The following is a 144179-nucleotide window of genomic DNA, read 5'->3' on the forward strand; positions in this document are numbered from 1 at the left end:
TTGTTCATATAGTCATGTTCTGAATTTGCAATGCATCCAGCATCTTAACACTTTTTTTCTGAATCTGCATTTATGCATTTCAATTCTTTCAGTCAAACAATTTAATTCTGTAACTCCAACATTTGGTGCATTTGAGAAACTAGAAATGGTTCTCCTTCCTGTAACTGCAGTAATATAGTAACATGATATAAAATGAAACCTACTCTGTATCAAACACCCTTATTGTGCCAAGTGTTCCCAATGGTATCCTTTAATTCTGCCCCATCCTAATCCATTGAAGGACTGAGGCTAAGGCTGTTGTCAGATGAGCAGAGATGAGTAGAGATGATGATTTGACAATGATGAATTACTCAAAAAATGCATTTTAAGTCACTTCAAAATGATGTGAGTGAAAGCCAAATGTGGTCATTACCAGAATTTTGAAAATTTCATTATACACAAATGTAGAACTATCATTACGACTGCTTAATCTAGTGCTCCTGACATTCATACAAAATTCAGAGTACAAAGCAGAAATGGGAGATCATATTTATCTTTCGCTGAACTGTTTTGTATTAGTGCTTTTAAATTCAGTGGCTCTTGAAAGGTTTTCTCAACCCAATACTATCAAGCTATTGCTCTGTCTGTCTCAGTGATGATGTCTTATACAAAAGCGAGTATTTCCAACATACAGATATCTTATTCATAGGATGCTCCACATCCCACCTGTTATGGTGCTTGTCTGACCTTAGGTCTGTTCTCTTTCTGATTCTGAGGGTAGGAATCTGAAACAGGTTATTTCATTCTTCCAAGGCTACAGATATTTTGAGGGTAATATAGAAAAGAGAGAAGATAAGACTTCTGTTATTTCTGCTAGAATTGTTCTTCTGTTTACAAAACCATTTGCAGCTTGGCAGTTAGGATTAGAGGAGTTTAAGATTTAATTCCCCTAAAGTGAACTGAAAACTAAACCTAAGGTGCACAATGCAGGTGGATGTTCTAACATTCCAGCAGAAAGAAATATGTGTCTTTCTCCAGCAGCTTTGTCTGGATCTGGTCCATCTTCTCCTTTGTTTTTTCTTATCTGTGTTCCAAGAAAATTGTTTGTACAAGGCCACACAATATTTCGATCTCAAACTAATTGATTTTTTCTTCATCAGTCTGGGACCTAAAGTAAAAAAAAAAAAAAAAAAGAAACACAAAACACTGGCTTATCAAAATAAAAATTATTTCTATTGCTTAATTCAGAAGCTAAATTGAAAAATCAATTCTTTGCACAGCCTTAAAACATAATCAGTCTCATTGACGTAAGTGAACTGAGGTACACAAGTGAATTGAAAACTATATTCCTCTATTATGGCTGAGATCTGTCACAAGTAATTTTAGAATCGCTTATTGATTTTTCATTATTAAGATTTAAAAAAGCACTCATTTGTTAATCTGGCACTTCTGACTTCATTCACAATAAAAAGATTACTGTAACACCACCAATATGAAAAACTCAAACACCAATAAATTACCCCAAATATTACCACAATATAGAAAGCACTTTCCCCCATCGGAACTTCTGGTGGTTCTTTGAGGGGGGAGGGGAGCTTTTATATTTTTTTTTCACTTTTTTAAGTCACCCTATCTTCACCCCTTTAATTAAGGATATTGACAGAAATGTATGACAAAGAACTAAACAAACACAGTTCTCTAAGATGGAAAATTAATTGTATAGTCATATATGCATAACAAAACAGGCTTGGTTTATAAACAAAAATCAGTGTCATTGTGCTTGCTCAAAACAAATGTCTACAATTTTTCCATCTTTCCTTTAAAAATTCTCACAGAGAAATAAATGGAAATTGAATTAATTATATATACATCTAATTTAGTCCCCTTTGAAAATCACGCCTTATTTTATTTGATAATTCTAAATGATCAGTATCACTATAAGAAGACTGGTAGCTAGGGTTTTTTCCTGAATATCACTTCTTTCACTGTATTGCAGTAACTATGGTTAGCTAAGTATTTGATGAAGGCTGTAAGAAACAGAGAATATCGTTTTCATATGTGGGAGAAAAAACTCACCAAACACCAATATTTCCTATCAAAGCAGAAAATAGATAAGAATCAAATATTTCTATTTGTGCCAAGTCTGAATTTACTTGGCAAAGAGATGTTGTATGCAGGGGAAAAATATCTTTTCCATGAATATCACAGATCATGTCAGCTATGGGCAGGTCTGTGGTAGCTGCACTGCTGGCCAGGGTTCATTAGCAGTAGCTTTGGACTTGTCAATGCATAAAACACTTCTACTCCTGCAGAGCTTTATAAGGGTTCAAGCCATTGTTAAGTTGATTCTTTATATCTTACACAAAATGCAAGTGCAGTAAACTTGTGCCATTTTTTTCACTTCTATTGGATATTACATCCTCACTACAGGATCTATTCAAAGCACATGTCTCAAGTAATAGTCTGTATAGAGTACATAAAAGTAGTAATCTGCAGTTAAAGTACAGTGTACGGACCAACAAAGTTTTAAGCCTTTATGTTTAGGGGCACACATTGATGGGTAGGCAGAATCAGGATGAAATTTCTCTTACTACATCTAAAGTAAAATTGGGAAAGACAACACAGTCTGTCTTCTCCATCCTTGTTATTGTTCAGCGTTGGAGACTATAGGAGAAAGTCTATTACTCTGGAAATTCATACATTCTCATGCATAATTTAATGGATTTTTGGTTTTATTTTCTTCAGCTTAGCTAATAATGTTCTTACCTAGTGCAGAACTATCAGCCAAAATTGTAAGCGTGTGATAGGTCATTGTACTGTAGGACACAGAGTGGATATAATGAACTATTGAGCAGTCAAAAATCAGGTAAAGGCAGTATGACAAATCTGTTTTGAGTCCACTGATCAATTTTACCCTGAAAAATTATGGCAATATGCAGGATGGAAGTAATTTCACTTTGCCTTACATTTTTAAACTGCAGATGTTGACACCTGTACTACCACCCTGGGTAGTCTTTGTAGCCAATAGAGACAAATGGGCAGTTCCAGAACACATTTCCACTGACCCATTTTAGACCTTTTCGGTGAAATTAACTGTGTCCTTCAGATGCCTACTTCTAACCACTGAGAATAAGGGTACCCTAGATGCTTAGCTCTGATGTAGCTGCTCCGTTGCAAAAGTTCCATTTGGTCATATGAATCTCATATAAAGTAAATGAAATTCAAAATGTGCCTGGCAGAGGATCCCCCCCAGCAACTGAACTTTTTCATGTGCAGTGTTTGGGACCTTATTGACCTTTCCTATGACTGTCCTGCACACACAGAACACTACAAGCCCTTTGGAAGGGACTGCTGTATTTCACTGTATCTGTCATTACAACTGATAGCTGTTTGAAAGATAAAGATAGGAACAGTGGCTTGCAACGATAGATGACAGGTCATCTTACCCATTCTCTTGCTTCCAGCCAAGATCAGGTATAGTTTCCATCAGATATATTAAAATATATTTTTACATGAAAGTTGTTAAATGTTTTTATGAATTATTACTGAGCAAAAATAACCGTACTAGGAAATCTAACTCTGTGATGTTCAACCAGCTCAGATTTGTGAATAGGTAGGCTCTTGAGGATAAAACTCCTGACAAAGCTGTATTCAAAGGCTTTGGCTATTCTAACTGCAGTAATTGTAGAATGTTCCTACATTCCATTTTATGGTCATGCTGATTTTATACAAAACCTATATCCATTGTTCCAGTGATTTGTATGGGACAGAAATATCTGTAGATCTCCCCTGGTTAATGTGCAGTCTAATGGGAGCTACAGGACAATATTCGGCCCTTAATTCACTCACTTCTTTCAAAGATCCAGTTCTCCTTGCAGCCTATTAACCCACTAATGAGTCAAACCATTTCTGAAGTATACAGGCACCACTTCCAGACTTGCTAGAATTTGTTTGTATCTCCCTGGCTTTCTTCAATGTCACAGTGCTATCCACAGCATCAAGCTATTCTATTTTAAGTACTTTGAGAAAGGATGCCCTTATCAGGAAAGATTCTTGGATTTAATAGGAAAAAACCCCCACCCCATAGTATACAGCACAGATAACTTAAAACTTAATTCTACTGACATTAAAAAAACCATGTATGGGATTGTTTCATATCTGATACCACAGCTCTGTAACATATTTTCATAATGGAAAATTGAAAAGATTTAGAGGAATGGATCTGACATCATCTGTATCCATGGCTAATCCAAACTACCTGAGTATATCCTACACAGAATAATGGGGAGGGTTACAGACAGCTACGGGTTCTCTTCAGAGACGTTTTTGTATTGCATTTCTTCTCCTTTTTGAACTGTTCCAATTGTCTGGTTTTCAATTGCCAGGCCTTTAAGTCAGGGTCTGCAACTATTTTGTAAAGCATTATTATGCTTTATAAATAGGATAGAAAAAGTAACCTTTTCAGCCAGTGGAGATGTGCACAGTTTATAGATTACATCTGAAAAATATACTTTCAGAGAGAAATAGGGCTTTCATAAATAGTTTTTGTTTGTCCAAAGAACAATTAAAGTACACAAGACACAGTATACCATCATGATCAGTGGGCTAGTTGGGATACTAAAAACAATATAACTGGGCTCACAGATATTAATTCCCAGCCAAAGAAGGATTATCTTTGCATAAGCTGAAATGTGCCTGTGAAGTCATGGCCTTACTTTATATGATGTATTTGAGGGGAAAGATTGTTTATGAGGTACCAAGTGTATACAATTTTTAGAACTAAATATGTCTCAAAAGCTAATATTTTTTAAATACTTTGGTTATGAGAATTTCTATTTGAAAAGTTGCACAAGAAGCTTCAAGAACTTTGTTTCCAACTAGCTACTGCAATTCTTGTTTCAGTATGTAAGGTTCTTATATAGCTTGTTCTATATTTGAGCAGCTAGTATCTGAGATTTAAGTCATCCTTCTTTTTGCCTCATCTGCTCAGGAACACTGGCTGGCTGCCACTGCCCTACAGCTGTCTAAGCTCTGTCTCTGTAGCTGTCCTGGATCAGTAGCCACCCTGTGTAACCTTAGTCCAACCATAACTTGGATTGTGTTCTTTGCTATTGTTTTTCATTTCTATCTGATGTTTGGATTCAAACCTGCTTTCTGGTATATTAGCTGCTGATCTTCAGACTAACCCAGTGCTCTAAAACAAAACAGGTTGTTGGCATTATGAGAAGTAAAAATCTTTAGACTAAGGGACAAATGACTTCCCCTGATATAACAATTGCTACAAAGGAAACGAAAAACTATGTTTACAGGAAAGTATTTTATTCATGTGGAACAGGTAAGACACTCAGACACTGAATTCAGAGTAACCTTCCACATCAACAAATGCAGTCTCCCATTGTTACAGGCTACCAACTCAAATAAACATGTTACTTAAATGTATTGAATAAGCCTGAGAAGTTCAAGAACTGACGTCATTACATTGATACACATTTTCAGGATAAAGGCACACAAAGATTACTCAAAATTGCTTTTACTTGGCCAAATATGTGTTACTATTTTAGAGTACAGAGGTGTGTGATGTGCACAAGTCACAGCAAATGACAAGAGAAGATTTGACAATTTCATGGAATCCTAATTTATCTTTGGGATAAACTCAAGAAAGTTCTTTTTACTATTTTTGGAAGAAAGATAATGATTAAAGTAGAATATGTTTCCAGTTGCTAGGAGTTGTGTCCTTTAGAGAACTGCAAGACACAGAAACTGACAGTACATTTTACAAGGTGCTGTATTTTTCCTGTGTTCAGATGGAGCCTAGAGAACAACCCAGCTCACCCTGAAACATGCAAAGCAGTTCAGCAGCTGACAAGGCACCGATTAGGCTCCACAGACTGCACTGACTGTCGTCTAGAACAGGAGTTTACACATATAGCTTACACTTGAACGCTTCCATATAAATGCCTAAGGCATTTTAATCTCTGCTGAAGTCTCACCCTAGACCGCAATAAACTGCTGGATATTTCAATACAAGATATCATACAGAGACATCACTGGCAATGAGACAATGACTAACAATAAAATGGAAACATGAAGAATGAAATTTTTATTACTGATTTTGTGGAATAACCAAAACAGAATAGTGTGATCCCAGGGTACCAGCGGAAACTTCGGCAGGCCTAATTGTTACAGAATAAGAGAGTCACCAAAAAGAAGTAAGAGCACATATGCGAACACCTGCAAACACATAGTTGCCATGCCACATACCTGTTGGGGAAAATAGGGCTTGGATTAGCAGTCTGAGGCCTTCCCTAAAAATAGAGTTGCCTTCTGCTTCCTCGTACTTCCTTGTAGAACCACACACACAAGTATCGTGTGGCTTCTTCTTCAAAAGTCTCCCGGTGTCTATTTGTGTGTTGGGAGAATGACCTCTTGGGCTATGTAGCTTCCAAAACTTGAACATATCGCTACATCTGAAATCTTTTATAATACCTTTACCTTGCAAAACTACATTTTTGACCTAATCAGTAAAGAAAGCAAATACATGATATACTGAGGTTTTTTACAGTTTTGAAGTATGCAAAGCACTAGTAATCCAAACACATTTCTATTTCTTAGGTTTTACCCACTTTGGGAAAATGTGACTATCCCAGAGGGGAGCTGCAAAGTAAACCATGATTTTAATAAGAAGACATAAACGCAAGAAGTAAAAGCTCTTTATGTATGACTTTGATCATCTAGTCCAGTGCTTTCAACACAATGAATAACAAATGAAAGTACTGAAGATTAATTGCACATTCAATATACTCATGGTATTCAAAGTGTTCATGATATTCTGTAAACCATCTCAGGACTTGGGTTTTCACATCACCTTGAGTGCAGAATGTGATCCCATCAGGGCATGCTCATTGATGTTTAATGTTTCTGCAAACCAATCTACTCTTAAGGGCCTTATTCAGGCTGTTATAGCTCCAGGATGATTCAAATGTAGTTCCTTATGCATCCCAGCTCTCATACAATCAGTGGGTTAAGTGCCTCCATGAGGAAATTCAGAAACCTTAAGGAGAAAGCCTTTTCCTTTCCACTGACAGTACAGCAAATACCTTTAGGAACACTCAACTACGGCGTTTGTCTGAAGAGTTATCTAATGCATGTCCTACGTAGAACAGACACCTTCATTCCCTGAGATTCAGAGCACTGAATTAATTTTTGAGCACAACCAAATAATGAAGGAAATCTCTTTTTATGAACAATTACGGAACTTGACTAGAAAGAGATGCTAAGACATCCCTCTGCTTAGATTTCCTATAGCAGTCCCTGAATCTCAGCGAGTTACATAGCCTGAGACAGAGCTGAACTATTTATTCTCCACTTTTTCTTTGAATCTGGATCACAGCATAGAAAAAGACCAAAATATTCAAAGGATTCATGAGAGAGAGAAAAAAGTAAAAAAGATTTGTTTCCATCCTAATTATAAAGATGCTTCCTTGAGAGTGATGCTTTCTTATTTCTGGCTCCATATATTACCCTAAGTGTTATTTGCACTGTTTAGGACATGTTGTCAACATCTTGATAGCTGATAATTGCTGATATACTGGACTCTTATATAATAAATATTTAGGCACATTCTAGAATTTTATCTAATAAGCAATTTTTTTGCTATTTCTCTTTCATCGTCTTTTAAAAACAAATAAAAGTATCTAAGTCAGAAAGAAAATTCTCCTGCTACCTAAAAAGTTTTGTAATCTAATGAAGTTAGGCATATTTTATAACACAGTGGTAGTAATTTATAGTTGTATAACATCTAAACAGAGAAATTGATACAAAAAATGGATCTAGACTGGTCCAGAGTCTAACACTATGATTGTACTGGCACAATGGAAAGACAAATCAGGCCTTAAAATAGCAAATGGTCATTTTAAACTTTTGATGTACGCAAGCTTTAAAACTTTGACCTTTTCTTGTTTTAGCAGTCATAGAATGAGGTATGAAAGGAAAAACACCCTCAGCAGTCACTACTTAGAGGCAGAGTTTACAGAGGCACACAAGTTATTCATGTCCAGTGGCACAATAAAACAAGTATTAGAACAATACATAAAAAATAAAAACATGTACCTCAGTTACTTTTTAAGAATTACAGACACTGTTCAAAGGACACACTTTATTTATACAACCCGCAACACAGACACATTTAAATTTTGTTAATGGCTTTTGTGAATATTATATGTTGCTTTCCTGGTTAGGACTTCCTTTAACAGTGGTAACTACTACTCAAAATATTTGATGCATGTGTCTTGGTTTATGCTCTTTCAGTGTAATTGCACAGAATGATATATAACTCCTGTGGTACAGACAGATTTCTTTAAAGCATCTTTCAAAGCAAATTGAGCAGTAGAAGTTTTTTTTGGGTTTTTTTTGGTTTTGTTTTTGTTTTTGTTCAGCTTCACAAGAATTCACATTACACTGACATCAGCTACTTCCTGTGGTCCACCTGAGTGGTTTAACAAAATAAAGACAGATGTCAGTGGAGAAATCTGAACACTTCTTTGGTGGAAAGCTGCCACCAACAGACTTCTTTTCTGTGCTCACTCTCACAAAAGTATCTCCTGATGTTACCTCCCTACCACCTATATAGTCCTACAAGATCTCAGAACACAGCCAGAAGAGGTATCAAATGGTATCAGTTTCCTTGCATGCTCATGCAACATTTCACACTTTCTGTAGACAGGAATTTGAGAATTAGAAGAGTGACTTGAAGAGAAAGATGTTTTGCAGAACTGGTTTAATATACAGTTAAGAACAACACATTCTTTTACTCATAGACATGGCCCTTTCCCTCTCTTCTCTATGCTCATGGTAGGGAAAAAAGAATGGTTCCGTTATTTTAAGACAAGTAGAAATGACACAAAAAGGAAATCATGTGCCCCACAGAGGACCACAGTCAGTATAGCAGGAGTACTATGTAATGGTTGTGCTGGCAGTATACAAACAGCAGCATGCAGGATAAGAGGGTGTAATACTAACACAGCAGCATGCAGCATAGAAGAGCACGTAATAGACACAGTAGCATGCAGGGTAAGAAGGGGGTGTAACTAGTTTTCTATTCTGGCAACTGTAATTTAATAGAGGGTCACCGTGTTCCTGGAATTTTGGTCACCTGTCTTTCAGCACTATGACCCTTCTTCACTCTGCTGCAATAGTGTTTTCAGTTATTTCCAACAACATCTTGAATACAACTTCAGAGCTGAGAGTCATGAACTGCTCCTGTATTTTCAGCAGTATTAGACACAGCACTGATCTGGTAGTGGAGTTCATCAGTGACCTACCTGAGTTGTTACCTCCCCTCTAGAAGAGAGGTTTATTATCTCTCCCAGGTTTCCAGATTGCTTTTCTATTATCTATTTATCTTCTACACTTCTACTGACTACCTGCTTCAGCTGATAACAGCCAGCTGCCTCAAATTCTCTGTGATGCCTGATAGAGATCTTCTGCAGTCGAGTCTACTGCTGTAGTTACAATGTGCTGTGTTCTGTGTCCCCAGGAGTGTAAAAGAAAAGAATTTTATTGAGCCTGGCATAGACATGGTTGATGCATATAGAGAAAACTGACCTCAATAAAAAGACATGCTTTGACTATATTTTATCATTAGAATCCTATAGTCTAATCATATTTATATGAATTTTATCACAAATATTGAAGTATATGTACCTCACTAATAAAACTAGCATTAAAGTTTTATGCTAGCAACATAGCTATCTGTGTGTATGAATGAAGGTGGAGTGAGACATAGCCTGACAATGATTAGTTGTTGATATAAATCTTACAGATGGTGGCCTAGGTGATTTACCAATATAATTTTAATGATAATATCCTGTGTATTTGCTGGAGATAAGGAGCGTGCACACCACACCAGCCTGCATATAGACATGAGAGAAGTTTGAGTTGCATATTTATGGAACAGAAATCAGTCCGGAAAAAAATCCCACATAATCAGAATGTAATTTTATGTAGGCCGGAATGACACACAATCATAAACATGCTGCATTTAAATCCAGACTCTGCTACTAGAAGACAACCTGTGATGTAGCAGAGGAATCTAAGCTTGGAAGAGGACCTGTAAAATTCTGGGTTCAAATGAAACTACCTGACAAGGGTCACGTGGGGAAAATTGACTATTCCAGTAGGAGACTTACCCAAATAGTTAGCGGACAGACTCACAGAAAATCAGGTATTCAACATTTACTGCATTTTCTTTTTCTCTCATGAAAAATAACAAAACCTTTTTCCGTTAATATCACTGAAAAGACCTTAAGTTGTTATCAACCGAAACAGGAGAGCGTATAACATGCAACATTCCAGAAGTCTATCTCACTATCGAATGGACATGGAATGAATAACCAGATATGTGACTTATTTTCACACACATGCTAGATAGAGAGATTGTTCAATTTCTTCTTTACAATTGGATCAATGAAAAATACAGAACGCCACCATCCCATACACAGATACGTACTCACGTGCACACACAGCTCTGAACCTTTGCTAGCTTCTTGAAATTCACATGGAAATTATTAATTGCTATTATTCATACAGTTTTAATTCTTACCCTTAGAGGCAAGCTATTAACATTTTTACTTTGAATAATGGGCTTCGTACATTGAAGGCCTCCAAGACAGGAAGGATGTAGAATGACAAGGGTTTTTTTAATCTGCAACAGAGAACCGAATCACTTCAGAGCCTTTGTTCTGTAGCACTCTCAGAGGAGTGCATTCACTTTAAAAACCTGATGTCACTGCAGCCGAGGTCAGCATAAAAAATAAAATCATACATCAACTTTTAGTCTGAGGACTCATGGTAATTTCGGTGACTTTAAGCACTATGTAGACACTAAGCTTTATCTGAACTTGTGCATACTGTAGGTCAGAATCATACACACTGTTACAACTACATAATTTAACTGCATAATTTAATGTTAGAACTGCAGCTAGCTTGTGTTCAGACTCTGCCTCGGATGAGAAGATGCAACATGTGATGAAGCACATAGCAGCAGTAAGACAATAAAGACGCATACACCTTTACTAGAGAGCGTGTTCTGAAAAGAGGTATAGAAAGAAACTGCATGAAGCACATACGTATATACAGAAAATGTGTATGTCTATGTAATGGTTAACATATGTTAATATAACCTACTATTTCTGTATAGATATGTTAATGTATGCAGTGGTAATATAAATACAAATTTATTCTATATAAACACAGAATACATCAATCTGTACTGTATGTAGAACTGTTATACATAGCCTGCAGTATGTACAATGTAGTACAGCAAATACTGTGTATGTGATATGCCTTATCACATATATCACTGTGTAAAATTTATTGTCTATAATATATAGTATACATTTATATATAAAAGAAATATATATTTATATCTATATAACTATATATTTATTCTAGTCAAGGCACATCAGTAGAGAAAATAGAACTATGCAATGAGAAACAGTTACCATTTCTATCTTCATGTGTTTATTTTGCAGCTCCCTTTGAAAATCACTTTCCTAATGTTCTATAAAACAGTATGTAAACTGTAATATTTCACTGTAAAAGACAATGTAGCCATGCTCTGCATTTTACAGGAACTGTCTGAGGTCCTATATGCCCTACGATTTTCTTCAGGCCATACGAAGTGTTTGAATATAGAAGAGCGCTTAACACTGCTGTAATACCAAGTATACAACTTTGATTTCAGCACTATTCTCTATGAAAGATCTTACATCAGATTTCATCCTAATTTACACATTTTTAATTCTGCAGTTGTAGGTCTGCCTGGAAGTGACAATGAATTTGACCATGGGCATCTGTACCCAAGCCTCCTTTGCTTGTACATCCAAGATGTTTGCGTAGTGTTTGCTCTCCTCTCCACTTGACTTAGTGGGCCTCTCTTGAGTGCAAGTTAGTGTTCCAATGCCTGTAGTGCAACCTGCTGCCAGGACAGACACTGTGATTGTGGGGATGCTGGCACAAGCTCCTTTCACACACTTTCACAGGAGGTGACTGACACCACTACCTGAGTTAATGCAACTGTGTCTTTCCACGAGGTGCCCTGGCAGTCACCGTGGCTGTTTGCTCCTAAAAATTTCCCTGGATTCAGGTACATAACTCAAGTATTAGTTAGCTTATGAGATGTCAAAAAAATTACTCCAAACTGTTGTTTCAGGAATGAAAGTGTTTGCTGTCTCTACCAGTGAGGTACTTACTGCTCCGTATGACTACAGTGCAGAATTTGTCCAGAGAATGTAGCAACCTGGCTGCTTTACAAACACATGACAAAGTATTCTCTCATGAATCTGAAGAACTTGCAGTGGAAGCAGGTGACACAAATTATAACAATAATATCCTAAAGAAAGAAGAAATGAGAAAATGTTACATTACTGAGATTTCTGGGTCTCTATCTTCTGGTTTAATGATTGTAATGACTATTTAAATGCAGAATAATTCCTAACACTTCTCACATAAGCAAACAGATTCCTAAGCAACGGAGCCAAAGAAACCTGATTTCTATGAATTTGTGCTTCAAGATGGCAGTCCTCTGTGGATGGATTCTTTGATACATAATAGGTATCATCACACATGCTGCAGCTTTTTTGAGGGGTGCCATGCTCCTTTCCAGATTATTTTTCAAAATCTTTTGATCATTGTGGCTGATGCTTACTAAGGGATTCAAATGTTATTAATGGAAAATAAACAGATAACCCTATCAAGTCCTTCCCTCCTTCACCAGCAGCTCATCAAACTAGAATATCCCCAACTACAATCCAAGCACTCTCTCCTCCTCTCCATACACAGTTGTGTGTAGCCTCAGTTCCTAACATGTCTGTCAAGATCCTGTTCATAAAGCTCTCACTAAACAAAGTATATGCAATAAAGTGTAAAAAAAAAAAAAAATCACTATAACCACATTTACTTCTGTACATAATGTCAGCAACTGTAATTACTCCTGCCTCCTCACACTACTTTAAATGTTGCACATAACGTGCAACCTTTACCCATGAGAATAGGCATTATGGTAAAGGCTTTAATTATGCAATTATATGATTATGTTCTATCCCTTTCCCTTAGCCTTAAGGACAGAATTTCTAGCGAATTTAATGGCCATTTTCATAAATATGTTCATGATATATAGAAAACAGTTCTTGTATTCTTTTTTAAGGGAGAGGAAAAGGAAGAGGTGCCCAAGATTTTATTCAACAACTCATTGCTGACTGGCCAAATTTCAGTTCTGCTTCAGAAGACAAAGTTCCCACGTTTAGCACAAAAAGATCTCTGTTGTTTTGGTTTTTTTCCTAACAGGCAAACTGATGAGCCTTTTTGTGACCTTTCCGTGCAATAGCGAGTCCAAACAGTCTTATAATGTGAAATACTTGGCATCCTCAGTCCTGAAGAGGAGGAGGACGGGGTGGGGCCGGGGCTGGAGAGGGTGGACACGTCTGGTGCTGCCAGAAATGAGGTGACGAGCGCGACGGGCGGCCGGTGGGGCTCTCCGTGCCCGTCTGCTCCCCGGGGCGCGCACGCTGCTCCGGCCGCGCCTGCGGGCGAGGGGGGCTCCGCGCTCGGCGGCTCCGGGAACCGCGGCGGTGGCCCCGGGCGGGCAGGTAGGCGGGGAGGGCCGCAGGCGGGGAGGGCTCACGCCTCGCCCCGGCGGGCACGGGGGCCCGGTGCTGCCCTGTGCTGCCGGCCCGGCCCGGCCCGGCGCTTCCCCCCTCCCGCGCTGTCTCCGTCTTCCCGGGCCGGGCGCCGCGCCCCCGCCGGCCCCGCGGAGCCGGGTTGGGCAGCCCGGGAGGCGTCTCCTCCGCAGCCCCCGCCCCCCCGCGCCGGTGCTGAAGCGGCTCGGCCGCTCCCCGGCAGCACCCCCGGGACAGCGGCGCCCCGTCGGCCCCGCAGCAGCACCCGGGCCTCCCTCCCTGTCGCCCGGCCCGGGCTCTCCCGCCGCTGCTCCGCTGCCGAGGACACCTCATGGGAAATAAATAAATTAATTACCCCACTCACCCCCGCGGCAGGGAGAGGAGCCGGCGGCGGCTGCGGGATTAGATCCAGCCCGAGCTAGAGACCAGGTAACGTAACCTACCCGTCAGGAGGGAGGAGGAGGAGGAGGAGCAGCGAGGCCGCTGAGGTCGCCCCCGCCGGGGAGGGCTCCGGGGGACGGAGAGGGGCTGCCGCAGTCGGGGCGCGGCGGCGTGGCCCCCGGCGGCTGCGTGAGGGCGGCTGCCCCCGCGCTGTGCGCGCCGCACTGTCAGTCACACACACACACACACACACGCACGCACGAGCCGCCGCCCACACAGGGATGGACGGACGGACAAACGGACGGACGGACGCCGCGCGGGGCGCAGCCGCCGCCGCCCGCGGACGCTGCCCCCCGGTACCAAAGCAGCCGCTGCGGGGAGGCGCCGCACGCCCCGCCGGCCCCGCCGCGATCGGTGTCCCGCTGCCCTGCGGGCGCCTGGCTCTGACAGCAGGGCAGGGCGGCGGGGCCGGGCCGAGGCCGCAGCTGCAGGGGGGGGGGCGGGGGGGCGCGGCGCCGTCCCGCCCCCGTCCCGCTGCGCGCATCCCCGCGGGGCGGCGAGCCGGGGCGCCGAGGCCGCCTCCCGCCCCGTCCCCGGGCGCTGCGGCACGGCACAGCCCGTCCCGAGCGGAGCCGCGGTCCAGGGCCCCCCCGCCCCGGGGGCTGCTCCGCTGGGAAATGTGGGCGGAGAGCGGCAGCGGCGGCAGCAAAGCGAGAACCGTGTTGCCGCGCCTGCCGTCATCAGGAAGGGGCCTGCAAGACGCGCTGATGTCACAGCTCTGTGGTCGAGATGACCTTGGGGAGGGTGGGTCTGAATGGACCCTCTGCTGCACCATGCCAGCTGCAGCATCAGTTGCGCTGCTCGGGGCTGCTCTGAGCCCGACAATGCTGGCATTATCATCTCCAAACATTGCTGGCTTAGTTAGTGGTTGTTAGCGGAGCTCCCGGTGTGACTGGTACCAGAGCTGGGAAAATGCTTCTTCTCCATCGTTCTCTTTACTCGACCTCTGCTAGCACACAGCGGACTCAAGGTCCTTGAAAGGAATGATCTGAAGAGTCTCCCTGCTGAGGGGCAATTGTCCCAAAAGAAGAGGAGTTCTCTGCGCCCACAGAGACCTACCTCTGTGTCCTGGGTTCGTGGTTGTTGAAGTGGCCCCTACAAGACACCAGAGCAATTTTAGAAGGGACCAGCAAGTTGCCCTGTTCACATTTCAGAGACCAGAGTGTCCTCTGGTACCACTGGGAGGGCACATTACCTCTCAGGCCTGTAAGGATGCAGGACTGACATGGGTTCTCCACTGCTTTTCCAGTCAGGTGGATAGGAAAACAAACCAAAAAAGGGTAACACTTAGAGATAGCTGTTTTTTCAGATGCCAGCCTGAGATTTCAGTAAAGGAGTCTTTCTGAAATTATTATTGAAAGCTGTTTTGGGAAAAAGAAAGAAACTGAAGGAAGCTGATGCCTCATGGAGGTGTCCATTCTTGTTTCATTGGTCTCTATAATAATCACTCGTGTTTCCATAGTGACATCCATCTGTGGCTCTCAAGTTACTTATCAAATAGTAATGAAGTAGGTGCTTGCAGCTTCCATTGCAGGAATAGGGCCATAAACTTAACAGTACACCAGTCGAGCCAACAAAATATTGCCTCAGCTCCATCTGGATGAATCATGATATGAAAGTTAGTCTTCAAGACAGAGGGATGTAGACTGATATTTAAAGGAAGCAGAGAACTGACAAATAGTTCAATAAAAGTGGTAAATGCTTTTATGTACAAGTATTAAATCTGGGAATAATGTATAAGTGATTCCCTTCTTATTTTTAAAGACAGCTCTCTCCTTCCATTATTGTCTGCTAACTTTGAGTATCATCCTGGAGAATACATGCTGAATATCTACTCCTTCCATCCACATGGTGGAATAAATTCAGAGAAGAAATTATACTCCAGATGTTTGTATTATTTGTGCAATTTATTATAGAACTGTAACTCCATGTATCTATAAGGGCCCAACTAGCTTAGTTTGTAACATAGTGCTTACAATGTAAGTGGCTTCAGAGCAAAGCCGCTCATCATTTTGAATAGGCAAACAGTGGCCTGAGGTTATGATTTTCTTTTATGGCAGCAGTAAGTCATTCTGGTGAATGAAATCAGCCTTATTTTATTTATATGATGGAGATGTGGAATAGCCTAAATATCAACTGTGGTCTTAATGGAAGGTCTTCATGGATGGTGGAAAACTAAATTCACGTGTTTTATGGATAGGAAAACTCTTTGGATTATGTAGTGATACAACTGATTTGAACAGGTAAAGGGGGAGACTTTGAAATATTACAAAGGGAAATATCAAAGAAACAGTGTAGTTAAACATCGTGGCTCTGCAGCTGCAGTGGAGAGAGGTGGAATTCTGTTTCAGCGATTTTCAGTGTAAATCATTAATAGTATATAAATAGTATAGTATATAAAAAAGTCTCCTTCCAGCTCTGTAACCTAATTCCATCTTTTACTTCTCTGGAGTATGTATTGGATTTAAGCTCACTCAGCTCTTGCTATGGCAAAATCCTCATTCTAGAATCCAGGTTTTATGGAGGCAGGAGATCCTTTGGGCAGCCTTAAAGAAGATGCTGTGATTTACAGACAGACAAGTTAAGGGAGAGGAAAGATCACTTCTCCTTGAGTCAGAAACTGATGTTTTTTAAAATGTTTTACTTTCATTACTCATCTTTCTTGGATTTGGTTTGCTATGCCATACTTCTTGTCTCTCTCTCTCTATATATATATATTTCTGGCACCCATTGTTTTTTTTTCATTTTAGAAAAAAGTCCTCTTTGATATCCTGGTTTCTTAAGTAAGTTATTTTGTCCTATTTTTACAATGACCAGGTGGTTTTGCTTCCAGTATCTGGTTATTATTGGAACCCTTCCAGTTCAAGAAAAACTACTGCTCACCTGTTTGGTTTTTTTTCCTATTGCAACATCACAGGGTGCTTGTGAAGGGTTGACTTTTTCTTGAGTAGATGTTTGCTTTAGCAAAGATGGTGTCTGAATATAATTCCTAATTAATTGTATCCCTTACACCATTTACCAGAGTTACAGCTGTCCATTTTCTTATACAAGGATCAAGAAAAGAAGAATGTTCTTGGGCTATGCTAATCGTCTGTGCTGTTAAATGAATTTTATGTTTCAAGGTTGGTATGATTATGAAAATGTTATTCAGTTTTGAATTTTATTAAAAAAGGGTTATCTCATAGCCGTTAATCATTGATAGAGAACGTTAGCAGTTTCTGTGTCTGTTCATGTAATATATACGGCCTAATGTTTGCAAAGCAACAAGGAGGAGCTTAGACAGGAAAATAGGATCTCATTGACCAACTGGTTTATGTGTCAAATGAAAGTGAGAAACAGTCTGTGTCCCTCATAAGCATCTCAGTCCAAACCTGCATTCCTTGACTTGCATGTATTTGTGAGCTGTTGTGCCAACTTTCATAATTTTATTGTGAATCTTGGAACATTTGAAGAAAAGTTTGCAGTATTCAAAGAAAACTAATTAGGATATAGGAGTAAGGAGATAATACTCCATTATGTGAGGAATAGAGGATGTTGGATAAACTGACTGGGGAGCTCTATTTGGCTTACAATTATCCTTTCCAGTATTTCTTATAGCTCTTGGTCTTATAGTAGAGCAATCAAAATAATATTAAGCTTTTATTGAAGAGCAGATGTCTAGCTAACCTGGTCATGGTGGGTGACAAACTATAAGGACTCTCAGTTTGTTTTTTTTCTGTGCAATCTCAAGATTTTTAATTCATAATATTTGTGTCGGGGGGGGGGGGAGATTCATCATCATCATCTTGTTGTTTTGTTTATTATATTTCTAATTTTATTTTATGCATTGTCTTTGAGTAATTCCTTTATTTGTTATCTTCAAGGTCAAGCCCCCAGTTACATGCTAATATTTTTTTTATGTTTGGAACATGGTGCTTTCCTGTCTCATGACACTTGCTGCAATATGTAATTGGAGCTGTGCATTAAGAGCATTTGCTGATAATATTGAATAAGCATTTCCAAAAGGATATTAACATAACTAAGGCAATTAAAAAAGCTGCCAAAAATGAAGGAAAAAAAATAATGGAAAAGAATGGGGCCTTAGCATGATATACTCTTTTCCTTTGTGGTTGTAAGACTTAAGATATTAAGGAATGCAATTAATGTTACTTCACAAAATCGGGAAGCACTAGAGAACAAACTTAAGCCTGATTTTTTTTTTTTTTTAAATTTAGCTGTTGATTCATTTTCTTTTAACTTGGTGTCATGATTATTGAGTGTAAAGTATTGAATGTATTTCAGTTCTACCCAAGAAGAAAGCAGTGCTCTGAATAATAGTGTAAATCGTATAGAAATGGCTAATAACTCTAGACTGTAGGAACTTTTAAGTCAGCTATTGACAAAACTGCAGAAAGCCCAAACATTGTAGAAGTTGTAATATTTCAGAATAGGTGGATTTGACTTTCATATGGTTACTATGAAAGGTAATGACAGCATCTGATTTTAATGGTCAAAGCATAAAACTCCATAAACTGCATTTGCCCAAAGGTGCAGGATTGTTTAAACAGTGTTTGCTTTCTCCCAGACTGAATACTTGTACCCCCCAAAAGAAGATTTTTTAGTTGTTTTGACAGCAAGCTTGGTAGTTATTTCGCTTTTATCTCTCAAGTTTTTCCAATAGAGGACTCGGCTGTAGGGGATGATCAAGGTGCTGTGGGAACATTCAGAAAGCATGTTGCACAGAAGAAAACTCAGAACACCTCCTGTATTTCATGGCTTTTCTTATCTTTATGTATTTTTAAAAGTTCTGGTCTTTTAGAATAGCTCATCTTCCCACACCTGCTAGCAGACGCCTGCTGCAGCTTCAGGCATGACCACTGTGTAGTGCCCTCCCATCATAGGGCCTCAGTGACAACAAACTGTTGGCAGCACTCCCAAGTTTGGCACTTAGGGACAGCACATATGACAAAGAGTTGTAATGGTGTTTGAAATGTGTTTGGCATCAAAGAACTTCAACCATTTGTTGTCACTATGGTGGTGGTAATGACAGTGGAATGATGTATGTTGCTTTTTGCATGTGTTCCGTGCAACAGAAATTAGTAAAATGAGTCACAAAACAACACTACATCATCCCAAAAGATAGAAATTATTTTTTTCTCATAGAAATAGATTAACTAAGATTTTAACATTCATGCTTGTCAGTCATCACTTAGACACTGTTGCAGTCTATGGTACAAGCAAAAAGGAGACAAAAAAAGATGAAAACTCAATTTGTCTCTTGTATTAGTTTCAAACTCATAGTGTCAACTTCAGACTTGTACTTCTCAGTGCTTGTTTTCTGAATTCATGAAATACTGAGAAAAAGTACATGGTTTACAGTACTAAAAACATGTGAAGAAACAAATAAAAAAGAAGTTACCATTTCTGTGCTGACAAAAATGTCAAAAGCATACACGCAAAGTGCATATTTGAATTTTTGTATACAATATCAGTTCCTACCATAATATATTTGACTAGTATTGCAGATAGAGAAACATGCTCACTTTCAGCATATGCTTTTGAAATCAATTGTATTAGAGTGGGGTTTTTAGCATTATAAATGAAGTGCTTTGTGACTATTTTTTTCAAATCTCTGGGATAATAATATAAATATTTGATGGTAAATGTTTGAATTTTTAAAGTGACATAGGACTGTGTTCAAACTACTAACTATAACAGCTTGGCTTCTGAGAGACATAGCTTCTTTTCTCTGCTGACCTTATTGAGAGATGGAAATTGGAAACCTTAAAATGTAGGACATCTCAACCGTTTGCCATGCCATTGAATTAAAATGCCATAGGAGTTGCGATTACTAAATTGAGCTCCTATAGTTTGCATTCTTAATATGGCCCTCAGGGCAGGTTCAAAAAAGAAAGAAAAAAAGAACAACTTAATGATGCAAATAAGCTACCCATGGGAATTTAAGTGCCTGATTTCTTAACAATTGGACTTTTACGTGTTAAATTCCATGACAATTCTGCCTTTGCTGAGTACACTTTCCACTGAACACATCTTTTCTAGAAGTTAACTGCTTTTTTGCCAGGGATGGGTTTGGGTCTGAAACTGGATACTGGACCCTGTGTTCTCAGCAATGTCTCCTGCTGATGTTAGAAATGGAAATTGGTGAGTTGTAAACTGCAAACTGGAACTGAAGACTGGTTTCAGAGGCAGAAAAAATGTGCCTAGGACAGAGACTCAAGCTGGCTGAAGAAGGCATGCATCTGGGAGCAGGTGGAGAGAACAGAATACACTGTGGAGGGAAATTGGCGCTGGAAGCTGAAGAAGGCAATGGGCCTATCATCCCATTACCGAACCCTTTTAAGACATACATCTTATTAATAATTTGTACATAGTGTTAAGCTAAAGGCTTCCTTTCTGCCCTGAGGAATTTATAAGATCTCTGCTCACACAGGGGTCCTAACTCGCTGTCTCCCCTTAGGCAGCCTCTTTCCCTTCTTCTCAACAACACTACAAAAGGTGAATCAGGGGACTCTCAATAGCCCATGTTTAGAAGCCACAACACAGAATTTTATCAAGAAGTGAAAAAAGCTTGTGTATTTTGAGGCCTCTGGCTTGTATGTTTAAGGTAAATGGGTAGAAAATAATATGCCATAATAGCCTATATTTACAAGCATGAAGTATGTATTTGTGAAGAATAAGAAAAAAGAAGATCCTGTTTTCTTGTTCTTGTGCAGATATGATTATGTTGGCTAGAGGCATAAGGTAGTTTTTCTTCTCATGTTTTCCTGATGTAGTTATCCAAAAAGAGATGTTTTGATGTAGTTATGCTAGATATGAGTGCTTTATTTCGATTTAGCTTATTTCCTCATTCATACATAACACTAGAGCATTATGAGAGCTGTGCATGGCCTGTCTCTGTTTTAACTATATTATAATAATGAAAGAGGTTTATAAGCAAAGCAAATGAATATAAGGGCCAAACTCACATGAGCTAGAGAAATCCAGGAAGGGCATTTAAAAGTGAGAGCTAAAAACACTGTGGTGTTTTCTCTCAGTCAAAGAATATGGGAGTGTTGCTTGACTGGCATTTCCTCTGTTGCTGTGACTCCAGGTCCAAACCTGATCTCCCTTCCTCTTGTGCAGTTTCATTGGGTTAAAAGGGTTTACTCATGGGTTACACCCAGTAATGGCTGAAGAGACTCTTTTGACTGCTTCTCAAGATTCAGTTAGTTAGTCTTTTGGATCACATGCTTTGACTTGCCTGATTGGTTTAAATGGAAATAATTTCTCACAATGATTACCAAAATGATTTCTCTGTTTCCAGACAAATGCTTTCATGTGTCCATCTTCTCTATCCTTCTCTTCCCCTCCTTCTTTCTATGAAATCATTTTCCTTCTCCCCATTTATTAGAATAAAAAAACACAAGGTAAAAGATCAAGTTACTCTTCTGCTCTGCTCATCTTACCAGCATACTGGGTTTTCCACACTAAAACTGGAAACTGTCAGAGACATGCTCACTTGCAGGACAGCTTTTATATGGAATAGATGATGCTCCTCCATAGTAACCAGTATTTATGTCTTTTTAATGATATTTTTTATCTTTAGAGTTACAAATGTTAACATTCTTTACCTTTCTGTTTTTTAATTCTGGCTTTCAGGTGTTATGATTAGGGCAAAGAAAAAATGTAGCCTTAGAAAAATGACAAATGGTGAAGATGAGAAGAGTAGAAGGGAAAGGGACATTGACCTGAGGAGATACTATTTTGAGGAATTTCACAGAGGCAAATACCTTCAAGCTAGCAGAAGTGGAATAATGTGTCAATGTGTCATTCCTCAGGGGTCAGTGTTGGGACCAGTGCTGTTTAACATCTTTGTTGGAGACACAGACAGTGGGATTGAGTGGACCCTCAGCAAGTTTGCCAACGACACCAAGCTGTGTGGTGTGGTCAACATGCTGGAGGGAAGGGATGCCATCCAGAGGGACCTTGACAGGCTTCAGAGGTGGGCCTGTGCAAACTTCATGAAGTTCCACAAGGCCAAGTGCAAGGTCCTGTACATGGATCAAGGTAATCCCAAGCACAAATACAGCCCTGCGGAGAAGGACCTGGGAGTGTTGGTGGATAGAAAACTGACTATGGGCCAGCAATGTGCTCTCACAGCCCAGAAAACCAACCGTCTCTCAGGCTGCATCAAGAGAAGTGTGGCCAGCAGGTTGAGGGAGGTGATTCTCCTCCCCTACTCCACTCTTGTGAGACCCCACCTGCAGTGCAGTGTCCAGCTCTGGGGCCCCCAACACAAGAAGGACATGGAACTGCTTCAGTGGGTCCAGAGGAGGCCACGAAGGTGATCAGGGGGCTGGAGCACCTCCCTTATGAGGATAGGCTGAGAGAGTTGGGGTTGTTTAGCTTTGAGAAGAGAAGACTCTGGAGAGACCTTATAGTGGCCTTTTGGTACTTAAAGGGGGCCTACAGGAAAGTTGGGGAGGGACTCTTTATCAGGGTGTGCAGTGATAGGATGAGGGGCAATGGTTTTAAACTGAGGGAGGGTAGCTTTAGATTAGATATAAGGAAGAAATTCTTTGCTGTGAGGGTGGTGAGGCACTGGAAAAGGTTGCCCAGAGAGGTGATAGATGTCCCATCCCTGGAAACATTCAAGGACAGGTTGGATGGGGCTTTGAGCAACCCGGTCTAGTGGAAGGTGTCCCTGCCTATGGCAGGGGGGTTGGCACTAGGTGATCTTTAAGGTCCTTTCCAATCCAAACCATTCTATGATTCTGTGATTCTGTGATTTTCAGTCAGAGTGGTTTTTAGTTGTCTTCAGAGTTTTTAATTTTTCTTTTTTATTTTTGAGAAAGGAGTAGTGAGAATGTTGACCTTTACTTTTATTATTTCTGTGTGCTAATTGTAGGCCATAGGAAGGTTTTTGTTGTTGATGAATAGTTGTGTTGTCTGATCACCAAACGGGTGTGCTGTTGTGTATACCAGTACATCCAAACAAGATGTTAATAAAGAAATGAATGTGAAATATGATATAAAAAAATTAACAATCAATTGAGCAATACAATTCTCAAACATTAATATTGCAACCTTGAAAATAAAAGGTGAGTGTTGAGTTTTATAGTCATTGTTTAGCCTGGTGTTTGAGAATATCTTGACGTCCAGAATTACCTTGCAAATAATGTAAAACACATTCAAAACCATTACACTTAACAAAGTAAAATGAAATAAAGGTTAGAAATATCATTTAGATTTACTTGAGTAATGATGGCCTGTGACCTCAGTAGGAGCCAAAATGGACTCTGCAGTATGGATTTGTTCAAGTGCTTTAGCAGTGGGTGTGCAAAAGAGAGACTGTTCCTCACTTACAGCTTCTACAGCACCAGAAAGCCCCATACCAGCCTGCAGTCCGCTAACACATTCCTGTGCATATTTGTTAAGTTGATGTGCACATGCACAGGCGACTCCCTCTCACATGTGCCATGAAACAGGAGCTCTGATATGTGAAATGGAATATGTCATGTGTACGTGGCTGTGTCCAGTAGCACCCAAATGCATACAGGAGTGTTGATCTAGCTGATGGTTTCCACCTCAGAATTATTTTTGTGATTAAAAAAATAATACTGGCTTCCACCCTTGTGCTTAATACTAAAGCTGATTGTTTTATGCAACCTGGAAAATACAGTCATACTGTGACCACAATGTAATAGGATACAAAAGCCTGTCTTTTCCACAACTGAAATAGGTTCTTCTTCTGAACGTGATAACATAGAAAGGTATTAATGAAACAAGATGTTCTTGCCTTACTAGGTAATCAACTTGCACTTCTGGATATACTTTAGAATTGCTGAAATATCATATACCTAAAATGATGACTTAAATCTTATTGTTCTCAATGCAAATGTATTTTAACTATGAGGCCATGAGATTTTTTTGCTGTAGCTATTTCCTGAAAAATTAGCAAAGCTATTGTAGTTGCCATGTTCAAACTTGCTTTTAATTTGCTATGCCTAAATTGCTAGTCTAATAGAATAGGATTCTTACAGAATACTGAATGATATGTTTTACAGAGGATCCAGAATCCGCTTTTAACCTTAATAAGGTAGTTACAGATTTTAATTCTTTTAAAATTTTTTTCCCCCCATTTACCAGTTCTATCCCAGTTGTATAAATACAACAGTTTTCATATGCAGCACAACAGTCTTGTGAAACCTAAATTATCCACTTAAATTAGTATCTTTAATTTCAGTGTTACTGGATCCTGGGTAAGTAGCTTGTTATCTCTTAATAACAGAAGCTTAAATCTTACTTTTAAATCAATCCTCTCTTCTAAGTAACACTCTTACAGGATGAAATCAGAAGTTATAACTATGCTGAACAGCCTATTTCATAAGTACTTTAAACAGCAGTTATAGTTGTTTTATAAGCAGAGAATCTTGCATTCTGGTGTAGTCTCAAGGAAGCATCTACTTGCTTCTCATTATGACAACTGAATATACCTAAGTGAGTAGATAGTCTTCTAGTAGAAATAATTGTATGTATATATACAAATACACAAGGTGATACAAAAATGGAAAGAAATATGCAACATGCAGCATACTAGGAGATGAAGTGGGGAAATGAAGAAAGCACTGGAAGAAGGAGCGCAGGTATGTAGGTTTGATGTTTCAGGAGGTTTTAGTTTGCAGTATGGTATTTACAGACTATACTGATCTGCCGTGAGTACCATATATACATGTGGATGTATTTTCCATATGATCCTTTTGTCTCTTTTGGAATACTTCTATGGCCAGGTTCATAGAAGGTGTAGGGGATACTGATGAATAAAAAGAGTGTTTCATACAAGGAGAAGAGTGTGAAAGAAAGCATGGGACTGAAGGAGGGGAACCTGCATGTTGGCAGTACAGGAGTGTGAGGAGATGTAGAATCTGGACCCAGTAAGGAATCAAAGGGATCGAATTCTTGAAGAAGACATTTCACTGCCATTGCTTTGACTTAGCACATGAACTGTCAGAACCAAATGGCTGATTCTTTAGTGAGCGTTTAATAGCAAGTTTAGCCCCCTAAAGAATGAAGGACTCCTGTAATCAAGGAATTTTTAACTTATCCAACCAAAGCAGAACAGGTTCTGTTTTCCAGTGCCAAGTGGCTAAGGTTGTTGGCTTCATAGCTATTCTCGCTGTTCTAAAGGGGAGTTTGAACTGTTTGGTCAATCCCTGCTGGGTTCATTAACTTTGTGTGTTTGTTTCTGTTACCCCATTGAGAAGGGATTGGTTTGTATTTGTGTTCCTAAAAGATTGGACGTGAATTATTTAACCAAACCCCACTGAGCATGGAACCTTTTGTAATTGGTTGAAGTCATGCTCCCAGGGTCATTTTCATCTGCTCCTCTGACCTTGCCAGAGGGAATCCCTGTTTATTTCTTCATTGGGTAGAACTGTTTATCTGGGCCCTACTGAGGATAGATATGGGCTGCCTACTTTCTGCTGCAAACGGGAACCACAAGAGACTATTGCTTGTAAAGAGAGAAGAGCTTATGTAAGACAGTTTTTGATTTTATTTTTTTTTCCCTTCAGAGAATTGGTAATTTCTTGTCTTGGAGGGTGTTGCAGTGATTCTTCAAGCAGTAGTAGGTAGGCTGGTGATAGCAGTGAGAAGATGCAAGGTCTTGAAGGTAGAGAAAGAAGGAAAAGTGCATCATATAAGCTGTCAGGCTGCTGGGCTTTAATTCTCAGGCAGTCCAGCAATGCACTGACTCATTTTCTGCCCTGCTTTTGAGGAAAGCCGTAGTAGCATGAACTACCTAAAAAACCTCTGTGCCTCAAAGTGGAGGAAATGCAGAGTATTGTTGGAACATTGTCTTTAATTTCAATCCTAAATTGCAGCAGCATAAGTATTAGAGCAAATTGAACAGTTCTGTTGGGGGCCATGGGCTGACTTTTGAGAGGTGGTTTGTGCTAGTGCTAGGGTTACCATCTGTAAAAACATCACACGTGCACAAAATAGCTGCTGTAGAGTTACAGTGAACCTGTACATTGATCTGAATCTTTTACCTGTGGTACCTAAAAGTGTTGTATTTATCTCAGATAGACACACTCAGGGTGGCTTAAAGAAGCTGATTAGTCCAGAGAGCAGAAAAGTGAGCTGTAAGGGAAAGGTGCTGGCTATTCAGACCAGCTGGGAGTTGCACAAAATTTATCTGTCTCCTGAGGAGCCTCAGTTGGCAGGACTTGTGTGGATTTCTGCCCATGAAAATAAACCTGCTTTACTCTGGTAGAAGCTACAGCCAAGAGTTGATCCCTCAGGGGTGAAAGCTTCTGCCAGCACAGCTGCCCCTCTAGGCGAAGTAGAAAGATATTATGCTACACCCTTTAATCACTATGGATTATATCTCCTTCTTGTCTTTAAATAAAATTACTTCATCAATTGCTGAATATTTATCATTGTGCTTATATGTTAAAGTAATATATATCCAGGTACAACTGTCATGTTCCTACTATAATGTACACCTGCATTTATTGCTTACTTGTTTTAAATACCTCCTTTAATCATTGTCCAAATCTGGCTGAAAAGCTGAGTGTACCTCCAACAAATAGAACATGTTTAGCAATTTATGTATCTATACATAAATCATAAACTTTTGAGCTGGAGACCATCTTGCATTTTCTTGCAGGCTGGAAACAAATGTTTTTTGCTTAACATAATAGTTATGCAACTACAGAGATTTGCTAAGTTAAAGCTAAGAATTACAGGCTTTCACAAGATGTATACCATTGAAAATTAAGATGCCAATAAAGGCAGTAGTACCACTCCATTCAAGCTCATTTTCCTTTTCACTTATATTTTTCAATGTCCTCATAGCATCCTCTCCCCTCTGAAGAACACCCTTTATTTTCTAATACTCAGTAAATCTCATGTACGCATTCAGTTCCACTTAATCAGGCGCACACGTATTATCTGATCTGACTAGAAAAAGATGTTTTTCTACTCAAAAAAATACTGTTGCCCACAAATCATTTATGAAAGACAAAGAAAGTGATTTGTTATAAGAATCTAAAGTGATCTGAGTAAAACAGAAAATTTGCAAGCATATATTAGTGACTTGAACATATTTTTATTTTCATAAGCTACTGCAGTGTTTTAAAAAAGTAAGAATAGTAGTAGCCAAGTTTATACTTCTTTATTTAAGGCATTAGGTGATATTCAAATAATCACAGTTTAACTCTGCCCTGATAGAGTAGCCTTAAAAAATAATTTTGAAGGTATTGCATTCTTCTATTTTGTGTATGATTATCTATATATTCATATAGATACATTTAAATAAAAGATAGTGAGGATGACTGAAAGGAAATCAAGGCACCAGGGGAAACATTAAATATCAGTCTTGTGGTGAGCAAGCCTTAAGTCAGTTATGCAATAGTTTTTCCTTACCTTGGACTTTGTACATTGGTATGTTTTTGAGTTACTAGAGCTGTTAGGACAAGGGGGATGAGACTGCCAGCCTTTGAGGTTGGGGGATTAGAGAGGAAGAGTGGAGGGAGGGCAGTGGAGCAGGCTGAAACAGCAGTCGTCATTGGGGAGGGCTGGCAGACTAAGGGACTGCTGGCGAAGCATGTGTCTTCTTTGGAGTGCACTGAGCGCTAAAGTACAGGTGGTGGAAGGATACTACTATTTCTAATTACCCCTGTGTGTTTGCTATTTGTGCGCAGTCAGTTTTTAACCAACCAACGTGTCTGGCTCATTCTGAAGGGTGGCGTAGGAGAGGAGAGAGTTACTGCCATTTTGGAGACAGGTGGAAAATCTCTGTGTTTCACATTGCCCAGGTACAGCAGGTCTGGTCCTGCTGTTGTCCATCATGGTTCCTTATGGTCTTCTCCATTCACTCCTTACTTCCTTGATGCTAACCACTGCAAAAGAGTGCTTACAGGAGAATCAGGCAAGAACCAGCCCAAAAGGCTGCGTGTCGGGCAATGTGATGTGCAACATACCTTCCAGATTTGCATTTTCTTCATACCTAACACACTCAGACTTGTGCACTGTCACACCCTATGGCATATCTTATTACTCAAGCTCTTGTGTTTCTGCAGTTATCTAAGCCAACAAAACTTCAGGCCTGAAAGTCTCAGAGAAGAGTTTTAAATTAATATTGCCTTTTTTTCTGCAAATGGATCTACTGTGGAATTCTTGAGCTTATTCAAAAAGTGTTGGCAGTATCTCTGGCAAAAACTGTTTTTCTGGTCAGTTGTGAGCAGTCCTCGATGCATATTCTATATATGCATCATCAGAGACAGCCCTAGCTATTTTGTTGCCTTGAGTAAAATATATTCTGCTGCCTCTACTCCAGCATTTGCAAGAAATAGTATTTAATACCACGCATTTTTATAGAATTTTAGAATGCCACATATTCAGCTATTATGAAATACAGTCTCACACAATTTCAGAAAAATATGAGACAAAGTATTTATGCATTATAAAAATTAATGTCTTATTAGCAATTTAATCAGTGCAGTCACAAATCGGCTCTAAAAATGCTGCCTCTCCAATTCTGCAGCTCTGGGCAACTGTCCAGTCTTTACATAAGGAAAGCTGCCCTCTCTGTTGTTTTGCAAGACACTGAACATTGTTTCAAGTTTTAATTGGATGGTTTATGCAGTGACTTAGTTGAGTAAATTGTGAATTAAAATTGCATATATGAAATTAATCACTGGTTTTTGTCTCACAAGACAGAGATTTGCTTTTGCTGTGTGAGACTTGACGTGAAGATTTACTTTCAAAAAGGATAGTACTAGTTGTCTATGGTTATGTACATAAAGCATGAGATAGATTATCTGCACCTTCCATAAATTTTCTTCTATGCATCCACAATAGCCACAAAAATGTTCTTAATGCAACATTCCCAAGTTGCACATTTTACAAACACAGCAACAAAATTTGGGCATTGTAGCACATGCTTTTCAGAGACTCATTACTCAGCCAAACAACGTATTTTTCTCAGCAGAAAAGATTGCAAAATCTCAGATTTCAACACTATACTGTTAAGCTGTGGATCTATTTCAAAGAAGATGGAAGCAACATTTTTAGAATCCAGAACACGTATTTTTCACTTTCTTAGTTGGTAAGAGTTAAATAAACAAACAGGAAAACCCTCCTCCTACCTACCCCAAAATACTTAAGATTTAAAAACATTGGACTGAAAGAAGGAACTGGGTTATTATTTTCAGTCCCCTGCGATACAAGAAACTGTATTATGAACAAATAGTGCTGGGTTCATCCAAATGCAGAGTTCAGTAGCATAGATATCTATAACTGAGCAACTTATCTAGATTCACTTTATATAATGGAGAGATATAGGCCCTTGCAGGCCACATATCATTTCATTATAGCTTAGATGTCTAAAACAGGTCAGTGAGAGATGTCCCAGAAGTTCATTTCCGCCCATTGACTATAAGTGGAACCTAGGTATACAGGGCACATGCAGATGTCAGCACTGTTGATGTCTAAACATGGTTGTGATGAATCCCTCCCTTAAATCAGAAAAGGTCACAAATTGTGTGTAAGCCAAAGAATATCTTGCAGAGCTTTATTACAAACTTAAATCTTCCCTAAAATGTGAAAAGCTGAAAGTATATACTAGTAGCAGAAACAGGAGCAGTGGAGATTGTCACTCAGTATCTGAGGTTTTACAGGGGATTAGACCAAAATGAAAAAATTCACACCAACAGAAAACAGTTTGTGATCAAACCTCCATTGTTAGAACAAACTGCTATATGGCTTTAAGTACTATTGCCACTGCTAACATAAAGCATTCTTTCAAGAAAACCAACACCCTTGGACTGTAACTGAAGGAAGAATTGTGCTGTAATATTAACAATCTCACTTGGCTCTGTACGAAAGAGATTAATTTTTTAAGTGTCTATTAATAAACAGATGTTGTACTGAAACAGATGTTAATGAATAGCAAACCTGAGCTGAAGTTCAGATCAGCATCCAGACTAAATGGCTATGGTAAACTTCAGTTTTAGCGGTCTAAGCTCATGATCCTGAAAGAAAACCTCGGCCTCTTTCTGGTGTCTGGCTCTTTTCCAAGAAGGAATGGTTAAATTTAGTAAGCATGTGCCTACGTGTGAGTGGGCACCAAGGTGCAGTAAAGCAACTACATCTAGGCACCTATCTCAGAGGAGCTTTCCAGTATTATCTTTAAAAAAACACTGCCATTATTATTCACAAAACACACTGCCAGATTAGTCTCATATGGTGAATTGAGTAATAGCCTTCTTGGTATCTATACGTTTTTATAGACAACGGCCCAAGACAGTATTAGCTTTTATTTTTGTCAAGTTCAAGCTGACAGTGAACTGCAGGCCAACTGCCTGCCACTGGTGTGCCAATTAGCTCTGTCACTCACAAGCACACTTTAGCATTAGCTCTGACCTACCTCATGCTCAATTCCCTGAATGTAGAAGATCAGTCTTGATGTAGGCACAGATTTAAACCCTTCTGTTTGATCTCTGAAGTGGATGGACAAAAGGCAGCTATGGTCCGTCACTGTGATGCCCAGCTGGTGTTGTGCCATGCTCGCTCGTGTTGACGATGCAGTCAGCGTCCCTAGAGGACAGCTGTGGCCTCACCTTCTAGGGACATTGCAGTGGTACCTGCTGTTAATCCCTCTTTCTGTGGCTGCTTTTTGTGGATGCAGAATTCTTGAGGCCAGAGGTGATTTTCTCTTCCCCTGCCCGGGGTGGGATGGGGATCCTGTGGAAGGAAGGGCCTGCCACCAAAGGGCACGGCAGGGGGGAGCGGCTTTGCTGACACAAGTGAGAAGCTGTACCTGGGACTAAACACCAGTTGTCAAAATCTAACAGAGGGTGTCCAGCATGAACAATACCTCACTTCCTATTTCTCTCCAATAATAGGAAACGCAGTATTGTTGTCACTGCAGGGTCTCCGTCAGAGTTCAGCAACCCATGTTTACTTCCTTTTTTATCTCCTTCTTATGTACTTGTGTCAGCAAACATGCTCCCTTCCTGCCGTTGTCCTCAGTGCTGAGGCAAATTCCCCTTGCAAATAGTCCTCCCCACAGTTTGGCATTAGAGGCTTACCTATCACTGCCGCATATTATCTTCAATATATTTCATCCTTCCCAAAGGAACCATTTCAGAGTCAAATTAAAGTTTTAGACAGTACAGAGATCAATTAAATGATAATATTTTTCATGATTAGGCTGGTCTTTTTCTGTAAGCAACTGTCACATTGGGTGTGCTTCCAGTAGTTCTAGAACTCATCTCACTTTTCATGGGAGATTTTCACAGGTCTTAGAAATACAGATCATCATTAGCATCATTCTTTTCAGATAAATTAAGAAATTCATTGGGAGAATTGCTTCTTTCCCTGTGAATATTCAAAGTGGTGGGCAGTGAAAGTAACAGCAGTTTGCTCATAAAATCTCTCCCATAGGCTGCCTGAAATTCCCGAAAAAAGCACTTCTAAGAGCTTTGAGGCTTTAATATCAGTTGCACAGTGAATATATAGGACAAGAAAAGATTTCATTTTTTTTTCACTTGAGTCGTCAGAACGTTTTTCTGTTTTATTTAGCCATGCAGTTTCGTCCCTTCCAGCATTTATTACATCAAGGCAAGTATGGTGTGTGAGACTGATGAAAAATAACAATTGTAAGAACACATACACCTTTTTGTTTGCTTCTTCACAGAATAGTTAAGGTCATTTTTGCAATTAAAAATTAAAGGGTTTTGATGTGAACTTGTAAAAGCATTTTGCTCAGAATTCTTGAGTGAAGTTATGATCTGGTCTAAGGTACAACTTGCCTTTTAGATATGCATTTATTTTATCATTAGTATTGCAGATAATTCAATTTTTTTCCTATAAAAAAATGGTGAGTTTTTGTAAAATTTAAGAAGTAATGGAAAATATTTTTTGGAGCTTTGAAGCAAATTCTGCATTATCTCCAGCAAAATACAGCTTTTTAAATAATGTAGTGGCTAGCATTGCTTATTAATACAAAGAAATTTTTAATTACTCCATAAAGCCTAATGTGGTATTTTACTATGCCTGTTAATGAAGCAGTCTAAAAAAGTCTAAGTTAATTGCATATTTACTGTTAATTGCTGGACAATTTTGTTCAAATGAGAAAAAAATTAGACTTTTGCAACACGGTAGCTGCATTGAGTGCCTCCAAGTTTGCTTTTAAGCTTCTGCTGATGATCTTTAGAGCATTTTTATTACATTTTTAATTTGCTGAACAAAATCATATTAATGCTGATCTTAGCTCACAATATGTTTTAAAGAGCAGGTTCACACCCAGCTTCTCAGTATGTGCTGAACTCCTGTAGCATTAGGCACAAACTATGTTCAGGTGTCCCCAGATATTATCACCTATTTTAAAGGCTATAGCTGTGCACTTTTGAATGTGCACAGAGGATGATAAGGAAAAATCCTGCATATCAGACAAAGAAACTGTGGAAGAAACCCTAAACAGACAATGTTCATAAATCAAGGGTGCCCTTCTGTGGGATTGTGTTCTGAATGTTGAATTTCACCTTAACCTCTTGCGCCTCAGTAATTTGAGATGCTTGTTGGTTTGGCAATTGGTCACACAAAACAAACCATCCAAACATCATGTGTGATAATCAGCCAATCAGGTCCCCAAAGAGTCTTTAAATGTTCAAACTGAACAAAGGCTCTGTATCTATCAAGTTCAGATTATTGTCTTGGACAGCAGCTCTCTGCCAGGTAATGTGCTGTTTTTCTATTTCCTTTTAGCTTTACTTAGTAGTAATAGGTAGTTTCAGATTCCTGTGGTAACCCATGCTAAACTAATTGACTAATTAAATGCAAGACAAATCAATGCGCCAGTGCACGTTGCACAGTATTCGCTATTGGCTTTTTAATGATTATCTAGCATATATTGACGAAAGAGTGTGAAGCACTTTAAAGAAGAAATATTTTTACGCTCTGTCTACTCCTAAAAAGTTGTAACAAGGATTAATGACTGAATGGTGACACTCCCCAGTCTTGTCAGGCTTTACAGATTTGATTGATATTTTTTGTTCATATATTTTGCCAACATTTCTTAAAAAATAAAGAATTCAAAGATTAGTCTTCTAAGGAGAAACTTTAAAGAAAGGGAAACAGTGTTGCTCAGGTCAGATATCAGGACTGATGGATGTGAAACATAAACCAGAGTTAGAGTGAAGGATGTGATGGAAGTGATTCTGTGGCTATGTGACTTGGATTGAATTAGAGGAATGATAGGATAGTGATAAAGAGTGCAAGCAAAGTGGCAGAAACACAGCTTTGAAGAAGCTCAAGAAGCTCTCAGCTAATATGGAAAAAGATGAACGAGACAGGAGATTTGTAGACAAGTTGGACATAGCTGAGGCAACAGGCAAGGTAGATGATTGCTGTGGCAGCACGTGTGGGAATGAAGACTAGAGCCTGGGCTGACAGGGAGAATTAATCCCATGTGTTCTGAAGTAACACGTAATTATAAATGCAATATCAATTTTACTTACAAGTCTTCATGATGAACATCTTATTTTCATAAGGATTTGGGAAGGCAGCAAATAACATACTGCCGCTGCATGAAACCAAGTGATGGAATGAAGGCTATTCAGCCTTGCTGAGTACCAACCAGAGCTGGTTCTTCTGCAGTGCCAGAGACTTTTATAATAAAGAATGAGGGGTTGCTTTAAAGTGAGAAAGGTGGGTGTATATTTCACTGACACAAGTAACTCTCAGTCTTTTGCAACCTCAGAATTCGGTATTCTATGCCTAGTCTTAGCTGTAGGCACTTAAAAATTATTAGATTCCTTTGACTGAAGCAAGTGCAAAACTAATTTCCAATTCTGTTTTTCATGTATAACAATCCCTCTAAAATCTGCAACCAACCTAAACAGTTTTGCCAGTAGTTAATGCACTAGCAGTTTTACAATGGCTGATTATACATAATTTTGGAGAAAAGTTTACTGAGTTTATTCCATGGAGATAACCTGGTGATGTTTGGTGCTGTTTTTGTCATCCCTGTTATCAAAGTTTAAAGCCTCAAGGTCTAATTCTTTGCTTACTGAGCTCAAAACTGAGTGCAAAGCTGTCTTTGTTTTCATCAGAGCACGCTTGGAGGCCGAAATTTTGGCTGTCATCTTCACAGCTCTTCTGACGTCAGAAGCACTTACCACATAGTAAGGCTGTGGACTTAAATGGGTCAATTGCAAAACGAAAAATTACAAAGCTGGTCAATGGTAACAGTTTTCGTGCTTATTTCTGATGGGTATTTTTATAACTTTCTTTATATTTTTTTCATTTGTATTTGCTCATTATATGATTCACAATAAAGCTATATAAAATTTTATTCATAAATTATTTATGAAGAAAGAAAATATTTGGGACATCAAAAAATAAGTAATATTTTGTTTTTCACCAGTGTCTGGGACCTCAGTGTATGTTTGCATAGTCCCATCCTCGTGTAGAACTGATGTATTGTAATTCTCCAACAATAAAAATAGTCACTTGCCTGTTAGTAAAAATGGAAGGAGGTAACAAAGGTATTCGTACAGGTAGAGAGGTCCCCAAATTCTTACATAAAGGAATCATGTTTGTACAAGTGATTTTTCATGATGCAGCATGCAACCTTAGTGAAGTTTCAACATGAGGAAAATTCCTTTTGCTTTAACTTACCTCCTACAAAACTGTTTTTTCCAATTGTCATACAAAATTGATTTACCCGTACAACTGCCTATCCCCTTAAACAGTTAGAAGATGGAAAGAAATTGAGGGGAAAAAAATCAGCCTGTCTCTTCTCCCCAAAGTCACAGAGAAAGGAAGCACTGTGCCACATAACAGAGGAAAGCAGGAGAGTGAAAGATGTGTGTACAATGTAGTTACAGGCATTGTAAAACAATCACTGCATGATGTTTAAACATTGCTTTGTGGTGTTTCCACTGAGATGTTCCATTAGTATGTGATGATAATGAATCATGATTGGACTTCACTGAGATCTCTTGCCACAACTGCATACTTTTCTGATTTTTTTTTTTCCCTTCCTGTGGATTGCACATGGAAAGAAGGGAGAGGAATTACTTGAAGAATATAACCAGAATAGAAGCAACAAAATTATAATGGTACTTAGAAGTGGACAAACTTTTCAACAAAGTTTTATTTCATTTTGTCGATATTATTTTATTCAAGTTAGAAGTGCAGGTTTAAATATAGTCTTATAAGGAATGTGAAAGAATGGCTTTTAAAAATGTCCCTGGGCAGTGCATATGTGTTGACAAAAGTGTGTGGGGATTAATTATTTTTTTTCCACTTCTGTAGACATAGCTTGTCTACAACAGCTAATTTGAGAAAGAATATTTTCAGCTAAAGAGAGAGATTGAAGCAAGACAAGTGCTTCTTTACTGTTGAAGCACTCAACATCTATACAGCATCTCAGTTCAGCTGGCAATGTTTCCCCCAGATCTAACACCTACACACTCAGATGGTAAGTCTTTAGAACAGGGAAAAGTGTTATCTGGTGATTAAAAACAATACAAAACTGATGGAATCAACTTCTTGTAGATGACAAATGGAACTGGTCATCAACCTCAAATAAAATTGCCATTTGTGATGTTTGGTCCTGTAATCCTGAAAACTGACAAAACACTCAACTATCTCCATCATCAGATTTCCATTTAAAATTCTATTCTTTGATTATACTGCAGCAAATTAATATTGTATGTTTATCAGCAGTAAATCATAATTTGTGCATTTCTGTAATCAGAAAAATATCAGTGTATATGATGTGTGCTGATACAAAAGTTATATACCATATATATGCCAATTATATAAATTATGAAAATTATAAGCATATACTTTGTCCTTTTACATTAGATTTTGAACTCTGATAAAGGGATTGTGATTTACATGGATAGTATATAGCACATGTGCGCAAAACAGTAACAATAAAGTCTGACGTATGAAGAAACTAGAGAATAATAGGCTAGAATATTAATTCTATTTTAATAATAAGTTAAAAAAATGATAGTTGATAAGCTGCTGATGTGCCTTTATGTGTAGGACTCAAATTTAAGAACAGAAAGACCACGAAAAAGGAAAAGGGTAGGCTGTGAATGTGCAAAGAAAGAGAAGACATTAAAATGGCAATATTTTATTCAGCAAGTTCAGCTCCTTTTTCTGGGTTGAACTGTATCTGATTTATGTTCTGGTTTGTGATGAGGGTGAATTAGTAGCTAAGACAGTACGGTAAACTCAGTTCTAGCTCACTGCATTTGTTTAAAGGCTCACATCTGTAAACATTTAGTCTGAATATTCAGAGTACTCTGAGTATCTTGTTGTTTTTTATAGAGCACATTATGCAAAGTTGTAGGGTTTTTTTCATCAAGACTCCCTTTAAGAGGCTCATCAGAGTGAAACAATGCTGTAGCATCTAGTAAGAATATGCACAAGTACTAAAATTCTGTGTAAGCATTCACAAGAATTGCTCCTTTAGTTCAAATACTGAAATATTTTTTGATAATGAGGAAGAAGCTGTAAAACATGCATTCTTGTTCTTAGATTTTCTTTGAAGTCAGTAGGCATTTCAAAAGGGCCAGACTACGTAAGTATTTCTGTAAACTGATCCTTCAGTTCAGAAAAAAAAAGGGAATACAAAATATAAAAATAGCGTTTAATGAATATTGGACCATATGCATTTTTCTAATTCAGAATTTGTTTGTTTAAAAAGGATTTACTACACAGATGTGTTTATACATCACTGTTGATATATATCTTTTTCACTTGAAAGCCATTTTAAAAGAGAAAAAAGGTCCTACTGAACACTGATGGCTCGGTATGGGATTGTACAGGTGTCTTTTGCATAAAATTTCTAATAATCCACCAAGAATGAGCTCAAGGTCTCTTGTCATACCCTGTGAACTTAAAACACTTTTTGTACACAGTGCCACAGATGATAATGCAAAGAAGCAGTATTTCTGAGCCAAATCCTGTTTTGTAGGATTTTGTATATTCAGGTATTGGTTCAGCTTTTCTATTATTTTATATTAGTGCCATATAATTTAAACCTTGGTGTGAATCTAACACTATAAATGAATACTGTCCTCTGATATTCTGTGTATGACATGGTATAGATAACTTTATCCATATTAGACAGTATCTCTATGTTAAGGAGGTAAAATGATATGATAATTCTTTATATTGACATACAGTGATGAGTTGGGTCAGGGTGAGTTTGCATAGTGGAATGAGCTCCCTACAATTGCATCCAGTCACCTTGATAATGAGAAATGGCATAGATATTTAATTTATTCATTTCTTTCCGCTCGGAAGGTCAAAATGAACTGGTATCTTCATTTCTGTTTCTATAAGTTTTCAAATGAGTTTTACTTTTTTGTTTTCAAGTAATATTTAATTTGAAATATCAAAAGAACAAAATTAAACTCTAGGTGTCTATACAAAGTTAAGAGAATGAATAAAAGATAAATTCAGTTCATTGTAAATTTCAATAACAACAGCCTAATTTTAATGCAGCTTAACTGTTTTAGAAGTCAATTGATGGTCAAAGCCAATGTTACTGCAAAGCAGAATGAGTAAGAGCAATCAGCCTTGTGGTGACTGGGACTGATGATGACCTTTTTGCATTTATCATGTGATTAGAAAAGTAAAGAATTTTCTCCTTCAAGGACAAGAAATCTTAAGCTGTTGGCAGGTATATCAAGTTCTGTTCACAAAATCGGAGAAGGTTACAGCATACTTTCACCTTATCTTAAACAAAAAATAATTTAAAGAACTGACTAATTAATTTCCAGCATAAACAACTGATCTGAACTATAAATGACTGGACTGTTTAAGGAGTGGATAGACAATTTAAGAAGTGACTGTGGATTAAAGCCAGGCCTCCTTTGGGAGACCAGTGCTGCATTAGTTAGAATTCTTTCTGGACAGCATGTGCTGCAATAGGAGCTCTACCAACCTGCGGGGTGGAACAGCATGTCCCCATCTGTTGCTGGCCAGCTGTCCTGTACGTCCCCCTGCTTTTCATGAGATCAGCCTGACAGCAGTAGTTATGCTCTCAAGCCATCATGCAGCTGAGCTGCATACATGCATCAAAAGGGGAAGGTGCACTTCTTTGCAGTCATTTGCCTGTCTAGAATTCAGTCTCTGGGTGTGTTGGGCTTTCTAGATCTGATCCAGAAAAAATACTTAGCATGTGTTTGTGCCACTGAATCGCTGAGGATTCTTTTCCTAGAGAGAAGCGTATAGTCCTTGTTAGGAGAGATAATGAGATTGTTTATTGAGATTTGTTGTAGGGAGTATTGTTGGAAGAAATGAGTGCTTTCCTGGTAACTAACGGTTTACGATGCTTAGTAGTTAACAAACTATTTTATATTTCATTAAATTAAGCATTGCCTGGTGTCAGGAGAGCTCTCATCACTGTCCCTAAGGACTAACTCCCACATTTGGGAATAATAATTACTCTCCCTTTTTCAAAACGGTTAATTTTGCAATATGTTCAGGAAATACTCTGACAGTGACTGCAAAATGTGGCAGTCCACACAGTGTCTTCTGAAATCTAGACCAGTGGGAGAAGGATGAAATACCAGGAAACCTTTTAAATGTTAGTTTATATAGGTAAGTAGAATGGAATACAATTCACTCACTGTGGATTTGCCTTAAAAACATGCATCATTAAATAATCTATCTACCTGATCATTTCCTTGAGTAGCTCCTCATCCTTGTATTGTGAGAAATAGCAAGTAGTTGTTACCTACTATCCTTCTCTACATCACTGAGTTTTTACAGTGTCACAGACATAGAGCAGCAAGAATCTGTGATTGATGTCATTACATCATCTTTACATTGACCGGGTAGAACCTTCTCATGTATTCCAGTTTATTCAGGGTGTCTATCTGTGGTGGCTGTATGAAGTGTTACTTCATTTTTCCATTCTCCCTCATTGCTATCAGATTCATTAAAGCTGCAGCGCTTGCCCTGGTTGACAGTAAACCTCAGGTATTTGTGAAAGAAGAATATGATAGAAAAGAATATTGCAAAAAAGGGATACTCATTAGATAACATAGTGTGAAAGTTTTTGGCTTGGTCCTTGTGTTTGTTTTGCAGCCTGCACTTCTCTGGGAATGCAGACATGGAGACATGCTGGTTCAGCCTGGGTACCCAGGTTGCTGGTGGAAGGGAGGCCCCTGGCAGGCTGTACGCAGCAGCCAGTGATCCCAGAAGAAGTTAGGAGGTAACTCGAACACGTGCCTACGCTGCTGGATAGCCTTTGCCTGAAGACATCTGAATTAGGGTGCCAGGAGAAGAAAAACTTAATCTACATTGTAAATGGCAGGTTGATGTAACTTCAGCCTGAGGTCATTATAACTTCAGCTGACAGCCTGATGGTGGTGTGCAACTCAAGCAATCTGTGGTGGTAGTGCACTAGGTGGAGAGAAGGAGGTAGAAAAGAAAACCTAGAACAGCTGATCTGTGGGAAAGTCTTTTTGAGCCCTTTAGATTTTGTCTCTTTGCACAAAGAGAATGATGTCAGGCATGAAGTGAGGTTAAACCTTGAAACATGCAGCAGAAAGGCAAAAGGACTGAGGGGACGTATCTGGGATGAAGAGAATATGGCGTACATGGCCATACAACATGAAGAAGGCTCCATGAGAGGCAGCCAAAGAACCCTTCTTTTTGGTGTTTTCTGGGTTAGAATGTTTGAGATGGGGCTACAAGAAGAAGAATCAGCTCTTTTTGGGCATGGTTATCTGAGCTTAGCTACTCAAATGCAGAAATCTTTAAGCTGTGAGAGGGAAAGCCATCTCCCTTCTCCCCAGATAGTTTTATCACAACCACTCGTCTTAAGAGTACCAGTTAACATTTGAAAAGCTCTGTTTGAATGAGGGCAAAATACACCTGCAAATCAGAGGACTAAGCATAGTGTGAGGAGAAAGCAGTTTTTCATTTTATGCACCTCATCCCCACAAAACAGGCACTTAAAATAAAGATATTGAATACTGAAATAAAGAAGAATGGAAAAGGGAGAACAAATCCCGCCTAATGACAAATCAGGAATCTTTAAAAATATTTTAACTAAATTTGGCATTACAGACACTTTAAATCACTAGTCATAAGTAGAACATCACAGTTCTAAAATACTGGTATAATGAAACAACCATTTAAGTGCTTTTGGGTGTCTGTTCCTGTATCTTAATTGGCTTGAATTCATTATTTTTTTATTATTTTTTGTAAGACTTTTCAGAGAGTATGAATTGAGTTTTAGTGTTACTGTGGTACATAAGATTACTGATGTGTCCTCAATTTTAAATTCCAATTGCGTCATTTTTAACTTGGAAATAAGAAAAGAGGTGAACAGGAATGTAACTCCATAGAGTAGGAATTTTTGCTTTACTAATGAACTCTCTTCACATATCATTAGGAAAGTAATTTGTATCAATCAGTATGAAACACACCATTGGAACAAACATTAATAATTTTTGCTTAGTAATTCATCTCTGACTTATGAGACAGACTTTCTATAATGCATGAAAGTATTAAAGAGTTAATTACAGTCCATAAAAAAAGCCTCGTGGGATGCATTGCATCCTTCATATAAGACACATTGTTTTCTGTCCCTCAGTAAGTACTTTATTTGCTCAAAATGATCCCATGATATTAATTTCGGACTTGGCAAGAATGATACGGATCAACAGTGTGTACTAACATCTGGCTGCATAGTGCAGCTGAATTACTCGTGTGATAGCAGTAAGAGAAGAAAATGGCATGCAAATATACATAATTTTAGGCTCAAGGGCCCAGTATTCTTGTGCAATGCTGGTTAAACAGACTGACAAAGTAGAGACAGTTTGAGATGTGTTAATATGAGAAAGTGTAATTAGTTCCAAAATAAAAGTTACTGTAATTCAAGCAGTAGATATAAACTGAGGAAAATAGTGCTAGCCCTGTGTGTAATCAAACCACACTGTAAGGGTGATGATTTGCTGGGTATTGTAGAGTTGAAATAGAAGATTTGAAGACAAATTACAGAAGCAAATCCTTCACAAATAGAAGTATTATACATATCACAATGACAGAAATGCAGCTTCAGTAGTTATTGCAACTGTCCTATCAGCTGAGTCACCAAATTGCTTCTAAAGACTGGGGTAACAGTTGATATCTATTCTTGAGCAGCATTTAATTTCTAGCAGATGTCTGAAGGTCAATTTAACCTTAAGTTCATAGAAAAGTAGGTATGCATTAATTTCCTTATGTCACTAGGGAAATGCAGTTCTTCAGCTAAATGTAAATTCCTCATCTCTCCTTCCCTGCTAACAATAACAGTGAAGAAGTTGAAACTGTTTTTCCTTGTCTGCCAATACTCAATGAAGAACAATTAATTTTCTTCTCTCTCAGGTATCATTTTTCTTTTTCTTCTCGCTTTCTTGCATGTTTTGTTTTGTCTCTCCCCTTTCTTTCTCTTCTTTCACCTACACTCATTCACGTTGTCTTCATCCAGTCAAGATACTACTAAAGCTGTTTTACCAGATGCCACACAGCCCAGTGTGTGTGTACCTGGTAATAGAAGCCAGTGTCATGAAGAGATGGATGTATTGGCTTTTTATATGAGACATGAAATGTCCACATAAAGTACAGACTATCCTGATGTCTGTATCCTGATGGCCACATATACGGGCATCAGACAAAAAAGCGTTCCTGATGAGTCTGGGGGTAATTTTAAACTGGTGAGCTAGATCTTGGCCTCTGAGATATCTCAATGTGGTATCTCAAAATGGCAAGTAAGAGAGGGGCATGCTTTCACACAAAGGCTTGCTTCTACTATTTCCTCATTTCTTATGAGGACAGTGTCTGAACTTGCTTTCAGAGCATCGCTTGTTTATTTATTCATGGTGAGCACTACAATTTCTGAAATATGTTGGCTCTGTAATGAACTGAAAAGAGGATTTTTCTGAACCTGTAGCATGAGTCAGAAGTGCCTGGCTACTGACATTTAGCCACTTCTTGATCTTTTCTTTTGTTGCACAGTATGAACAGTACAAACGTGATTCTGCCTACTCAGAACTGAAAAGGTTTATCCAAGTGCTAGATTTCCAGAAGATCCTCATATCTTCATAGACAGTTTTTCTGGGAGATGTCAGGAAAAAATATGACAGCATTATAAGTTATAAAAATTACTCTGCATTACTTTAATATTTCCCCAAAGTAACCTGTTGTTATAACAGCATATTTCCTGTACATTTTTTATGCTGAATTTAATCTTTTAAACTCCTTTTTTTTCTTTCTTTTTTTTTTCCTTCACCTTGATTTCTCTTTGTTCCATCAAATTCACATGCCTATATATTCATACCTGGAAGTGCCTTACCTATTTAAACAGGTACTGGGATAAAATGCAATTTTATTTAATGGAAATCTCAAACACACATCCACCTTTTCCTGGTTTTGATCATCCTAATGTCTTTATGAATAGAGAACCAACTTTATTTCTTTCCTATGCCCTGTAAGTGAGGATGAAGTCTGTTAAAGACAATGAATTGATGCTATCATGGTATAATAATCAAATATCAATACATTCTTCTAGCCTAAAGCCTGCTTTGCAAAATTCTCATTTCAGCACCTAATATCATGTGCATACCTCTAATACTATTAACAATTATTTTATTGTGGAATTAGTGTAATGTACAGACTAACAAACGGTAATGGAAATACTTGAAAGAGTAGCAGTAAGCCCAGCTTCAGGGAAGCAATTATTTACCATGACTTTCCTTTCAACTTTTGTCACGTGTGATTTTCACAAGGTTTCTTTCATTGCTCTGTGTGGTTGCCATAATAACAGCATGTCTGTTGTTGGAAACCTCAGGCTGTATTTGTCACAGGCATACCATGCAAGCAGGAAAATCTTACTTAGGCCTTGATATAGTATGGCACGACTTGGTTCACTTATGTGGATTCAGCCAGCTGAGGGTGGTTCAGCATGTTACTGCGTTAGTATAAAATTTACTTCCTTGTCATTTTTGATGGATCATTAATTACCCTTGTCAGGTAGTAGCAAAAGCTTTTGTAGTTTAAGTCCTGCAACAAGTTTGTAAAATGTAGGGTTATTTCTGAGGTGCGGTATGTGGAATAAAACTAAAATAAGGCTGGTTTTGCTTTGGTTTGATTTGGTTTTATTCCTCTGATATAACTTCCAATGTTTGTCACTGCGCTTTAGTTGCCTTGTTGCTCACATTTCATAAAATGCTACATATCATATGTGACATGCTTAAATTGGCTTTACTACATATAAATCAATGTCTTGGATGTGAAATACTCTTATCCTATTCTTAATTTGCATTATGAAGGTGAAGTTTCGTATATTTACTTAGAAAGAAAATTTGGTTTTGAAATTGGAAACTGAAGTGGACAGCATTGCTGCTTGATGAATTCTGAATTGATAGATAATTTCTAAATAAGATTCTTTTGCCTCTTCATAAAAAGAAACCATAAAGAATTTAAACAGGTATAAGTGCAAAAATAATTCTTTCTAAATGCAGGGGGTTTTGTATGACAGAGTGATGAAGAAAGGATGAATGATGGGCAATGGGATATCCAAAAACAAAACACAGATGATAATGTGAAACATATTATCAAATATTATCCAAACTATTAAAATAGATAGAGGAAGTGTTCATCTATGTATTTCATTGCAATTGGGTTATGGCTTAGTTCAGTACCTTTAGAGGATACTTGTACCCTGATGTGCAGATCCTTGTTTCTCATCAGGAAATCTTTTCAAGTCAGAATTTTAGGACTTTTGGCAATTATCCAGAAATCTCAGATATGTCTATTGTGGATGTACAGTGGTCTCCTGCAGCTCAGTAGCTAAGACTCACTGCTTCTTTGTCATATAAAACAGATGCTCATATTTCTGCCCAGAAAATCTCAGTCAGAAATATGCCAGGCCTAGGCAGCATTAATCTGAAATCTGGATATTCAACCCATAAGTCTTCTTTAAACCTAAAGCTCCTATAATGTTTGGGATCAGGTGATGGTGGGAGCTATACAGATTCAGATGTGTTTGCTTTCAAAATACATTGAATTTTTTTAGTTTCTGTATGAGAAACTTGGTCAGTGCCTTGCATACACAGAACCAGGTTCCTATTGCCTTACACCCTAACTGTACTGTGTTACTTTGCACGGTTTCTGAGAATGAGTCTTTTTTCTTTTTTTTGTCATGATGACTTGATTACTCAGAAATTGAGATTCATTAAATAACTGGTCAATTTTAAAAATCATCCTTTCTGAGTCCCCGTTTAAAGCTTAGCTGTTGAGAGCAATTCTTTTTTCTAGAGCAGCTTTTTTTTATTTGCACGCACAGGTGAGACAGACATGCTTCAAATAGAGCATGATTCTGGAGATGTAATTGCTAGGGTTTTAGAATCATATTGATTTTGTTTGTTTAATGATTTCAATTAATGTCTTTCTTCTTCCAACTACTTTGGCATCAGAATCAACATTTCATATGACTTTTGTCTCAGAGACATGTTGGGCGAAAACAAACCCCAAGTCCCAGTTTCATATAGATGTAATTGTTGGAAACTGCTATTAAAGGAATCTGTAACAAGTTTTACATAATTTTGGTCCAACAATAAAGACTGTTTGGGTTTTTTCCCTCTTCTTTTTTCCCCCCTCGTGTGTGTAAGACCCTGGAAATTGAGGGAAGAAAAAAGGTTTATGGTAGATATTCCTGTCTTCCGATCCTAGTTATAAATTCCTCTGTTGTTCCTCTCTAATTTCATTCAAGGTCTGATTGTTCTAAGATAAAAAACAATTTTGCTGCCGTGTTTTCTTCATTATAGCTGATCTTTGCTGTACTCACACTACTCTGTTGGCCAGCAGTATTTCGGAAGGGGGGATCAAGCCCATGCAGTAGTATTTCTTGGAGGAAATAATGAATCTGATCATTGCAAAGAAACAACTGGGTGTATGCTGGATGCCAGGGAACAAGCTTAAGAGTAAGGAAATGGTTACAGAGAATAGAAATTATTTTATATTTGCTCCTAAAACTAGTGTTTAATCAGACCACTTGATGAAGAAGGGGTAGACTGTTAAATTTCCATGAAATTCTGTGTTGATAAATTCTATCAAATAAAACCCAGCAGTTTGGCCCAGATCTATGTTGTTTCCTAAATCTGTTGAATGATTTCACAGTTGAAAGCTGTTTAGTGTGGCAGTTCTCCAGAAATGCTGTGGCATTCTGTGCTGGTCAGCTGAGGCGAGAACGGCTATTGGAAAAAGTGCTGCAGGGTGACAGCAAGCCACAAATAGTTTTTAAAAATACCTGTGACTGTGCTATACTGTAGAAAAGAAAGATACTGTAATTATTTGTGTGAAAGCACAGAACGTTTCTCTAGCTTGACTAGAAAAGAACAAAAAGGAAGAGGGAACTGAAAGACCACAGAGAGAAGCAGACCCTACTGTGAGAGGGAAGAGACAAGTGCTTCTTTTCTAGGAGGTGCATATGGTTATACACGTTACTGAGCCTGCCCACATTTTCTTGTGTAATCCTTCCCACCTCCTTGCATGACTTAACTCAGAATATAGTCCAGGCAGGGTCAATGAGGGTGAACCAAAACCTCTAGTCATGAGGCTAAAAGGTGACCTTGTTCTGTTGTGATGCAAATATTTCATCTGAAAACTCAGCTGAGTCCTCCTGCAATATCCTTAAGTGTGAGCATAGATATTAAAATACTGGAGAAATAAAAAGCAGTTTAAATAAGATAAATGTGATGATACAGAAGGCAGTATGGATGACAAATACAATCGAGGCTCCAAACAATATTATGCATGCCATTCTAATCCCCCAGAATGCTTTCCTGTTTTGTTTATGGCAACTTTTTCTTTTTTATGAGTAAATTCTACTCTGGCACAGAAAATATGCTAATCTGCTCTTCTTTCTGTGTTTTTTAACAAGCATTTGCTCATGCTGCAAAATACAAACAGACAATAGCTTGGCTAGTGCTGAATGTGTGGACTTTGCATATATGATTTCAGCTAACTTACGTATAACACCAAAGCCAGCATTGATTTTAATTTTTCCAGTAAATCCTTACATTTTGGGATGAATACTGGGTCTTTTATGGACTGCTTCTTTCACTTGCAATAAGTAAAAGGAAGAGGTTATTGCTACATCATGATTTCCAATTTTAAAAATCAAGATGTCATATTTTTCCAGTAGAAGAACTTGGACACTGGATTTCCACTTGGCCCACTGAAGATGGAATCTGTTGAATTCAGAATAATCAAAAAGATACATTTCTTTGCCTAGGAGAGAGAAATAATGTGGGATGAACTGTAGAGAGACTGTTGCTATCATATAATCAACAAATTAACTGCTACTAGGCTTTGTTCACTCTCAATTAAAAATGTGATTGACATTGAAGTTGCCAAGTTTATACTGAAGACAAAGGGGAATATTTTTGCAAAGTCTGAAACATAGGCTTTAATCTTTTATGGTTTCTCATATCACTAAAAATTTTCCTCATCTGAAATGTTGACTTTAATGTTTTTTGTCTCTTTTTCAGCTGAAAAAAGACTTGTTATTGTTCGCCCTGCAAAACAGATGCATCTATAAATCTTGAATGAGTGCGCTAGACCGAACCAGAAAGTTGCATTTAAAAATCTGGGGGTTTCTGGCTTTTTTTTTCTTTTTGAAAGGGAGAGTGAGAAAGAATGTTTCTGAAATAACCCTTTTCCCATTGATTTCAGGTTATTTGAATAAATAAACCTTTGGTGCTTTTCCATGAATATGGGAAAATAAATAATTTTTTTTTTTTTTTTTTTTAAATTACTCTGAACTTGGGATTCCCCACTACCACTCTCTTTTTGGAAAGTTTTTTGCAGACCCCAATTTTTTTCTGTCTCCCTTGATTGTTCCAGAGAAAGTTCATGGTATCACAGCACTCAGAACACACAGATTCCACTGCCTACATGCAGATAGCTTGCCTGTTTTTTTTAATGTTTGTATACCACTCTGGAGGCAGAGCTACAGTGATAAACACTTTAAAAATGCAGATAAGTTTAAAAGGTTTTGACATTGACTTGTGCTAAAGGCAATTTTAAAGGGCAAAAATAATAGTGTTAAAGACCTTGCCATTGAGAAGCATACATATTCTCTCATGCTGAAGACTGAAAGTGGAAAGAACCAGCCAATAGACAATATATTCTGTAACAGTCACTCATCACTCAATTCCCTTAATGGACAAAATAAAGATAACAAAACTGATCATATATAGGCACTGAAATGGAGAGCTTTTCATGGCTGGAGAAAATGGTCTCGATTACTGTTTTCATCGGGGACATGTATTTGGCTAGTTCTCATCATCCCTCAATTCACTACAATAAAGTTTGATACAGAAAAGGGTATAAGCTTCATATGTAAGCTTGATAAATAAGCTTCATACATACATGATAATAAATATAAGCCAATATATGAACTTCAGTAATCAAAACCTCAAATTGCTGCTGCATGATAGTGAAAGTCCTTAAATTTATTTTCCTAGTTGATTCAGAGTGCTAATGTTCTGTTTCTTAGCATGGTCAGAAATGCCCCAGCCTTGATTGTGCTGGATGTCTTGTCCCCCTTGGGATCTGTTAAGTAAACAACTTGAGATCATTTGATAGTCTGGACTGTTCTACATTTGTAGAGGTTACCTTGTCAATAGGGTGTTGCACTGTTGGTTGTATTAGGTGACACTGGCACTTCCTTTTTTAGGCACTTGCTCAATGATCAGAACATTAAGTAATGTTCAAGTTTGTTTTGTATCCAAGAAAATTCTAACCAACATATTTTGCATTTCAGGAGAGTACTTCGGTTGTGAGACTATTCAGGAGGACATTGTCAGTCCATCTTGATAAAATAGTTTTTGAGGCAATAATATCATATTCCTTGGCTGCTGAAAATGCAAGTAGTAACAAAATTTAGCCTAAGCAGGAGAAATTGCTACTTTGGAGGTAGATATGTAGACTAGGTTTTCCTGAAGTGACTGTCTTTCCATGACAGATATGGTAGACACCTGGAACCAGCAGCCAGCCTGCAAAGGTCTTGAGCCTTAATGTTTTGTTTGAAATAAAAATGGATATATGTGTGTTATTAAGCTCTTTGTTGAACTGGACATGAAAAGTTTGCCTAAAATTATGAGAAAAGTTAGATGCAGAATGAGAGGATGGGTCCAGGTCACCTGCAACCTAAGTCATTGCCTTGACTGGAAGACTATGCTTCCATGTGAGGCAGAGTTAAAAATAGTCAGGTGTATACTTAACATTATTGGTACACTCACATAGTGACTATAGATCATGAAAAATTAATCATTAAAATGAAAGAATAAATACACTGGCATCTACTGAAAACAAGAAATTGCAAAAAAGGAGGAATTAAATGTGTCAGTCAATGACAGATATCAATCAACTCATACTGGAGTGAAAGTATGCTCCAGGGTGAAAGAGCTAATGTACATCTTGAAAGACTTAATACATCTCTCTGCTTCATGTTTCCTGTCCTGGGTATGTCAACCTATTTGTAAAATAAACATCATACTTCAGAAGGGCTGCGTGTTTTTCACATTCAGCTACTCAGCATTGATATCCAGAAGAAAGAAAAATCTACAACCAGATATTATTTTTAAATTTATCTGTGTGTTGCATTCTTCTCTGAAGTGTAATATTCTGTCATGCACATAATAATACTATTTTGGATAGTGGTTTGTTGATAAAATATATCTTTCCTTGTAAGGATAAAGACTCCATCTCAGATTGTATAGTGGCTATTTTATGTCAGTCCCATGGTGAAAATATGCCCTAGAGCCATCTTTTCTTTGCTTAAATAAGCACTTTATTTGAAGTGTTTTATTGGCAATTAACAATGATTTTGTAGTTACTTGGCAGCAAACAGTAGAGTAATATTACATTATTTCACAGGTACGTATTATATACTGGAGCAAATAAACCAGTGCTTTTCTCTGTTAACAGACAAAATAAATAATTTTCTTAAAGTAAGGTGTAGCTATGCATGTCTTCATCATAAAGACTTATAGATATATAGTGTATGTGAAATCTGTAACTCTGAATTACTTTTTCCTGATGTGATTATGGAGGAGGCCCAAGTACAACCTTATAGTTCAGCTCATGTCAACATCATTACTATTTCTAAGTCATTTTCACAATTTTGAATGATTTCTAGGCATTATATAAGCATTAGTCACAAAGAATATTGTCCTATTTCACTTTTTTAGGTTTTTATGGAAAGATACCGTTTGTAAAATTTTTCCTTCAAATTGTGTTAACCTGTAAATAATTATGCTATTATTAGATTTTTTTTTAAAATTGGAAATAATTCTAGAGTAGTTGTATTAAAGTATTTGTCTAATGAACCTTGGAAATGTTCCTCATGCAGAAGCCAAAATACAGTGAATTTCAGTGAATGATATGAAAACTTTGAAGAAGGTGAATGTGGGTGATTCACAGCTCAGGCAATGGTCAGAATAGCCTTTTACAACACTTAGGACCAACCCATAACAATGAAATATGCAGATAGGTATAATATATTCTTCAAGAGGGTTTTTTCTTGGTCTTTTAAGAAATCAAGATAAACAGGAGCATTTATAAAAGCACAGTTTATGTTAGGTGATCCAGCCACTGGTCTGAAATGCATGAGATATACATTAAGTAGTGAGTAACCATTCAGTCTTATCCTTGAGTCTACCAAAGTATTGCTTTAGTATCTATTTTACATGTAATTTTATCCTACGTGCCTCAAAGGAGTTTGCTTTATATGTTTGTTTTTTTTTTTTCTGGATCATAGAAGGTAAACAACTTTATATGACAGAAGTGCTGGTTTGTTTGTACATTCATTTATGTTTTCTTTTCTTTCAGTGCTTCTAGTCACAATTTTGGTCAAATTCTCTTATTAAGAAATATATTGTATCTTTATGTTTGGCTGCTCTGATAGTACAAGTTCAGTATAACCAAACAAGTATTCTGAGTGCAGAACTTTGTTCTATTTATTTTATACCTAAGAACAATTAAAGAATTTTAGTACCTGTTCTATTTAAAATAGCTTTAATCTTTTATTTTTATGGGACTGATTTTTTGAGCCAGCTTTCCAGCTCAGAATTAATTGACAAATCCAAATGAAATTTGAGGGAGCTTTTTTTCTGGGTGAGCGTTTATGCTTAAATTTGCAGGAGATAGATACAGAAAAATCCACTTGTTAGAAACCACCACCTGCATGTTCAAATGTGGGATGTGAAAAGTGTCAAAAGTACATAAAAGTTTGCTATCATGCAAAATCAGACTTTTTCATTCTATTGTTTTTCTGCTGTTTTACTGAATTGGCAGATTATAATGTATAGAACCCCCACTCTGTCTCTTCCAGAAATATGACTGAAGGAGTGTACATATAGAAGATATTTTGTTCATTTATGTACAGCATTTGTACATCATCTTTGCATTAATATGTTGTTTTCATTTAAATAATTCTAAAAAATCTATGAACTAGCATATGAAAAAATCCTACAATAGTCTTATTTAGGGATGGTGCTGGAAAAGATTAAGATTTTCCTTTGATTGATGGAAAATTAAACAGTACTTTGTGTTAATTTACCATTTAAAATATGCACAGCTATCATAGGTAATAATGGATATTTTGTAATGTGTATGTATGGCAAATGTATGCATGACTCTACAGAAAGCAGCTAACCCTACAAGGCAGGTTTAGGTCTGATGCATAACAGATAGAACCTAGAGCCAGTTGAAAAATTCATAAATAGCCAGAGCTAGACAACATCTCATGCGCTCCTCCTCAAAGTCCTATTTTGTTTTGCAAAGAAGATGAGTCATAGCTTTACTCACATTTTGGAGATGAAAACAACACTATTTGCTTCATCCTTTTGCACTCTGATATTTGCTGAAGAAACCTGAACAGATACATTCTGTTACTGCCCCTTTTCACTTCCTAAAAATTCAGGGTTTATCAGTGGTGCATCTTTTAACAGTCAGCTTTATTCTGCAGGGGCCAATCACACATTTCCCTGCAAAGGGCAGCTGAAAAAATCTGTGCATTCAAATTTCATTTCATAGGTGCTACCACCTACAACACACTGTACCATTTTCTGAGATCCACAGGCACAAAACCACAACTTAGGTATGTTTTTCCATCATATGCTTCTTTTATCGTGTAAATGGTGCAATAAATGTATGCAGCATTTTACGGACATAGTTTTTGAATCAGTAAATTATACTAGGAATGAGAGAAAGAAACCACCCATGCTCTTTCTATGCATGAAAGCCACACAGATTTATTTGGAATTAATTAAGAATTCATTTTACCCAACCTTTGTCTCCTAGTATAAACATTTTGTTGACTGAAAAGATGAATCTCACCCTACATAACTGACAGGGGAAAAAAAAAAAACAAACCACAAATTCTATGTTTAATATACAAAGTGCAAAATATCATGAAAAGGGAAAAATAATACTAATAGTATTATTAATAATAATACTAATCAAACAGATTAAAACAAGTACAATATCCCCTCAGGAACACCTGGCAGTACATCCAGTAATATTTTGAGAAAAAAGTGAAATATTGAAAAGTGTGTTTGGAGAAGAATCTGTAAAGAAAAAAAAAAAATTCTTATTTAAATCCAGTCATCCCAGAAGGTGGTGGTTGTTTCATCTGCAGCTATTGACTGAGAAAGAATCTAGATAAATGACATTTAGAAATATAGATTTGTAGTTCAAATCCTTCTAAGCCCCTTTGAAGTCAGTTGGGCTGTATGTGAAAGTCTGTGTATAAGAAGTCTATGCATAGTCTATGCATACCTATGGGTATACCTACCTATAGGTAGGATAATAGTTTAAGACTTCAGTAGAAATGAGTAAAAGACATGTATTTAAAGGTTTTAGAAAAATATTTAAACTCCAGAGCTGAGTGTTTTGTACACAAAGTATTATTGTCTTGAAGACTGAAAGAGTAATCTTCAGTGGACTATAATGCTCTTGGGCTGTGAATCCTAGCATTGCATTGCTTCCTCAAGGAAAAACCTTGAGATTTACAAAACTCCACTGCTGCTTCCCTGTCTTGTTATCAAGACAAAATGATATGTGGAGTGTGCTGTACATGTTTTTACACATTATGAACAATTTTACATGTAGAAGGTTTGGCTAAACTCTTGATTTTATGTGTAAGTTGGCCTTCAGTAGAAACTATATAATAACAACCAAATGTATGTATCTACTTTTCATGAGAAAAAACACAACTCAGTTCTTTGCCTCTGAACTGGTTAAACTTCTGTCCGGAAATGGACAACAGCATCATTGCTTAGATTGATGCACACATTGCCCTACCTTCGATATGGCTTGCTCTTGATTTATTAAGCTTCCAGGTACATACGTTTTAAGTAGTTGCTTCTGTGAATATTTTTAGTGCCCTTTTGCTAATTGGAAGGATGCAAATACCACAGAGATCTTTATATTTCTTGTCTCATTTGCTGTATATTTATGTAAACTGTACTGCTGTTTCTATTGCAACTATTATAGTGAAATTTTGAGGATTTGAATTATTTTGATCTAGATTCTCAATAATGAGAATAATGAGTGTTATCTCAGTTCACAGAAGAACAATCTGAAGAGTAAAGCTTTTCTTGTGATGATACAGAAATGTAAAAGCTAATGCTTGTGAGTGTTTACTTTGGTGTGGTTTTGGCAAAGAAGGGTTATGTAGAGCAAAGCACTTTGGTACATGGGAGAAGTTTTACAGTTAAAACTTCTTACTTAAGTTTTCAGGTGTTCTGTTTGGGCCTGCAACCCAGACAGTGGCCTACTTGGATCATCTGTTTGTAGTAAGAAAAGCAGTTCCTATTGTCTTAATGTCTGAAAGGAGCACTTTCATACCAGGGTAAGATAGCTGGTAAGTTCTGGTCAAATGGCTTATGTTCCAGAAGGCTTATGTGCCCCACTGTAAGCTGGGGAAATGGATGTTATACAAGATAAATGCATAGTGCTGGGATTAAATGGAAAGTCTATAATGGGAGATTCAAATATGGAAAATATGAAAAAATATGGAAAAAAAAATGATTTCTAGATTCTTCTGAAATTCCTGATGTCAGCATGAGAGGGGAGGGGTTTCAGAATTATGTAGTACTTCTCTTGCATCCTTCAGTGGTTGGTCATCTGTTCATCTCTTTGCGTGTATTGACAAGCACTAAACAATTTTTCAGTGCCACTGTGCCAGAGCAGAACCATAGGCCTCACATGTATATTCTGGACATTCTGTGGGGATTTAGTAAATGGCAGAATGAAAATGTTGTAAATGATAAATGTATAAACAATATGATTTACATTAAACTCATGATGAATTCTAAAGCTTGTTGCAAATTAGTCAAAGATTGGTTTCACTGTAGCATTGTAGAACTACTCTCTGAGAGGTACAGCAGTATGTTGTACTCCTTGGGTGTTGTGAACTGTGTTAGGAAAAAGTGTTCTCCATAACAGACAAGAGAACTTTTTTGATCTCCCCATGTCCAATTTCTCACAATGGGTGGAGGAGTACACATCAGAATTTGATTAAACCGTCTTGGTCTTTAAAGTTGTTTTGTATATATATATCAGCAGGTCACCTCATTAACACTTGGACAAAGTACATAGTAAGTTTGTAATTAAACATCCTCTTCCTTCCCATGGAAATCAAATACAATCATAACTTCTTCCTTCCCTGTATTTGTTTATGCTAAAACATTGCCATTGCCTAAATTATATCAGTTTTGGTACATACTTCAAATGAACTTTTTATCTTCATGTTCCAGACTGGACAAATAATCATCATACATGTACTTATTTTATGTAGCACAAGGCCTGACACCCGAGTAGAGCTAAGCTGCCTTGATGGAATACTGAGCTAAGATAGCTATTCTGCTCCTACTAGCCATGTTTAGCCATCAAGAGATATGAGTATCTGCGTAGCACTACACTGTCCCATGTAAATATATACCTCCCTATTTTCTAGCTGTCTGCTCAAAGTTATGTGCTATCAAATAAGAATAGACCTTCTTTTACAATCTTTTACCAGCATAAATATCAGCATAAGGCTGAAATTTGAGTGCACTGGACAAAGCTGTCTACTTTAATGCTAGGTGGTTAGTGGTGTTACCTTCCCCTCCGCAGTCCTCAAGGTGCTATTAAAATCTGATTTCTGTACTTAAGAAATGGCAAATGCATGTGCAAGGATGGCCTCTGCATGGCCACAAATATGAGCACTGTATTAGCATATCTGCATGACTTATCTATCTGCCTGGAACTGGAGACAGTTGGAGTGAGAAGCATACCTTGCTGTCATGTTTTGCTTTTTCAGAGCCATGGGTTTCACCAGTTACGAGATTAATAAAATGAAAATCAGTGTCTCTGGCTCAAGAAAACTCTCAGGTAGACTATGTGAGAAAAATGTTGACATTTTTAGAATTCTTCTACTTCATTTTATGAAGCCACACTGATTCAGTTCTAAAAATGTTTTTTATGAATGTATAAAAAGTTTTCATCTCTGTTAAATTCTGTTAAGGCAGATGAAGTTCATTTGTTTGCCCTTCCTTCCTTCCTTCCTTCCTTCCTTCCTTCCTTCCTTCCTTCCTTCCTTCCTTCCTTCCTTCCTTCCTTCCTTCCTTCCTTCCTTCCTTCCTTCCTTCCTTCCTTCCTTCCTTCCTTCCTTCCTTCCTTCCTTCCTTCCTTCCTTCCTCCCTCCCTCCCTCCCTCCCTTCCTCCCTTCCTTCCCTTCCTTCCCTTCCTTCCTTTCCTTCCTTCCTTCCTTTCTACTAACCTAATATGTTTTAGTGATTCTGGAAGGACCTCTGGATTAATTTATCTTTTGGATATATAGTGCTTGGAATCAGTGGCTTACATTTTAACTTTCACTGGCAGAAAGGACTCACACATCAAGCCTTTATGGGCTGTATCAATTGGATATTCCAGTCTGAATTATCTGTATGTTTTTAACTCTATTTCATACAAAGAGATGGCTTGCTTTCTCTACTCTCACACAGCTTTTAAAATCTACATTAACCAAATAGCTTCTTACTTATGACCTAAATCCTGGGGATTTTTTTAGACTGGATACCTACAGCTGCAGAAACTATTCTGGCTTTTCCAAGATACAATGGTTCCCAAGTAATTTCTTTTAAAAGCTATTTTCCTCATTGCAAGTTTTGGTGGCTCTGCCCATTGCCTTTCTGTCTTGTAATTTTCTATATACTACGTAAGTTAATTGTAGCTTTGCTAACAGATAATTAATAATTCATTAGATTTCCCAGTTCACACTTCTTAAAGTATGTCATCAGAAGTGTTCCTAGCTTTTTCCATTTTATTAATAATATAGAAAATATTTCTTAAACCAGTAACAATTTCCGAACTGGCAGGAATAAATGAAATGTGAACCCTCTATAAGCTTTTGCAGCCTGGATTTATTTTCCAGCCTTGGCCTGTTATGTGTTTCCAGTCATATGCTCTTAGGAACAGAATCCAGATCAGTTTACTTCCTATTACATAATCTAAGTAGTTGTCACTGAGACTTAAGCATTAGTAACTATTTCCACCCATGGGAGTCATGTGCTGCACGAGAATAGAAGAAAAATATTTTCCCAGTATGTGTGAGATGATGCTTCCAGGCCAGGATTTAGGTGAGTGGTAGGACGTATACAGAAAGTACACTGGGCCATAATACTGAAGTAGAGAAGACAGCCAGGGGTTAGATTCTAATCTCAAGAGCACAGAGTAACTTTGATAAAGTTTACAGAAATTAATGTCAGCAGATTTTGCATTGGATTCTATTGCATCTTCATAACATCAAACATTAAGCTGATGGATGTGAATATTATCTTCAGCAATAAATGAATTAAATATTGCTGTTTCCAAATTATATGTTTATGTAAAAAGATAGGAATTTTGATTTTGAAAACCTTAACTAATAGCACAGCCTAAGAATAGACTATCTTTTCCCATTGATATTGTTTTCTGCACCTTAGTATTGAGAGAATGATATTGAAATGAATATCTGTTATTACTGATAATGGAAAATCTGCTGCATTGAAAAGATTGTGCTATCTATTTTTCAAGCAACGTGCAGCAGCTGTGCAGACAATTCCATTAACACTGACTTGAAACCTTAGTTCTTCCATTTATAAAATATAACAAATAAGTGAAAATATAACTCCCCTTCTGCCAAACATCAGAACTCTTAAAAATATGTATCATACAGCTCCAGATTTACATGACTTCCATTATTCTGGGTATTCTTTTTTATAACATTCAATCAATGTGAATTTTAAAGAAGATGAGTGTGCTGATGTACTGAAAAAGCTTATATTACCAAACACTGTTCAAAATTGGTCTATACAGAGTTAAAATAGTAAGCTTATAAAACATGTTGTAAAGCTGGTAACTATCATAGTTAAATATGAGGGAGTAGTACTAGAATTTAAAGGATGGTATGAGTGGTTAGAAATTAATTAATAAGTGGATCAATATTCTTGCAGTGTGGGCAGCCAACAATTTGAGTTATAAAGGATGGGTTTAGATAGACTTATTAAAACTAATTCTTCAATGGCACAACAAAGTTTTGGTTGGGGTGTTTTTGAAAGGTTGATTAGTTTGACAGTTTATTTTTTTCCAGGTATGCAGAATTTTTCATCAACCTCAATCAGCTCATTGTTAAAACTGATTAGTTCTTCAGACTGGTTCACTGGCATTTTCAATTTAGTCATCAACATTTCATTTCAGTGCACTTCAATTTGGGTGGAGTGACAACGTCTTTAGGCTAAATATTCTATTGACTGCTTTTTTGGAGTAATTAAAACAGAATTGAAATCACTTTGGTTGGAATTCATTTCATTTAACTTTAGTCATGTAGACATTTAGTCATCCAGAGTAAGTCAGTCATTTAGGTTTCCCTTAAAGTCAATGAAAAAAGGTAATAACAGAAGACATGATGAATGGAAGTCCAACCCATGACTGTGATTGTGAATACAGATTACAGTTTCCCAGGAGAATGTGGCAGCACAACATATGAGGTTAAAAAAAAAAACAACAAAATATCCAACTACCCAAACAAAACTCCAATGAATTATAAATGCTGCGGTAATATTAATATTAGTTTTGACAAATCATGTTAGTCATCTCACTACTGACTCAGCAGTGCTCAAAATCTGATCTCACTGATGTAACAATTCCAATATAGTTTTGATATAATGTTTTCAGATGGCGGTTCCAGTTCTGTGAAAAACTGACTTTAGTTACTGACTTAGTAATAGCTTTTAGCCTCAACCTCTGTTTAAACCATAATGAAATAGGGCCTTAGTGGAAATGGCATTTTAATTACACTCTCACAGCATAATTTATACATTTTTGGGTTTTATATAGCAATATCTTACAGGGCTCACTTCTGTCTCAGTAACCCTATTTTGAGTCCTCAAGCAGGAAGAAGGAATTACATGACACATGCCTTTATTCCTGTCTTGGTAAAAGAGAATTAGACCTTTAATTATTCCCACAGCCATCAGGAACTCACATCTGTAACCATCCTTGTTTAACTCAGGAAACAGTTTTTGCTTTTACATCCTATTACCTGCTCAGCTTATGATGTTACTAAGAATCAGCCCATTACAACGCCAGACTCTTAAGAAGAAAGAAAGTTATTGGGATTGTTCATTTATTTTTATTTTACAACATGTGCCTTACCCTCCCATCTGCTTCCCTCCATGGAGCCTGCCTCTGCAAACCTCTGAGGCATTTGGAAGAATGGTATTAATATGCCTGCTTTGGATGTGTGAGGGACTATTACCTTCCCACACTGTCTTCAAGCACATACTTGTCTTGTTACTGCTTCAGTGGGATGACAAGTATCCTACAATATTGATTCTTAACTGTAAATTATGGATAGGTTGAATAACTCCATGTTTGTTTCATAGATGCGAATATTTATAACTAGTTCCTTCATCTCCTCTTCAATAAAAAAAACCAACCACATTTGTTTTTTCTCAATAAGATACAGCTTTATTCTTAAAATACCTGTAGTAATATATTTTAATATTGTTGGATATTGTGCTATTAAAGACCGAAGTGAAATAGGCTTTAAAATTAAGTAAGGCTGGTGATTTTTTTTCCAAAGATTTGCTTAGACTTTTAGCAAAAATAATAAATCCTAACATAAACCCCATAAATACAATGTAATATATATAATTTATTTTATTGTCACATAAAAGCCTAGAAAGCATTAACAGACATGGCCCTGTGATTCAAGCCTGTTGGAGAAACTTTACAAAAATCGTAAGCTTTCTAAAATGCTAGATAGCCTGGGCACATTTTAGCAGTTTTGATCTCACACAGGTTGTATTTGTCCTGCAGGTTAGACCCTAGTGGAAAAAAAGTAGCAAAGTCAGATTCTGTGTGTATCTTTCATCTACCTGGGTTTCATTTATGACATTATCACCTCAGTCTCTGAATACAGACATTGGGACAAAATGGAGACTATTTTCCTCTTTCAGGATGATTAGCCAGGCTGGGTACCACAGCTCATTAGGAGCTACTTTGCCTCCAGAACTAAGCAGTTAGAGCTAAAAGCAGAGGACAAGCTCTCTTGATCCCTTCAGTCAGAGTCTTCCCGCATCCTCCCTTTCTCCACAAAAAAATCCCAAGTTAGAGCAAAACCTTGTCACAAAACTAGCAAGATATTTTTTTCTTCAAATACTGGATTTCATTCGCAAGATAATGACCATGGCTTGTAGAAGTTGGTGAGGCAATACCATTTGATGAGGTGATAACCGCTTCCTGCCATCTGGCTTGAAACTCATTAAAGAGCTGTTAATAAAAATAAGAAAACTGAAATTTTTGCAGCTTTTAAGCAAGGATCTTTTATAAGAGTATAATTCCTATACAGTTCAATATTTTACTAGTGCTACCACCAAGTCATTTATCTTAAATACAGCAATGTAATGAACATTCATTAGGGGTAAGTTAGAGCAGCAGACTATTCAAACCTATAAAGCAAACATTGTACCCCACCTGTGCTCCTAACTCGAGTATTAAACAGTACAATTAATCTGCATTTACTACTTAATGAGCTTCTAAAACACATGTGCTTAAAAACCTCAGTCATCATTCACAGCTTACTTGGACATTAGTCCACATCCCAGCTCTGCCACTGATTTGGGACAAGACTTAAGTTATTTAGCCTGTTATTATATATGTTTCTCTTGTCTGAACGTGGATGATACTTCTCAATCACCCCACAGGGATGTCAGGGATTAAGACTGAATTTGCTCAAGTTTGCAAAGCTTTTTGCAGTCCTTGGCTTACTGTGTGGAACTGGCATGCAGTACACACGTGCCAAAAATTCCTACTATCCTACAGCAACTGGGGACGGATTTTTCACATACCACCTCTTTTACTGTGGAACGAATGGCTGCTGAGTCAAGTGATGATGGGGCCCATTGAGGACAAGGGAGACAAAATGCAAGCAGAAAAGCAAACAGTTACTCTAATGTTGCAGAAAAATACAACTAAAACTCTCAGTAAAATCAGAGTCTCTGTAAACAAGAGAACAACATAACCCCTTCTCAGAAGAGTCTTTGACAAGCTGTTGTATTGATAGCTGATTCTGGCAGCTGACAACTACAGAATAGTAATGAAGCATTGGTACAAGAAGTCTGAACAGGTTGATCATGACTGACTGAAGTCTACGGTGCATGATATCAAGATACATTATTTGTCTGTAGCATTTGCTCTTAGTTTGACCTTGTTGCTTGCTTGCTGCTTTCTATCTTTTTCCCCTTTTTTTTCTTGCTTTCCCTTCCTCCCTCCCTCCCTTCCTCCTTCCCTCCCTTTCTCTCTTTCATTCACTAGTTCTCATTTGCCTGATTAAGTTCAAATGTGCTGAGACCTATATAATAGAAAATGTTGCATATCAGATGTTTTAAAAGTGTCTTCTTGCCTTGTTTCTCTCCTATTATTTGTTAGTAGATACATGCAGCTCTTACTACAGTAAGCCCCATTCTTTGATCTCTGCTTATATAAATGCGATTTACACAGGGGAACTAGAAGGAGTTTCGGAAAAAATCCTTGTGCACAGTCTGACTCAGGGTATGGAAAGGACTATCTCTGTATCTGACAGAGAGAAGGGAGATTGATGGCTTCACTCAGGACACGCTTCAGTCACTGTTCCCCTGCGGCTTCCCTGGGTGGAGGGGCAGGCAGCGTTCCTCACCCACTGCTTGCCTATAAAAGCATAGGTATGAGCAGTGCTTGTTCGCTAGCTTTAAGCACATGATAGAATTCATATGACTGGCTGAAAGCACTGGTGGTGACCTTTATTTACTCAAGTGCCTTTTTTTTTTTTTTTTGTCTGATACCATGTCCTTCACATGAACATCATCACATATGCCTGTTTTTATGCTTTCTACCATCTCTTTTTATTCTTCACAGCCCATAATAAGCTCTCAGAGCTCTGAAAAGGCATTTTGCTTGTCATTGCTTCATTCCTCCCTCTTCTGCCTCTTCCCTTGTCAACATTTATATCCACTCATCTAAAATGTTTTGTTTTAGTGGCTAATGGATTTTGCCCTTGACTGTATACTACCTATACTACCCAAATATTACTAGTTAGGCTTAGATTAGAGCTAGGTATATTAATTTGCTAGACTGCTTTAGGAGGAGATCAGTTTCAGGGATACTAAGTGCAGATTTTACAGAAGAAAGTTTCTTTAACTCCTGAGCAGTTATGGGATGTTGGAGAAGTTGGATTTAATGTTTCTGACAAAACGAATACTTTTTTCCTCTTGGAGCAAACATGTATTTATTATCTTTTTCCTCTTCACCTTTTATTAACCAGAGCTAAAATTGGCTATCATGATCATAAAGGAACAACAGGGAAGCTATTATTAACTCTGTGGGATAAAAAGGAGGTGTGAGATACAATGATCCAGTCTCTTCTTTGTGACAGTGTAATGTCTGCTGTAGGTTAGGAGACAGCCTTTTACTGCAGCAGCGCTACAAGCTGGCCATGCAGCGGGTTTTGCAGCAGTTTGCGTCTAGGGTGAGACACAGGAGCAGCCAATGTCCCTTTGCTCGTCTCCTTAATGCCGCCTTAGTTTACGGTGAAGCTTTTAAAGGGAGGAAAGCACTGAATTGTCAGCAGAACACAGCCTGTTCTGCTGCCCTAAACAGGTGGATATAACATTCCAAAGCGCTGCTGCCTCAGTGACATTCAGGAACCTTCAACATTCTTCTGACCAATGTGGTGGCAGTGATTTTTCAAAGTAGTTGTGTATTATTTTTAGGAAAAGGAGTGCTTCCTCAATAAATTGATAATCCCTTTCCACTTCTATGGAGAGCAATGCCTTGATCTTGTGTGGCATTACTAAAATTTATAACAGAGATAGAAGTGTTGTCGTATGAGTATGAAATATGAAAACAAATATGCTCAAACCTTTGAAGTGTAAGAAAACAATAGTTAACCTTTTTTTAGGAAATAATCAAAAGTTTTCTTAGTTGAGCAGAACAACAGGTTTCTGGGACAGCTAGCAAACTGTTGTTTACAGTCACTCAGTTCACAGAAATAGAGTTCTCTCTTCATGCCAATTTGAGGTTTTGTGCTTTTGAAGGCAATCAATCATGATGCGTGTTAAGTTACAGTGGGCTTTCTGAGATACTCTCCTTCTGATGGGTCCAGACTCAGCAAAACCAAACTGGTATTTAACTGCTTTGCCAAAGTTAAGTCTCAGTGACCAGAATTATCTCTACTTGTCCAACTTCTAGTGGCAGGCCCAGGTTTTCCTCACTGATGTATGTCAGTGGACTAATATTAAACTGAGACTAGGATAAGCAGAAACAAAGTGTATGCCAGAGGTTCTTTCTGGACATGCGTATAAAAAGATTTATATGCTCTATGTACAGAGCAATAGATATCTATTGCTGCCAGCAGCAAATCTGTATGATATGATGTAGAAGGCAAACTACCTGGGCTTTTGCAACCTTGCATAGAAGCCAGATGTTTTGGTGGCCAGTATCAGGGTGATGTCTACAATCAGCTTTGATAAAGTGGAGAATCAGAAGTACAGTGGGTTTCTATCACAGGGCTAGCCTAGTGATAGATAATCTTAAAAGCAACACTTTGCTAGTTTTGTAGCATATATTGCGTGCAGTGCTACATGGCATTTACCCTGCAAATACTCCAGGCACTATCCTGAGAGATTAATATAAGCTGACACAGTTTTTTAGTTTTTGTTAAGCTAATTATATCACTCCCACTACTAATGCAGTTTGCTGCAAGAGGTTGAAATAAGCCTTAAGTGGCACGGAAGAAATCACATAGAGACTTGCTGGTAATGATAAGCATAACAGCAACTTATACACTGTTATCATCCACAGCTTTCGATACTGGTATGGCAGGAAACCAATCAAGAGTAATAAGTTGCCTAAATGCCCAAGGAAGAAATGGTGAGGAAGGAGGAATTTTTAGTTCATGCTGTCTGTGTAGGCTGGATTACACAGAAGAAAACGCAGTGGACTCCAGCTATATGTTTAATAATAAAGGGATTTGACAGTGGAAAAAATCTCAGTATTACAAAATAGATTCTTGCTACTACATGTTTTCTAAAAAGGTTATGCAGGATGTAGAAAGTTTAAGATTTTAGATATCAGGATGATAGTAACAGTATGAAATTTATTTCAGGCCTTAGGAGTTTTATGCGCATTATGTATGATTCCTTGAACTGCCTGAATGTGTTGGTTGCACCTCTCAGAACCCCTGTAAGATATCACTCTGGTAGCATCTATTATGGTAAATTCTAAATTAGAGAATAGTTGTGGAAAGTTTGTAAGGTTATTAGTGAAAGACTTCCGGATGTCTTCTGACATGTGGAAGCAGAACAAAAATAGTACCATCAAGCTCCACCTTATTCCTGCAAGTAATATCAACATCAACTAATATGAAGATGAAAATTTTTAAAAATAAGAGTGCAAAACAGAACAGTAATATTTTGTATTTATTTTATAGGTACACAGGGAATTTTAAATCTCTGCTTAGAACCAGCTTTTTTAGATGTTCTCATGTGATAAGTAAGAGATATCAACAATGGTCAGAAGTTGGATAATGACAGCATATGATAAAAACCTATGTAATGAATTAATTACCTGCTGTTGTTGCTGATGCTTTTGCTGAGGTACCAGTAAATCTTGCTAACACAATAATATTTAGTGATAATTTACTGTAAATTTTTTCCATTTCTTCCTGTAAGTCCAATTTCCATTTTTTTTCCTAATTCCTGTGCTAAATCCACACTAGACAGTAGAGATACATAAATTAACCCATACAAACATGTCATTTTCCAATAAATCACTAATTGCACATACAACTTCAGCAACTGAGATCAGTGATTTATAACAGTTGCCACATACTGAGTAGGATATTGCAGACATTCTTGCCACAAGTTTTTTTGCAAAACAGATTTTGCTTCTAAAACCAGGCACTTGTGTTCTGTGGTCCCCTGAAAGCTGGAAATTGGTATCTCCTCTGAGGATTCTTTATAATCTCTGCAGATTATGATTGAATACTGCAGTTTGATAAAGAAAAAAGGAAAACTGAAACCTTGTTTCTTCTCTTCTTTTTCAGCCTAGTTGGAGAAGAGACAGAGACCAAAAATGTCACCACCACCAGCAGCACCACAGTACCCACCTCCAGATGGAGGTTGGGGATGGGTTGTGGTCTTTGGGGCTTTTATCTCCATTGGATTTTCCTATGCATTCCCCAAAGCCATCACAGTATTCTTCAAAGAAATACAAGAAATCTTCCATACATCGTATAGTGAGATAGCTTGGATATCATCAATAATGTTGGCTGTCATGTATGCAGGAGGTAAGACATTTGTGAAATTTGCAAATATTATAGTTGGGGTTTTTTTTCCTATGGTCTTAAAGCATTTAAAGTTAATTACTACCTGATTTTATCATTATTACCTAAAGAATTTACCAAAATGCATACTTTTTTTGGTATCCTATTGTATCAGACAGTACTAGTAGCCACATCATCATTAAAGCACTGTTTACTTTCTCCTTTAAAGCATTTTATATTCTCTTCCTTTTTGTTTTCCCTTTAGGGCCTTTTGTGTGTTCCTCGACCTAATTCTATTTTGCAGTTTTGCCCTAAATGCACAGGTTCTGAGAGTCACATTTTCCAACAAACAATGCCCAAGTAACTTCTCCTGGGACTGGGGGTACATTTACTCAGCCTCTGCTGCCTCGGTGAGATCTCTCAGTGGATCGGATGATGGAGCTTAAACACAGAAAATTATTATGACAATGAGGGTTCATTAGTCAGGCACAGGTATTCCTCTGTAGACAGGGGTTTTATATCTTGTTCCTATTTGTCCTGAAATAAAATCCTAATTTCCATTTAGGCCAAGAGTTATGTTTCATACATGTCATCTGTATGACAGCTAAGATACAATCTTATTCTTGGGACTGAAATGAACAGTGAACATAAATTCTCTGATATCTTCTTTCTTCTAAGCAAGCAAGTAAAGAACAAAAGAGATGGAAAAGGATTTTAAAGTATAAAGCCATGTTTAAGTACTAAGTGTCAAACCTGCATTGGCAGCTTTTGTGTCTATCAACCTCAAAGACTGTTAAATTCTGCTTGATTACTTCATTCTTTCAGAATATTTTTTTTAAGTATTGGTGGGAGCTAGCTGCTACTTAGGCAAAACACTTCTTCAGACAGCCCAGAGGTCTAAATAAAAGGTTATTTCAGGCAATAGATCTGGCATTGCCTGTTCTTTGGATGTTATGAGGTAACCACTTAGGAACATCTCAGACTGTTTGCAGTGTTGGAGCAATTAAATGCATACATTTTTATATATGTGTGTGTGTATATATATGTATAAATATATATACATAGAAACCGAAAACATTGTGCCAATAGCACATTGAGATTCAATATCTTTAATCACTGAAGACCATCACTCCAATATTTTTGAGAAGTGGTGTCTGTGTAATAGTGAAGTATGGTATTATCAAGTCCAGTGAACAACCTATTGAAGGAAGCATGAAGTCTCATTTTTAGTGTAGTAATCTTTTATCTCTGATTTCAACCTCCCTAATTTTTGACACCTGAATGACCCTAGCTCCTTTAGCAGTCAGGGAAGAGAGGTAGGTGCCTACAGAGAGAAATTCAGGCTACCTGAGTTGCTCTCTCTAAGTACCTGTTTTTCCCCTCTGACTATAAATATGAATCTGCAGCCAGCATAGCATTAGCTTAACCACCTCAGGTAAATATTTGTCAGTTAATGGGATGGAAAAATGGATCCTGTTTTTCAAATGCTGACAGAGACAGAGACCTTATAAAGACATCTTGACAATTGGTGTCAGTATCAACAAAAGTATGCTGTTCAAATATTTTGATCCCATTTTTATTCATATACTAATAGAGAATCATAAAAGATTTTATAGGACCAGCGACAATAACCAAGTGATTCACCAAAATTCACCAGGTGAAGAAGTAACTTGAACTAATGCAATCAAGAGTGGAGTAAAAGAGCAGGTATGTCCCATCTCATTCAGGTCCCCTCTAATGTAGTTGCTTCTTAAGGATGCATTAGCACTTGCACTGTGGTATGTACATGTGTAACTGTGGAGGCCCCTGAACAAGTGCTGGACCCATCTGGAACAAGGGAAGAGCACAGGTGTTGAAAATCTGGAGTTTGTTTCTGCTTTCCCTATGCTATGACTTTTGACCTGGACTTTTTTTCACCACATTTTCTAATTGGAGCTAAATTTTCTAAGGGCAGATTTGCTTATAGTGCAGGTGCTGTTCTTTTGTTTTAATCTCTGAATAACATTTAATTTATGCCATTTCTGTCATCTCAAAATTCACCCAAGTTTTATTAACAGTACAGATGCAAATCCCAGGATGTTTAGCTGTGGTCATTTTTATCTGCGAGGTTCAACGTGCACAACTTTTCATGTAAAATATAAAACATTCAGTACTTCTTCCTTTTCTTTAATACTTTTACTGTTCTGAGTACCAGCATACTAACTTCACCTGTACATTGACATTAAAAATTGGTTTACTCTTCGTTCTGCTAACACCTACCCCAGTCACTATGAAGATTATCAGCACAGGAAGAGTAGGCAAAGTTGTTTGGATACCTTGTTACAGACTCGTGGTTTTAAAATGCTGAGAATGACGACCCTGCCTGATATAAACACTCTTTGAAGCCATAGCTTCTCTGGAACCACTTCCTAAAAAATAGGCCATTTAGACAATCACTGGCAGAATATGAAATAGCAATCAGGAAAAACATATCTGAAGGAAATCACTCCATTGTTTTTACTGTCTGAAAGTGGTTTGATTCCCTAGCATTTGATGTGCTGTAATGTGAAGTACATGTTCAGACCATGAGTACAAGGTGTATTGTTTACTATAAAGTGTGATACGTACATCTGCAATGAACACTCTGTTCATCATACTACTAATTAAGGTAACCTGAAAACATCTAAGATCTCTCATCCTCATTAGAGCTTAACATTCAACCTATTAATCATCACAGCAGGGTCAGTGAATAAGTTAGAGTCTGTGCAGACACTCTTTGCTTTGAAGGCTGCAGCCTCTTGCAGTAATTAGCTGGCATCTGTGTTTCAGTAACAAGGTATTAACTTACCTTTCAATGCCTGAGAAAAAAAAAAAAAACAAACTAGTAAAAGGCATCCAGTAAGGAGCTAAAAGAATGTTAATTATGTTTATCACTTACTTCATAGTTAGAATAAATGGCATTAAATTATAGCAGACCATCTGGTGATCCATATGGTCTCCTGCAGTCTTGGTTAATTCCAGCAAATAGGTCAAGCACAGCATTCACCCCGTTAGGAAAGCACTAAGCAGAGGTGACAAATCTGATAAATCAATATGAAACTCTTTTCCCCTTTCAATCTGGCATAATATGCACTTTCATACTGTTTTTTGCTGGTTTTTTAGGTTTTTGTTTATTTTCTTAAGCTCTCTCTTCCCCCCCCCCCCCCCCCCCCCCCTTCCTCTCCTGGATGTTTGTTAAAGCTTACTAAAAAGCCATCCCAAAAAGCAAGATCCTGTGATGTGATCAAGGTTACAGGTATTGCACAGCCTCTACTGTTCAGCCCGTGGTTGAAAAAAGCATCCTCTGGAGAAGAGCAATAGTTCAGTCTCCATGGCAACTCCTTCTTCTGCCTCTCTTGAGCAGAGACTGTCAATTGTATTAAATTAAGGATGATGGTTTTGTGATGGACTCCTACACCCAAGGGACTGTGACTGAGACCACCAAACTTCTGTTACCGGAGGACGGAAGCTGAGATAAAATGGCATTAGTTGAGTTATCCTGACAGGGCAACCTGTGTTTCTGTATGTGTATGAACACACACATACATAAAATGTGTGTGCATGTATGTATTCTTATATACATAAATTAAACATGTATTCATGTACTTACAGAGCCATATTTATGCTCTAAAACAAACAAGCATTAAGAAATTCAACAAAAAGATCGAATACATTTGGCCTCAAGTTCTCTAAGTTCGTTCTCTTTTTCAAAACTTCACCTCTCACTTTGCACAGCATTAACAACCAGAGGTGATTAGAGAGCTTCTTATCAGAGCTCAATCTGTTTCCAGTAAAAATGTTTTCAATGCTTTCAGTGTAGGTTTGATAGGAGCCTTAGTGGAAGCTATGAAAGCCATGTGACAGGTCTGGTGATTTCAGACAGCTGACCTTGGGTTTTAGATTTCCTTAGGGAAAAAGAAGTTGGTTTGCTCTCTTGTCTTTAACTGTTTTCTGTCATTTTTCCAAAGACAATTTCAGTTTGGGTTTTTTGTTTCTTTGTTTTGTTTGGTTTTTTTTTTCCAAAGTAACTTTTTGGTTGTGACATTGGGTTATAGAGATTATCTTGAGAGCTGGTAAATCCTTCAAGCTATACCCAGCTGTGAAATGTGGTGTAGTCTTGCTGGTCTGAAGTTCAAAAAAGAAAGGTCCATTTAAATTCTAGATGATATTTCTAAGTAAGTAAATTTTAAAAGTACCTTTGGACCCCTTTTGAAGAAAGATGCTATGTAAGTGTAAGTAGTGCCCATAACTGTTTTTCAAAACACACTTATGATTAAAAGATGCAGCATTTAATATCTTCCTCTCTCTTCTGTATTTCTGATGTTATTCGAGTTTGAGGTTAAGTATTTCCAAACAGTAGCAAACCCTGAAAGGTTTTTTCAGGTGACAACACAAAAGTAACCTATAGACAAGTTCTCATTTTGACTTTGTCAAATATTAATTTGGAAAATAACATATCATATGGTATGTTCAAAATATTTGTGATTTTTATCTCAGTGGGTGTTTTGGTGATATTGCTGTGAAGATGAAATGGCATTCACAGTGGAGATGACAGTTGCAAAATCCATGTAACACAAACAACAGATGGTTATGGATTTTTACTTTTGGACAGGACCTGGGCTCCTACACTTTTCTTCCTCCCTGGTAACATTTTCTTATTTTGGTTATAGAAATACTGGCACAAGGAATTCAGTAGCCATGGATAAGGAGATTGAGAAGCTTTCTTAAATTGACCTATGTCCTTTGTTGTCAGGGACAAGCGTTTTTCTCCATCAGAATATGCAAAGTGTTGAATTTTAATAACCTCATTTAGAGTGTCCTTGAGAGCAGAACTTATCAACTTTCCGAGTGCCTCATGGGCATGAGGGAATACTTCACATTTAGCCTAAAATATATGTAAAACATCTATGTCAAGTTAATTTGAGACTCGCAGATAAAGGAAAAGAAGTCATAATGAAGTGACACAAGAACAGAGCATTTGGAATCTTACTAGAAAATGGAGATAAGTACAAAAAAGAGGTATCAAGCGTAACAAAAATATTATAAATTTGCAGTAATTTAGTTTTTGAAAAAGAAGATCTGCATGCTAAGGAAGCCTGATAAAGCCTCTGAAAGGTAATGCAGCCTCCTCTTCTGTTTCTTGGAAGGCTTTGAGTTTTAGTAAAACTGTAACTTGTAGGGCAGTGGTCTGTGGTAGCGATGGCTGTTTTAAACAGAGGCCTTCCCTAATGTTTAGAAAACACTCTTTAAAATGGTCGTGGGAAAAAAGATGAAAAAAAGCAGATCTGTTGTAGATGGTTTTATGCATATTTTTTAAACAGGTTTGTCATCCTATCTAGAGGAGCAAGCTCTTTTTTTATGCTGCAACTTGTTCTGTTTGGCTGAACAGATAAAATCTAATTGTTAAATATTCAGTGGCTTTTGGGGGTCTAATTTTATCAAGAGTTCATGAAACAATTTTTACTGGGATCTACTGAGCCACACTCAGGAAGCCAGTCTCAAATTTAAGGACATGCTGCCACTGAGAGAAATAAAGTTTTTTTTGTCTTTTATTGTATACTATGTTAATTTTGAATAATTGTCAGAAAGACATAACATGACAAGGAATTCCCACTGTGCTTCTACAAAGCTCTTTCAGTATTCAAACCATAGGTTATTAGTAATATTTTGATGCATATCATAGAAATATTTGTGGTAACTTTTATTTAATTAACTCAAGCCCTTTACTAAAACAGTTCTCATTTACATACAAGTAGGCAACATGGATTGCATAATGAACATTAGTTAAGCACTCTTTTCTTATTTAAGGTTTTGTATTTGTCTTGATCTTCATTCGGTGTTACGGCCAGGGATTTCCATAAGTAATCAGTATTGACAGCTTTTTCTTTTCTGCAAAGATTCTTTTTTTCTCTCCCACTTAGTTTCAAGTAATGGGTCAAAGTCAAAGAATAATAAATAACATGCATCATAAAATAAATTTTCTAAGGGGCTAAAACTTTGGGTTTGTTTAAGAAAGATATCAAGGGACAAAATTAGGCCTTTGATTTGTTCACTGAGCTTGTAAAACTTTGACAAGAGAATGCTTATTTTGTGTGTACTAATAACGTTGGATTAGTTCCCATATAGTTTTTCATATTATTGGATCATACAATGGTTGTATTTGTGATGTGTGTCGGGTAATTCAAAGGTAATGAAACAATGCTCTAGCACAACTGGAAATCATGAGATATTTAGGCAGATACCAGAGAAGTACTGTGGGGAAGGAAAAGTCTGTGTATACCATTGTAGTCATACCAGCACTTCAAATGAATTAATAAACCCAGCACTTTACAAAGAACTTATTATAGAATTTCACTGGTCCATTGTTTTGGAATGTCTAAGAACTATTCCCTTGTTTATTTTGAAGGGTATATTCAAGGGAAACAGAATTGTACTGATATGTTTAGAAGATATTCTAAGCCAGTATCAAATAGCAACAGCTGAGACTTTTACTGTGATTTGTAAAGATATGTAGATCTGTAGTCATTAACAGAGGTTAGTGGACCAGGGACTTAGTGACAGGTTTATGCTGATGCCAGGGGAACTACAGAAATCAAAGAATGAGGTGGTTTTAAATTCTTTTATGGTTACTTTAAACACTCTTTTAATTGATTAACATTTTGAAGATTTTTGCGGAGATCATATATAACACATGTAGACAAACATATACCATACAAAGAGTTTTTGATCAGTCAGAATGTTTTCATCTAACAGTGATATTCTGTTAAGTATGTCAAAGAGCACAAACAACTGCAGCTTTAGTAGGTAATATATGTTTCATTGGTGCATACAAGCAAAAGAAAATCTTACCCTTCTTTTCCACAAATTTTGGCAGGTTTTTTTTTTAATTCTCAGAAACAGGCATTTTCACTGCAGTTTTACCTGACTTTTGTTTGGGTGAATATGTAATATGACTAGACAACCAAATGAAAGAATGTGGTTAAAATAGGAGAATGTATTGTGAAATAAGATGTTGATTTCCTCATCTAGTTCAAACATTTCTTGCAACACTTTCCTTCTGATTATGGGAACATGTGCCCTGTTTGGTTTTCTATGTGTACTGCTTTGAAACACTTATCATTAAGTGCTTTGACTTTTAGAAAACTTTGAAGGAAGTAGTTATACCCTTACAGCTTTTTAACAATAGTAACTAGAGATTATATGGCAGGATTCATGTGTTTAGTCTTCCTCAGCATAGGCACCTACATCTGATCCAGTTGTCTAGACATCTTCTGTTGTCAGTTGATAAAAATGGGAATTCCTGATTCATCCCTTCCTGAGTTAAATGTCTGAAACACATCAAATAAATCATGGTTTAGAAAGACTTCTCTGTATTTTGAGTGCTAAAGGAATCTAGAGGAAGAGTTCAGATGTCCGTTTTGCACAGATCTGAGGTGATGCCACCCTACATGACTGTTGCCCTATACTAATACATTATATTTTGCTCCCTAGAGACCTTGAAATCTAAGAACATTCCTGTAGAGATATGCACCCATGGTTAGAGATTTTGAGCTTGTTCTGTTAAGGTTTGATTTTCTTATTTAATCTTTCTCTTGTATGTTGCATGGGTTGTAATTGTCCCATGTTTCAGTGACACTGACTCAGTTGTACTAGTTTTGACACTATTAAAAATACCTGGTTATTTTAAGATTGCATATTTGCTTATAAATCTAACCTTGCAGTGACCTTCCTCAGACCCATAATTCCCTTTCTTCCATCACCAGCTAAGAAAAAAACACCAATGGGAGAACAGCTGTTTTGTCTAATAATTGTCTAATAATTACATTCTTTTGTAGCTGATTATAAGCTGAGATAAATCTATGGATCTGTTACATTTTCTTCTGTTTTGTGAATGATTTGAAAGTTGAGTACACTTCAGCCTCTTTATAACAAGATCCCCAAACACTTCCCTGTCAGTATCAGCTGCCAGTACCAATTCTGTCATGGTACAAACCTTACTCATACTGCTCTCCTATGGAGGACTCCTTTGCTTTTCCAGGAACAGAATTTACTTGGCTGAAATTTTTTCTTCCTTTACAAGAATGAGCTTCTCTGTCCCACATGTGCTGCTTCCAGGTTTGCAGATGTGTCCTAGCTTTTATCTTCTAGTTATTTTCGACATCATAGACTATAAATTAATGTCAGGACTTCCCAAGGACTCTGCAATGGCTTTCGGGGTAGGACTGGCACAAGAGAAAGAGGGTGTCCTTATTGTGACATTGCTAAGCTTTGAGTATGTGCAATTAAGTAGCTGAATCTGTTATTTGCCTAATCAGAATAGTAATTTCCAGAGCTGCAAGTAAGTAAACAAAGTGCAGGAGATTTTACTTCTGGATATTCTACTTAAATACTGTTTTTGCAGGACCTATTCAATCTATAAGAAACCAAGACTGTATAACTGTTACCATGAAACATTTAATTAAGGAACATAAGGTCTTAAAGCTGGTGAGAAGCAGCATGAGATTACTTATGGTGAAATAAGATTAGTCAGTGAGTTAGTTAGTTAGTGAGTTAGTTAATTTACCTGCACATCTGCTCAGTGAAATGCAGTAAAATAAAAGAATTAAAGTAAAATAGCTACATTATTGATGAACTTTAGCTCATGTGCTACATATGGTGAATCTGCAGGTTGTCCTTGAATTTATAGACAAATATTGTAGACTCATAGTTTGGCTAGTGACACTGGAAAACATAAAAGATGACAGTAGGAAAACTTACATCAGATCCATTGATATCATAGTGATGTATGACAGTTTTCACTGACCATGTTATGCTCTTATCAGAGACATGTGAAATAACTGCCTGGGACTCCATTCCAAGTATAGGCACCATGGTGCTAATCCTGCAGTATGTGCTTAATGTTAAATACCTTAGTGATTTCATAAAGTTCAAAGTTAAAATAAATTTTTCACCTCCTTAAAGTCAACACATAAACATTTTTATATATTTATGAAAATGTGTTTATCCGTAGGTGTTTGTAATATCAAGATCTCTTGACCGTGTACCTTCAATGACTTAAATGCTCCCAGAGGCATTCATTAAAAATCTCATTTTTATTTATATCAACCTTAAAAAGACATTATCCATAAATGATTTGTGTCTTTTCCCCAAAATATAAAAGATTAGCTTTGAGGATTTACAGTATTTGAGCAAAACTGGTAGTATTTACTTTATTAAAATAATCTTGTGATTAAACTTTTGACTTATTTGTCAGTAAGCTTATCTCTGCTTCATAAATAAAAAATAAAAGTCTAAGGACACAGTATAATTTAACCTGAACTATGAGTCTTCTAACTTCAATTTTAATTTATTGGATTCCATAGAGTTCCAGTGATGCGCAGTGCACTTAGTGGAGAATCAGGCACTGTGACTGTAAGGGTTATTCTGATTATTCAGTGAAGGAACAAACTATGTAACAAGTAGTTTACAGGCAAGTAGGTAACTATGTAACAACAGCCAGTGACCTGAAATTATGTGATTCTCACTGAGAAGAGAATGTAGTCAGCTTTAGAGATGGTTGTAAGGGGCTGATGGCGTGAATAATCATTTTTGATTAACAAAGTTTGACAAAAAACCACCACAAACCCCTGACTCCTATGGCCTGGACTTGCAGGAGGACTACACCTCCCAGAATGTGATGGGGCAATTCATCTCAGAGCAAGGTCCAATGTGTGTTATGTGTCTGCACATACAATAATGAGTAACACAGTCCAGCAATTGGGTTTATCCTAAATTAACAAACTGTAGAGCTGCAATTTTTTTAAGACTGTTTGATAATGAAATGGAATATAGTACCAAATGACCTGAAATAAAATGTTTGCAATTATTTTGAAAAGCTGAGAGGCAGAATTAGATCATGGGAATGCCAGATAGTTATAATTCTAATTTGTCTATTTGTACAACAAAAGACATTTGAGATATTTCAGAGTGATTTATTTGAAGAGTTTTAATTCAGCTGAAAATTCTGAGAGTTGAAATTTTAATTTCAGTTTGGTAATAAAATGGATGTTAAAGCATAGGAGTGTTTCATGCAATGCTAGTTCTAATTTTATGTATCGTTCCTTAAAAATCAAATAGCATGTCACAAATATAACGCATGTAGGAGTGATTCTCTTGTCTTTCACACAGTGCCACAGTTTATACCTGTACAAAGAGTGTGCAAGGTTATACAAGCCATTGACATGGTGATTTAGAAGCTTTTCATATTTACTTACTCAAATGTAAACAGTAACTTGAGTGCAAAGCACTTGACCCTATGCTCAGAGAAACAGTGCTGAAGTGGCATATGGGATTAAGACAAGAACAAATTTGTATCATAGAATTTCATCTGAATCAGTTATCCTGATGTTATAAAAAAATTACCTGACAAGGTGTTCAGATATACATATTGCCTAGATCAGTCAACTTTCTAACCAATTGCTTTTCAGTAAGATGTATTAAAACTCACTAAAGAAGCATAGTTTCTCCTCTGGGAAGAAAATAATTCTTTCATTAATAGACCTGAGTAATATTCTCCTCATAGGCACACCTGTTAAATCCTTGCAGTAGTGGGTATATTTCATTGGATTATTTTAATATGTTCTGGCTGAAGAATATCAACATAACTCCTTAGATGAAAGGTGGCTTCAGGAATGCATAATGTTAGGCAGCATCTGTAATACAAATAACGAGAACCTATATTTTAATGGGCACTAATTTATTTTTAATTTATGATGCATCACAATCATTAGAAGTAAGCTCCTTGACATTACCTGGTAGAGAGTAGGGTTTCTGCCAGTGGTGGTTTGTTTCATTTCTTCACACTAGGTAAGAAAATAGGCCTGGTTCAAAAGCCACACAAATATTATCTTCAATTGTAATAAGATGGCAATAGGTCACCAAGCCAGTTCATGTTGCTTTTTACAGCAGAGCTCAAATATTCCCTGTTCATGTAAGCAGACCCTATCTAGATTTCCCCCACCCTGCCATTTTCAGAAGACCTTGTCTATGGAGATGTCTCCTCTGCCTCTACATGGGAAAGGTCTATGTAGAGGACATTATACATGTTGTTTCCTCTCTAGTCCAGACAAAACACAAATGCCATAAAGACCTTTGCCCAACTCCCTTATAATATATTCCTTTTCCACTGCTTAAGTCCCAGGCTTCCTCTACTAATTTTTTATAACTCTTTCACTCCTTACTTGGTCACATTTTATGAAATATTGTCTTCACAGGGGAAGGCATACTTTCACCCTCATTAAAGAAAGTAATCATGTTTTGGTTGATTACAGTCCACGTAAGGTGTATTTGTTGATCCAGTCCACAAAGAAATGGCATGTAAATATACATAGGAAACATCTAAAAATTTGAAAGACCCATCAGGTAGAGCTCTTTCCATTGTAGATGGAAATCTGAAAGTATCAACTTGATGACAAATTCAACTCTGAGGACAAAAAGTATGTGAGGTGGGTATGGGAATATGCAAAGATAAATTGACATCTGCTCAGATAATGTACAGATTAAAAAAAATGTATCTGATTTCTCTTCCAATTCTGTTGGATAGAGTGTTATTCTCAGGCATGTGTATTTTGCTGTAAAAGGCTAGGGAGAAGAAAGGAAAAAAGAACGAGGAGAGAAGACATTAGAGCTCATTCTTAAATTACTGATTAATCAGAAAATATTTTCCTGAAGATTATTGTTTTTAAAAAGCAGTTAAATGAGGGTTGTCTAAAGTTTAAGCACATTGGAAAATGTTCTGATCTGAACCTGTGGGACACTTTCAGAATTCTCGACCTGTTTGCTAAATTGTCTCCAAAGGCTCTGCTTCCTCTAGGGTGTAATAAAGGCTACTGATTCAGGTGCAGCTGAAATAAAGAAATGCATTGAAAGATTAGAAACATCACATAAATCTTGTTTCAATTGTTGATTGAGAGGATAATCTTTTGATAACTTCTGGCTTTTCTTTATTCTAATTTTGATTTTTTTCTTCATGTTTCTAACCATTTGTTTATTGCTTTTAGTCTTTTTGACCTGGAAGACAAAATATTCACTGTTACCTTTACATATTATTCTATAATTAAACAGATTTTCTCAATATACATACACGTTATTTTTTCACTTGACAGAAAAAAGGAAAAAAAAAAAAACACAGATGAACCCCCCCAAAGATTCTCAGTTTTAATTGACAATTGAATGTAGTTATGTCTCCCCCCACCCCAATTTCTCAGTCTCCGCTTTTACAAAATACTGGGAAAAATGCATATCTGGTACCTTGTATGATCCCATTAATATGCTACCATTGTCTGCACTTAACACTCTAAATACCTTAGGTGCCAAAACCTGATGAGAATGCTCAGTTCCCATTTTGTATGATATCATTGAAACACAAATAAATTCCCTTCCTCCTTCTCTTTCCTTTTGCCCTTGCTTTCCCCTCCCTCTTCCCCTTTCCCTCCCTCTTCCTGTTTCCCAGTATGTTGTGAACTAAATATTATTCACATATATTTACCGTATGCAGTTCTTCAGACATTATCTAATTTATAGGCTGTAGATGAATTTGGGAAATTCCCACTCTTAAGCTTCTAATTGTTACCACTGAAATTCACCATATGCATTTTACTGGATATTAATAAAAATACAATAATAATGAAAATAATGATAAAATAATGTTTTAGAAATGTTTTTCCATAATGTACATTTTAAGCTTAATGATTCCTATGTGTTAAATAGCAAATGCATTTGGAAATAATCTTACAATGTAATTGATTGATAACTTCTTAGGACACTTCCAAGTTATAAATACATCCAGATTTATACTTCTTGTTACATATATCCTGAATATGTAGATGAGATTTAATGATCCACTCATGATCCATAATTCACAGTAAGTGGTCCACGAAAACTTCATAGATAGTAGATTGAATATTTTCCATCTGAAGTTTAATTATACAGTGCAAAATTGAGACCAGAAGGGAATACAATAAAGAAGCAACTGGGAAGAATCATGTATCTTGTGCTTTCTCTGAAATTACATATTATTGCCTGTAACAATATATAACGAATCATTTCCAAGTTGAGTTAGTTACATTATTCTGGAAAAAAAACCCAAATAAACTATAGGATAATGTGCAGGGTAAAAATGTGATTTTATGTGAACATTAATATGATGGGCAATTTTTAGAAGACAGAGAAATGCAAATGACAATATTAATCTTAACTGAAGTTGGCTGAATTTTTCACAGTGAATGCGTTATCTGAAAAATTTCATTATTTGAGTTATAGAGAATATATCCTACATTCATAAGAACTACTAAATGCCTGTGCAAGGTCTTCTAAAAGTGTTTGCTATGACTTTTTGCTCTCTGTGATGTCTGCTAGGCTTCCAAATTACAAAGTATTTTTCTGCTTCCAGGAAAAGTAGTTACAGATTTTTAAGAAGGTGTATAAAAATCATGAATGATAATAGGGAATAATAGCAAGTGGTGAGTAATGAACATTTATGAATATTGTGTTCACATGTGCATACACAGATTTGTAGAAAAGACAGTAATTCATTAGAGGAAGAAAGAAAAAAGGGAGATATTTGCAACTAGCTAATAACATGGTTTAGGAAAAAGTCTATGAAGAATTAACATAAATATTTGCAAGCACTGTTTGTTTTGGCTATTTTCTTCTTCCCAACATTTAGCTCTGAGATTAACAGCATATCTCTTATTTTCAAGTTGCTATAATTGTAGTTGTGACAATGGTGTACTATAGCCTCTGTCTTTCTTTTCAGTTTTATGATCTGCAACAATACAGAAAATTGTTCTCCCTTTGTAACAGCAGAATATACAGAACTTGTTTGACAATCTGGTTCACACAGTTAGCAAACTGTAAAGACAAGTTTTATACCTAAAAATTGTAATCTGCTTTGGCAAGGTACAAAGTACTAAAACCAGTCTTCTTCAGTTACAAATTTTAAAGTTTTTTGAACTTGAAAGAGTGCGTTCACAGTTTCCAGGTGAAAAATACTTATAGATGGGATGAGTACTTTCTGTTATCCCAGGAAAAAGCAACTCATATATATCATTAAGAGTCCACCAGTCAGATGAGGAAAAGTGATGGGGTTTTTCTGGGGGGGTTTTGTGTGTGTGTTTGTGTGAATATGTAGTCTCTATGTCTGGTCATAGCATTTTTTTAGTACGATTACTTTTGAGATAGAAAAACTGGTAGAAATACTGGATAACTAAAAATGAACCTTTAGTTTTGGATTAGTATTTTCCTTTGTTTCCTGAAAGCAGACATATTAGATAGGATTTATTTTAATCTTTTCAGAGATGTGATGCTTCTTTTAGTACAAGTGCTCAAACACAGATATTACCAAATTAAACCAAGTCTTTCACTTGCAGCCATCCACAGAGAAAGAAAGAGCAACCATGGGGATGAACGGATAGTAGTTCAAGGATGAGACCTCTGGAATAAAACCAATAAATATTTTCATTGGAGAATTTCTATACTTAGAGTTATGCTTCCTGAAATTCCTGGTGAAACCCTGAAAAGGATATAAATTTAACAAAGTATATTTTAATACCTTCATATTAACTACTGCTATAGAGAATTATATTTACTAATATTTATATATTAGTATTATTATCTTTACTGTATTTCTGCAGAGGAAGAATGAGTAAGTCCTTGTCTGGTTTTTCATTTGAAGGAGAAGTAACCTCTAATGGCACAGGTTCATTGTGTATGTCAACAGTAATATTATTAAAGTGAAATCCCCAACACATTTTTTGGGCCTGAAAAACTGGTTTAAGTTTAGATTCATGGAAGCCTGAAGTCCTGAGGAGTTAATTGCGGTTAAATACTAAGCTTTAAAAATTAATTGTCTTTTCTTCTGCAGGAATCTTTCATTAATTCTTCCAAGTACCTCATATTTGCCAATGAATTTTCTAATGTTCATGTTGATACACTACATGACATTTACTGTTTAAGTTATAAGCTGGTTGCATCAGTTTTCTGAGAAGAAAAGAACATTTTTCGGAGAAGACCATTTGCAATGCATATATCATGTGCTGATGGTATTTCCAGCTATCCCCATTACAATGGCATGCAGGCCACTTTGTGAAAAATATGTGCCTGGTGTTACAATGTTTCTATTTATATGCATCTCTCTTACAGGTGCTTTGGTTCCATTTCATCATTAGCTTCTTTCCTCCTTTCTTCTTTCTTGTTTCTTGCCTTTTTCCAAGTTGAAAGACTAGTTTTTACAAATATCTATGCATGGCCTTCACTTTACTCAGTGATACTGAAGGTAACAGGAATACAAATATAAAGAAAGTTTAAAAAAATGCTGAAGTATTTTGCTGCATCTGACTTCATTTCACAATAAATGTGTCTGTAAAATTTGGGCAATTAATTTTGGGACAGAACTTGTTTTTGTAGTTGGTGACCGTAAATGTTTCTGAAAACTGCTGAGTGTTCAGCAGTTCACAGTATTACACTCATTTTCTATTAAATATTATGAAGTTTCATATTGTTAACTTAAAAATAAATGTCATAAATCATCTTAAACTCTTCTGCTTTGTGATCAAGTGTTTTAGGCTTTCATTAAAAAAATTCTGTAGCAGAGCATGTAAAAGATAATTAATATAAAGCATTGATATGTATCCATGTAAATAGTAATCAGCATGGCTACTCCTTGATTAAAAACTGGGCAATTTTCCAACTTTTTAAAATTCATAGATACAGAGTAATTTGCTAACTTGAAGATGTTTTCTAAATTACATGGTCCATAACTCCATACACATTGTACCCTAGCAAACAAGAAAAAAACCTGTAAGCCAAACAACAGTTTTAATCAAAATATGTAATGCCCTTGGTTCATGTCTCTGATGCATCACTGGAAAAAAAAAAAAAAAAAAAAAAAAAAACACCAAACAAAAAAACAGATAGCAAAACAGATCAAGGATCTGTAATTTCTACATAAAAGTGATCCATTTAGAGAAAGCACCAGCACCACTGATCACTTATTTTGTTTCTTATGAACATGTCAGGAAAAAGAGACCTCATATTTGCAGCGAGACTTATGTGTTCCTGACTTAAGCTCATCAGTTCAAAATTATCAGGTGCAGCCTTTTGGGAAGAGGATCTATGAAGAAGCAGCCAGTGTGTTGAGGTGCTCTATCATCAGCCAGGCTCCTATGGGTTACCACACACGATTACTATATTTCTTGTAGAAGTCCTAAGGAATATCTGAAGGTCAAATTAATCATCATTAGTAATCAAAAGATAGAAACAATAGAATTCAAGGATCCTTCAGGACACAAGAATGTGTGCATTCAGGATAATGACACTGAGGAAATGTAGTTAGAGGAGGGAAAGTGGTGAGCAAAGTGTGATGGATGGTTGAACGACTGACTGCTTACTCCCCAGCATGCTGTGCTTTCAGCTGCTGAGCTATCTTAACTCATAGATTAGCGACCCTAACTCAATGGTAGTCATTTATTTTTGGTGATATTTATTGCAAGAGCATTTTTTTCTCTTTGATTCTGTCAAGGTTACTATATTATTTAGGTTTATGGAATCAGTGCAGCCAGTTGTAAATGTTGTAAGAAATGGAAAAAGCATACTGCCAAATGCATGGAGGAACTACAGAGAAACCTTTCCAACAATTGTTGAACTATGTTACCTTCATTGCTGTTACACAAACACATAAGATATGTCAGAAAGGCAGGTTACCATTCCCAGAAATGTGATAAAGAATCTAACACAAAAATAATTGCATGACATCTTAATATTTTCAAATTCATCAATACTTTTTTTGGATTTTTTTATGTCTCCTTTAAATGCTTATCCAAGAGTACAAAAAGTATTTAGCCATAGGTTTTTGAGCTAGAGATAAGACTAGTCACATAATGCTCAGTATTTTGATGTAGTCCTGCTTGGGAAAAGCAGCATATTTTTAAAGTGCTTTCCAACTTAATGAACAGGTTTTAAACATGATCAGAATCAATTTTGAGTTGCTTTTCCTCTGGATGCCAGAAATTACATTCCAATAGCAGTACTAAGTACTTGCTTAAAGCATTTGCAGTTGAAGGAGTTGTTTTAAAGTGAAAGATAAGGCTCTACTTCAGCAAAATATTGGGGATTCTTTGCCAAACAAAGCAAATCAGCTCCTGCAAGTGGATTTTATATTTTATTAAGAAAAAAAAAGAGAAAAAGAAAAAGAAAAAGAAAAAGAAAAAGAAAAAGAAAAAGAAAAAGAAAAAGAAAAAGAAAAAGAAAAAGAAAAAGAAAAAGAAAAAGGAAAAGGAAAAGAAAAAGAAAAAAGAGAAAAAAATAGAAAAAGAGAGAAACAGAGAAGAAAAAGAAAAAAAAAAAAAGTCTGACTGATATTAGCAAGTAGTTTATCCTGATGTTAATTCTAGGAGCTCATCAGGCTTTTCCGGCCTTGTAGGAAACACAAATGAAAAATAAAGCTGGACTGGAAAGATAGCTGCATTGACTGCAGAGCAGATGGTTGAAAATGTACTTGTGTTTAAATCACTTGACTTGACAGGATGCAATCTACAATATTGCATTAGTGCAATTTGAAATATTATTATTGCACTTATTTTCAACTTCTTTCAGCAATTCACATTACTTAAATAAATGTCATATTGTTCAGCCTGATTTGTTTCCGGTTGCTTTGGATCAGTGGCACTATGACACTATGACATTGTCAATATATTTTTAAAAAATTACCTTTATATCAAGAAGGTTCATCTCTAGTGCCATACTAAAAATAATGCAGGTGGCAAAATAAAAAGGATAAATGCATTGGCTGTATGTGAAACAAATTAGAAATGAGAATGATCTTTAATTACATCACTGTATTATAGCAGTGAGAAATCAAACCAAGACAAATACATACATATATGTACATATAGATACTTTTTAAAGAAACTTTCATTCCTACAGGGAATATAAATATAGAATAGACCCAAAGATGACCTCATTATAGACATAAAAGACAATTATGCCATCTTGATACTGCTACAAACCAATCCCTACTATTGTAAACATTCTGTTATTATGCATTTAAGTTGCAGAACAGTTTTTCATCCCTCACAGAAAGTGATGTCTATTTATGAGAGAACTGTCTAAAGTAAACATTTTTTTTCATTTTATTAAGAAAAAAAATGATGGAAAAGAAAAGGCAGCAAGAATTCCAGTGTCCTAGATTCTCTTCCTCTTATAAATTAATGGAGTGTACCTAATGCATTTGGACTTATAAATGGTATTCTACCTGAGAGCTGAGCAAGTTATAGATTTTATGCCAAATAAATCTTCCTTTATTCTATTTTGTGGCCTTAACACTGATGTGCCTGTACTGTTACCTCAAGGTATTACAAAATGGAAATATTGTTATCTGGTTTGCATCCTTTAAGCTTTTAGAAATACTAGATATAAAGTTGTTGCATTGTCTCCAGAGTCAGATCATTTTTTGAAGCGTATATTTTCTTATTGCTGAAAAAAGTGAATAAATGGATAGATGTGTGTATATGAGTGTGTGTATCTCTAAGAATGTAACTATATAAGAAATAATATTACATTTATAATGCATAGTTTGAGCCCTCTCTTAATTTCCACAAAAATAGCAAGCAGTACTTTTCTTTAAAAAGAAATGTTAATGCTCGAGTTATGTTTAAACCATATTAGCACAATAAGCATCTTTTAAGGGGAAAAAAGTGATTATTTCTTCAAACATTGGCTTTTAAAATTTGCTTATTATTCAGTTATGTAGTCTATTTATTGCTTTTCATTTACAACAGTATTCATTTACAACTTCCAAGTAAACTTGGAAATGAGAGGAAAATATGGATTATTGTTACCTTTGTTATTATAAGAAATAATTAATCTCATTTGTGAGCAATATATTTTTTCCGAGAGGTCTTGGTATTTACTGAAGACCAGCGAAAGCAGCTTTGTCCTCACATTTAGCACAATACAGATGTGCAAGAGAATGTTCTGCTGAGCCATCAAAACAGAACATAGGTGTCACATTATTATAGGCTTTGTATAAAACATCATAAACAGCTCCCAAATGTATGAGTCAGTCTCTGCTCACATAGCTGAAATGACTTTTGCCATCTTTCCCTTGACATATGACAAAGAATGTGAAAAGCTGCTATTTTTTCTTGTCTTCTAAAGCATTTGTGTCCTGCTGCACAGCCCTTCCTGAAACTGTTCTTTCAGTGTCACCAGTTACAGTTGCTGTCATTCCTTCTCACAGTCTGGTCATTTGCCTCAAACAGAAAGATATAAAACAAAAATACAGCCAGGAGACTGTTAGCATATTATGATAATGGTTTCAAATTTGGTTTAGGGAGCATATAGTCTTTTGTGGATGATGGTTTGTAGGTGCTAAGGGAGAGATCAGAGTAAATATTCTTGTGGGCTTCCTGACTTAACATCTGTTATGTAGTTACTTCAGGCTTTGGGAAAGTAGGCTCAGAAATCTAGCAGTCCTTCAGTGCATTAATGTGCATTAATGTATAGTATGGTTTTGGCAGTATTATAGTACTTAAACAACTTAATCTTCCTTCTGCTAAAAAGAAAAAATATACAAAGAATTTAGATACATGCTGGCATGTGAGCATTGCTTAAATAATTATAGAATCTGTTAGATGTGAAATGAAATTTGTGCATGGCTATAAAATATGTGATGGCAGGCAAACAGCTGGAATTCATGTAGTTTCATATATGTTAAAGTATGAATATGCATTATTTTATGAGACTCCAAATCCAAGTATATACACAGATATCACAGGAAAATGTTTAAACTAATCATCAGATTGGAAGGGTTCCTAGATGACTTAGGGAGTAAGCATAAACTAGCTTTATGGCTTATAGAACAATTAATATCTCCCACATGCACATATTCTAAATCAAAATACTGGAATATACTAAAAGAATACCCAAAATTAAGTGGAGCTGTGGTGGTAAATATACATAATTTACTTAAGGAATACATCTCAAAAAGAATATTATGTTTAAAGGAATTTTAAATTCATAGTACATTCTGGTTTTAGGTCATTTGAAAGTACAGAGCTGAGACCCATCAGACAGCTTTGTCTTTCCTCTAGTGTCTTCATCCATGGCCTACCTAAATTAATACTTCCATATTTGACCTCAGCTAAGAGGTCTTGTAGGTGAGCCTAACATTACATGCTTTGATCTGAAAAGCTGTAAGTTGCAGTCCTGGACTAACTGCCATGGTTAAGATCTGCAGAGATGCAGTTTTCTTGTTCTTGATAAGGAACTGTCTGCAAAATTATTTTCCTCAAAGTAGAGGGAAACTTGCCATTTCTGGACAACTCCCAAAAAACACAACCAACCAAACACTAAAAACAAACCTCTTCCCCAAACCCCTAAACAAACAAGAATCTGCCTCATTTTCCTGTCCTACAGGAGAAGGAACAGTATTAAAGCATATTACTGTTATAGTCAGTACGATTTTGGGATATTACAGCAGAGCTCGTCTTTGTCCTTGATTATGGTTGGAAAACTTTGTCAGTGCTGTGCAATGCTGTCTTTTTGATCCATAATTTTGTTTAAAATGCTAACAGTATTGCAACATTGCACAACAATCTTTTTTAATGCCATTCATCTCTTTCCAACATTTGATAGTCTGCTATGTGTGGATTTACTTCATCTTTTTCATTTGGTCTCACACCTATCCTTCTGGCTTTTCACACTGTCTTTGTTTAATGAGAAAAGAAACAGATTGCTAACATCATACATATCTACATCATAAGTAAAGTATTTATGTAAGGGTACAATTCAAGGTGCTGCCTATAGTGAATAAATCTGGATAGTATGGTCAAATGTTTCCCCTCTATGATGCCTTTTTCCTACATTTTTTTCTAAGAACCAGCAATGGAACATTTTAAGTAAGACTATAGCAAGGCAGTATTTATTACAGCAGCAATTTGAGGGGAGCTCAGAATGTTAACAAATACTAAACAGATTTTTCATCTACAATTTTGTAAACACTTCCATCTCATCATAGGAAAAAAACCTTGAAAATAATTTTAAAGTCATTATTTTGGTATCTTTGAAGTGAAATACTGTTATTGTGTTCAGCAATACTAATTAAAACTTAAATTGCCTTAAATTTAATTTATTTTCAAAAATATAAATATTACTTGATATTGGAATGAAACTTTTTGCTTTGCATTAAAGAAAGAGTTCCAATTAAAAGGGGCTTTTTTGACCCAGAGAAGATACTTATATTGTTCATGTATTTCAAAAGGGCTTTCTTTCTAATTGAAAAATGAGCCAAACTACTGATTGTCCAGACAAAATTTAAAAAATGTGATTGAAGTTATGCTTCAGCATAGTTATGAGAGCACAAGTTTATTAAGACAGGAGAAGTAAGCATGATATATTTGGAAAGTTCTTGGAGTGAAATTTGTCCATCCTTCATGTTTTGCTGCTTTCTCTGTATGATCTCAAAGGAGAAAGCCCACCTTGTCACTGTACTGCTCAGTGGTTCCCTCCAGATGCAAATAAAGAAGAGTTGGGTATCTCATAATATAAGCTATTGGTGAAATGTTTTAGTGCTTAATATCTGATTTAAAGTCTTTTAATAAATCTCTGGGCTACTGTATGTTTGGTGGGCCATTCCATGCTGTGGATGTTTAAATCTGTTTCAATATATGGTTATGCCTAACTTGCAGTTCAGTGAGCATCAGAGCCTGATCTCCTATGTGTCTGTAAGATAAGGCCTAATGCCTTCAGTCTGAGCATCCTTTACCTTCTCAGTAAAATAACCACCCTGTTTATCCTCTATGCCCTCACCTACCTTGAACGATACAGCGGCCTGGGCAAGAAGATACATTGCTTTTACTGGTGAAAAGCTGAGTGTATTGGCCAGTGTCTCTGCTGCCTGGACAGGGAGCCTGTAGGAGTTTCACTAGACTCCTTAGGACCCCAAACTATTTAATGAATGCACAAACTGTAAGATCTAAACTTGACTCAAATCTTTGCTTTTCAGTCAAGTTAATTTCAAACTGACCTCTGGATTCACAAGCTATTAGAAAAGATAGGCAGGCACAGGGCAACAGTATTGTAGAAGCTTATTTCTGTAATGAAGTAAGCTAAAAATTGTTCATTTAGTGTATGCTTAAGTTGATATGCAAGCAGTAATTAACATTTACAGTACATCCATAATAATACTCTAATACATTTAAGGTAATTGAAACAGTGGAGTCTAACACTGAGCCTATGTGTGTTTAAAACATACTTTTAAATTTGGTTGGATTTGGCTTTTTCACATCATGGAGTTTCTGGCATTTATTTCTTTAGATGTTTATAAAAAGAGAGACTTAAAACTGATACCAGTACAGTGAATGATTTGCAGTGAAATCAGATTAAGAGCTTGGCATTCCAGTTTATGGTAAGTGCCTGCTTTATCTTGAGTTTGAAATTTATTGCTTTTTGTTATGTTTCATTTTTTTATTTTTGAATTGGATAAGTTTAGTTATTGCAAAAGGAAGACTATTCACAATGGTTTGGGCCAAATATAGTGCAGTCAGATGGTATGCAGGTTTACCTAAAGAGCTTTGACAACTTCTTAATCTTGATACGTAGCACACCATCTATTCTAGTCACGGGCGTTTAAAATACATATAATGCATGTCATGCTAAATTGCACACTAGCTGTTTGTTTAGTATGGATGTAATTACACCATAAACTGAATTGCAGTTGAAACTGAAAAATGAATCTGCATCAATATTTTCAAAGTTTATAGGTCTTTATGCTAAACCACATCTTAGATTTTCCCAGACAACCTATAGTCATCTTACTACCCATTAACACTCTTATCTGGATGAGGTAAGGGAACCTGAGCTTCAGGAGTCAGAGATTTACATTCTGATTTGATAATATTTTAAAGTCTATGTGTAGTTTTAAGTAGGGATCCAGGACATGCTGCAGTATTAAGGTCAGTTATTAGTTTGCTTGCCTGGCAATTTCTCCTGCTCTGTGGAGTTTTAATATCTGTCTCATACTTTAAATTCTTCAGTCCTTGCACTTTCAAAACTTCCAGTGACCAATCTAAGTATTGATTGCTTGTGAACTGTAACAATCCCTCTTGCTTGTCTGATGTCTTTAATCTTTTTATTAATCTCCATGACTAATCAATATTTATATTGTCAAGGAGGCAATATATCCACATCCAGGCTCATGTGTCTGCAAACTCACAGAGAGTGTGTGTAAGACAAATTGGTATAGAAACAGCTGAACATTTTCTGGGATAGAAGAGGAAAGCATTCCAACATATCCTAAATTCAAAGACCTGTATGATGTAGTTACCTGTTACCTGTTAATGTATTTTCTTTCTACCAACAGGTCCCATAAGCAGCATTTTGGTGAATAAGTATGGTAGCCGGCCTGTGATGATAGCAGGAGGTATCCTGTGTTCATTCGGAATGATTGCTTCCTCTTTTTGCAATAGTGTCCTGGAACTTTATCTATGTATTGGTGTCGTTGGAGGTAAGAATCCTGTTTAAAAAAGTATATTTATTCTATTCTATTCTATTCTATTCTATTCTATTCTATTCTATTCTATTCTATTCTATTCTATTCTATTACGTTACGTTACGTTACGTTACGTTACGTTACATTACGTTACGTTACATTACGTTACATTACGTTACGTTAATTATGTTTATTATATTATTTCTAATACTGGTCTACCAATGAAACCTTGCTGATCAAGAACCCACCGTGCAAGGCATTGTACAAATGCAAACAAAGAAGGTAGCAAGATCAGTTCATTTCAGCTACCTGAACTATCTAATTCTTTAAATTAGCTGGTATGATGTTAAATAGTTTCTCAGGATATTTCAGGAACAACTGAAATTATTTTATTCAATAAATGCTGTATGTATGTACTGTTCCATGCTGCACTGTAATTATGGTATAAAAATTGATTGGCTCATGACAGCACTTATTACAGTCATTTGTGTAGAATTTCATATTCATTCTTTTAGCTTTCAGTCATATTGCACTTCAAATGGGGTGGCAGAGGCTATCAGCATTCTACTAAAAATGAGAAAACTAGTACCAGCTTTCTGTAGGTTTGTACGTACATATACTCTCACAGAAAAGTATACCAACTTTCAGTTCAATAGCTTTCTGTTTAAAATTCCCCAGTGTCAATCCCCAAATAAAATTATTCATATATCATCAAAGGCCTGGATATTGCCTAAGGCAATGAACTGAAGTGATCATAAAGCCAGTAAATTAAATAACCTCCTTATCAAAAGTTGAGGAGGTTATTTTTAAACTACCTCCTCAGAATAAGGAAGGCAAGTGAGGTGAAATATTGGTAGGTAATAAATGAATGAGATAATACTTGTTCCTATACTCAAGCTCATCTTTCTTTATGTTTGGAGTAAAGGAGTCCTTTGTTCAATTATTATTTCTTAAAGCTCTTATTTTTTACATCCTAAACTTGGGGCCCACTGAAAGAACAAAGTCAGGATGCAGGAAGGGGCCTATCAGAGAAGAAAACTTCTCTCCTGTACCATCCAGAATATGCATAGCTACTTAGACCTTACTGCCTAGATGTCTTAATACAGAGAGAAGGCCTAGAGGTTCAGCTTATAGACTCAGAATCACAGAATCACAGAATCATTCAGGTTGGAAAAGACCCTTGGGATCATTGAGTCCAACTATCAGCCCTACTCTACAAAGTTCTCCCCTACACCATATCCCCCAACACCACATCCAAACGACCCTTAAACACGTGCAGGGATGGTGACTCCACCACCTCCCTGGGCAGCCTATTCCACTGTCTAACCACTCTCTCTGTGAAAAAGTTTTTCCTAATGTCCAGTCTAAGCTCCCCTGTTGCAGTTTAAAGCCATTCCCTCTATTCTATTCCCTCTATTCCCTTCTATTGCTAATTACCTGTAAGAAGAGACCAGCACCAACCTCTCTTCAATGTCCTTTCAGGTAGTTGTAGAGAGTGATGAGGTCTCCCCTCAGCCTTCTCTTCCCTAAACTAAACAGTCCCAGCTCCTTCAATTGCTCTTCATAGGATTTGTTCCCCAGGCACTTCACCAGCTTCATTGTCCTCCTCTGCACTCGCTCCAGCACCTCGATATCTCTCTCGTATTGAGGTGCCCAAAACTGGACACAATACTCCAGGTGTGGCCTCACCAGTGCAGAGTACAGGGGGACTATCACCTCCCTACTTCTGCTGGTCACACTATTTCTAATGATGTGGATGGGTGGTCTGGTCCCATGTATGTCTTCTATATCTCTTCCACCTTTAGTAGTGACTTCCATACCTGGGGAAGTGGAGCTAAATGTGCTCCTAAATAATTAGCCATTTTAAGCTCCACTTTTGTACACAAGTTTGGTCTTAAATAGGGCTGGAAATAAGAAGTGAGGAGACATGCATTTAAATGCACCCTACATTCATTGTAGCTGAGGTGACATTTAATAACTTTTGTGAAATGAGGCAAGAGAGAATTGCATTATAGCTTAGTAAATACAAAAATGGTGAGTCAAGGTGCTGATACCATCATTCCTCTGTGATTCCCCTGTCTCTGTCATTCCTGAAACACAACAAGGAGTTTTGGCTTTTATTGCAGTGCTACAGGAGGAAATGGCAGAATGCCACCATGACACAGTCTTGGCATTAACACATATAGACAACAATGAAGCTGTATTTCATTCTCTGATGCTAGTTGGTTTCTGTCTTCATTGGGAATCACTGGATTAGACACTGGTCATTTTAAAAATAACTTGAAAGAGGGGTAATATGTTTTTCAGTGCGTGACCTACAATAATACTGTCTTTTATGTGTTGTTTAGGTATGGGTTTAGCATTCAACTTACAGCCTGCCTTGACCATGATTGGCAAGTATTTCTATAAGAAGCGTCCCATTGCTAATGGATTGGCCATGGCTGGAAGTCCAGTGTTTCTGAGCACGTTGGCACCTCTCAATCAATTCCTCTTTAATGCGTTTGGCTGGAAAGGAAGCTTTCTCATTCTGGGAGGACTTCTTTTGAACTGCTGTGTGGCTGGGTCACTTATGAGACCTGTTGGACCGAAAACAGTCCCTCCTGTGAAAAAAGATGTTGAAAAAGGCACAGTAGATTCTACCTTGAACAAAAACAACAAGAAGTCTTTTTGGCAAACTATGAATAAATATCTAGATCTGTCCCTCTTCAAACACAGAGGGTTTCTGATCTATTTGTCAGGAAATGTCATTATGTTTATCGGTTTCTTCGCTCCGATAGTATTCTTGGCTCCTTATGCTAAACACAAGGGAATTGATGAATATTCTGCTGCTTTTTTGCTATCTATCTTAGCCTTTGTAGACATGTTTGCTAGGCCTTCAATGGGACTTGTAGCAAACTCCAAGTTTATCCGGCCAAAGATTCAGTACTTTTTTAGTTTTGCTGTCTTGTATAATGGCGTCTGTCATATCTTGTGCCCTCTGGCAACAAATTACACTGGCTTGGTGATATATGCTGTATTTTTTGGGTTTGCATTTGGAATGGTTAGCAGTGTTCTTTTTGAGACATTGATGGACCTTGTTGGGGCTGCCAGATTTTCTAGTGCGGTTGGACTTGTCACCATCGTGGAATGTTGCCCTGTGCTCATAGGCCCTCCTCTAGGAGGTAAGAATCTCTTTTATTCCATTTTTTCAGGCATTATAGCATTATCTTGCAATTTATCTTTGAATTAATATAAACATTGTTCTTAATGTTATTTAATGTTTTGCTGTGACTAGGAATGTACTGTAACAGCAGTGCACTGCATCAATTATCTTTGGGCTTTACAGCTACAGATCCACGTGAGAATCTAAAGGCATACATTGCGTGCATATGCAAGAGAGAGATTAAGAACATATCTTTACTGGCCCATAAATCCAGGTGATAAACGTATGCTTTCCTGATAGCATGTAGTGCTAACTTTGCAACATTCATTTATGTGTATTCAGCTCCAATTTCCCACAGTTCTTACTCTCTTGAATTGGTTGAATCCACTCGTCAGTTTTTGTGAAGATCTCACAGAGTGGCTTATAGTTCTTCTAACATAGTGGCAGCTAGAGGAGCACTTGATTAAATTTAAAATAACAACTTTAGTTTGTCTAAATGGAGAGGATTGGCATTTCCAGAGAGAAGAATCAATCCAGCAGGGAAGTGTCAGAAAGGGCAGAGGCATCCTCAGCAGCCCAGACAGGTTGTGCGTATGGTGGGATTCCAGAGCGGTGCTGTGGACCGTTGCGTCCTGGCATGATTTCACACCACAGCCCTTCTCACAGCCAGTCCTTTAGCCTGTTTCTATAGCCAACAGATATGTGTAAGTCAATTCAGAGTGTGAACTGACTGAAAGATGATAATGTTGCCAACTTTACTCATTTGAGTGTAAGAGGAACTTAAAGGGAACATAGGTGTATAGCTTGGACTATACTCATAACTTTTGGGCTTCTAGCACCAAAAATGGTGAACAGTCTTATCCAAAGTATTTTGTTTGCTAACTTTTTAGTCAGTATTTAGCAGTAATGTTAGTAAGTTTTGTAATCTTATGCTTTCTGACAAGAGACTAAAGAAACAGATGCTCAAATTTTATTGAAAAGTATTGGTTAAATGTATGTGTCTATGTTGCAGTGTAAGCCCAACAATATGAAAATATAAACATAATGAATTACCAGCCTTGTGAACATACACTATACCCACATAAACAGTGCCACAAAAGTCAGCAAGATTATGTATACCTAAAACCATTTATACATATCAAAGTATTTTAAGGATTGCTGTCAGCACTTCTATGAAAATAGCATTGTTGAGTGAAATTTTAAATATGCCAAAACAATTCCACTCACTTCGGTACAATAATATTTGTACAAGTAAATGTTTAATAGTCCTTAAGATGGTCCATATTTACCTCATCTTTTAACGTACCAATTCATTTTGGTAATGGTAGAACAAAATATGTTATTCTCACACAGACTCTTCCTGTGCCACCTAGTGGGGGGACTGAGCCTGTGACCGCTGGAGTCCAGACTTTCCAGTCCGGTTCTGAAATCAACATTAATATTAACTCTAAAGATATTAAATTTAATATTTATGGAGCAATAGCATGCACAACTATTTATTTTTCAGTATATTAGCTTTTCAGGAGTTTTGAAAAGCGTGTTTGTGCTATAACTGTATGAATAATTGATTTATCTTGTTAAATAGAGACAACAAAGGGGATGAACACATGGAAAAGCTAAATTCCAGTTTTGACTAGTTAATATCCTTTAAAATATTACGCTGAAGTAATGCTAACACAGAATTTCATTTTTAATCATCAGTTTTATGAGACTGCTCATTGATAAACAGGAAGTTGTACTATTTACACTAATAGGTGAATTATACACTTGTAGTGCTATTTGAGTTTTCTAATGCTAGGTTTGTGAAATAAAGAAAAGACTAAAATAATTTGATGACTTGTAAATGTGTATCAGGTGAATAGGCTAGCATTATGGCTTCAACCCAGTAAAACCATCTAAATACATACTAAATTGAAGTGCACAGGTTATCCTGTGAATTTCAGTGATAGCATAGCAGAGCTCAGAGCTAAATACTTGGATATGTACAAATGTTGATTTGTGAGTTGGGAAAATTTAGAAAGAATGGCTTATATAAGTGGAAGAACAGTTATATGTTACTTTCCTTGTCATGACCAAATTAATCTCAGAGGTGTGGATGTAATTTTTAGGTACAGGCTTCATAGTTTAAAACTCAGCAGTTGAGCATGGTAGTTGAAGGGACAAGCCTTTCTATCTCTTTCGCCAGTCACAGGAAAGAAAAAATGAAAAGCAGGCAGTTGATGCACAGTGACAGCAGCCTAAAAAGGCACATACCTCTTCATCCTATTGTCTGTATGCCGCCTCTGTGGGTGTCAGACAGTCACTCCAAAACAATAGGAAACAAAATTAGGAGGTGAGTAAAATAAGGCAATGAAAGAATGAAAATGAAAGAACTAAAAACTGTCTGTCATTATTCGTTAAGCTTTACTTTGTTCTTCAATATTTTATCATTGTCAGTGATTCCGATGACAATTGCTACCTTGACTAATACAGGTTTCGTTAGAGTTCCACTGTATATGTTAGACAATTTGAACATGTTGAAAATGCTTTTCTGCTCCAACTTCCAAACCAAGCAATATATAGGTACTTCTCCTAGGGAGAGATCTGGATCATATCGGGGATGCTGTTCTAAAGAATCTTTTTCTCTCTTCTTGTCTTTGTATTTCAGGTTGGTTAGTGGATGTTACTGGTGAATATCAGTACATGTATTTTGTCTGTGGAGTCATTGTGATTGTGGCCAGCATCTGGTTGTTCATTGGCAATGCCATTAACTACAGGCTTTTGGCAAAAGAAAAGAAGTTAGAAGATGAGAAGCAGAAAGCACAAAAGAACGCTGACTCAAAGGAAGCAGAACCATTAACAAACAATGAGAATGAAGATGCTGCCAGCAGAGCTGATAAAGCTCTTGAAGATCCTTCAGAAAGAGAAACCAATATTTAATCTGCAATATAGCTCAGAAGGCAACATTTATGACTGCCATTAGAAACATGTCTTCAAGACACAGGCCAGGTTTTGTGGTAATAATGATCAGTCACAATATTGGATGGGAACAGAATTTTGCCTCGTGGCAAGACTCTAAGTTAAATTACTATCTAGAGTTATTTATTTCAGTGATACAAAATTGAGATTACAGAGGTAGTGACGCCATGCAAATGAGTCCATCAAACTATGACTCTGGACAATCAAGAGTAAGGCAAACCAGACTATAAAGCCTTCTAGTGACAAACAGTTTTGTTTCAAAAGTATATCTAATCCAAAAGTATTTCCTACTCTTATTTGGGAAGATACTTTGTGTTCATCTTTAGAGTATTGTTAAAGTCTGTTGAAATAATCTGCCCAAACTGTACTTGCCACTAATATTAAGAAGAATATAAACTCAAAGATTTGTTTAAACTGAGTGAAGCAAAGCACACTGAAACTTTTTTCTCTTTTGTATGCCCACTAGATCAAAAAGATACTTTATGTCTGTATAAACAATTATAATATGGATGTAAAAGTTAAGGCTAATAGATGAAAAATTGGTGGGTAACATCTCTAAAATACAATAAACAGCTGAATTACAATGTTTCCTCCTGTGATAGCTGACTATATTGTACTTCAACATATACGTTTGAACACAAAGTACATTCAGACCTCGCTAATTCAAACTAAGCTAAAATCTGCCTGTACGTAAAAGGATTTAAAACCCAGATTTACATTGCTAATATGAGTGGCAATTAGTTTGTTTGAATTATGTATTCCTGTATGGCTGAAGGATCTGGATTGGACTGTGAAGCCTTCTCCCTAAAGGGACTAGATTCAGAAACTGCTGATGGTAAATGGATAATTGCCCTTGGCTTTTGTGGTCTCAGTCAGTTTCATGGCAATGACTTCAGAGTAGATGCTTGGGTTTATTGGCAAGTCATTAGTTGTTTGATGGTCTACTGAAAGGATAGTTAAGGTCTTTGCAGACAGGTAACTTCATACCAGTTCTCACCTCCCTTTCTTACATATTTAGTGAAAAGCGACTTCTTTTTTGTATTGACATATCATTTTTGTGCTGGATATTTGGTCTTGTGTCTACAATTTCACACAGACACTCATTTCAATTAAAATGTACACAATTGTTCCTCTTCCTTTAGGCAAAAGAAAGCATAAGTCTCTGAATTTACTTTACAAAAATCAGTAAACATTGCACTTGAAATCTCAAAGTGCAAGCTCTGAAGGTATTAAGTGAAAATATTTCTGTTCTATTTGTAGGTGAGGAAAGGTACTATTCGTTTTGGAGAGATGCATATAAATGCCTCAGAAATTGTGAAAATTAAGGGTCTAATTCATAAAAAAATTATGCACTGTTTATGTAGGATACACATACACTCAATTCCGGGAAAAGAATATCATTCATTTTAGCCCTCTTTTAGATCTCAAAAAATTGGAGATATATTGGACAGAGAGCTAGCTGTGTTAAACACACTTTGAAGTGCCAACAACAAAACAAAAAATTAATAGTAAAATCTAGCATATATGGGAGTGCTTTTAAGAAAACCATTTCTTAATAGTAGTGTTTATTTCTTAATAGTAGTATTATTATTTTCAATATTATAAGGATTTTGGTAGTTCTTGCTTCTGTTTTGCTGGTTTATCGTCAATGAAGTTCCACAGTAAAGCTGAATTTTTTCATTATCTCAGCACTGTTTTGGGGGAGAAGCATCATGAATCTACTCACAGCATGGCATAGAAATGAATACCTACTTTTTACCTAATTATATGCTGGAAAGCCAAACATCTTCTACAAGTCCTGTAATTTTATAGGTGCATCAGCAACAAAATATGTGCATTTCAGAGTTTGGGGAGAAAATATGGGTTATATGCTCAGATTTGAGCAGTGAAAATGTGTAAAGGAGAATGATATAGTCCAAGTAAAATGAATGATATAGTCCCAGTTCCTCTCCCAGCCCCCAGCTTCGGAGAAGAAATAAACACATTGCAACTCCTTCCAAACTGTAGCCCTGCCAGCACCCCATGAGGTAAAAGCATTGCTCTTGTTTTGGCTATACAAACATACAGGGTGAATTCCAGGATCTGTGAAGGTCCTATGTGCCTAGACCCAGAAAGTCATGAGGAGTTTCATAGACACTAAGCTTTCATACAGTGAGGAATATCAGTTATAAATACTGGATTATGAAAGATGAACTGAAATTTTAGCTAAAGAGTAGTCATCAGGAACATCACTCTGCTCTTGACAGCAAGTGGTAGAAAGGCAGAGATTATTTGAAAAGAGATGAATATATAGGCTGAACCAAAATGACTGAGGCAAAATTCTAGGTGCTTATTATCTCTTTGCAAAAAAACAGCATGATTAAGAATACAGGATAGAAGACAAGTGTCAACTTGATAAAAGTTGCAGTTGAGTAAATAAAGGACTCAGAAAAAAGACGATAGAAAAAGGTTCTCAGGAAACATGCAGGCACTTTACCTGTTCTATGCAAGATCGCAGAATACGATGTAACATGGCATAGGAAATAAGGGACAAACAAGGTTCCTTGAGCCATAGACACACCTGACCACCAGTAACAAAAATTATGTTACTATCTCAGAGGAAATAAAAATTTGTGTAAACACAACCCTCTGCAGAGATACTACTCTTTCATCTCTGGTCAATTATGTTAAAATGTAATAGGAATGAAAGAGCTGCTTTACCACCACTCACCAGTGTGCAATTTTTAATCCCATAAAGTGGAATGATGTAGCAGGCAACTGGAGCAATATGCAGTAGGAACTGAGTCAAGTGAAACATTTTCTTACACCTCCTCCATTACTTTTCCTCTTAATACTAGCCACAAAATAAAACCCATCAGAATACTCTTGATATTACTGAGTATTAAAGAAGTTAAAATCCAGAGATCAATGAAGAAAATTGGAACCATATCTATGCAAAAACTGTCTGGAATTAAAAAAAGTGTCTTCCAAATAACAGGTCCTAAAGGGGCAATTGCCTCGTATAGGTAGTTCATATTTCTAGAAGTAGTAATAATAATAAATTGCCTTTAATCAAATCTATACTGAGCAGCAAAGTAGTAAAATTAGTATAACTTGCCTTCAAACCCCTGAATATCACTCTTTCTCGCACTGAGCTGTAATTTGTACTGCAAATCATTTCATCATTACATTTCTGCTTTCAGGGTATACCATCTCTCACAATTCCCCTGGTTTCTTTTAATTACCTCACCCCCAGTGTGGACCACTGCAGGGTCAGGACTAAGAGATGCCTGTGCCCTACAATGAAGAAATGTACTCTCAAACTTCAGGACATACCACATGCATCTGTTATGCACTATGGAGCCTGTAGTCTCTGTCAGTCAGTGCAAGCAAATCCTTAATTGGTCTTAATCTCATTTATACTTACATATACTTCATCCTTTTCATTTCTCTGCCACAATATCACTGAGCCTAATTATCATCTTGCTCTTATGTGATCAAGCAAGAATTGATTGCCAAAATGCCAAAACTGTAAAATTAGTAGGAAAGGGAATAACATCAACAATATTTTTCCAATTAAACATCAAGGTTAAATTTCTAGTAATTTCAGAGCACACATCCAGATACTTTTATCTCCTTAGGGTTTTTTGACATTGTACTCTCTAGAACCTGGAATGTTTTCTGTATTGCCCTTCCCAACTCCAGAGAAAGACTTCTTACCAATAATTCTCAGTGCTTTTTCAAGAACATATTAAAAGTTCACCCTTTCCACCTCTCCCCATTGAACTGGAGTTGCAACTGTTGCTAGTTCTGTATTTCTATTAAGTTCACAAAAGCATCTTTTTTATGTCAAATGCTGTAGCATAAGTAGTCGGGCTACAATCCTTTTATTTCAGGAGTGCGATTTGTGAACTGTTTTGACAGAGTTAGGGAAAGTCTTATTTTATCTTCAAATAGACTTTTTTTTAAAACTGATGCTGTCCTTTTGAGAGAAAGTTTGACTTCACTTACTGCTGAAGTGAATGGCAGCACTTTCACTCACATCATGATTCAAAATTCACATGAATTTTAATGTGAATCCAGTGTGCTTAAAAAACATTTGGCAGTGTGTGCATAATTGTTCCTCCTGGAAAACTTTTATTCCTCTGAATGCTCCCTACCCGCACCCCCCACCCCATTCTCCACAAAGAATTTGGACCTGGAAGGTAGTGACTTTTTTAAATGCTTTGTTGTCATTCTCCTTCCTCAAATGCCTAAGCAACATTTTTTAACTTGCTACTTTCAGGTCTGGATGGTTGTGAGTATTAGTGGGGAGGTATTATTCAGATATATAATAAGCTACAGGTACCATATACAGCCAGATTTAGGGCAGCCATCAGGATTTCACTAAAGAAAGCTAGTTACCACTTTTATAGATGAACGTGCTGTAACTGATACTGACAATTTTGCCTATATCAAAATTGAATCAAGGCAACATTTGTTAGTTTCTCTATAGATGACTATTTTTCTACTCACAGAGAGGAATATAAAGGGAATTTTTAAATTATTTTCAGAGGTGACATCAATTTTAACAAGGCTCTGGATTTTTTGGGGGGTGGGTGCTTTTCTGATATTTGTGCACATATATATATAGTAAGTGTTCGCATGTATTATCACCTTTTTGATCACAATTTGCATAAGCATTGCTATGTAATTTCAACATAATTTGCATGTTGTTATTTTGCAGTTCAAATTTTTCTTGTCATCTACCTCTCAATTGAAGTTTGGAAACTTCCACGGCCCTGGAAGAATACAGTTAACCAAAAGCATAATGATAAAAGCTGTACAGACTATTAGTCTCCCAAATATTTGAAACAACTTACAGTTCTATTTTTAAGGCAGTGCATATTTATGACCAAATTTTATATCAATCCGCATAGCTTTACTAAGTCTAAAGACTTAACCCATACCTGTGTAGCTTTTATGTCACTGAACAGGTATAAAAACTCAATGTATCATTTAAATAACCAAAGTCTACTTACTGCCCTTTCTGTGAGATGCTGGCCCTCTTTGGCCCTCTTTTTTTTTTTTTTTTTTTCATTTTCTTTACATTTCTGAGTTAGTGGAATTAAATGAAAGCATTTCATAGTTAATACATCCAAACAGTTTTAAATAATATTTTGTGTTTTGCATCCCTGAAAAAAATGTTTCTTTGGTTTATAAATGATACAGAATTTTAGCTTGCTTTGCCTTTTGTGGGGCAGTTGAGGGAGATGGTCACAAAAGGTTGGATTGGGGCCAAGGAATAATGATTGTTCTTGATATGTTCTTTACAAAACCAGAGATGATTGTTTCTTCAAAGATATTCTTTTTAGACTGCAAACCATTCTTGCCTTCTGGGACCCAGTATAAAATCCACTGAAGCCAACATAAAAACCCCTATCAAAGGCAAAGAGCTTTATCAGACATCGGAGGTGATATGGCTTCAGTGGAGGCTTCAGCCTTATTTTCTCCATATCAAATCTCAGGAGTATCAGATATAACACAGCAAATGCAGGATTTGTTGCAAGTGGCATATTATTCCTAATGAATCAGTCCCTAAATTAACGCACAATATGTATTATTTTAATAGTCTATGTAAATAAAACAAAAACAAAACCAAAACACCATAAACTCTGAGTGTAGATTATAAATTATAGAGGATCTATTGTAAGAAATATCCAAACAAATCTGTTTAACCCCAAAGGAAATCATCTATTTCCTTTCAAGCCTTCCTTCAGCAGTTTATTATCTTCATTTTTCTTATTTCCAGAGAAAATAGTTTATGTCTTTTGGGAATGTATATATAGACATATATATAAGGCAATATATATGTGTATGTGTGTATATATGTATTCCCCTATATATAAAACTCTAATTTATATATTATATATATTTATGTATATATAAAATATATATAGGGTTTTAGAGTAAATTGCATACTGTGTCTGATAAACAAAACATATTTGTAAGTAAATAAAATACTTCAGCAAATGACAGATAAATTTAGAGGTTTTCTGTAAGAGTATATTTTATTATTTTTCAGTTTCTGCTGGTTTTATTTATAGTAGAAATCCATCCAGAAAACTGCAATATTACATAACACTAGTATTTTAACCATGACTCAGTTCAAAGTATCCTAGGATCACTGAGAATTTTCATTGTTGTTAGACTTTAAAACCTACATTGTTGGTGGAGGGGTTGAATGGGTGTTTTTTGTTGTGGAAATATTAACTAGATCTCTGAACAGACTGCAACACATAGACTGAGTTTTCATCTATTGTAGGATGTACGACATATCATACTAAGTATTGATGGACATGATATTCTTGTAAAAAGTATGGAAAATGAGAATACTCAAGGCCCTGCAAACAATATTCCCATTAAATTATTATGGGAAACTCTACAGAACACTAGGCTCTAAAAACACTGATAATTTTTCATACCTTTTCCAGGTTTCGGGTTTTTTATTTTGTCTGTAAGTAGTCAAGTCCGTAAGAAGTGTACATTCGTCTCTGACTCTTTAAAAGTTCTAACTTAAAGTTATTGAGAGATTTTTTCAGAGTGGTACATAAAACACTTACATAAATACCCTTCCTGAAGTGTGACATAGGTGCATTTTCCACTTATAGCCTACTTGGAAAGTTCACTGTACCTGCAGTCTACCAACAGAACTTGGTATTGCTATGCAATAATTAAACATGCAGTAGCCATTGTTCTTGACTAACAAATTTTTGCTTCCTTTTTGTATTTTGCAATACTGTACAGTTTTTACTTGAATATATTGGCTAGATATTTTTTTTTTTTTTTGACAATCATTCATTAGCTAGAGGTGCTATTTATGTTCCAAAGAGATCTGGGTAAATGATAACATTCTCTTTCTACATGCCAAATCCTTTTTTTGACCTGACAAAATTAATTGTTCATAATGTATATTAACCTTGTAAAATGCTTACGCACAGCATTACATTGTATTTAAGTGCATTTTTGCTCATTAACTTCTATTCCAGGCTTGTACTAGTGTCTAATACGTCAAGTTTGTCCATATATATTTATGGAAAATTACAATGAAAAATGTGTATGATAAACAATTGGGAAAAAAAAAAAAAAAAGAAAAAAGAAAATAAAATTTCCAAGTAAAGTTTCTGAAAGGATGTAAATGCTGTTTTGTTAGTCTCTTTAATAGTAAATTATGTACACTTTTAATCTATGTATTTATTCATATGTGTATTAATTGATTCACTATTTAAATGTGGCTAAGATCTCAAAATCACTTCTTCTTGCATACAGAAACAGAACTGGAAGATTCCTTGTGTAGGAAAGATACTAGCAGCAGGAGAACATGCTACCAGCCCCTTGCTGTTCCTAATTCCACCATAATTATGATGTAATCTCATATGCCATATGCCATACGTCATACTCAAATGCCATCTGGACACCCAGGATTTTTCCCCATTACTCTGTTTGAAATGTTTTTCTACATTCCATGTACATGCAATATCATTTTTTTACCACTAATACTCATTTTCACAGAGAATAGGAATTTATCCATATGGCTTGAAACAGTGGATGTAGATAACTCTATTTTGTCTTCTTCTAAGAGTTCCCAGATCTTATATATTTGTCAGTTGACTTAAGGTTATGATTGCTTTTTCAATACGCCACACCCCAGTTAAACTGGTGTTTATTTATTGAATGTAATTGGATATTTAAAATTAGAGATATTAAAGAGATATTAGGGATATTATTAATATCAGAGATACTAACATCCTTTGCATGCTATCTACACAGCTTTTACATAGAAGCACAATAAGCTGCTAGGAAACAAAGGTGTAAAACATGAACTATTGAATAAGAAAGAAATAACATTTTCTGTGAAAGCAAATGGTCTTTATTTTTATATTTCTAATAACTGTAAAATCTATTTTCAAAAAATGTTACCTATAATCTCCTTGATATGGAAATGTTGATTCAGCTACCAGAGTATATTTAGATTTTGTTTAGATTCTAACCCCTTCTAATATTTACATATTTGAGAATTTGTAATATTCATAAATAATCCATTTTCAGGCATTGGCCAAGCAAAAAAATAAAAAATTATAAATACATAGTGGTAAAATTGTCCCTTTGGCACAGGGAACAAGGTGTGATATTTTACCCTGCTCAAAGACATCACTGATATCACTTGCATGCCTAAAGCTACATTGCCTCACTCAATCTGGTTGCATGACTAAAACACATTGCTGAGTAATAGACACTGAATTCAGAAAAATCATACCTATTCCTGAGGTTTTTTATTTTCATGGTTCAGTGGCAAGATAGATGGAGACCTCAATCTGTAGTTTGTCTCTAAGGTCAGCTGTTACTATGCTTTCCTACAAATGGTATTTTCTTCTAGTAATGGGCCCTTTTAACTCTATTGGTTATCCGAAATTGAGTTAATAGGTTACATTTACCACTCCAGCTCAGCAGTAATAACCTCCACAGTTTTATTCCTCTGATCAAGACTTAAAAGCATTGCCATTCAATAAAGTTTCTAATCCATAATATGCACATACTATAATACGTATAATTATATCTCTACTAGTATGTTTGTGTACATTTATTTTTCCTCATGCCTCCTCTTAAGCCCTGGCACATAATGCTTCAATTCATCTTCTTAAATTGAGGTAAGACAATCCCCTAGAAATCAGAGATATTTTATTGTTTAAATGTAAAACCAGAATCATAAGCCAAATAAAAATAAATGGTAGATATAATGCATTAACAAAAGACACATAATTGGTGATTGACATTCACTGGTTGAATAAGTAGTTCAACTTTCATTAAGTGACTTCTAATTTCCAGTGCCTGGTGACACCAAATGGTAAGTATATTCCATGAGGTAACAAATACTTGGTTAGAATATATCCACCCCTCCAAACAATTGTTTTTCTCATAGAAACTTCCTACAGGATCCTACTGTATAATGTAATAATGTTTAGACCTCAAAATTGATATGTAAAGACATGATTCTGTTTCTTTGACTAGCATGAGATCTCAGTATGGTAGTCTCTTCTGTACAAAGGAACTCTTGATCTAATCCACAGTTCCACTGTTTTTCTCACAAAATATTAAATCCAGAAACACTGGGACAGAATGATATTTTAAGGATACTTAACCCACTTTTTGTCCATTAGCACAGATGGATCTTAAAATATCTGGAACTGTACTTTCTTCAATTCAGTTTAAAATTTTAGAATTGCAGATTACCTTAAATCAATATTTCAAATTATCTGAAAGAAAAGTAAGTTGTAAAAGCTACTATTCCTCTTAAATTATTTTCTTTTTAGAATTTTGTCAAAATTTAGAGTAAATGGGCCTGGAAGGTAATTAAGTTACTTCCCCTCTTTCATGTGCACTTCTCCTCCTAACTTTTTCACTCATACTGACTATGCTGAAAAAATATCCATTAAGTAATATATTTTAGCTGCTAGACATGGATCTTCTTTTAAAATAATTACAGCAGAACAACAACAATAAGTAAAACAAAAATTGGGGAAAAAAAAAAGTTTTGTTCTAACCATTTGGAAAAGTAAAAATTCTCAGATCTCATGTGAAAAAAAAAATCTGAGAAATTTCTTGGAAATGGCCAAGTCTCCATAAAGAAAGACCTGAATCGAAACACATGACTGGAGGAGACACTGTTCAGCAGTTGTAGATATCATCCTAAAATCTTGCACATATCTTTTCAATTAAAGATAGAATTAGATACTAAAGTCTGGAAATTGTCAATTTTAATTTGAGTACTTTGAAGCAGTAGTATCTATGCAAGGGTTTCTTTTGTTACAAAAGCTGTGAATTTTCTTTATTTTGCTATGTCTATTTTTTTCTGAATTTAATTATATTTTTCTCCCTGGAAATTGTGTAACTGTAGTTAATCAAGCAATATATCTTTTTTCTATAAAACTGTTACAGATCTATTGTGACAGCAGAAGAGTTTTGGTGCCTTCTATACCAACTACATACAGTCCCAGTCAAGTCTTATGGCTGTTCCCCTTCCTACTTCTGCTTCATATCATATTTCATAAGCTGGAAATGTGCACAATCTATTTGAACCCTTTAATGTCTACGAAATTAGAATGGGAAATTTGCTAATGCCACTACCCTTGTTTCTTCATTTAAGACAGGCAGAAGTTTGTCAGCACTACCTATTTTGTATATACTGTCCTTATCAAAGTTCATGGAGACCTACAAAACCCATTTAATAAAACTCTTTCTATGGTATTCTAATTCTAAGCACAAAAGCCGTGTGAAATATGTGTTATTGAATCATCTTAAAACTCTCAAAAGTTTCTGTTAAAATAAGTTTAAACTGAATACTAAAAGGAAAGATTTGTCTTGCATAATCTGATTCAGGTATCCATAACTTGTATGTGCTTGTATTTTCCACAAAAAAATATTTTCAGAAACAGTCCCATAGAACCCTAAAACTGTAGGTAGGTACCAAAAGAAGTGGCAAAGTTTTCTGAAATATCACACGTGTACCAGTTTTCAGTGACAGAGTTTATTTTGGAGGAACAGTGATTCATTTTGCCAACCATCATAATATACTTTGATTAATAACTGCAATTCCAGTTTGGCCTGAATGATAGATGAGTAGCAGTTAGGTACTATAATTATTCAGTTCAATCACTGAACTGAATAATTGGGGAAAAATGGTTGAGTTTGAGCTGAAAGGGGTTTTTTTCTCCTTGTAGAAAAACTGTTTATTTGCCTTAATTAGAAAACAAAGATTTTTGATTCCATTTTGGACCTTCTGAATGGAAATGAAGGGAGATTTGGAGACCACTTATGTAAAAACAGGATTTGGCAATGATGACATTATTAATCAGACATACAGAGAGACACATTCAGTTCTTTCTTCTGCCTGACATGAATGAACCCATGATTCCCTCTTCTAAAGCTGCTGGGGATTCAGGAGTGAGTTGCTGTCCTGCTGATAATTTTTACTACTGCAGAGACTGGCAATCTTTTGCCAGTCTAGCCACCTGGACTGTATGTCTTCCAACAGCAAATGGAAAGTAAAGGAGCACCAATAAAAGAAATTGGTAATACCTGCACACCAGGAAAATCCTATGGAATTGTGTTTGGGGAATATCATAGGAAATGTGTTGGTTTCAAAAGATACGCCATACATAGTTTTTGAAAGACTGAAATAAAATAGATTGGCATTGATAATGTCCACTTTCCTTTTTACTCAGCTGATGCCCAATGCAAATAAAAGGTTTGGTTATTGGGTATTAATAAAATCCACAGTCAGCGCTTTGATGTTTACATGAACACTGGATTTGTTTTATCAGAGGTACAGTCTGAGTTGATTGAAAATTACTGCCTCACAGAACTAGGTATTTGTCTTCCCATCCTCAAACCCAGAGCCACAGAAGTTCAGTCTGGATACAAAAAGTAACTGAAAATGGGAAACAGTGCCCCAAAGTAGCAATTATTTTTCAGGAGAGTTAATCTTTCTAGCAATACTTTTCCCACAAGTAACAATGTCACTAAATAGTCTTAATTCTGGGTTCCACTCAGGTTTATTAAAGCAAGATTTTGTCTTAAAAGCAATCAAGTGAAAAGGTATTAAAAACCCTTTCTTAAACTCTGCCTTAACAGCAGCAGCAGCAACCTGGAGATTCAGCGCAGCTGGTAGAGGTGGCAAGTGGGCTGTTAACAGAAGTATGTAGTCCCAGGGGCTCAAAAGTGTGACATACTGAATTGCCCTCAAGAATTTGAGATTAACAGGAGTTTGCAGCCAGAGGACAGCTTTAAGTTCTGCAGTTGGTGTAGGGCATCAACAACAATCATAAAACACCCTGGAACCATTTACAACTCCATTTTGTGTATCAGTTAGTAACTTATTCCCACATCTATGTCATCAGACTCAGCAATGTGTTTTCTGTTTATGAAAACAGCAGTCACTGAGAGGCCTCAATGATAACCTTTCTCTCACCTTTCTCCAAGTGCAGACCAGACAGCTGACTGTAGAGCCTGGGGTGAAAATTGCTTGCCTCACACTTTTTGCATTCTCCAGATTACCGTTAAACATCCACAGTACACAACAACTAAGCAATGTCTTGCTTCAGTGCCGCAAGGTGCTCAGTTCAGGGGCTCATCTCACTGAGTTATGCTAAGAAGTATCTGTTTTGAACATAGTCCAGATTCTCCCTCACTCTGCCCCAAACCATGTCGAGGGATGACTCCAGACTTTTAGGCTAAACAGTTTGTGTCATTCTTTCTCTGGTATTTGTAAGCTTCAGTGTGCATGAATATAATCCACAGGGAAAATGTAAAATTTTTAATTTTGGAACTTCTCTTTCTGATGGATTTTGCCAAAAACCTTAAGAAACTCACACGGAACCAATCAAAAAGCTTTGTGAATAGATTTTTCCACTTCAGGATGCCTGTCCTTAGGAGGGTTTCTCTGCCAAGAAATTTTCACTCACTTTATAGAAAATACATTCTGGAATAATTTATTTGACCAACACATGTAACTATGAAAATTCTAAGCAATCACATGCTGGAAGTATCTTTGGGTGGGTGGAATGAACACCAAAATCCTTCAGATATAAGAAGACTCAGGAATAACACATTCCACTCTTGAAATTTTTTCTCTTTTGATAGAGGCTTTATAGGAAACCTTGTGTTATTTAGAATATATTTAGTTGTCCCTTTAAAATAGGGTTCCAGTATAAATAAAAAGAAATTAAAATGCATGATAACTGGAATTTGTTTCAAATCTGTCTTACGGATTATATTAGGAAATTTCCAAGCAAGTTTCTGGATTTGATTTGTCTCTGTTTTCCTACATTTCTAAGCATACAAGAAATTATGTCTTGAGACCTTTGCAAAGAAAGGCGAAACCTATGAATCCAAGGTGTAGTATCAGTGATTACTAATATTTTTGTATTCTCAGAACACATACTGTTTTCCTTGTCACCTCTGTAGCAGCTAAAGAACCACTTCCCCTGTTACAGAATTGCAGGCAATAAGTTCTCAGCATGAGGTTGCTAGTATCCCTGAAGAAAGAGTACCACACAGCTACTCGCTTTTTAACACCTCTGGCCTAGAAATAACTTCAGAGTTCAGCAAAACTCAAAGCCACATATTAAGTTAAAGGCAACTCTACTCAGTCACTTATTTCTAAGTGGGCTTTATTAGCACAGAAAGATATGGACGTTTGTAACAGTGCTAATGGATTAGATGCTAACATATAATGTTAACATATGTTATTATATGTCAACATATAATGGTCTGTGAAGTTAAAAATATAAATCAAGCACTAGAGTTTCAGAAACAGTGTCTAGTCTGTCTGAAAAGTCATCTTGCTCACAGTCACCGTATCTCCTTTTTCTACTATGAAAACAAGTGTCTGTAAATCCAGTCGGTTACCCCTACATTGTATTAATTGGTTAACATTATATAGCTTTGTGGACCTGCAGAGGATGTGAAGCAAAGGGAAGGTCCGTATGGCCTCCTACTCCTTTGAGTATTCCTAGCTGCTGTGCTGAAACACAGACAGCTCCTTTTTGTCACCAGTGATTGAAGAGAAGTTCATATGCTGCTATGCTGGTATAACGTGTTCTTTCCCACTACATCTTTTCCTCCATTTCACAAGATAAGGCATGCTCTCCCAGTTCCCAGTCTCAAGACAGGGTGCAACAAATGGGAAAGTCTTTGCTTTCCCAGTAACGTCTGAGTAGCGCCTACCCTAAAAGATAGTAAGTGGATTCTAGTAGTTGGTCCTTACCTGGTTAGCTCTTCCATCACTGTTTCCTTTCACAGGTGCTTTGCAAATGCACTGTTATGTCTCTCAAAATGCTCTCTAACTGAAAATATACATGATTGCTGCTGAGTAGGAATAATCTTACTGCAGTATGGTTCTGCTACTGCATGACAGGTTGTGACATATTATGTTGTAGTCATTCAGTGAAACATTTACATCACAGTAGACACTTGCTTCAAGATGGAGTAGATTATGATATCATCCACATCATCTCTGTTCTATCTGCTATCCTTAAACCTGACTGATCCACATCACCAAACAAATAGCTCTCTAAACCACAACAACTTCCTGTACAAAGGTAGGCGACTTTGAACAGGGTATGTATGAGAAGTCCTCATGGGCAACATCTGGACTGATGATCAGCACTTCAAACAAGCTTCTGACTCTTCATTAGTAAGGCTACAAGGTGAGAGGAGAGTATGGGGAGGTCGTCTAGTGCCACATGCTGTGATTGCTCCAGCTTTTCCAACCCATATATGCTTGTACATGTGGCTGTAAGACAATCATAAATCAGTTGCCTGAGGACACTACAGTGAAAAAACCAGTGTCTTCTCAGGAATTAAGCTGTTCTCCAAAGCCTTCATTTCAACAGCACAAAGACAAGGAGAAGGGAGGAAGGAAACAATGACTGAAATCCACAAAGGTCATGGTCAGCTCTGTTTCTTAGTGCTTGTCTGATTTACGAAGTTCAAAGTGTAGCAGTCTCTTTGCTTTAGTTAACAATAGTGTTTCTGAAACATTTTGTGCACTGACAAGAATCACAGTTAGCTTCCTGCCTTTGATTGCGTTACATGACAGTGACTCACAGATGCAGTGCAGAGTTTCTGCCTGCTGTGATGTAATTCTGAATGGTGCTTTTTATTTACAAAGTGATTTCCATTAACTTATAGAAGAGTTAAAGCAAATAAACCTCTAAGAAGCTAGTTTATGGCCTTCTACAATTAATCTTTTAATACAGAGCAAGAATAAACATGCCTATTCTGATGTGCATCAAAATCTACTATTAGATTTACAACTGAATTTCTGAATACCTATGAAAATTTAGGGTCTTCATAGAGCTCTGCAAATTTCAGACTTGTCCAACAGTTTTGTTGCTTGATTGCAACCTGTTTTAAATGAGTTGGTGATTCTCAGCTGGAGATGTCAGGACCAGCTTTGAAAATACCAGCCATATGTTTCATTGGGTAAATCCTACCATTAAAATCTACCAGTTGTGTAGGCAGGTAAGTTCTGGGAACTGACTGTGACTGCAGTGAATTACAATTTTAAATTAAACCCCAGGAACTTATCTATATCTATATACATACATATGTATTTATATTGTAAATATAAACACAAAAATATCCATACATTTGTAAAAGTTGTTTTATCACATTTGTATACACATTTTATTTAATGTTCAATAATTTGTAAACATCCTTAAAGACAAAAGAAAGAAAATTGCTTCAGAAAGCAGATACTTCTCAGAGCTATTTTCTTGGTATCTTTTACATTTAATGAAAATAGGGTTACAGAAAAGGTCAGACAAGTTTTTACTCAGCATTAAAAAAATTTTATCATCCCAATCAAATAATTTAAAACCCCAGTATTGAATACAGCTTTTATATCTATTCACTTTCATTTTGCTTGGCATATATGCATTGAAGGTCCATAAGAAACTGCTGTACTGAGCGTACACTTTCTGTGGAGCTCTCCAGGTAACTTTCAGATGAATTTCCATTTGATCAATTTCAATTTTAAAATATTAATTATTAAAAAAAAATTTCTTATTTCAACTTTTAAAGCTTTCCTGCTCACAGGGAACAATCCTCATTTAATTCAGGCAGTTTCTCTATATTCATGAGTAACTGTCTATTTTATATTTCATCTCCTTAAGCTCTTCTGTTAGGAAGATTATTAAAAAAAGACAATATATGAAAGTGTCAGAAACTTAGTCTGCTTGCACTGATCAGTAAATGATATCTATCCTTATAATCTGAGTCATCAAGAGAATCTTCTTGAAGACTAAAGGAATGGCCCTGAAATGTTCTGGTAATCGAAGTCGCATAAAGTCAAAAAGCATACTTGCTTCTCTTTTCATGAAATCCATACTTCAACAAAAGAAATGAAAGGCATCCCTGGCCTTCTCAACTTCAAGACTGCAGCTTAGAATTGAACTGAGGAGAATAAAAATGTACGTTTAAGCCTTTAAATAATGATGCAAGTCTTCCTATAAGAAATCCATTTGGGCATCTACATCTTTTAAAGTAGTTTGAAAAGGCACACTCAAGTACAACAAATGGCACCCACTTCAAAAAAAATCATATTAAAAACTCATCAAAGGTGAGGTTAACGTGCTGAAGAAACTCTTTATGCGATGATCTGAGAATTTTCAATTTTATGGCCATCTACATCTTCCTGACCCTTCAGCATGTCTCTGTTAACCTGATCTTTCAGTGTACTGTCCATCGCATTGCAGTAAATACCTGTGCAAAGTCAGTAATCCTCCAGTTCTGCTTCTTTTATTTCCATGGTATTATGGAATACTTCAACCATCATGACTCTCATCTAACAATAGCTTCCTTGCACCCCAGTGTGGCATATACTTTTCCATGAAATTTCTTGGTTTATTTTTGCTAGATATTTGTATTCAGCATTGTGAGGGAAAAATAAATTGTTGACAGGCTGCATGAAATAGTTTAAGAAATAAGATTACCCTCCCAGAATTAAATGAGATTTGACTGGTATATAAAGGAGCTATGTCACCTGATATTTGACCATTTGAGGAACTCACCATGTAAGTCATACATCATCTAGAGCATTCCAAGCCTGGTGCTAAGAGCTGCAAATTTGTCACAAATAATGTGGGGAAAAATGAGAGGATTTGATGTGTCACATGTCTAAACTATGAAACTGATTGAATATATACAGAAAAGTGAAAGCATGAGTTAAGCAAAAATAGACCCAAGTAAAACTGTATCCATAACATTGATTAAATAACACTTCAACACTCTCCATGAGCTCAATAACTAAATCCAACATTTTTACTAGAAATGCGTTAGCTATATGATCTGATTTTGTACTCCTACTCACAATAAACTTAATTGTTATTTATGCATGTATTGTGCTATTGAACTAGTTTTAAACTATTTGAAAATAACTCTCTACTAGTATACTGTTTACATTTGATACCTTAGCCATTTGACACATCAAGACACTTTTCTCTTTCTTGTCATTAATTCTAGAGGGGAATTTCTGCTGTCCTCAGATCTGTAAGTAAGGTAAGATTAATTGCTTTTTAGAGATGCCTGTCTCTTCCTGCATGCTGTGATTGTGGAATACCTCTCCCTCTCCTTTCCTCTCTGTAAAATTTAATTTTTCTTCACAATGTTCAGGTTTCACTGAAAAAATACAAAAAATTGTTTTCATCTATCATCAACAAAAAGATAAAAAGCCCTATCAAAATGAAAAATCCTGTAAGAATTATTTTTTTTAACAAGAAGTAAAATCAGTATTATCATAAATACCGTTCACCTGGGATAGAGCTAGATCAGGCTGAGGTTCACAAATTTATTTTTCACAGAACCCCGATCCTGATGGTGTTATGCACGGACCAGTCTTCCTCAACATTTTTTACTCTCATCAGGAATAGTCTAATGGATTTTGGAGTACAGTAATCACCAGCACCAATGTGATAACAGAATTCTGGTCTAGCTGTATTTTTCCCTACAACATTAGTGGCAAAGAGAGGAAATGATGTAATACCTTCTGTATCTTTTGAAGATCATCATGTTTCAACTCTTCATTTTTTCTTGGCCTTAACTAGATTCAGTATTAATATTCAGCAGGCTGAGAGGAAGTTATGATATGAGATGCTGATTTATTCCTGTTGAAACATTAAATTGAAGTTCTACTATTTGTTTGCAAGTTTACTATTACCCATAACTTTACCAGGGAAAGGGATAGCTCTAGATTCCTTACCTTATTACAAATAATTCTAAAATTAAAAAGACACAAATAGCACTACCAAAGAGTAATGACTACTGCATTTGCTCCTGTATTTTCACATTTATTAAAGTACATATCTTTATACATAACACAATATTGAAAGTAAAAATATAGAAATTTAAATCTTTCTAAAAAATAAATCAATCTAGGATTCATTCATCACTTATGTAGTAACAGAAAAATATGTACATTTTCTGTCAGTGTTGCTGTCTGTATCTTAAATAAACAATGCACTGTTTACAGAGGAAAATTCTGTTGATAAAGCCAATTAAAGCAATCACAACTAGGAACATTTAGACCTGGACTTTGAGCTGACACTCCACTGACTATATCTTTGTCCTCTTTATGCTTTCTAAACTGGGCAACGGAATATACAGCTGGACAGCAGGTCCACAAATTTCAGCTGGGCTGCAAACACTTCAGGTTCCTAACATTTTAAAAAACTAAAGTAGCTGTAATTGAGCTAATACATTGATAATCTAGAGACAAAGCCGTTAACACAACTGTCCAAGGGTCAACAAATGAGAACTACTACATCCTGTGTGTTTTGAAACTAATCTGCCTAATTGGCTCATGGAGTCTCACTTCAAAGATGTACTTTTTTTGTGATGAAAAACACATAATTACTAAGTGTGAGATTGGGTCAGCCTTAGAGAGGAACAGAAAGAAAACCAAAGCTGCTTGGCACCATATCTAGTCTCTTTGTCAGTAAAGAAATGACTGAAATCTGTGTGACTATTTCAATCTCTTCCAATTTGTAAATATTTTTCCTTCTCTCCTAGTCATGTTGCTATGCTTGCCTACCTCTTTTTTTTTTTGTTTATTTTTGGACTTCATCTTTCCAACTTTACAAGAGTGTGCTGTTCTTTACTATAATATCTCAGTGATTAAAGGAAAATGATGGTAATTATTGTTTCTTCCTGATCATCAGTAAGAATAAGATTCTGCTGAACCAAATATAAGTCAGTAATCAAAAAAAAAACCTAAAATAATACAGGAATCAACTCATATATATGTCTTAAAATCAGAATCAGACTTAAGGTCTTTAATCTTCTAGTTGCAAGTTTTTTTCTAGTAACTCATCTCAGCTTATTCTTATGCATCTTCTACTACAGAGTTCTTTCCTGATCTTCTATCCCCCTGAAACTATTTCTCAGCAGTCAGTGATGTTTTATCAGGTGTGAAGATATTGGAGTTACTTTTTGTTTGTTTGTTCTTCTTTTCCTTGATCTAGGAAAATAAAATGGATAAAGGGTAACCGTATCAGAAATTTGCTGGAAACAAAGTATCCTATCACGAAGCAAAATGGCATATTTATTTCCCTCAGAGGTATAGGCTATGCCTTGTGGAGGCACCATTCATGGGCAGTAGAGCATGGATACAGGATAAGCTAATGCTGAGAGAAGGAAGACTGAAGTGCTGGTCAATTTATTGAACTTACATTCAATAACAGGTGCTTAAATTTGTCCATTATTTCATTTGAGAAGTATAACATCCCTAAAACATCACTTTGAATGGGACATCATAAAAGCCATATCACAGAATTCACTTAAGCCATTTTTATGTGTTCAAATGGAATAAAAAAGCTTTTATTTTCACTTGTTCCTAATTTTTTCTCACTTGTCAGTCACACATGTAAAGGACTGCAAAGTGAGCAAGGATTGGGAGATTTGAGAAGATGGACCAAGGATAACTCCTGTTCATGTACCGCGTTCAAATTCCTACATTAATACTTCAAAATATCTTTCCCATCACTGGTCTTCAAGTCACCCCTCATAACTTACCCAGTTCAAAAGCAAAAATAAGTCATAAATTAATCCTTACATCTCTTAAGGGAATATGGGTTTACAAAATATAATTTACTGTCCTTTTGTAATAATCAGTAAGAAGTAAATCTGGAATTATTACAGAATAGCATGTGAATATATTATACTACTTATTTAAAAAGACTTAAATCTTCCTAAAATAATCCCTTTAGAGCTGACCTTTGTTTTTGACTAGTATGAGTAATGGAGCACTATCTTGCATGTGGTTCTCAACAAAATCCTAAGGAACATCCCCTACACAAAAATACTTTTAGTAGAAAATCCCTTTTATTAGCTAATTAATGAATAAGGGAGCAACCAACTCTGATGTGATGAGCCTACTTGTTTAATTTTAGTGAACTATACTTATACAAAAATGGCTATTGCTTTATGCTCCATCTTCTTTCACCTATTTGCTTAATTTTAAGTCTATAATTTTCTTTGAAGATTTTTTTCTTTTACTTCTTTTGTGGAGTTTTCCACTGTTCTTTTTTTTTTTTTTTAAATTATTATTGACTGTAATTGGCCTCTAAAACATTTGATATAAAGGAATTTGAAAGCATTTGCCTTTAATTGTTATTAAGAAAAGAATACACTTAGAGGATAAATCATGGCATACAGGTGAATATATAAACCAGCAGTGGAAAGTTTATCATCAGAATTTCAAATGCTGAAAACAAGTAAGTCTTAGCTAGAAAAGCTATAGAGAATATCTGTTCTTATCTGACACTTCAAGGAATGGGCAAATGTAAACAGAGGAAAAAAGAATGCTAATATTTCTAGGGGTATTTTTTTATCTCCCAGGGGGCTTACATGTAGACTCTCAAATATAAGATCTTGATTTACTTTGGGAAATGCAGTCTCACCAGTTGCATTTGATGGGGTTGAGAAAATCACTTTCGAGACCGGACAAGAATATTACATTTGCAAACTGTATTTCTTCTTTTAACCAGTCTAAGAAAACTGTGTGTAAATGGTAAGGCACAGATACTTCTGTACTTGTTAGCCAACTTGATTTGTGGAACAATAAAGAGATCTCAAATCTCTTAAAAAAGAGAGTCCTGTATGAGAGCTTTACAGATTCACATATACTTAGAGTTTTCTCAGTGTGCAAGAGTGGAAGAAAAATGGAGGCTTCATGCCACCATTCTTCAGGTGCTTCTGCATACCCTGCCTGTGTTAACCACAGTCTGATCTTATGGGGTGCTGAAAGGCTCATCCTCGTGGCCAGAGGAGCTCAGAGTTGCAATGGCAGTGGTGACCCCAATATCCCAGTGTCCTGGTTTGAGTGAGTGACAGGGGTTTTTGGTAACAGGGGAGGGGGCTACAGCAGTGACCCCCTGTGAGAAGCTTCTCAAAGTACCCCCAGCTCCAGGCTGGACCTGACTTTGCACCAAGGCTTGGCCAATTAGCTGCGCCTCCGCTATAACTTATTTAGGAATGGTAAGCTGTGAGGAATGGTTGGAGTTGTGAGGAGGAGTTGCGAGGAGAACATCTGTGCAAACACCGAGGTCAGTGGAAGAAAGGAGGAGGAGGGGGGGGGGGGTGCACCAGAGCAGAGACTCCCCTGTATCCCGGGGTGAGACGGCAGGGCTGCCCCCGCTGCCACCCATGGAGGTCACTGGTGGAGCCAATAACGATTTGCAGCCTGTGGGGGACCCCACACTGACCCAGGTGACTGCACCTGAAGGAGGCCGGGACCCTGTGGGAAGAAGGCCCCGCTGTTGTAGCTTGGTGCTGGGAGGACTGCAACATGCGGAGATGACCCACACACCCATGGGAGGGACTCATGTCAGAGCTGGTTTGTGGAGGACTGTCTCCTGTGAGAGGGGGACCTCGCTGGAACAGGGGAGGAATGTCAGAAGTTCCCACCCTCCCTGAGGTGGAAGAAGCGGCTGGACTGACTGGACTTCCCATTCCCTGCCCCCTGTGCTGCTGGCAGGGTGGAGGTAGAGATATTGGGAGCAAAGCTGAGCCGGGAAGAAGGGAGGGATGGGGGGAGGTGTTTTCAGATGTGGTAATGCTTTTCACAACCCTACTCTGTCTGTTACATGTTGTTGTTGTTAGTGTCTGTATTAAATTTATGGGTTTTTTTTTCTTTCCCCAGTAAGTCTGGTTTTTGCCTATGCCTTAAAGGATGAGATCATCCCTCCCTGTCCTTATCTCAATTTCCTGGGTCTTTTCTTTTCCTCCTTCCCAGCGCTGTGGGGGTAGGGGAGGGTGAATGGCTGTGTGGTATTCAGTTGCCCTCTGAGTTCAAACCACGACACCCAGGAGCCCTGCCCTGGCCCCAGGGCTGTCCCAGTGCAACCCCAGCACCACAGGCCAGTGGAGACCCAGCACCAGGAGTCAAAGAGGAGGTTCTCTGTGTCAACCCACAGAATGGGGGCATTGCCTGGGGTACAGGGCTTAATGTGGGGTGCAGGGAAGAGCATTTCAGAACTGCACAGGACTTAGTATAGGATGTTTAGGGGAAGCAATGAAGGTGGGGTAACAGAAGGATCACAGTAGTTTGGGGAGGAACAGTTGTGGGAAAACAAAGTGAGAAGGGGAGAAAAGGAGCCAGTCCTGTGCAAACAGGTGCTGGGATGGGTGCCTATGCAGTCGTGCCTGCACCTGACCAGTCTGTTCCGGCTTCTCAATAAACTCCATGTCTAGTGATTTTCTTGGGTGCAGGGCTCTCTGGGATGTGTGGCTGTCTGGGGGAAGGAGCTGAGTGCCAGTGCCAGGGGTAGACTACTAGGTGGGGGCCCGTGTGCCTGTGGTGTCAGCAGCTGGAGAGACTGGGGTGTGTGTGCATGTTGTGTGAGGGTGCGTATGTTGGTATGTGTATGGCAGTTCAAAATCAGAGTAACCACTGGTCTAGGATGAATACTGGAAAGACAAGGGGTCTGTGCTGTGGCTACTGGACCAACTGTGAGGTCCAAGCCAGCTTCTGGAGAGGCCATGGGGTCTGGAGTTTGACTGAGAGACCTGTTTGTCTGTGTGTGTGTGTGCACACATGTGCTGGAGGCAGTGCAGAAGGCAACTGGGGAGACTGAGGATGCAGGCTCAGATACTGGACAGACTGAGCATCTGAGCCCATGACTAGGGCGTCCACAGTGTGTGTGTGTGTGCACCTGTGTCTGTATCAGCAGCTGTAGTAGGACTGTGGCCCTGGGAGCTCATCTGTCCCCAGGTTCCAGCAGCAGGGCCCATTATTGGGCAGATTGGGTGTCTGAGCCCAGCTGCTGGAGGGAACCATTTTGTATAACAACAATGTATTTCACAGTGAAGGACCTTAACCCTGATCAGCCAGAGAGGGGAACAGGATGAGGTCATTGGTGCTGTCTGTGTTCACATGGGTGCTGAGTGTGTCTGTCTGTGTTGATTTATGTGATTGGCCATTTGTATATGTATGCATGTTGTATACATGTGTTTGTGTGCATGTGCCTATTGAGAGTACACGCTTACCTTTGCTATCTGTTGGAGCTGCAGGCATGGGGCTGTGGCAGCCTTTTCTTTACAAGGCTACTGAATTTGGCAAGCCCTTAACGTTGCACACTCCCCGTCTGCTCCAACACTGCTCCCAGTCTGACTGATCAGTGATTTGACTTGCACATTCTTGGCTTCAGCAAAATATCTTAATCTGTGGTGGAAATTAGGAGTCTCTTTTAAGGGATATATTCTTAGATGCGTCTTGTGTTTTTGAGATTCTTTTATGACAATTTTTCAGTTACTTCTTAGGAATGAATTCACCATTAATAAAAACAATAGCTCTGCACGAATTTTCCCAGGTAAAGCACATTTCTTCTTACTAGATGTTTCATGTAGATTAAAATGAAATTTCAGTAAACTTCACAGAAGGAAAGTCAAGATCATGTCCTCTGTAGTGGTTTAGTCCCTGCCGGGGCCTGAGACCACGCGGCCGCTGCCCCTCCCCCACAAAGGGAGTGAAATGCAAAGCCCCGGGGCTGAGATAAGGAGAGGTTTAATACAACAGTGCAACAGCAACACAACAAAAAACAACAATAACAGTAACAATAATAATAATGAACAGAGCAAAATATCTACCAATACAGCAGTGAGAAGCGCGATGGCATAACACACGCGTTAACTGACCCGTCTCGCTTGGGCGCCAGGATGTGACGTCCGCATGATATATGAATAACCCGGCTAGAGCTCCCCCCCCACTGCTGGGGAAACTTAACCCTATCCTGGCTAAACCAGGACATCCTCTTACATCCCTCACATATAGAAGAAAGAGGTTATTGATGATGTAAAAATCACTAAAACTGGTCATAAACAGGTTACTAATCTAGAAATAATAAGTTGTTTTGACTTATTGGGTACCTGTAGTTTGTGATGTACATGAATTCATCATCTCTCCACACTCTTTATTTAGGAAAACTAGAGAAAAGTATAAATTGTCCTGATCATGTAGTAGTGAGACTCTCAGAGGCATTCCAGAGTACGGGTGCAGTTTGTCCTGACAGTAGTAAGAGCTGTTAACACTGGGGATAGTATGACTTGACCAGCTTCTAAAGACCATATTTGCTTGTTTTTCCACTTGGAGAGAATATTAGTAAGTTCTATCATGTGAATGGAACCTCATTTAGTGCTATAGAACATCTGCAGACACTTCTGACTTGCATTTGTAAAATTCAGTGTTATTAAGAAAGAAATATCTTTCCTTTAGTAGATGTTAAATATTTATTTATGTGCCCTGCAGCCATATTACTTTGGACTGTGATCCTGTCAGATCTTATAAATGATGTGTGGAAGGAAGGTAAAGTGGAGGCATTCAGTCTGGATTGGAGGCCCTTAAGGAAAATATGCATGATGGAGGAATTTGTAGTGGTAGTTATTAAATAACAGTTTTCCTTTGAGTTAGGAGATTAAATAATCTCCACTTGGTGCTGGATTAAATGGAAGAGAAAAATCTTTTTCTTGAAATAGTAAGGGATAATAACTTAAACAGCCCAGCAGTTAAGGGGGTACCAATTTTTTTGTTCTGCATTGTTTGTCCCGTACATTTAAGAAGAGCTAGTTATGTATCAGAAGATAGTCCTTCAAATATCTTCTTAGACTAAATCCAGTTAAATCTTTAGGTGTCTTTAAGTTAAACAGAGCAGATATTATGCCTTTAAACTAGTCCTCCTCTTCAGAGGACTCCTTTCTGACTCAGGCTATTGAGCACTACTCAGTACTGTACCTCAATTATAAAAATTACTGCTTAGAAACTGGAGCCTGAAACTCATTCAGAGGATTGTTAGTGAGAACTTAGCTGAATTAATTGTTTTTATGATGGCACTGGTACAAGAAGCTTGCATTTTTTTATACTGTTATCTAAAGGATCATTAAGGAGAGTGATATCTTGGTTCAGAATTCCAGGGGAAACTGGGATTCAAAACTATGCTTCCTAGGAAAGCTCCTTAACTTCCAGCAGAAGGACTATCTGGGGACTGAAAATGTTTTATCTCTCTCCTATGTAATTCTTGTGATGCTAATTGCTTGTCCTGTGGACAGAAAATGAGAAAAAAAAGAATATAATTCTATAGTTTGTCGTGGTTTAAACCCGGCCAGCAGCCAAACACCACACAGCTGTTAGCTCACCATCTCCCACCTGGGGGATGGGGAAGAGAATTGGAGGGGTAAAGGTAAGGCCATAGGTTGAGATAAAAACAATTTAATAATTGAAATAAAATAAAATAATATTAATGATAATAATAGTAATAATAGAAAATACAAATTACTAATGCAAAATGTCATTGCTCAACATCTGCTGACTGATGCCCAGCCCGTTCCTGGCTAGTGATGCCAGAGAAGAGAAGATCCTGAAACCTCAATTCCAGAAGTGAGAGCCCCAGCTTCCCAGCCAACCCTTATCTATATACTGAGCATGATGTTATATGATGTGGACTATTCCACTGGCAAATTTGGGTCTGTTGCTCTGGCCATGCTCCCTCGCAGCTTCCTCTGCACCTGCACACTAGCAGAACATAGAAAGTTAAAAAGTCCTCGATTTCTTAGCAACAACTAAAACCATCAGTTTATTGCCAACATTCTTCATAACAAATCCTATACTGAATCCAAAACACAGCACCAATCTAGCTACTAAGAAGAAAAATTAGCTCTATCCTAGCTGAAACCAGGACAAGTTTTATATTATTCATTCTCTACCAAAAGGAGTCTTGGATTTTGGTCAGCCAGTATTAATTTTTTTTTTCATTCAATAGTAATGTAAATGCAAATTGAAGAAGTGCTTGAGGGGCTTGTGTCCACTAACACTGAAGACAGTCAGTAACCTAACCATTAAACCACAGTTTTTTGTACTGTTTCCAGAGGAGGATTCTATCTGACCTACTAAAGATTTTGTAGGAAATGAGAGGGAGAAATATAAATTGAGAACTCTCTATTTCAAGTTAGGAAGTAAATACATGCTTACTACTTTGAGGCACTAATCACTAGGATGTGAAGGATAGGTAGTGGACAGAACCTGTACCTTCCATTCATGACTGCCTCATTCCTGTTAGTGTCATTAGACATGTGGAAAAGTTGCTTATAGATCCACTTAAGTGACCTTTGAGTTATTCTTATAGTCTTTAGAATTCAGTGATGATTAGACAAAAGTCCAAACCTGTATGTGCATGCGTTATAGCCAGATATGCAGAAATCAGGAGAACTCTCAGATCAAAAAGCAACTGCAAAAACACCCTTACATGTAAGCAGCTACTCTATACAGTTTCATTTCAGTGGTAATTTTGGTCTTTGGTAAGTCATCTAACTAATTTTTTTGTTTCTTTTCTGTAAAGGATAATATTATGTACATGTCAAGTAGACACTCTGATATAACCACAGGATATTTTTAGATAACAACCTGGGATTGAATGCATGAATTTCAATTCAGGCTTGAAAATTACATTTTAAAGCTGAAAGCAGAACAAAACAAATCCTGGAATTTTCATCTTAGTAATTATGGTTTTCAATAATTCAGAAAATTGTGGTAAATATTCCTTTGCTACTGTTTGTAGATTACAGGTTATTTTTAATCCTATATATCAGCTGTTTTCTTTTTATTTCAGAAGATTTATATAGCATTTATTCTGCATTTTTTCATCAACTTAATTTGACATCACAAATTGTAAAGTGTAGATTGTCAATTCAGTGCTGAAAATTAAATCTGTCAGTTTTTGATAATTTGACAGGCTTCTGAAACTGTGTGGGTATTCAAAATTATTGTTAGGCCAAAACATATAAATTCTTTTTGTGAGCAGATTTATTTTCATTGGACCTTAGACCCTAGCACTTTTAATCAGAATATGTTACAAGATACAGCTTTGTTGATTACTAAGCGGGAAGAAAAAGAGTTTCTAACTGTCAAAAAATAGCTACTCACAAAGGCAATAGTGGTGCAATATGCTTAAACTTAGACCTGTTATTAAGCAGTCACCTCAAGCTTTTTTATTGCTGATAGAAACATAATCTGATTTTTTTATCAAATTAGTCCATAATTTGAATAAAATCTGAAACAGATATCTAATTTTTTTAACTAACTATATAAATTTTATATAAATTTTATAAATTTTTCATCAACAGATTCCGATATTATAAATTGATGTACAATATGCATTTTGAGTGGGTGGAAATCAATATAACGTGCAGATAAATTCAGGAAAGAACTGATAACTATCCTACATGTTATGCTGATAAAACAGATTAATTAATTGTAAACTGATATGCAATTATTGTAGAAATTGAATGTAACAGGAAAAGAAAAAAATCCCCCTTTTATTTTTACATTCATATAGAGAAATGCAAGAACTCACCACCTATGTCCCTCCCTGTCCAGTAGATGACGTAGACATGCCTAAATATTTGTAGGACCAGCATGACCAACAGGGCTTTTGAAAGAAACTTTGTTCAATGGAAGACTAAAAAATATTAAAAAGAGTTATGTGCACTTCTTGCGTATAAAGTCAACAAGTTATTCTTAAGAAAAGTGGGTATTAATGACAAGCATTCTCTGTTGGTAAGCACCTCAAGGAAAAACAGAAATCCTTTGAGCAAGCAAAAACTTTTAAAGAAAGTAAACACATCTCCTGTCAGTTAGACTCACAGAATTCCTTGTAAAATTGATTGTTAGTGTACAGCATGTAAATGAAGAACTTGGCAATGCAGTTAACAGCTTTTCAGCCTCTACCAAGCTACTCTGCACTCACCACTGATTTCCCATTTCTTCCTGAAAGAGCTTCCATTTTTACACCTACCACCACCATTTTCTTCCCTAGAAAATAAAATAATATTGTGCTTTCAAAGTATCCCCATGCTCCTGACTAAAATAATGGGAGCAGCTAAAATATTCTGCTGAAACACAGATTTTTTTGCATGGAATCTTGCTATTTTTTTTTTTTTTTTAACATATCCAGACTTTATTCAAGTACCTTAAGACAGAGATTACACAAAAAAAGGGAGAGAAAATATCTCAAATATTAGCAAATAGCAGAGACTCGATTTCCTCTCTTCCAGTGTCACATGAGGCATCACACTGACAAACCTTACATCTAAAGCCTATGGTTGATATAAAAAATGAGAGAAAAGACTGTATTTTCTTTTTGCAAAGTTTATTACTCTGACTTGCTTTCCTCTCATTACAGGATCAGGAAGATAATGCAATACAAATGTATATAGAAAATGATCTGATCACTTTCCCGATCTAGTTACTATATCTGCCAGTGTAAATCCATGACACATGAAATGACTGAAGTTTCTCTGTGTTTCAACCAGTGAAAAAGGATCAGTTACAATAGGTTGGGTGGCTTTTAATGATGTGGAATGCATTAACATCTTTTATATTGCCAATTTTCTTATGTTTTTCTGTGAAAATGAATGGTATTATGGATAATTTCACATCAGAAACATACAGAAACACAGAAACAGCTGCCATCCTCAGTCCACATGTCCATATTTGCCAATATTATTTCTGGCCATTGTCAAATGTATATTTTCAGCTAGATTTTCCAATATATGTCAGATTTATTGAACTATAATTTCTGAGAAACCCCCTGAATGCCTTTATAATCAACAACACTTTTTACTGACTGCTATTCTTTCATACTGAAGCCAGCTTAATGAACTGAGTACACACACTACTAACTACAGAATGACTGTTAGTAGTTTGACAATTAATTCTTTCAACTTTTTGTGGCAAAAATATCTGGTTGTAGTGATTGTTATTATTAATGCTACTGATTTCTTTTAAAATGAAATATATTACAATTTGAAACAGAACCTCCACTCACCACATAAAAATATATTCCATGAAGGAAAATTTTTGAATGTCTTCATAAAAACACTGGTGCAAAATATATTATATACCTTTCTGCTTTATCCTTATTTTCCCTGAAAAGTCTGTTTCCCTGGATATTGTATCTTAATCATCTATTGGCTCTTCATTCTTTGTTGTGAGACTCTTCTAATGTCTTTCAAAAACTTTTTTACTTGCTTTTGATGTTATTACTAAATTCTTCATAAATAAACTTTTAGATTCATGTATGTTTTTTCATTTAACTTCTTAAAATCTGTGTACTTTTATAGTTCTAGACAGAAACTCCAGTCTTTGTAAGCAGTACTTTTAGTTTTAGGATCCTCATTTACACTTCTTTTTACACATGCTGCCTTTATCTGTGGTCTTGTTAAAGACGGTTTAGATTATTTTGAAGGGTTTGGTGTCATTAAACATTTTCAGTGTTTCATGCAAACACTTTACTAATTTTGATGCTCCTTTAAAACTCTTCCTCATTTTCCCATAATTCATTTCTTAAAAGTTAATCAATAATATAGTGGAATTTTTTGTTTGCTTTTCAGTTTTATGCAGCTAACTGAATTCTGTAAGTTGTGCTCACTAAATGGTTATAAACCAGTTTTCAACCAGTTTCAGTGTATAGATTCTGGCTTTGTGATTAATTGCTTCAAGAAGCAGTCTAAAATTTTATTGCTGAACTAAATTTTATGTTATTTATCTATGTGAATAAACAGATCTTCCAGTTATTATTAGGAATCTTGTACTTTAAGCTTGCCAGATGCACAATCATTTGGCTAATATTCAATATTACATTTCCTACTTATTTTTGCAAATGTTCTCCATGCTAGGTTTTAATACAAATATAATACAAATATAATGCATTCATTATATTTGACTAAACTGTCTAAGCGGCAGCACTACTTCTTCACTACTAGGTCTGTTCTGTTACTCCTATGCATTTTGTGCAGTGGCAGTATGGTATTTTGCCATTTGTGTTACCACTATTCAAATAGGTTATCATCAATATACCCGGTTTAAAGTGACTTCATTTGCTGAGTTTGTTCTTTGATTATTAAAAGTTACAAAGTTCAGTCTTAAAATATTTCTTTTTCTTTTTTGGTGGTTTTTTTTTTTTTTTTGCATTTCATTTTAGGAAAAATAAATTTTATGCTGACATTATCAGGGTCCTAGAGTCATATAATAATTCAGATTGAAAGGTCGGTAGTCCAATCTCCCACTCAAAGCAGGGTGGGTGTCTGGGCCCTGAGGGCACCCACAACCCTGAGTGCCCCTGCCCAGCCTCTGGGGCTTCTCCCATCCTGCACATGTCCCAGGACACCGTTGCAGCCCCCTGGGGCCATCAGTTCCTGCCATAGGCCCAGCTGAGCCAGGCCAACCTGCAAACCCACTTCCTGGCCCATTCTTGGCCCCATCCCCATCCCTAGGGAGGTGCCCGATGCTCAGGGCTGGGGCTGCCCTGGCTCTCACCAGCTGTCCTGCTCCTGGCTAGGTGGTGGGACAGGCCCTGACTGTGGGGCCTGTGTCCTGCCACCCCCCCCCCCACACACCAATCCCAGGCCACAGGAGCTGACACTCTGGCACCCTGAACATCAGCTCTGGGGTAAGATCAGGTTGCTCAGGGCTTTATCTAGCCAGGTCATGAAAATTGCAAAGGCCAGAGACCTCACAGCCTGCTTGGACCACTGGTTCTCTTGCCTGTCTGTCCTCACAGTGAAAAATCTTTTCCTGTATCCAGTCTCAAGCTCTCTTGTTTCAACTTGTGCTCATTGTCCCTCATTCTCCTGCCATGCACCACTGTGAAGACCTCAACTTCTTCTTCAACATCTTATAGGCTCTAGGGTGGTGCTGCTAGGTCGCTGAACAGGTCTGGTGCCCTCAGCAGTAAGGTGACATATCATACTGATCTGTCACTTCTCCACCACACTTTGCTTTCTAGTTCCCTATAAACTTTTAAAAGTTTAAGCATCAGAAGGTGTACTCTGTTTTGGTTTATCTAAATCTAGTCTTTCCCAGATAGGCTCAGTATACTTCAAGAGTTTCTCCATTATCTTATAAACCTTCATAAACTGTTACAAATCACTTTATAAAAGGAAATACAGCAAGGCAGCATTAATCATCATTTATATTTTTGTCACAGAGATTCAAATTTGAAATGTAAAATTCCCTATTTTGTTAATTTTTATTTCTTTGAATAATATTACCATAGATGAGTCAAGGGTGTATACCAAAAATGTGAATCACATACACAGTGTCAATGGTACTTGGCAGCTGTTTTTTGTCTAGTGAGCCACACACTGTGCATCTCCCAGTCATGGGCTCAGTCATTCAGCCTGTCCAGTAGCTGAGCCTAGATCTTCGCTCTCCCCAGGTGCCTCCTGCACTGCCTCCAGCACATGCTTCCCTAGTAGCTTATGTGTCTAGATGCTCAACTCCCCAGGCCAAATGGTCAGCTGGACCAGCTAGCTGCTGGCAAGAGTCACGCACTGACAACACACCATGCTGTCACCGTGGGCACATGGGACTCACACCCCTGGTTCATGCCTCGTACTCAGCCCCGCCATGCACACAGCCCAGAGAGTCCCGCACCCAGAAAAATCACTAGACGTGGAGTTTAGTGAGAAGCCGGGAGAGACAGGCATCCATCTCAGTACCTGTTTGCATAGGACTGGCTCCTTTCTCCCCTTCTCACTCTGTTTTCCCACAATTGTTCCTCCCCAAACTACTGTGATCCTTCTGTTTCCCCACCTTCATTGCTCCCCCTAAACATCCTATAGTAAGTCCTATACAGTTCTGAAATGTTCTTCCCTGCACCCAAAGCAAGCCCTGTACCCCTGGACAGTGCTTCTGTTCTGAGAGAAGACACAGAGAACCTCCTCTCTGACCCCTGTTGCTGGGTCTCCCCTGGCTCGTGGGGCTGACGCTGCCCTGGGACAGCCCTGGGGCCAGGGCAGGGATTCCTGGGTCTCTGACTGGGGCATTGGGGTCCCCCTCCGCCATCACATCTCTGTGCTCCTTTGTGGCCATGGGGATAAGTCTTTCATGGGCTGATAGATCCTGTGGGAAACTTGGAGGAACTGGCCAGGGTGGTACTGGGATTCCCCTAATTGTGGTGTTCCTTTGAACTCCCTTGCGTGTGAGGGGCAGTTTTTGTCACAATACCTAACATGGGACATTTTGTGATAAGGATGGGGAGCATTAGATGCACGCATACCTCAATACAGAACTCTGTGTGTGATAGTATTGTCACAAATATGTAACAGGAAAAATCCCATAGAGGACAAAAATACTTTCCCGTTGTCACACAGAGCTATGAAAGTCAACCGTTCTTGAGTCATTTGCCAGCGGTTGAATGATGCAACAGTGCTCTAACTCCATTGGTTTGCATATTTTTACTATAAAATTCTGCAATTTTTCTAAGCAGAAATATATCTCCAAATTCAGACATGTGCAATGCTAGGGACTAAAGACACCATCAGTCAATACATCTTATTTAGTGTCTGAAAGCCTTTGTTCATATGCTGTTTTGGTTTACAAATGAATATGAGAGAGATTAGTGTTTCCAACGTAATCCTTCCTCACAGCTACATCAAAAGGCCCTGAGAAGACATTTGTGACTGTTAGACTTTTATTGTGTGTCCCAAAGATGAATCACACCCCAGTTCCCATGGCAGAGTCCTGTAGTTACCTTCAGCAGCGCTTGCACTGTGTGGCAATGTGCATTGACAAACTTGCTGAAATTCAGTTTTGTTTCCAGGAGTACTAAATCTGCTGACATTATAAGTTATAACAGTAAAATGGTACAATTTCTTTTTTTTTCCTGCAGCCTTACTTCATTAAAAACTAATAGTTTCTTGATTAAATCTGATTAAATGTGGCTTAATGCCGTGTTGTGGAATTTTAAGAGAGACAGACTAAGCCAAAGATAAAAGTTCCTGAGTGTTGTGGCACTGAAGTCAAATAAGCAAAGTTATTTTATTGAGAAATGGTAGCTTGACATGTCTGTAAAATTTATAGGAATTGAATCATCTTCAAAACCTCCTAGGAGTTGGAGAAGGAAATTGCATTTGATATAATGGGAAACATTTGCGATTTTTTAATGCAAGGCAATGTATTCTACATGCTTGCTATCAAGAAACTCAAGAAACTTTTTCAATCTTTTCCTGCCTTTAGGATGACACTTCTGATGACTTTTAAAATGAGAGAAGAAGGCTTACTCTATATTGGGGACATTGGAAATACTTGTATGCTTGTGAAGGAAATCTGCTGTCTGTTATGAAGTTTTACTGGGAAGTTCATTAGAAAGTTTCCTTATGCATAGTCTGTTTTACACAATTACAGAAAACAACCTGATATTGATCAAAGCACATTTATATGTGAATGTTACACCAACAGGTAAGTATGAAAAAATAAGAATGAAGATTATGTATTTGTAACAGATTTTCTCTCTCAAGGATTTTGTAGGTTGGAGTGAAATGAGTACATTTTGCTGTGGAGTTCTCTTGCATGTAGATCAAATGTGTTGTGGGCCCATAGAGATAAAACCTTTTGACTGCCATATTTATGACTTTGAATTGCTCCTGAAAATGAGTTATGAATGCAAAACTCAGATTTACCTTTGGGTGTTCATAATATTTTTTTTAAAAAAAGATGTGCATGTTTGCATAATAAATGCATTTTATTTTTTTCTCTGTATTTAAAATGTTTCTTTACTATGAAATAATAAAACCCATATATGATTCTGCTAACCTTTGTAAAAGGCTCACTGAATCTGAAAATAAAAATGCAGATAATCCATTTACATCAGCCAATGATATATCTGAGTGTCCATAGTTAAGGTCATTTTTTCTAAGCAGTTCCAGGTGAAAATGTAGAAAGGGAAAAGAAAGACAAATGAAGATGGAGTGATAAAGTTTCCTTGTTCATTTCCATAGGAGGTTGTTATACTCATATCTAGCCATGAACTGAGGCAGAGTAAGGCTAAGGTAAGGGAACTCATCACTATTTGTACGTTCAATTGCTAATGAATCTCTCTGCAGACTTTACATCCAGAGAACATGTACTACAACAAAGGATGGTTTCTAAAGGTAAGAGTGACAGGTCCTGTTCATGCAATATGCTGTACTGAAGGTGGTTTCTCTTTTTAAATCTTACCCAGGGGCAGAACTAGTGCAAATACTAAGAGAGTTGTCCTGAATATCATGTTAACAAGAATAAAGCACAAACTCTGTTGTATTTATCAACTTTTTGTTGTTGTTTTTTTGTTTGTGGACTCACAGTTTTAACCCCATGGAAATAATTAAGATATCACTATGTTTTAACATTTTACTGTTAATTTTTTCTTCCCTCCTCAAAAGCTTTTGAAATTTCATAGCTAGTAGTTTCATAGGTGTTTCATTCCATGGCAAAATTTAGCTTAAAGACCTAGAAAAAAATTAGGGTAATCTTTTCCATTTAGCACTGCAGGGAGGAAAAATCACCTTCTAAACTGATCTCAGAGATATAAACATCTGAAAACAAACACCTTTTCTTAGATTTTGAACACCTATAGATCCAAACCTGACTAATATTTGGAGGCAGAGTTATGAGAAGAGTTCCCATCATTAACATTTAATAAACACAAAATAAATCATACTAAATAAAAATAATACCACAATAAACTGGTGAATGAGGGAGCTTACTCTACCATATCCAGGTACTAAAAGGACTAGAAATAAAAAGCAGTTTAATTTTATGACCTCTCTATTAATTCACCATTAAATATTTTTCTCTGATAAAATTAAGTCTATCCTAAATTACTAGGTATGTTTTTTGTTAACTTAAAACAAAAGATAAAAATCTGTGTAAAGGATACTGGAATAAGACTATTTTCTCTCATGAAATAAATCAGGGCCAGAGCTAGGAGCCAGGTCTGAGTTTTCTTTTGGAGAGAGTCTGCCTGTATCATGTAGGGATGAAAATAAAAGATTCAGAACTTTAGTTGTCACCATTTGAGCAACTCTTGAGGACTGCTTTTCTGGTGAACTACTAGGAAATGGAGTGAACTATTAGTCTATGAAAATTTTCAGATCCATGCCTCTCGCCATGGCACAGGCAGAATGGGAAGGGCCTTAGCCGACTGCTTGGCAAATTCAGTGTGGACTTGACCTTTGAGGGGTAGAATTTAGACTTTCTTCTCCCCAACTCTTCTTCATATTTGCGGCTTATTTGGCTGATGCTTCTGATTTTTCTGTTTTGACTCCTTTGAACAGTGCAGACAGAGGATCAGTTCCATGTGGGCCAGAGGGCAAAAGAAAAAGGGATGCTTAAAATTCTTGGAGGCGATTCATTTAATTTTCCATTGGGTCATCGCATTGGTTCAACTTCCAGCTCTGAGCAACTCAACATATCTGCACAGTCTTCTGGAATATTCCATTTCTTTCCACTCTTGGGTTATATAATTACCTCAGTTACTAAAAGAACACCATCTGCAGCTTTTTGGTCCATTCTTCATCCCAATGCCAAGGTTGTTCAGTTCTAATGTTAAGGCAGGAATTCCAGCTGAGTCACAGCTATGGCATCAGCAAGAATGCCTCTCATATCTGCGGTTTGCCTTGGACTTGCCCTCATCCAGGCGCTAAGCCTTAATGGAGATCATGGCTCCAACTACAGTCTACAGCTACTTGGCTACTAGCTGCACTTTTAGAAGAGTGGGTAATGACAGTAAGATCTTACATCTGTTTTAATTTGCCTGTATACAGGGGATCAGCCATGGTAAATTTTACACAGTAAGGAGGTTTGACTGGTGCACTTCAGTACATAATTGGATCCAAAGCAAGGAACAAATGGAATGAAGTAATATAGTAAATTTTGTCTGGGTTTTTGGGGGGTTTTTTGTTTTGTTTTGTTTTGTTTTTTTTGTCTGTGTGTGCTTTCTGTTTTTTTAGGATTTTGTATGTGCGTGTGCTAGTGTTGCTACAGATCCAACAAGGATTCTGAATTCAAACACCTGAACTCCTACTGATTTTATCTCATTTGATAATGGCAGCCTTCTGAAGCTTTCTTTACCTAAAAGTGTCATCTTTCAAACAGAGAATTGAGACATCAGACAGAATCACTGTTTACTATTCATTTTTCATAGCAAGAGGAAAGAGCACACAGCAGTTTTAACACTATCATCTGTACAAGAAGATGCATTATTGTAAAATGCAACTTGCTGTTATTGCTGGTATTATCATGAACAATGTATCCATTATCACTTTGTAGAGGGCTTCTTATCCTGTTATCTTGCTTTGAGTCTTGCAAAGTGTACTTATTGTGGAGGGATTGCTTATTACTCAACTGTAGTATACTCTTGCTTTTTTTCAGTCTTTCATCTGAAGAAAACAACAATGGTTTTTTTTTGGTTGAGGGGCAGAGAGGTTGATTATTTACGTATTTATTTATCAAGTGCTTTATTATTGCAATGCATTCAAAGACAAAAAAATAAATCTGATGCAAGGTTAAAAAAGGGAGTTTTGAGGGGATCTTATCTCATACCCACCTTGCTGCACAATTTATTTGTGTCATGGAAAGGATCAGAAGTTTGTTTTAGCTGTCAGCAGTGTTCTACCTATTTTACCCTGTTGCTCTGCTCTTCAAGTCTATTCTCACAGACAATCCATTATCTCTATTTCACAACTGACCAGATAGTGAGCAGCATACTTTGGGACAAACTTAGGCAAGTGAGTAAGTGGTAGAGTAAATAATTTTATGCAGGCATCCTAATAATCAAGTCCTTTATCATAGAATCTTAGAACTGTTTGGTTTGGGGCCTTTAAAGATTATCTAGTCCAACCATCCTGCTATGGGCATGGCCATCTTTCACTATATCAGGTTGCTCCAAGCTGCATCCAACCTGACCTTGAACACTTCCAAATTTGGCCTTTTGCATGCCACAGATTGATGATAAAGTCCTTTTTATCAGTGTATACCCTGTCTTCTACACATACACAACAATCCTCTGCTCAAACTGTTACTGACTCTTGTTTACCTTATCATTCATGGAAAGAGAACAAATATTGTTGCTAGAGAATGTACAGCTGAAGCAAAGCAGGGTTCAAGCTGTCACGTGTCTTGTTGTCAATAAGTTTCTGCTTCTACAAAGAATGCTTGGTTTATTTTGTTTAGTTAATTCTGTGAGTTACCAGAGGTGGAGTTCAGATGCTGTACCAGAAAACCCATTACATTTGGATATTAGACGAATTGTTGAAGTATGCCAGATATAAGGGTTCAGTGTATCAGGTTGGTAGAAAGTAAGCTGGAATCATCATGCTCATTTTACTTGTAAAAATCCAAGCTGGCAAGAAGCTGAAGCAGAACAGTACTGAAAAGCAGTTGCCTAATTAGTTCAGCAACAGAATTTCACTAATTTATTTACATTTTTAAAAAAAATAATTAAATGTCCTAAGTTGTGAACCATGATCATTAAACACTTTCTAATTAACAATTCATTTAAGTGAAGTGTTTTAATAGGACTTTGTATATGTCTAAAGCTGTTTTTTTATGTGAAGAATATTTTAAAATTCTGTCAGCATCCTTTGAGACAAAGTATTCAGAGCAATGTTATTTATATGCAGCAGTGTGGCGTGGGCCAGATTTGTGACTCAGGCCTTCTACATAATTGAAGGATCATACGGGGGTCATAGGACAGCAAGGAAGGTCCAAGAGACATTTCCACTGGTATAGAAATCCTAAAGTGTTATTGGAAATGCATGACTGTTACTTACCATCCTCACTTACAATGCAGGGGCAACGGTCTGTTTATGTTCAGCCACAGAAGGATCTAGGGTACTCTGAACAGCACAGGGGGCTCAAGTCCATCTCAGGAATCAGGAGACAACTACACTTTCTGTCCCCAGTGCCTTGAGGTGGATTGGGGTGCTCCCCCTTTACTAGGCACATCATTCCACACTACTGCCACTTCTGAGGGCATGGTGAGGCAGTTTCCTTAGTCTTGCCATAGGCAGTGTACATGGTGGACCTCATAGTGGGGCATGCCATGTGGGCACAATGTTTCCTTTCCTCCAAGGAGTGGGGGCTGTGACTCACGCCAACCAGAACCACCAACTGAGGGAACAATCACCTCTCATCAGTCAGACTAGCTGATTGACTGCTCACCAATAGGTACTTTAAGGACATGGGCAGTGAAAGAAGAGTGAAAAAGTATCCTAATTTACTATGTGACTGACTCAAAAGTGCAAACAGGGTGACACACCATGTGTGAGTTCAGTATCAAAGACTACAGGACACAATATTTCCTAAGCTTCTATACTAAAAGTAAGTAACTGGTTGAGATTGAGCTGATGTTATCTCTTGCCAGAGAAGTCCAAATTCTGCACTATTTTTCAGGTTCTTGTTCTGTTTCTTTTGTTTGTTCATTTGGGTTTTTTTCTTTTAGGTCACGACTTTATTTCTGTCCCCCCTTCTCTTTTAATCAGCCTCTTAGTTATACAAAATCAGCTTTCGCTGAAGCTTTTCAACACCCACCACAGCATCTACTTTATCCTTCTTGTGGTTGTGACTACTGCAGCATTCTCTTCTTACCTTTGCGTAGTTTTGTATGTGTACAAACACACACACATGCTATTTTGGTCTATGTTAGCAGTAGTATAGACTGAATAAAAGCCACAGGTTATATATTCTTCATTACAGAATCAGCTTCTCTTTAAAGTTCTTTTTCTGACAGCTGTCTGGACAGGTTATTTTTGGACATACATAGCATTTCAACATCATAGCTGCATTTAACTTTGATTTAGCAGATGTTTGCCTAAAGACACCTAAAGGGACAATAGAAGAGAGAGTATTTCTTTGCCTTTCTGTGCTTGCAATGATGGGTATCCACAGCTCTCTGAAAATACATTGTAAGGGTTGTCATGTTAACTTAAAATATTGTTAAAAAGTTAGAAACGTTGGTTTCTAAATTACTATTTGCGATTTAAGTGACCTGCAGATGAGAAGATGAGAAGATGAGATGCTAATGAGAACACAGGAGGACAGTATGTTAAAGTATTCAGCAGCCTTTATATTGTTGGAAGGGTGTTACACAGGTCAGAAGAAGTAGTAGTGTTATTCTGTTTCTATGACTCCCTTTTCTCCTTTCTTCCTGGTTCTGCACCTCTCCCTGAATAAAGGACTGTGTGTGCTATTTCTCCTTCCATCAGCTCTTTGACTAGTCACACTACTCAGGAAGCCCACAGCCCATTACCCTGGATCTGCACAAGTACAGTTATACAGAGGGCATGTTGTGTAATGTCTAGTCTTTCAACTTGTCTGATTATCCACCTATATGGTGGACTCTGTTTGAAGAACAAATGCTCTCCAGTGAAGGACCCTTGTGTGCAAAGGACACTCCTCATATTTGTCCTCCTTCTTACTCATTTTAATTGAGTGTTTGGTGGATTGGAAAACCAACTTGCTCCTCTTGTCATAACACACGCATTTCAGACCACCCGAGGCAGGTATACCCTGACAAAACGAGTGTATGTACCGTGACATGTAAAAATTGCAGATAAAATCTCTTCCTTAGATATTCTTGCAAACAAACTGAATAACCACAAAACCAAAAGGCATAAATGTCAGTGGGATAATTATCAATCCCACAAAGAGAGGTGAATTAAAATAAGAAGGTATTCATCAATAATCTATGTAAATCTCAAAATATCCCTACAATTTATTACATTTCAGTAACCTTTAAAAAAAGAAGCACCGGGTACTTAGTTAAACAAAAAAAAAATTAGGATAAATTTGGTTCATTTTCATATTTTTTTTCTTCTCAATTTATAAGTGTGCGCTACCAGAAAATTAAATGCCTGTTTTTCTGTTCCCCCACATCAAGACAGCACCAAATTTGCTTCTCCTTAATTGGCTGCAGAACGATGTCTATAAAATAATCAAACTCTCCTTGAATCAGCAAGTTTCTTATTTTGCTTGCTGCATGCGTAAATAAGACTTTAATGATTCCAGCCAAATTATTCCATTCAACAATTGAGTGGAACACTTTACATTGCTTCATCTCTTGCCACAACAGTGTTCTCTGTGGGGAAAGTAATGAATTCCCTTCAGGTCAGCTTCACAGAGATATTTTTTTCTGTAATTCTTTTTTAAATTTTTTGTATTATGGGACCTTTAAGGACTGGGAGGCGTGGGGGACATTTAATTTCAACCTGAAATAGCGGGGTTCTGCAAGAATTTCAATAATTCTACTCTTCAGAATTAAATTACTAGACCAGAAGTTTTGAGACTTTTGATATTTTGAGACAATGAAAATAAAAATTTAGGAATGGACTGACATCCAAAATTACACCCTCACTCAAGCATTAGAACTTTGTGAAATAAAGTATACCATTTCTAACAATTCCATCTCAACCTTCAAAACACATATGGACATCAAGTCTTCAGCATCATGTGATTCATTCTTGAAGATCCACTTCTGTTATTCCTGTGACTTGCTAAAGTAGACAGAGCTGGAGATTGTTAAGGTTCCCCAGGAGAATCTTCAGTAAAAACTAGCCTGCGTGTTAATCCCAGTGCAGATTTTTTAGCAGTGAAGTTTCATTCTCGGATTCTGACTATTCTGCAAGTGTTTCAATTCAAAACTCTTCTGATTAAAAAAAAAAAAAAAAAAAAAAAGAGGGGTGTGTGTAGAATCAGGGAAAGTAACATAAACTGCACACTAAACCGCTTCTTCTGTGGAAGGCTGACTGTTGCTTATTAGCACTATGAATTAAAAGTTTAATGCATTTTTGTGCTCATCATAAGCTAGTCTGTCACATTAAATACAGTACATTTTTTAATTTTTTTTCTTTTTAAATGCTTCATTGCCAAGGTGGCTGTGTGCCATCAAGAGAAACGAAAAAAAGAATCTGAGCCCCTATATAATGATTAAGCCAGATTGATACTTATCCCACAACAGATATGATCAAGTATTAGTCACTGGGGGCTACAACTGCCTGGAGTTTCTTTCTTGGAGTCAGTCCACATGCATTGCATTGAGTACACCAAAAATCAACAGGACAGACACGAAATAGAAAAAAAAGCCTCTAACTGCAAAAACAAGTATTTTGTTATGCTATTTATCAGAACTAATTGCACACCCAGAATGCATGACATCAGGAGATCTAGACGCTGTCTCTGGATCTGACTTAATTTAATGACCTTGAGCTAGAAGACAGCATGGCCTCAGATATGTGAATCTCAGTCCTCTAACAGACAGCAGGATGTTCAGAGAGATTCAGTGCTCTTGCAGGCTTGGCAGGGAGCAGCTGCAATCAACCACTGAGAAAGAGTAGGCAAAGAACATGTCTAAGGTGATCTCTGGTGCCTTGACAGTTGATTAAGGGTTGCTCATTAGGAATCTCTTAACTAGGTTTCAGTATAGGCATAGCAAACTTGAAGAGAAAAATAGCCTGCGTTTGAGTACTTGAAAAACCAGAGAAACTGCCATTAGGTGTGGGTGATGGCAACTCCATTCGTCAGAGAGAATTCAAACCCTCACTTACAGTATTATTCTCCAGTTATGGGTGAGACTGTGACAAACTGCCTTTTCCCTGCCAAAGGCAAGCTCTGCAAGATTTATGGGGCAAAAATAACAATAAAAAAACCCAAGTCTGGCTGTATCCCAGTGGCCTGAGGACTCCCTGAGTTCTGGTGTCCTGGAAATCCTTATGCATATTGCATTGAAGAAAAATATGCATACGCTACCCTGGACACAGGGACAAGAAGTTACTCTTGAAACCATTCAGTGAAACTCTTAGCTACAATGTCTCCTCTGGTTGTTACACACTTCAATGAAACAAACCTGACTCTGAAATCCTGGTCAACTGTGCTTTAGAATGAAGTTTAGAATGAACCCTTCTCAGTGGTCTTTGCCTAAGTGCAAACATAATCACTGCCTGTAGACCTCTCACAACCTGTCTTTGAATTTTAATATTTTTATGAAGACACTAAGTGGTTAGACGGTCATATGCAATAGAGTGTTTGGGAACCAGTGGGTAGGGAAGTTTGGGATCCAAAATTGGAGTTTTCTTAGAGTGTTACCAGGCTTGGAGAGTATACTGTCTGAGTTTGTCTCAATTTAAGCAGATTTTGGACTGCTTAAATTTTATCTTTTGCTTGTTCCAACTCCGATATGGAAAATTCTGTAGCCATATGTATTGACCGTTTATAATATTGATTACTGAATGCTATATTAGTCTTAGCTTAAACTTCTGGGGTTTATTATAATACAAATAATAAAATATCATAATTGATGTATTTGAACTGCATAATCACAGAATCACCAAGGTTGGAAAAGACCTTGAAGATCATCCAGTCCAATCATTAACCTTACATTGACAGTTCTCAACTACACCATATCCCTAAGCGCTATGTCAACCTGACTCTTAAACACCTCCAGGGATGGGGACTCCACCACTGCCCTGGGCAGCCCATTCCAATGCCTAACAACCCCTTCCGGAAAGAAATATTTCCTAATATCCAGTCTAAACCTTACCTGGCGCAAACTTGAGGCCATTCCCTCTTTTCCTATCTCTTCTTACTTCATTGAAGAGACTCATCCCCAGTTCTCTGCAACCTCCTTTCAGGTAGTTGCAGAGGGCGATGAGGTCTCCCCTCAGCCTCCTCTTCTCCACACTAAACAACCCCAGTTCCCTCAGCCGCTCCTCGTATGACATGTGCTCCAGACCCTTCACCAGCTTCATTGCCCTTCTCTTGACACGCTCGAGTAATTCAATGTCCTTTTTGCAGTGAGGGGCCCAAAACTGAACACAGTAATCGAGGTGCAGCCTCACCAGTGCCGAGTACAGGGGTAAGATCACTTCCCTGTCCCTGCTGGCCATGCTATTTCTGATACAAGCCAGGATGCCATTGGCCTTCTTGGCCACCTGGGCACACTGATGGCTCATGTTCAGCCGGCTGTCAATCAACACCCCCAGGTCCCTCTCTGACTGGCAGCTCTCCAGCCACTCCTCCCCAAGCCTGTAGCACTGCTGGGGGTTGTTGTGGCCGAAGTACAGCACCCGGCATTTGGCCTTATTGAAACTCCTACAGTTGACCTGAGCCCATCGCTCCAGCCTGTCCAGATCTCTCTGCAGAGCCTCCCTACCCTCGAGCTGATCAACACTCCCACCCAACTTGGTGTCATCTGCAAACTTACTGAGGGTGCACTCGATCCCCTCGTCTAGATCATCAATAAAGATGTTAAACAGGAGTGACCCCAAAACCGAGCCCTGCGGGACACCACTCGTGACCGGCCGTCAACTGGATTTAACTCCATTCACCACAACTCTTTGGGCCCGGCCATCCAACCAGTTGTTTACCCAACAAAGCGTGTGCCCATCCAAGCCACGAGCAGCCAGTTTCTCCAGGAGAATGCTGTGGGAAACGGTGTTAGAGGCCTTACTAAAGTCAAGGTAGACAACATCCACAGCCTTTCCCTCATCCACTAAGCGGGTCGCCCTGTCGTAGAAGGAGATCAGGTTTGTCAAGCAGGACCTGCCTTTCATAAACCCATGCTGACTGGGCCTGATCATCTGGTTGTCCCGCATGTGTTGTATGATGGTACTCAGGATGAGCTGCTCCATCAGCTTCCTGGGCACTGAAGTCAAGCTGACGGCCTGTCATTTCTTGCCTTCTCCTGTCCTGGGCCTGGAGGCATTAGTAAGCTTCACAGGAGAAAAATTTAACACTACAACGGCTCCAGCTTGGATAGGCAGTCCTGATTTCTGTTAGCTAAACTGAATGACTGAGCTGCACTTGAGACTTAATCTGTCTCACAGAGGTAAACACTAACGCATCATTCATATAAAGCAACTGTCCATGGGTGAGAGAGGTAGGGGCGAACCTGAGAGCTTCTATGCATATGAGTAGCCACACCACAGGCCTTACTCTGAAGCAGCTTTTTCTCACATTCTTGAGTTTTACACCTTGAGCTTCACAGGTACTGATACTATGCCCTTGCAAACATAAGTTGTTTCAAATGAGCAAAATTGGAGTTTCTTGCTACATGACTAATTAGCATAAGCAAACTCTTGTCTCATAGCAACGTAGATCTGATGATGAACACCTGCCAGCCCAGATGGTTTGGGGAGGAATTTTACAGTTTAATAGAATAAAGTACAGTTGCTCAAGCTATTATTTAACAGGAACTTTGCAAGAAGACTGAAAAGTGATTATTGTGAAATCTTAACAAATAAGCATCTCCAAAATTGTCATTTTCAACTGTCATCACTTGTCAAGGCATGGCTTTTAAATAATGCGTGGCTGTTACATCTTATTCTGTCTACTTGTTCTAACAATAGTATTGAATAGGCATAAACTCAGGAGTACTGCAAAACCAATAGGAGCTCCAAAGTTACAAAACCTGTTCTCTCATTATGAGATTTTCTTGTATTAATTGCAGTCTATAGTTCTAAAAAGCTGTATGAACAAACAGTGAGTTCTAATTGAAGATTTTTCTAAAATTTCAGATAAATGTTCATATATGTTAACTCTTAAATATTTACTGAATTGAGTCTTGTAACTTATGGTAATAGTTCAGTACAGGTATGTGGAGAACTCCAAAATACACCTGTGTGCTAGATATATTGTTGCAGCAACCTCATAATTTACTGCTAAAATTCTGATCTCATTGATGTCAAAAATACCAAGATTTCACCCACCAGACATAGTGAACATTAAAAATATCAACAAGCTTCTGTTATCTATAAATTTTTAGAGAAGATAAACATTTCTTAAGGCCTTAATCTTATTTCTTAAATTTTGAAGAGATTACAAAATCTCTCTGAAGAGAGTAACATTATTAGTTTTGGTGAAAAATCCGTATCATGGTCCCTTCTAAAAGCTAACAACAAATTTGATTTAGGTTAACAGATTGACTTTTCCATGGCTACACACTTTGATTCAGTTTTAATACTATACCTAGAAAACAGAATATTTAATAATATAGAGAGGAAGCAAATTCTTCTTTTAAACTTTGTGTACTTTGTATTTTGTCTTAGGTTTCTTTATATGATATTGAGTAATCAGTATTGGTGCTTAGTTTTGGAAACTGTGAGGCAGACTGATAAAAATGCTTAGGGTTAAAAAAACTTCTTAATGATTGTCCCACTTGTCCCTGTATCTTCCCTTCTTTTTGTAAAATTATTCAATATGAAATATGAAGAGCTTATTTAAAAAGAATAGTTTACTCTGAAGCTCCAGAAACAACTTTGGCAGGCACTACTTTTGCTAAAATAATCCCAAACTGGAATTTAGGAGTTCTAGTGATCCATGAGTCAGAAAAAAAAAATCAATTTCAGTTTGTGATTTAAGTATTGACCTAGCAGCATTAACAATAAAACCTTCTTTTTTCTCAGTAGTCTAAACAGAGGTTCCTGAGAAAATATGTAAGGTGCATCAATTTACATTTCCTCCCCTGATGGAATCAACAGTTTAAATTATATGTAAGACTTGAAATGAGGGTATTACACCATTCACTTACCATTCATTGCAGAGCTAGTGTACAATTTAATGTCCTAACACATTCCAGAGGTATACTTGCTAACAGTCTTCAACTAAGAAACAAAAATAGCCCATATCATTGGCCACTTAGGACTGGAAGAACAATATCTTCATAATATCAGAGACAAATCCATATTCCCCCCCAAAACACCAGCAAACCAGAAGGGAAAAGAAAGAGCTACACTGACAAAAAAGGTATGGGGGAAGCTGGGATGTGTCAGGCTGCAAGAATAGCTCAAAGCATTTATGTTGGAACATAGAATACATGTTTTGGTTAAACTGCAGCAAAACTAGCCAACTTTCACTCATCGGTTTATTAAACTACCACAATTTACATTGCAGGATTTTGCTTACGAATAATTTCTCTTTTTTTTCCTCTCTCTTTTGTTCTTATTTTTCTTTACAGGAGAAAGAAGGAAGAGAACTTTATTATTTTAAAGCATTCTCTTTTCTTCTCTTCATTTGTTTTTACAAAAATAGCAGGTGTGATCCTATGATCCAGAAGTGATAAGTATGGAATTCAAGCCTCTGAGATACAACATCTGTGACACTGTTTTGCTCATTAATGAATAAATCAATAACCCTGATTGTTCTGTAAGACAATTTTTTTCTTAAAATAAGTATGATAAATTTAGAAAATACTGCATGTAACTGCTTACTAGTAATGTTCAGAACAAACTCACAATAGCGAGCAAATCACAGAAGTGCCATTAACTCAATTCCACTAGATCAGTTATTTTAAAAAAATAAAAAATTTTAAAATGTATTCAGGCTTCAAGACTAAAGGCTAGATTAAAACAGAGATAGCATCATACTTGTAAGGATTCTGAACAGGAGCTGACAGGGAGGCATTTTATTTCCCAGTTTCATGTTGGATGTCTTGCTGCATACTACTTACCTCAATCTTAGCCTATTTGATTACGAAGTTTTCTCAGGTTTTATTTAAATTGTGGCCTGAAGCACACAGGACAAAACAGATGATGTCATCAAAATCAAGCCTGACAGACATTTCAGAAGGGATGTGATGAAAATAAAATAACTCTAATCCAAGTATTTCTTTAAACCCAAGTCCTTGCAAATGACAGAAGCCCTTAGATATGCATGTACGTGCATGGGGGATTTATACACATATACACACATACACGTGTGATTATATTTAACACACTATAAAAGGAGATTAAGATTAAGGGGATAACATTCAGAACAGGATGAGACAGTTTATTTTGGATGGCAGAGGGCATTGTTTAGGCAGATAATGTGATCAGTTGCTGAGATTTCTGAGCAGACCTCCATTCTTGATCTACTTTCAAGTTCTGTATCTATTTAAAAACTGAGCTAGAATATGAAATTTATCCTGAGATGAATGGATTGGCATAATATCTAGCAAGAAATCCATTATACTCGTGTATGGGAATTCTTGTATAAATGACTAAATATATATATAAATGAACATACATGTTGTGAAACTGTATATGATTCAGGACTGCCATCATCACCTTTCTAGTTCAGTACAATAGAGCTTAGAAATATCTTTCTTCAGAATAGTACAGAGAGGCCACTATGCTCCTATGAACCAGGAGTGATTCTTTCAGGGAGTTAGACTGTCATGAATGCATTTGGGTAAATCAGAAGTTTTTTCTTCTACTAATGTTTTTTCTTCTAATTATGTTTTTCCTTCCTTCTTGATTCTTTATTAGGTGTGAACATTTTTTTGTGTGCTATTCATCTCAGCAGTTTCTCAGTGTTTCTGTCTGCTTCTTGTTCCAAGAACCAACAGTTGCCTCTGCTGATCATCATCTCTGCTTACAACTTCTCTTCAGATATTGTTCCTCTTTTACTGCAGTACCATGATATTTTCAAATGTCTACTCTCTCAGATAAAGGGAGAAAACAAAACAAAATAAAAAAAAAAAAATCAGAGTTCTTTCAGAGCTACATTTAATTTCTACATTCCTGTCTGGTCTTCTTGGGACTTGTTAATATTGTAAATAGAGGCAGCAAGGCAAATTGAAGTAAGAGATGTATTACACTCTGTCAAGATACATGAGACATAAGGGTATGCATCTAGTGTCCTTGTGGAGAAATTATGAACCACTGATTTGAATTCTTCAGCTAAGGTCAAACCCCCAGAACAGCCTGATTTGTAACAACAGTAAGAATTCATACTTGTGAGTCAGTCTAAAAAACACTGAAGACATTTCATTCTGTATCCACATCCTTGCTATTTTCAGAACAGTGATTTTTCTGTAAACATGGAGTGTCATTTCTAAAAGATTATATTAAAAATTGCATTTAGTGCTTCCTGTGTCATATGTTCCATCCTTCAATTAATCATCAATACAATCAACATGCAAAATAAGTTCTACCTATGATTCATTCAACATACTCTATATTCTCTCCTTCACAGGAGATCATAGAACCAAATTCTGAGTGAACACTGTCGAAGTAAAACATAATCTACCTAGGACCTTTCAAAAATAAGTTGCAACAATGTAACATAATTTATGTCATATTATTTGAAAAAAATTTATTAAAACAGAAGGGGGAAAACCTAAAAAAATACACCTGTAAAGATATTTAGTATTCAGTACTAGAACACAGGTGTTATGCTGTATTTACACAACCACATTATTAAGTCCAAAAATCTATGCTACTGTTGTCTGTTTATTCTACAGCTTCAGAATGACTTACCAGGGCCATTTGCGGGAAAAATTTCCTTATTTTCAAGTTTATGTAAAGTTGTTACTGTGCAATGTAAGCTGAAATGTGTGGCCACAAGATACAAGGTAGTGACTTCTTTCTAGTTTGGTCTCCTTCCTCACTGTGTGATCAAGTTCTCTCCAGGATCAACATCAGTTATTATTATTAAAAAGAATATGGTGAACAATACAAAATCTCTTAGGAATATTAATTGGAATTATAAATCAATCCTTTTGGCCAAGTTCCAGGTTTTTTTATATATTTGCTTTCCACAAACATTGGAGAAATTCAGCTTACTGGCATGAATGCTATGGAAAATAGTGTCAAATTACCTTTCATATTTGTGCCGAAGGGGTTTTATCTCTCATCCAATTAGGGAACAGAAATAATTCTTAGAATCATAGAATACCAAGTTGGAAGGGATCTCAAGGATCATGTGGTCCAACCTTTCTTGGCAAAAGCACAGTCTAGAAAAGATGACCCAGCACCCTGTCCGGCAAAATCTTAAAAGTGGCCAATGTTGGGGAATCCACCACTTCCCTGGGGAGATTATTCCAACAGCAAATTTTTTGCAGTTTAGAAGGTTTAATTGCAATATGAATATTATAATACTGTAACTGAATTTAGAGTCTTCTTAATCGACCCAGTGAGCACAAAACATAATTATTGGACAGATACACTCAGCAAAAAGACAAGGAGAAAACATCATATATTCATTCAGTGAAATGTGTTAGTTAAATTATCGATTCTGCTATGCAGATAGGAAAGTTTGCTTTCTGAAGCTTTCTTAACATGTGAATGGACCAATAACTTTGCTGAGGAATAGAGAATGAAATTTTTATGGATATGTGTAAGAGACTGTGTTGGACTGCATTTGTGTCAACATTGCTGCTGCTGCACCACTACCACTTCCTGGCCTCAACATCCTGTCGCCGTGGAGGAGCAAATTCTGAAGGAGGAGTGCGTAGTCCTCTCTTGGGTCTCGGAGCTGGCATTTTGACATCATGTCTCTCTCGGCAGAGCTTGGAGCTCAGAGCTTGGAGCAAAGACCCCATCACCTGCACTGAGACTGAGCCAACGGGACGTCGCTGGATTCGTGGTGGTGGTAACTGATCTTGCTGCATCTCTACCATTTGCTTGCTTAGGTATGCTGACTTTTTCTTTTTTCTTCTCTCTGTCCTATTGCTATTACCCCATTGTTACGGAAATGAAGCTTAGAAGGCACCTGACCTTGTTTGTGTCTTAATCTCACTCTTGGGATCATTTAAGAACCCTCCCCAATATTGGATCAGGACAATATGTTGTCTGACTTTGTAAATGAGAGCCACAAATCAAATAGAACAAAATAAAAATTATAGAAATTCAAAGTCACTAGTTTTTTCCAATTATTGTTTGTTTAAGCACTTCCTGTGCTTTGCTTAATGTACCAGTTCCTTCTGAGAGTCAGCATAAAAGTTACCTTCCAAAAGAATCAAACTAAAATATACATTACAAGTACTATCTCTGTAACTTGATTGAATGTGGATGACAGCAAGAGATGTCAGGAAACTGTCATAGGAAGGTTACAAGGAAAGGGTCTGAAGATCAGGAATGCTGATTGGGTGAAATTCAAAGGCATTGAAATTGCAATTTGAAGGACAAAATCTACATTTCATACACATGTCTATGCTCTGAGCATCTTTGTTTTGCAACCAAATAAAAATGTGATTAAAGTACAGACTTGTCAGGTCTTCCAGTTATCCCATTACTGGTAGAACTGGAAATACAAAGTTACAGGAGCTTTTATTTCTTGTAGAATTTTTCAAAGAGGAAAAAATCTGACAGCTGTTGAAATCTTTCAGCTGACTCTTTTTCAGCCACAATGAAATGAAAGGATAAAATCTTCCTCTTCATAATTTCTGAATATGACAGTGGTACTGAATGTCTGCCTCCTGTGAGATCTAGATTTCTAAATAGTCCTCATGGATTAATATTTGTATATCATTTGGAAATATGCAAACTGAAGTCTAGATTCACTGCATAAAGTCATGTCAAAGCTCCTCAAAAACGTGGACCAAAGGACCTTGTCTGCTTCGGCTGCTTCTACCTGAGTTTTGGATTCAATCACTATTCACTGTAGAGATACAACTGTAATTTTTCCTCTTAAATTTCAATGATTACAGATGGATCTGTACTGCAGTCTCAGGACATCTGTCTAAGCTTCGTATCTGTTGGCTTAGAGACTCTGCAATGATTTATTCTGGTCCTGCTTCAGTGTGACTGCTGGACAGAGTCTGGATCTGAGAAATTACAAGGTAGCAGGATGTGCAGTCTTTGCAGTGGAAGATATTCAAACTGAGTGCAGGCTGTAGAGATCAATTAATCATATTTGTTCTAGGCCACAGCTCCTGGGCACAGTCAAGCTAT

At 37.1% G+C, this 144179-nt stretch overlaps 1 protein-coding gene and 1 long non-coding RNA gene across 7 annotated transcripts; one reads left to right on the plus strand and one right to left on the minus strand.

The window, feature by feature from the left end:
* Positions 1-5281: 5281 nt before the first annotated feature.
* Positions 5282-14513, minus strand: LOC141944224 (uncharacterized). 2 transcript variants are annotated; one of them, XR_012629196.1, is made up of 2 exons: positions 14099-14513; positions 5282-12370 (listed from the first exon to the last, which is right to left on the minus strand). It is a non-coding gene; the product is annotated as an uncharacterized LOC141944224 (long non-coding RNA). The 2 variants fall into 2 exon arrangements; XR_012629197.1 differs by having other exon boundaries at positions 14020-14151.
* SLC16A7 (solute carrier family 16 member 7) lies at positions 13025-100801 on the plus strand. Of its 5 annotated transcripts, none has more exons than XM_074870445.1 (6): positions 13684-14084; positions 63781-64023; positions 87416-87559; positions 89893-90705; positions 90819-90960; positions 93334-93511. In XM_074870445.1, exons 2-6 carry the CDS (start codon positions 63810-63812, stop codon positions 93356-93358), a joined length of 1338 nt encoding a protein of 445 aa, XP_074726546.1. In that variant the 5' UTR covers positions 13684-14084; positions 63781-63809; the 3' UTR covers positions 93359-93511. The 5 variants fall into 5 exon arrangements, with proteins under 5 accessions (XP_074726545.1, XP_074726546.1, XP_074726547.1 ...); XM_074870446.1 differs by having other exon boundaries at positions 13686-14084; positions 90870-90960; XM_074870442.1 differs by lacking the exon at positions 90819-90960 and adding an exon at positions 17119-17218 and having other exon boundaries at positions 13696-14084; positions 93334-100801.
* Positions 100802-144179: the final 43378 nt, after the last annotated feature.

This window comes from Strix uralensis, chromosome 5 (assembly GCF_047716275.1).
Source record: "Strix uralensis isolate ZFMK-TIS-50842 chromosome 5, bStrUra1, whole genome shotgun sequence".
Classification (NCBI taxonomy): Eukaryota; Metazoa; Chordata; class Aves; order Strigiformes; family Strigidae; genus Strix; species Strix uralensis.

What these genes read in the sequence shown, in the direction of transcription:
- SLC16A7 (XM_074870444.1), top strand. Translation starts at nt 63,810, where the DNA reads ATGTCACCACCACCAGCAGCACCACAGTACCCACCTCCAGATGGAGGT. An exon ending in GGCTGTCATGTATGCAGGAG is followed by an intron (nt 64,024 to 87,415) that starts GTAAGACATTTG and finishes TTCTACCAACAG; the next exon opens with GTCCCATAAGCAGCATTTTG. An exon ending in ATGTATTGGTGTCGTTGGAG is followed by an intron (nt 87,560 to 89,892) that starts GTAAGAATCCTG and finishes TGTGTTGTTTAG; the next exon opens with GTATGGGTTTAGCATTCAAC.